Here is a 101,536-nt window from a genome sequence, read left to right on the forward strand (position 1 = left end):
GTGTCTGCGCCACGAAAGCGGTTTGCCGCGCCACGCGTCTCCTCGCCTGCGCTCGGCGTCGCCGTTCTTTTTTTAAGCCAAGCGGCGCGGCTCTCATGCCGTCTCCTGACTGGCGTGTTGAAAGAGTCCTCTTTATGGGCGGGCTGCAGGAAAGACGGTCACATTTCTCAAGAGGAAGCTGATTACGGCTTTCGCAAAACAGCCGAGATCATGAGACCGGTGCCGAGAGGCAGGGTAATGCTTTTTGGACTCCTTTGTTTTTCCTAAAGCCGGGTCAAAGCCACCCCCTATTTCCCCCGCGCTGCCCAACTTCCTCCTGCCGAAACGAGACCCCAGCTTGCTTAGGGATTCAGAAAACGACTAAACCCCACTGAAATCGGAGAGGGGTCTCCTTAGGAACCCCAGCGTGGCTGGCTCCTAATCCACCCTGTCCCCAAGGACCCAGGCTGGCGTTTAAACTCAGGCAGTAGCATTTGAGACGTGCATCGGCCGCTCCCCGGCGTGCCTGCGCCGTGCCTCAGTTTACCTCTTTGCAAACCAAGCTGGCTTCTTCTCGAGGGCCGCCTGCGGCAAGTGCAGCCAGGCTGGCGGCCGCGTGCTATGGTGTCCCCAGTGTGGCCCTGCTCACGCCTCCAGCGTGCGTGACCCACACGCCCTGCGTGGCTCGTGGTCCCACGTAGGGGCACGTACAGCGAGCGAGACGAACAAGAGAGATCTACAGCCAAAGCTAGGCGTCAGCCGCCTTCATAGCTCCACCTGTAAAAGCACCTGTACTACACTCCTGAGGTCCCTGGTTCAAATCCCCCTGCTGGTGGTTACGTCTGGCCCCAACTACAAAGACGTAGTTAGGCTCTGGAAATCAACAGCAGATAGTGTCCTTGCTCGGAGGTTAAATAATTCCAGCACACTCTGAATTTAAGACAGCCGCTGCTCCAAAGAGGCAGCCAATGGGACAAGATGACAGAGAAGACACCATAAGGCCAACGTCTCAGTATTCAACACGTCTTGCTGCTCTGAACCTCACCCCGCCGACACTGGATTGCTCTTGGTGCAGCGCCGTCATTTTCCACAGCTGTCGGGCGAGGTCGGTGGCAAGCAGCCAGCTTCCCCGCCCAGGAGCCTGCTACAAGCAGCTGGAAGCATGGAATTTGCGCTGGTGGTTCGACCTGTGGAACTCCTCGCCGCAGGATGCGGCGAAGGCCAGAACTTGAACGGGATGCAAAAAAGAGCCAGATAGATTGGTGGAGGTGAGGTCCAGCAGTGGCTATTTGCCAGGATGGGTAGGAAGGGTGTCCCTCGCCTCAGTTTCTCTGACAGGGGACGGATCACGTGAGGATTATCTGTTGTGATCCTTCCAGCTGGGGCGTCGGGCATCGGCCACTGTCAGCAGACAGGATACTGGGCTGGATGGACCTTTGATCTGATGCACTCTGGCCGTTCTGGTGTTCTTACGTAGGTGCCCCAGAGGGAGGGAACACAACAGGGAACCCTCGTGTGAACCCTCCCCCGTCATCCATATCCAGACAAACCGAGACGAGGGACCGCCCATTCCTACCCATCCACTAAGGGACCTCGCCTCCGTGAATCGATCCAGCTCTTTTTTGAACCCTGCGGAAGTCCTAGTCTTCACCACATCCTGCGGCGAGGAGTTCCACAGGTTGGCCGTGAAGCTCATCCCTTCAGGGCCAACCTCCAGTAGAACCATTGGTCACTGCTGGCCTCTTTATACCCACCCTCCCTTAATACGTAAAGGCTTTCAGGTCCCACGTTGGCCTGATTTTCTCAAGCATCAACACCTCCCGTTTTTAAACCGATCTGATGTTCTCATATATTTCACCGGGGGGGTTCATTTCACCCCGGCGGGAATTTACATAGTAGACCCCCGCGGGGGACGAGAACGTCCAGGAGTAAAGAGCAGGAGGGGCAGAATTGGCCAGGACCCCAACAAACGCCAAGTTCCTCAAACTCTGCTAGCGCCCGTGGGGAAAGGCCTCGTGCCTCAGTTTCCCCTTCTGCACCATTACAATCCTGAAATGGCCCCAGGAGTGGTCTGCAGGGTCCATTTTTCTGGGGCGGGTGCACCAGGATGGGGACAGGAAGGGGAGCGAGCCCCAGCGGGGTGAGGGGCTGGCTTCCTGTTTTGTCCCTGCCTCAGTGGGCCACCCCAGTCCGGGGCTTGCTCTCTCGGCTGGTCAGTTTGCCGCACCCAAGCCTCCAACTTCTGAGGTCTCCTGCCGGTTCGTGGCCAACGCTAGCCCTTGTAACCGCAGGGCTCCCGGGCCGAGAAAGTCACTCCGAGCTCCTTCCGGGCGGCGGTCACCTCGGGCTTTTATCGGGAGGCTGGGCGCCCGCCGACTTTTCCCGGTTCCAGTCCTCGGGCAGGAGAAAAGGGAGAGCGACTTCTCGGCTTCCGCTCACTGGCTTCCCCCGACCCCCGGGCCTAAGGGACGTTGTCACCGTCCTTACGGGCTCCCTCGGCTCTTGCCTCGTACCCCGACCCGTCCCTAGCTCTGACCACGGCCTCGTGATAGAGCCCTTCTCCCGCCAGACCGTCTTCCTGCACGGGACCCCTTCCTTCCCTCGAACGAGGAGAACTCCCTCTCCAGGCCTCCTGCCCCCAAATCGCCCCGCCCAATCCCCCCCCCCTCGTAACACCTTCTGCCTCTCGCCTGCAGGCTCTTCCAGCTGCTCCCCCAGACCGATTTGGAGAAACACTTTGGCTCCTCCCCCCTCCCTCCCAGTCTCGGTCTGTTCCCAAACATCTGTTCCTCCTCCGCCATGGCAAGGGCCCACCCCTGCTGCCTCCCCCCAGGCCATGTTTCTTCAACTTTTAAGGCTAAGGAACACCAAACAATTTTTTAAAAATAAGGACCACCAAGGATTTTTTTATTGAGCCAAAAAAAAAAAAAAGTCAGCTGCCCCTTTAAGGCGGCCATTTTGAATGCTGTTCTCCACAGCACACCGCTGTACCGCCGAACACAGTTTAAGAAACACTCCGTCTCTGTGAGGGCCCCTTGGGGGGAGGTGCGGGAGCCTACCCTCCAGCCCGAACGGCGGGGATCTTGTCGGGCCCCGTCCTCAAAAGACCTTTCAATTTGAAGGCAACTGCCCGCTTTTGCCACCAAGTGTGACCAGTTGCGGTGCTCACCTTGGCGTGGCAATTCTGGGGGTTAGCTCAGGCGGCTGCCTCTTCCAGCTGTTTCCTTGCCTCGGTTTCTCCCCACTCACTCCAGGAACCACCTCCCCTCCTGCCTAGAGGGTGAACTGGGGTCTGGCCCCATAACCCCTCTCCTGAGACCCATGGCAGGGCAGGCTGACGAGACGAGAGGCATTTGGTGCCACTTACGTGGTGGGCTGGGGCACATAGGAACCCGGGACATGTGGTCACCCTACTACCGCATCCTCTCGGGGGCTTAGCCCCATGGCCGGTCCCTGAAATGGGTCCCCGTTCCAGGGGACGTACCTAGCACCCCCAGGTGGTCTTCCACGTCATTACCTCCTCGTGGTTGGCAGAGGAACCTGGATCCACCCTCTACTCCAGATCCAGCTAGGCCAACGGCTGTTCTCTGCACCTCACTGCCTTTACCTGACCCACGACCGCACCTCCGGGCCTCTGAGTTTGGGAACCCCTCTCTACCTCCTCCCCACAGCCCCCCAAAGACAAGGAGAGGCGCAACCTTCCCCCAGACACCACCTGGAGAAGATCCAACCTACCCAGCACAGATCAGCTTCTCTAATTGGCTGCAGGAACAAGAGCAGCGGATGAAAGAGCCACACCCCAGCTCCTGCACAGCTTGAGTTCCAGCTAAGTCTCCTTTGTTGACCACCCCGGTCTGGCCCTCTTCAGAGCTCAGAGAGCCATCTAGCGGCTGAGCGGTGTAACTGCAAGCAGCGAAGTCAGCTGATGGGACCCACCGGCTGATCGCAGGGCCAGTGGGGAGAGGCGCAGACGTTCCACCACGCCCATGCCGTTCTCGAGACGGTACAGGGGGCTTCTGCACCAGCATCTCAGCGCAACACAAATTGACTCTGATCCCTCGTCTCTCCGCCCTGCCTCCCGAAAGAGAGAAGGAAGTCTCGGTTTTCCTCTGAGGTCAAAGCCTTTCGGTTACATGGCCTGACCCAGAATCAAGCTCGAAGCGGGGCAGGGCTGAGGTTTCGACACCCAGGCTTGGTTAAAAATAGCGCCGGCGGGTTCTTGGCCGACGTCACCGGCTGCCCGATGACTCTGGAAACGGCAGCGAGATAGCGGAAGGAAGGAGCCCACGGATTTCACAGGAACTCCAGGGCTGCGGAGGGAAAAACTTGCCAAGGAGCGGCCAGCGAGCACCTGGCTCCGCTCACGTAGGCCCGGCCGTTTTGGAGGCGGGGGCTTTTGAATCAGCTGCTCCCCGCTGTCGGCATTTCAGGGATCAATTATTTTTAAATGGTGCACCGGCCGCGGGAAGCCATCCCCCCGCCCAGCCATCGATGGCATGCCATTCGATTCACACCGGGCTGCAGAATGCGGCCTGCCTACGTCGCAGGCTGTGGAGCAGCGTTTCTTAAACACGTTAAGACCGAGAAACACCACACAATTTTTTTTTTTAAATGAGGAACACCGAGGATTTTTTTGTTGAGCCAAAAAAAAAAAAAAAATCGCCTGCCCCTTTAAGGGCAGCCAAAAAAAATCGCCTGCCCCTTTAAGGGCGGCCATTTTGAACTCCCTTATTCTCCACAGCGCACAGTTGAAAAGACACTGCTGTGGAGCCAATGCCGTAAGCGGTCTGCGGGACAGCGACCGCGCCCAGGAGGTGTGTGGATTACTCAGGCTGATCTCTCATCACCTGTGTTGCTAATCTACGAGCTGAGCAAGGACTAACCCCCAAGCCAAAGGCAATGTCGCCCTTACGCCCTACGGCAGTGGCGAATCAGGCCCCGCGTGGGGCCTTCCGTCCAGTTGTGGTCTGAAAAGAAGACGCCTCGGCAACAAGAGCAGCTTCTGAAAAAGCCACCACCCAGCTTGAGTTCCAGCTAGGTCTCCTTTGTTCGCCACCCTGGTCTGGCCCTCTTCAGAGAACAGAGAGCCATCTAGTGGCTGAATTGCGCAACTGCAAGGACATCACATTGTAGCAGAGATGGGCCTGGCTTGTCGCTCTCGCCTCTAGAGTCCGTGTGTCCAACGGGCCAGTCTCTGTAAACACGCACAGCTCTGACCAGTGGTTGATACTGCCATCGTTTGACCTGCCTGCTTGGAGAGCTACAGGGTCTGGAAAACAGGAAGGGGGATGCCTTGGCCACAGCCGTTCGGCAGCTCACTCAGTCTCAGGAGGGGTAAACGGGGCACGGTGCTTCCCTAGGGTGAGACCCAGGAGAGACGTCTCAACGGCTGTACCCTGGGCTTGGAAAATGTCCCCTACTCAGGGCAGGAGCCGGCTGCGTAGGGCAGGGAGGGCACGGCCTCTCAGAGCCGGGCACAAGCATGGGGACGGCCACCCTCACGCCTCCACAGAAGACGGTCTCGATGACCGAGATGGTGCTCAGTGCCACCTCGAGGGCCGGTCTCGGTGCTTGGTGACCTCACGAGGCCCCTTCCAGAGGATGCAGCAAGAAAATCGCCCCTTGCCCCAGGAGTGGCCAATGCAGGGGCTACTCAGCCCCCAAGGGCCCAGTGCAGATGGCCACAGAGACTCCGGATTCCTGCCTCAGGGGAAACCGAGGCAGGCTGAGACTAGACTCCCCTCCCCTCCCCCCCCCGTGGCAGAGGAAATTGAGACAGGCTGACACCAGACGCACACACCACATGGCAGGGGAAACCAATGCAAGCTGACACCAGAAAGCCCCCCACACAGCAGGGGAAACCGAGGCAGGCTGACACCAGACACTCTCCCCCCAGGGCAGGGGAAACCAAGGCAGGATGACACCAGAGACACCCCGCCATGGCAGAGGAAATTGAGGCAGGCTGAGACTAGACCCCCTCACAGCAGGGGAAACCTAGGCAGGCTGACTGACACCAGACACCCTCCCCCCAGGGCAGGGGAAGTTGAGGCAGGCTGAGACTAGACCCCCTCACAGCAGGGGAAACCGAGGCAGGCCGAGACCAGATCACGCCCCACGGCAGGGGAAACCGAGGCAGGCTGAGACCAGACCACGCCATGGGAAACCGAAGGAGGCTGCAACTAAAACCCCCACGGCAGGGGAAACCGAGGCAGGCTGAGACCAGACCCCCATGGCAGGGGAAACCGAGGCAGGCTGCGACTAAACCTCCATGGCAGGCCCAGGAGGCTGGTGGCAGGATGTTCTAGCCCGGCCCTGCGGCGGCCGTTTCCTCCTGCCGACCCCACCCAGCCGAGCTCCGGGGAAACCGCGGCAGCCACCCCCCCCCCACAGCCCCCCCCTTTCCGGCCGCAGGCTGCCGAGCGTGCGGCGAACGGGGGGGAGCGGCGGGTGGTAACCGAGCTGAGAAACGCCCGACCACAGGGAGAGCCGGGTCAGATGGTACGACCCGGGGTATCTCCCTTCCACGGAGGGGTGGGGGGAGGAGGGGGCGTGCGATCACTCCGTGCGAGAGGACGGCGCACAAGCAGGTGAGGGGGCGTGACACACGCTTGCCCTCGCACGCCAGGAACCGAGAATCGGGCTTCGGCCGGGCCCAACATCAGCAGGAACAGAAAGGGGGGGGGTCAGCTTCGAAAATGGATTTCCACCCCCCACCCTCCCCGCCTGGCTGTGATTGGACCCTCCCCCAGTGCAAAGGCCTCTGGGAAGGTGGAGGACTCACGCCAGCTGCGATTGGCCCCTGGCTCCAGAGCAAAGGCCTCTGGGAAGGTGGAGGACTCACGCCAGCTGCGATTGGCCCCTGGCTCCAGAGCAAAGGCCTCTGGGAAGGTGGAGGACTCACGCCAGCTGCGATTGGACGCTGGCTCCAGAGCAAAGGCCTCTGGGAAGGTGGAGGACTCACGCCAGCTGCGATTGGCCCCTGGCTCCAGAGCAAAGGCCTCTGGGAAGGTGGAGGACTCACGCCAGCTGCGATTGGACCCTGCTCTAGAGCAAAGGCCTCTGGGAAGGTGGAGGACTCACGCCAGCTGCGTTTGGACCCTAGCTCCAGAGCAAAGGCCTCTGGGAAGGTGGAGGACTCACGCCAGCTGCGTTTGGACCCTGGCTCCAGAGCAAAGGCCTCTGGGAAGGTGGAGGACTCACGCCAGCTGCGTTTGGACCCTAGCTCCAGAGCAAAGGCCTCTGGGAAGGTGGAGGACTCACGCCAGCTGCGATTGGCCCCTGGCTCCAGAGCAAAGGCCTCTGGGAAGGTGGAGGACTCACGCCAGCTGCGATTGGACCCTGCTCTAGAGCAAAGGCCTCTGGGAAGGTGGAGGACTCACGCCAGCTGCCCGCTCCTTGGGCATTTAGGGCTCCCGAGCGGGGCAGCCCGGGGGAAGGACCCCCCCTTTGCCCCCAGGCGGTGGTGGCTGCCCCCCACACCGGGACAGCTGGGGGCACCCCACAGGCGTAGGGGAGCCAGGTTTCTGGTTTGGGGCTGGGACAGGACAACAGGCAGCCCCCGCCGGCTGTGCCGCGAGGCCGATTTATTGGCAGAAAACGCCCCCCCCGCGAGCTCCGAACCGCTGCCCCCCACGCCCAGCCGGGGGGCCAAGAAGCGACGCCGGCAGGCCCCACACTTCTCAACACCGTCTCGCCGGGCTGGGCCCGTCCCGGCCGCTCCCGCGTAGTCACCGGCCGGCGTCTCTTCTACGGCAGCCCCGGCCCAGGAAGGAAAGAACCGACCACCGACAGCCCCCCCGGCATCCTTCAGATGTGGGGGGTAGCCCCACGGCTCCCAGCCCCCCGGAAAACAAAACCCGCCGGCTCCGAACAGGGCGGAGGGTCCCGGTGGGACTCGGCTCCCAAGGGGGGACCCGGCGGAAACGGATCCGGAGGCGGCTCCGGGTCGGCGCTAGAGCAGTTCGAGCCCCCAGGGGCGCCCCCCGCCGGCGTGGGAGGGTGGAGTGTTCTCCGGCGGGCCGGGTCAGAGCGCCCGGGCGGCGCCCCCCGCGTCCTGGCGTCGGTGGAGCAGCCCGATGACGCTCTCGATCTCGTCTTCCGGGACCTGGCGGGGGGAGGGAAGCAGAGACAGGAAGTCCCGCCCCACGCTGGGCCGACCCGCCCCGGAAAAGGAGAGGCAGACAGGGAAGGAGCCGACGTACCAGGGCGTGGTCGAAGTTGAAGGTGCTGATGTAATAGGCGGAGATGTCCGCGGCGGCCAGCGGCGCCGCGATCTGAGCCACGATCCCGCACTCGTCTGCCGGAGGGAAACCGAGGCAGGCGTCACGCCGAGGCACCGGGGTCCGGTCCTGCCCCACACACCCGCCTCCGCGCCCGAGCCGCAAGCCCCATAGCAAAGGGGGAAGGGTCCCGCGGGGATGGCCAAAGGCCCTGCTAATATTGGCCACCCCGGTGCGGATTAAATTTTGTGCCGTGCACCGGATGTGCACCACCCGCCAAAGCACACGCTGCAGGCTGAGGGGGGGCCACTTACCGAAGCCGAGCGGCTGCCCGCCGATCCTCACCATCCTCCAGAGCTCCCCCGAAGAGCTGGTCAACAGCAGGTCGCTGGGGAACCTGGAAGGTTTCACCGAGTCCGTCACGCCCATGAAGCAGCCCCGCCCCGCCCGGGCCAAGCACTCCCTCCCTCGCCCCCCGGGCCGGACGGGACCTACTTCTTCTGGGTCTCAGCGTCCATGACGATGGAGATGTAGCCCTCGATGAGAGAGAAGGCGAAGAAGCGGATGGTCTCGAGGGCCGGCTCCTTCGCAGGGCTGCGGAGACACCGGGTTCGTCGCGAGGTGGGTGGAGCTTTGGGCTCCACGGCGGAGACGCAGCTTCCGGGAACCCTCCCCTTGGCTGGCGAAGCCGTGGTCCTGGCGGGGCAGGCAGACCTCCGCCCCCCCCCCCCCCCCGAGGTCCTGCAGCTCCCCGAGGTCCTGGCAGGACAGGCAGCTCCCCCGCGAGGTCCTGCAGCTCCCCGAGGTCCTGGCAGGACAGGCAGCCCCCCCCCCGAGGTCCTGCAGCTCCCCGAGGTCCTGGCAGGACAGGCAGCCCCCCCCGAGGTCCTGCAGCTCCCCGAGGTCCTGGCAGGACAGGCAGCCCCCCCCCGAGGTCCTGCAGCTCCCCGAGGTCCTGGCAGGACAGGCAGCGCCCCCCCCCCCCCAGAGGTCCTGCAGCTCCCCGAGGTCCTGGCAGGACAGGCAGCCCCCCCCGAGGTCCTGCAGCCCCCCCCGAGGTCCTGGCAGGACAGGCAGCCCCCCCCCGAGGTCCTGCAGCTCCCCGAGGTCCTGGCAGGACAGGCAGCCCCCCCCCCCAAGGTCCTGCAGCCCCCCGAGGTCCTGGCAGGACAGGCAGCCCCCCCCCAGAGGTCCTGCAGCCCCCCGAGGTCCTGGCTGGACAGGCAGCCCCCCCCAGAGGTCCTGCAGCCCCCCGAGGTCCTGGCAAGACAGGCAGACCCCCGAGGTCCTGGCAGGACAGGCAGCCCCCCGCAAGGTCCTGGCAGGACCGGCAGACCCCCCCCCCCCCGAGATCCTGCAGCTCCCCGAGGTCCTGGCTGGACAGGCAGCCCCCCCCAGAGGTCCTGCAGCTCCCCGAGGTCCTGGCAGGACAGGCAGCCCCCCCCCAGAGGTCCTGCAGCCTCCCGAGGTCCTGGCAGGACAGGCAGCCCCCCCCAGAGGTCCTGCAGCCCCCCGAGGTCCTGGCTGGACAGGCAGACCCCCCCCCCAGAGGTCCTGCAGCCCCCCGAGGTCCTGGCAGGACAGGCAGACCCCCCCCCCCCTCGAGGTCCTGCAGCTCCCCGAGGTCCTGGCAGGACAGGCAGCCCCCCCCTCGAGGTCCTGCAGCCCCCCGAGGTCCTGGCAGGACAGGCAGCCCCCCCCCCCCGAGGTCCTGCAGCCCCCCGAGGTCCTGGCAGGACAGGCAGCCCCCCGAGGTCCTGGCAGGACTGGCAGACCCCCCCTCGAGGTCCTGCAGCTCCCCGAGGTCCTGGCAGGACAGGCAGACCCCCCCTCGAGGTCCTGCAGACCCCCCCTTGAGGTCCTGCAGCCCCCCCCCCCCCGGGCCGCCACCCACCTCTGCGAGTAGAACAGGACCTCCAGCAGCACGGTGGCGATGGCCGGCAGACTGTCAGGAGCCACGGTCAAGATGCAGAAGCGGTTCTGGGGGCTCTGCACCGGGTGCACGGTGGGGCTGGCGGCTGCGGGGGGGGGGGGGGAACACAGTGGTTTGCAATTGCTCAGCGAGCCCCGACCGGCCTGGGACTCCCCCAGCGGCTCGCGAGGGCCGGGCGCCGGCTCGACCCTCGACAGACCGAAAACCAGGGAGCGAACGGAACAGGGGACGTCCCACGAGCCCTCCCCTGTGGCCGACGTCCAGCTTCTGAGAGGCCAGGGCCACCCTCCCGGCTCATCAGCGTCGGTGGACCATGAATTGAGCCCGGTCTTTTGGGAACTCGGCTCGAGTCCTGGGCGTGGCAGCATCCTGCGGCGAGGAGTTCCGCAGGTCGCCGGGGGAAACAAAACTCCCTCGGGTTGGCTTGACGCCTTCGGGCCTGTTCAGTGTTGGGGACCCCCGAGTTCTTGTGTGGGTGGAGCAAGTAAATCGTGATTTGATAGTCCCCCTCGCCTATCCCCCCCCCCCCGGAGGCGTCTCTTTGCCGAGCTGAGAAGTGCCCGGTTTATGAATCGCTCCCGCACGGCAGCCGTGCTAAGGAGCGAGTAGAACGGAGCCAGCGGGCCGCGTGGGGGATTGACCCGGGCCCAGGCGGGTTCTGCCCCCTGCCCGCTTCGGGGGGGCATAGCAAGGTGTTCCTGGGAGGAAGCCCAAATTAAGGCGGCAGCGCCCTCTGGTGGCACCACTGTGCTCCTCGGGCCATCGGGAAAAGCTTGGGCTCAGGGAACAGAGCGGGGCCGGAATCAGCACCTACATCCTGCGGCGAGGAGTTCCACAGGTGGCCGGGGAAGCAGAACAGCGGAGTCTTTCCCCTCAAAGCCCGCGCTGGACTCACCGGGCCTGGGTTTGGAGACGCCGTCGCTCGCGTCGGCCCGGCCCACGGGCACAGCCTCGCCCGCCACCTCCCGGTAGATGTCGAACTCGCCCGCCAACGTGGCGATCACCACCGGCAGGTCCTTCTCCCGCACCTGGCCGGGGGCGCGAGAGCTCAGCGCTCGCCCCGCTGGCTCCCGCCTAGTTCTCCGTCCCCCCCCTCCAGCAGGCACCGGGGGCGGCGGCGGGGGGGGCGGGGGGGGGAGAGGAAGGTCCCGAGCACGCCCAAGCGGGGGCTCACCAGGATGAAGTCCGTCTGGTAGGTGGAGAGCATCAGCACCGAGACGTGGTGCTCGGCCAGCGGGGCCAGGACCGACTTGGCCAGCTTCGTGACGCCCACGGCCTGGGAGCCGGTGGCCGACCGGCCGTTGGCCAGCACGTTCAGCACCAGCCAGGGGGAGGCGGCCTCCTGCAGGAACTCGGAGGGGGACAGCTCTGAAAGGCCGACAGGATCCCGCCTGAGACCCGCCGCGCCGAGGGGAAACTGAGGCACGGGGCGGCGCCGGCTGCACGGCACTGGCCCGGGACCTTCCCGGCATTCCCACGAGCCACTAGGACCGGTTGAGAAGCCTCGGACTGCAGACCGTGCCCCGCCCCCACCCCCCACCGCCCTGGGGCCCGGATTCAGCTAGTGCACCCCCCCCCCCCCCCCGAAACTCCTCCATCCCTGCGGAATAATTTGGGTGCGGATCCTCCCCCCATCCCCATCCGCCAGCGAATCTCCCCGGCTTTCGGCGAGGTTGAAAATCCAACGGGGCCGGCCGGGGGGGGGCACCCGAAGGCCGAATCGGGGGGGGGCGGGACACGCGGCCGCCTCGGGCCCACCGACCTCGGAAGCCTTCGTCGTCCACCACCACGGTGTAGCCCTCGGGGGTCTCGGTCAGGCTGAAGAACTTGCACCTACCGGGATAGAGGGGACTTCGTGGCGGGGCCTCATGGAGCCGTGCGGCCCCCCTGCCGGAGGCCCCGAGCTCCCGGGGGGTTAACGGCCTTGCCGGGCCCCCCACAAGGGACGGGCCTGGGTTTCGCCAGGCCCACCAGGGAAGGGGGGCGTGGCCGGCGGCACCGTCCCGAGGCGAGCGCCACCGGCCCAGCGAGGTGGGGGAAGGAGGCGGCTTGCGGGAAGGCAAACGGGGGGGGGGGGGGGGAAATCGGGGAAAGGGTCTGGGGTGGGGGGGGGGAAGAGACGGAACCAGCCCCACCCAACCAGCCAGCAGGAGGGCGGGAGGGGACTGATCCCCCTCCCCAGCCACTACCGACCACCCTGAGACACTGGGGGGTACAGACCCCCTCGCCCCACCCCACGAGGGCACAGCTTCCCCCTCGCCCCACGAGTGGGGGGCGACGCAGCTTCCACCCACCCCCCGAAGTGCACAAAGGGCCCACAGGACTCCAGCCACCCTAGGAGCCAATCTGAGGCACCGCGCCCCCCCCCCCCGTGTGTCCCCCAGCTGGGCCGTCATGTGCCCCTGCGCCCCCGAACCTCCCAACCCGCCCAGCCCCCCCACTGCCCTGCGCCCCGCCCCCTGCACCCCCCAACCCGCCCAGCCCCCACTGCTCTGCCCCCCTCCCCCTGCACCGCCCAGCCCCCCATTGCCCCACCCGCCCCCCTGCACCCCCCAACCCGCCCAGCCCCCACTGCTCTTCCCCCCTCCCCCTGCACCTCCCAGCCCCCCCATTGCCCTGCCCGTCCCCCTGCACCCCCCAACCCACCCAGTCCCCACTGCTCCGCCCCCTCCCCTGCACCTCCCAGCCCCCCCATTGCCCTGCCCCCAGACCCCTGCACCCCCAACCCGCCCAGCCCCCCTGCACCTCCCAGCCCCCCCATTGCCCCGGCCCCAGCCCCCTGCACCCCCAACCCACCCAGCCCCCCTGCACCTCCCAGCCCCCCCATTGCCCTGCCCCCAGACCCCTGCACCCCCCAACCCGCCCAGCCCCCCTGCACCTCCCAGCCCCCCCATTGCCCCGCCCCCAGCCCCCTGCACCCCCCAACCAGCCCAGCCCCCCTGCACTTCCCAGACCCCCCATTGCCCCGCCCCCAGCCCCCCCCACTGCCTCGCCCCCTGCACCTCCCAACCCACCCAGCCCCCCACTGCCTCGCCTGCCTCCCCTGCACCCCCCAACCCACTCACTGCCCCGCCCTGCTCCCCCTGCACCTCCCAATCCGCCTGGCCCCCCCATTGCCCCACCCACCTCCCCTACACCCCCAATCCGCCCATTGCCCTGCTCCCCAGCCTCGCCCCGCGCTAGGCCCCACCCCCGAGCTCCCCCACCCCCAACCCGCCCACTGCCCTGCCCCCCAGCCCCGCCCCGCGCTAGGCCCCGCCCCCGAGCTCCCCCACCCGCCTCCCCTACACCCCCAACCCGCCCACTGCCCTGCCCCGCGCTAGGCCCCGCCCCCCAGAGACTCCCGAACCCCGCCCCACGCTAGGCCCCGCCCCCGAGCTCCCGCACCCGCCTCCCCTACACCCCCAACCCGCCCATTGCCCCGCCCAGCTCCCCCTGCACCCCCAACCCGTCCGCCTCCCCTGCACCCCACTGCCCCGCCCAGCCCCGCCTGCCTCCCCCCTGCTCCGCCCCACCCCACCTGCCTCCCCCTGCACCCCCCCACGTGCCCCGCCCCGCCCCGCCTGCCTCCCCCTGCACCCCCCCACGTGCCCCGCCCCGCCCCGCCTGCCCAGCCCCCCCATTGCCCCGGCCGGTACCGGGAGCGGCGCGGCAGCAGCAGCAGCTTGAGCAGCGGGTGCGTGTATCGCCACAGGCCGGCCCGGGCCAGGCTCAGCACCCGCACGGGGCGCTCCAGGATCCGCAGGTCCATGGCGGCCCCGCCCCGCCCCGCGCTAGGCCCCGCCCCGAGCGCCTGCCGAGCCCCGCCCCCCCGCGATAGGCCCCGCCCCGAGCGCCTGCCGGGCCCCGCCCCCCGCGATAGGCCCCGCCCCGAGCGCCTCCTGGGCCCCGCCCCCCGCGATAGGCCCCGCCCCGAGCGCCAGCCGAGCCCCGCCCCCCCGCGCTAGGCCCCGCCCCCGAGCCCTTCCCCTAGCCCCGCCCCGCGCTAGGCCCCGCCCCGAGCGCCTGCCGAACCTCGCCCCCCCGCGATAGGCCCCGCCCCGAGCGCCTGCCGAGCCCCGCCCCCCCGCGATAGGCCCCGCCCCGAGCGCCTGCCGAGCCCCGCCCCCCCGCGATAGGCCCCGCCCCCGAGCCCTAGCCCCGCCCCGCGCTAGGCCCCGCCCCGAGCGCCTGCCGAGCCCCGCCCCCCGCGATAGGCCCCGCCCCGAGCGCCTGCCGAGCCCCGCCCCCCCGCGCTAGGTCCCGCCCCGAGCGCCTGCCGAGCCCCGCCCCCCCCGCGCTAGGCCCCGCCCCGAGCGCCTGCCGAGCCCCGCCCCCCCGCGATAGGCCCCGGCCCCGAGCCCTTCCCCTAGCCCCGCCCCGCGCTAGGCCCCGCCCCGAGCGCCTCCCGGGCCCCGCCCCGCGCTAGGCCCCGCCCCCGAGCCCTTCCCCTAGCCCCGCCCCCCCGCGATAGGCCCCGCCCTGAGCCCTTCCCCTAGCCCCGCCCCCCCGCGCTAGGCCCCGCCCCCGAGCCCTTCCCCTAGCCCCGCCCCGCGCTAGGCCCCGCCCCGAGCGCCTCCCGGGCCCCGCCCCGCGATAGGCCCCGCCCCGAGCCCTTGCCCTAGCCCCGCCCCGCGCTAGGCCCCGAACGCCTACCCAATCCCCGCCCCGCGCTAAGTTTCGCCCCGCCTCCGAACTCCGGCCCGCGCTAAACTCCGCCCCTGAACCCCTTCCCAAGCCCCGCCCCGCGCTAGGCTCCGCCCCCCGGCTCAGACTCACCCTCCTGGAGCTGAGCGCGTCTCGACCCACCCGGCCCCTCCCCCCAAGCCCCGCCCCCCCGGATTCCCCCCCCCCCCCCCAGGGCCCCGAGCTGCCTGGGCAAGCGGCCCGGGACCCCCCCCCCGCCCGAGGAGCAGGTGGCCCCGGGCTACGATCGATGGTTGGGGGGGGGGGTAAGGTCCTGGCAAATATCCCAGAAGCGAGTCGGTCGGTCGGTCGAGGCCCCCCCCCCGCCACACGAGTTCTTGCACACGCGGGGGCCAGTGCAGACACAGCTTCTGTCTCGTCTAGACTGGCCTGATTTTCCGCAAATGCTTTTAACGGAGCAGAGCGTCTGGATCGGCGCGGACGCGTTTCCCCAAACGCACTCTTTGCAGAAAAGCGTCCGTGCCGATCTAGACGCGCTTTTCCGCAAAAAGGGCCCGAGCGGCATTTTCACGAGCAGGGCGTTTCTGCGCAAAACACATCGGAGCTGTCTACACGGGCCCTTTGCGCAAACAGGAGCAGCAGCGTATTTCCGCAAGCAGCACTGATTTCTTCCAGGAGAGCGTCAGCGTTCTTGCGGAAAGTCAAGCGGCCAGTGTAGACAGCTGGCAAGTTTTTCCTTTGCGGAAAAACTTGCCAGTCTAGACACAGCCCCTTAGTTTGGTGGTTGGTTTGTTTGGGGTTTTTTGGTTTTGTTTTTTGGGGGTTGGGGGTTTGATTTTGTTTGAGGTTTGCTTTGTTTGGAGTTTGGTGGGTTGTTTGGGTTTCATTTTGTTGGGGTTTTTTATTTCATTGGTTTGGTTTTGGTGGTTTGTTTGGGTTTTTTGGTTTTGTTTGTTTGGGTTTGGTGGGTTGTTTGGGTTCGATTTTTGTTTGTTTGGGTTTGGTGGGTTGTTTGGGGTTGTTGGTTTGTTTGGGTTCGATTTTTGTTTGGGTTTGGTGGGTTGTTTGGGTTCGATTTTTGTTTGTTTGGGTTTGGTGGGTTGTTTGGGTTTGATTTTGTTTGGGGTTGTTGGTTTGTTTGGGTTCGATTTTTGTTTGTTTGGGTTTGGTGGGTTGTTTGGGTTTTTGGTTTTGTTTGGGTTTCATTTTGTTGGGGTTTTTTATTTAATTTTTTTGGTTTTGGTGGTTTGTTTGGGTTTTTTGGTTTTGTTTGTTTGGGGTTGTTGGTTTGTTTGGGTTCGATTTTTGTTTGTTTGGGTTTGGTGGGTTGTTTGGGGTTGTTGGTTTGTTTGGGTTCGATTTTTGTTTGGGGTTGGTGGGTTGTTTGGGTTCGATTTTTGTTTGTTTGGGTTTGGTGGGTTGTTTGGGTTTGATTTTGTTTGGGGTTGGTGGTTTGTTTGGGTTCGATTTTTGTTTGTTTGGGTTTGGTGGGTTGTTTGGGGTTGGTGGTTTGTTTGGGTTCGATTTTTGTTTGGGTTTGGTGGGTTGTTTGGGGTTGGTGGGTTGTTTGGGTTCGATTTTTGGTTGTTTGGGGTTGGTGGGTTGTTTGGGTTCGATTTTTGTTTGTTTGGGTTTGGTGGGTTGTTTGGGTTTGATTTTGTTTGGGGTTGGTGGTTTGTTTGGGTTCGATTTTTGTTTGTTTGGGTTTGGTGGGTTGTTTGGGTTTGATTTTGTTTGGGTTCGATTTTTGTTTGTTTGGGTTTGGTGGGTTGTTTGGGTTTGATTTTGTTTGGGGTTGGTGGGTTGTTTGGGTTCGATTTTTGTTTGTTTGGGTTTGGTGGGTTGTTTGGGTTTTTGGTTTTGTTTGGGTTTCATTTTGTTGGGGTTTTTTATTTAATTTTTTTGGTTTTGGTGGTTTGTTTGGGTTTTTTGGTTTTGTTTGTTTGGGGTTGTTGGTTTGTTTGGGTTCGATTTTTGTTTGTTTGGGTTTGGTGGGTTGTTTGGGTTTGATTTTGTTTGGGGTTTTGGTTCGATTTTGTTTGAGGTTTTGATTTTGTTTGGGTTTTTTGGTTTGGGTTTGGTGGTTTGTTTGGGGTTTTGGTTTTGGTTGTTTGGGTTTGAGTTTGTTTGAGGTTTTGATTTTGGTTGTTTGGGTTTGGTGGTTGGGTTTGGTGGTTTGTTTGGGGTTTTTTGGTGTTGCTCACTGCCTCTGCTTCAAAGTGACACACCACCACCCAAAAAACCACCCACCCAATCATCACAGAAGCGCAAAGGCCTGGCCTGGAACATTTCAACCCCGAAGACAACTGTGTGGCAAGCTGCAAACAGCTGTCGGCAAGAGGTGCTAGCTAAAACCACAGTGTGAAAACTGCTTTGCTGGCTGCGATCCAGCACAGGTGCAGTTCCAGTTAACCCAGGTTTTTAGTCCGGTGCGGACCGCAAGGCGAGTCAGTTCACACATGAGAAACAGCGGGTAGCATCTGGGCACCCGCCGGACTGACTCCACGAAGCCCCTGAGCGGATCAAACCGGGCGTTTTCAGTGCAACTTTGTTGGGCATGTTATGAAGGACAAAAGTGTAGTTGGATTCGAACAAGACTGATGCCTTCATTCACGGTTACGCCCTCTACGGCGATTAGCCAAGATCCCAAGGGGATCTTTCGGAAAATAAAGCCTTTGCCGAAAGATCCCTTCTTCCTGATTTTAAAAGGAATAAGAGATCTTTCGGAAAAGGCTTTATTTTCCGAAAGATCCCCGTCTAGACTGGCGTTTTTTGCCGGCAAAGCCCCGAGCCGGAAAAAAAGCGGCAGCCATGTTTATGCAAATGAAGCGGGGAAGATTTAAATCCCCGCTTCATTTGCAATTGCGATGTGTCTAATTTGCATCCCTTTTACGGAAAAGGGGTGCAGTCTAGACACAGCCTGTGTGTGTGTCTCTCCCGAGTACGATGGGTTTGTAGAGTCTCTCTCTCTCCTGGGTACGATGGGTTTGTAGAGGGTGTGTGTGTGTCTGTCTCTCTCTCTCCTGAGTACGATGGGTTTGTAGAGGGTGTGTGTGTGTGTGTGTGTGTGTCTGTCTCTCTCTCTCCTGAGTACGATGGGTTTGTAGAGGGTGTGTGTGTGTGTGTGTGTGTGTGTCTGTCTCCCTCTCTCTCCTGGATACGAAGGGTTTGTAGCTTGTCTGTCTGTCTCGCTCGCTCTCAAGTACGATGGCTTGGTTGTGTGTGTGTGTGTCTTTCTCTCCTGGGTATGAAGGGTTTGTTGTGTGTGTGTGTGTCTCTCTCTCTCTCTCCTGGGTACAAAGGGTTTGTAGTGTGTGTCTGTCTCTCTCTCCTGGGTATGATGGGTTTGTAGTGTCTCTCTCTCTCTCTCCTAGGTATGAAGGGTTTGTAGTGCGTGTGTTTGTTTCTCTTCTGGGTATGATGGGTTTGTACCGTGTATGTCTGTCTCAGGTATGAAGGGTGTGTAGTGTGTGTGTGTGTGTGTCTGTCTCTCTGCTGGGTATGAAGGGTTTGTTGTGTGTGTGTGTCTCTCACTCGCCCCCCCCCCCCCGGGTACGATGGGTTTGTTGAATGAATGAATGTGTGTGTGTGTGTGTCTCTCTCTCTTGTATGAAGGGTTTGTTGTATGTGTGTGTGTCTCTCTCTCTCCTGGGTATGAAGGGTTTGTAGCATGTCTCTCTCTCTCCTGGGTATGATGGGTTTGTTGTGTGTGTGTGTGTGTCTCTCTCTCTCTCCTGGATACGATGGGTTTGTGGTGTGTGTCTGTCTGTCTCCTGGGTATGAAGGGTTTCTGGTGTGTGTGTGTGTGTGTGTGTCTCTCTCTCTCTCCTGGGTACGATGGGTTTGTTGAGTGTGTGTGTGTGTCTGTCTCTCTCCTGGGTACGATGGGTTTGTTGAGTGTGTGTCTCTCTCTCTCTCTCTCTCTCTCCTGGGTACGATGGGTTTGTTGAGTGAGTGTGTGTGTCTCTCTCTCTCTCCTGGGTATGATGGGTTTGTTTTGTGTGTGTGTGTGTGTGTGTGTGTGTGTGTCTCTCTGCTCGGTACGATGGGTTTGTTGAGTGAGTGTGTGTGTCTCTCTCTCTCTCCTGGGTATGATGGGTTTGTTTTGTGTGTGTGTGTGTGTGTGTGTGTGTGTGTGTGTGTGTGTGTGTGTGTCTCTCTCTCTCTACGATGGGTTTGTTTTGTGTGTGTGTGTGTCTCTCTGCTCGGTACGATGGGTTTGTAGAGCGTGAGAGTTTGGGTCTCTCTCTCTCCTGGGTATGGGTATGAGTAGTGTGTGTGTGTCCGTCCGTCCGTCCCCTCTGGGTAGGAGGGGTTGTACCCTGAGCCCTACCAGCACTGGGGCTAGGCCCACCCAGGCCCGCTGCTTAGCCCCAGGAAGGACCCAAGACAGGGCCTAGGCCAGGAGAATTAATGCGGCTCAGCAGGGGCCGGGCTGCAGCCCCCCCCCCCCCCCCGACGGCACCGCCACACCCCCACTTTGCATAATCGGCTTTATTGAGATTCTGTACAAAACCATTGCACCGTCTTGCCTCGACTTCCGAGGCCCCCGCGCCCGGCGCTGCACGTGGACAGGCCGAGGCCGAGACCGAGGAGCGGGGGGGCCGCTTCCTCGCAGGGGATACGGATACAACGGGGAAACGGACCCCCCCCTTCCACCTTGGCCGCCCGCAGCCCCCCGGGGCGGCTGCCGCACCCACGGATTTGCTCCCTTCCCCCCCGAAACCGCGCCCGTCTGGAATGTGCCAGGCCTCTCCGAGATCCGGCGGGAAACGCTCTGGCCGGGGAGGCCGATTCGGTCCCATGTCGAGCCATCAGCATCTTGCCCAGCTGCGGCCAATCAATAAATAGGCTCCGCCCCCCCGGACACGCCCCCCCCCCCGCCCACACTGAGTCCAAGCCCGGCCGGGCCATCACAAATAGGTGTCCTCGCTCTCGCAGGAACTCAGGCTCTCCTGGGACAGGTGATGGAGTGGGGCCTCGGGCGCCGGCGGCCAGGGCCCCGCCTGGGCGCCGTTTGCCTCCGGGACGGGGCCGTTGGGTGGCCTGCCTTTCCCTTGGTCGCTCGGCTTCTTCTTCCCGCGGCCCTCGGGCGGGAGCGCCGGGCTGGGGGGCAGGATGATGGAGGGGGAAGGCTCCAGGGCCTTGCGGGAGGGGGGCTCCGCGTCGCTGATGGCTTTGGCGCCGTGCAGGCGCGGGGCAGGCCGGCTCTGTAGCTCACCGCGGGTCTCCTTCCACTTCTTCAGCTGGAGCAAGTGCTCCCGCTCGATGTGCCGCTCCGTCACCGGCAGCTCTAGGATCTGGGGAGGAGGGGGGGGAGAAACAGCGCACGCTCTCAGACCCTGCCCCGGTGGAAAACCCAACCGAGCGGATGACCGTCCCCGGCACCTTCTGCCACCTGCTTGGTCCAGGCAATCCAGGCCGAATCCCACGGACGTGGGACCCCCCCCTTCTGGGCTCCGGTTCTCCTCCGGATCCCTTGCAGCCGGGGTGGCCAACCCATTCGGGGCAAAGAGTCAAGATATCAGTGGCAAAGGAAAGGGGAAAAAAGGGACTGCCCCTTTAAGAAAACAATCACGGTTGTGGAGCAAAAAAAAAATAAAATAAAATAAAAAGGACTGCCCCTTTAAGAAAATACAATCACAGTTGAGCAAATAAAAAGGATTACCCCTTTAAGAAAACACACACAGTTGCTGAGGCCCCCCCCCCCCCCAAAAAAAGGATTACCCCTTTAAGAGAAAACAATCACATTTGTTGAGCCAAAAAAAAAGATTACCCCTTTAAGAAAACACATTCACAGTTGAGAGCCTCCCCCCAAAAAAGGATTGCCCCTTTAAGAAAACACATTCACAGTTGAGCCTCCCCGCCAAAAAAGGATTGCCCCTTTAAGAAAACACATTCACAGTTGTTGAGCCAAAAAAAAAAAAAAAAAGGAGGATTATCCCTTTAAGAAAACATTCACAATTGAGCCAAAAAAAAAAGGGAGGATTACCCCTTTAAGAAAACATTCACAGTTGAGCCCCACCCCAAAGGATTACCCCTTTAAGAAAACACATTCACAGTTGAGCCCCACCCCAAAAAGGATTACCCCTTTAAGAAAACACATTCACAGTTGAGCCCCACCCCAAAAAGGATTACCCCTTTAAGAAAACACATTCACAGTTGAGCCCCACCCCAAAAAGGATTACCCCTTTAAGAAAACAAAGAGAGGGGCTTTTTTGGCCACATCAGGCTCCCGGTGAGCACAGGGAGCTGGGAGGAGAGGGCCGTTTTCGGGTGCCGGGGGATGGTTATACGAGCCGGGAGGGAGGGGGAAGGTTGTGTGAGCAAGTTGGCCACGGCTGCCTTAAGGGGCCTGTGGGGCACCGCAAAGGGGTGGGGGAACAAGACAGCGTTCCCTCTAAGCCAACGAGCACTGCACCCACGGTGTGTGTTTCTACTGGTGGTGCACATCCCCATGCGCCTTGGTGCACCGAAAAAATTATTCCGCACACGCACGGAAAAATTCAAGGGAACGCCGGGCCGGGAAGACACTTTTACTGGCCAGCCATGTGGCCTTGCTTGTGACCCCCGCCTGCCCCGGTGGAGGGTGGCAAGACCCCGGACTTGCCCCGGGGGAGGGGGGGGGGGGACATGGACTCCTCACCTCCTGCACCAGGAAGGCCTCTTGCATGATCTTGGGGCTCAGCGCGCGCAGCCGCTCCATGGTCTCATACTGCCCCTGGCAGGACTTCAGCTTCTCGGAGGAGCCCAGCGTGTGTTTCAGCAGCACCAGCCCGACCCGGAAGAGGATCTTCACCCCTGGAAGAGCAGCGCCGCCAGCGGGTTAGAGCCACCCCGCCCCGCAGCAGCTGGGAGGTTTCCCACCACACGGCCCCGCCCCGGCCACATTTGTCATGGCAAGCAGGGATTCTCCACCCCACACCCACGGCATGCTGGGACACGGAAGAGGAGCCACCGTGCGGGGTGGGAGGTTGTCTCAAAGCAAGACCTGGGCTCAGCTATCTGGATATTCTGGTCAAAGACTCACCTCCGCCACTTCCTGCGGCGAGGAGTTCCACAGGGAAATACACAATGGTCTATTTTAATGGAGATGGGACGAGCTGGGGCCTGAAATCCGGCCCTCCCCGGCACAAGACCAAACAGCAGCTGGGGTGAACACGTCTGCTGCGCTTTCCCACCCACGTGGAATTTTTTCCAGCCACGTGCGGAATAATTTTATCGCGCGCACCGAGGCGGGGGGGGGGGAATGTGCACCACGCCAGGCCGAACCTTCGCAGAAGAACATGTCCCAGACGCGCAGCACGGAGCTCCAGGGCAGGGTGCGGGAGAAGGCGCACATGAACCACTCCGTCATGTAGAGGATGGGGTCGATTTTGTGCTTGCTCAGGTGCTTGTGAGCCGCCGGCGCCACCCGGCGCAGCAGCGAGAAGAGGATTTCCCCGTCCAGCTGGATCGCCTCCTGCAGGGAGAAGGCCTGAGCAAGGGGGCAGCCGCGGCGGAGGCAGCAGCTCCCAAGGGGGGCAGCCCTCCGCCACCGAACCGCGGCCTTGCCCATGTTTCTTCCTCCCCCGCGGTATTAAACAGCACCATTCCTACCCACCCTGGCTAATTCATGGGCCTCACCCCCATGAGTCTAGCGAGCACCTTTGGGAACCCATGTCAAGCCCTCAGCTCCGCCACTTCCTGTGGCGAGGAGTTCCACAGATAATTACACACTGGTGTTTTTTAATGGAGATGGGGCAAGCCATCGACGGGCCTCACCCCCACACATCTAGCTAGATCCTATGGGAACCCTCGTCAAAGACTCGCCTCTGCCACTTCCTGCGGCGAGGAGTTCCATGGGTAAATACACACTGGTGTTTTTTAATGGAGATGGGGCATGCCCATATAAAGTCAGAGATCCGCTCCCAGGGCATTGTGGGAAACAGGCGGCCACCGTGGCAGGAGCCGGGCATGGCGCGCCTTGGGGAAGTGTGTGGGAGGGGAGAGAGGCATGCTGCAGGGAGGTGCAGTATGGCCGTTCATGGCTGGACTGGTCCCCCCCGGGCTCCCTCTTTTCGGGGGGCTGATGGGATGAGCGTTGGGGCTGGGGGGGGGGGGGGGGCGATGCGACTCACTCACCAGTTTCTCGCTGTAGTAGCCCGGCAGGTACTTCTCGCAGATCTGCACCAGGCACCAGAAGGCTTGCTGGGAGGGGGAGCGGGCGTTAGGGGCCTCCCTTTCGGCTGAGCCTCCAAGGGGTGGCCCCCACCCCACGCCCACCCCACACATGCCCCCTCTGCAGCCTGCCCCGGGGCATCTTGGGCCGACCGGCTCCCGCTCCGGCAGTTGGCCGAGGAATCCCCGAGGCAGCTGATCCCGCCGTGGGGAGGCCTCCGCCCCTCAAAGCCCTGCCAATCCCCTCCCCCCCCGCCACGAGGGGCAGTCGCTGGGTCTGCCCCATAGTACCAGTACGGCCCGGGGGGATGGAGGCTCTGCTGAGGAGCAATACAAGCCGCCAGCGACTCCACAAGGTTGGCGGCAGGGGACGCCCCGGCTGGGGACACCGTCGGAGGCGCGCGCCGTACCTCGGCCGGCATGTGCATGAGCAGCACGGCCGCCACCGGCGCCTGGGCCTGGCAGTAGCCCTCCTCCGGCCGGTACAGCGTGTAGGCCTTCAGCACCCGGAACAGGTCCTGCTGCCTGCGGAGACAGGGAGAGGGGGCCGGGCGGCTCCTTAGCCCCCTGCCCTCCCGGCAGGACCAAGCCCCGTCTAGACCATCCCCGAGCGACGTCTGTCCAGCCTGCTCTGAAATATCGCCGCTGATGGAGACGCCACAACCCCCCCCCCCTGCAATTTATTCCAGTTTCACCACCCGGACAGGTAGGAACTTTTTCCTAATGTCCAACCTCAACCTTCCTGGCTGCAGTTTAAACCCATTGCTGCTTGTCCTGTCCTCAGAGGCCAGGAAGAACAAGTTTTCTCCCTTCTTCTTTTAACACCCTTTTCGATACCTGAAAACGGCTCTCGAGTCCCCCCTCAGTCGTCTCCTTTCCAAACTAAACAAACCCGATTCCTTCAGCCTTCCCTAAGAGGTTGTGTCTTCTACGCTGTGCATTTTTGTGGTGCGTCTCTGGACCTTCAAGTTCTCTACATGTTTCTTAATGCGTGTCTCACACACGCACACCCGAGACTGAGCGCAGACACGTCACGCACACACACACACACACACACACACCCCCCGAGACTGAGCGCAGACACGACACGCACACACACACCCACACCGAGACTGAGCGCAGACACGACACGCACACACACACCCACACCGAGACTCTGAGCTCAGAGACGTCACACACACCCCCCCCGAGACTGAGGGCAGAGACGTCACGCACACGCACACACCCACACCCACACCGAGACTCTGAGCTCAGAGACGTCACACACACCCCCGAGACGTCACACATACACACACACACACACCCCCCCCGAGACGTCACACCCCCCTCGAGACTCTGAGCTCAAGAGATGTCTCACAGACACACACAAGAATCTGAGCTCAAGAGACGTCTCACACACACACACGCACACACACACACACACACACACACACACACACACACACACACACACACACACAACACCCAAGACTCTGAGCTCAAGAAACGTCACACACACACACCGCCAGACTGAGCTCAGAGATGTGATACCCCCCCAAGACTCTGAGCTCAGAGACGTCACACACACACACACCGAGACTCTGAGCTCAAGAGACGTCACACACACACACCGAAGATGTCACACACACACACACACACACCCCGCAGACTCTGAGCTCAGAGACGTTACACACACACACACAAGAATCTGAGCTCAAGTCACACACACACACACACACACACACACACCTCGAGACTCAGAGCTCAAGAGACGTCACACACACACACACCCCGAGACGTCACACACACACACACCCCAGACTCTGAGCTCAGAGACATCACACACACACACCCCCGAGATGTCTCACACACACACACACACCCCGAGATGTCACACCCCCCCCCCCGAGATGTCACACACACACACCCCCCGAGATGTCACACACACACACACCCCGAGATGTCACACACACACACACCCCCGAGATGTCACACCCCCCCCGAGATGTCACCCCCCCCCGAGATGTCACACACACACACCCCCCGAGATGTCACACACACACACCCCCCGAGATGTCTCTCACACACACACACACACCCCGAGATGTCACACACCCCCCCCCCGAGATGTCTCACACACACACCCCCCCCCCCGAGATGTCTCACACACACACACACACCGAGATGTCACACCCACACACACCCAGACTCTGAGCTCAAGAGACGTCACACACACACACACACACACCCAGACTGAGCTCAAGAGACGTCACACACACACACACACACCCCCCCCCCCCCAGACTCTGAGCTCAAGAGACGTCACACACACACACACACACACACACACACACACACACACACACACCCAGACTCTGAGCTCAGCCCCGTCTCCCGGGCCCTCGGGCCCCGCTCTCGCTGGGTGCGCCCTCGCCCGGCGGCCCCCCCGACCGGCAGCGTCCGCGCGGTGAGTCAGGCCTGCTCTCGGGGCGCCGCCCCCCCCGGCGCGGGCGGGAGACGCTGACTCAGGCGCCGGGCGAGGGGGAACCTGTCCTGGCGCGCCGGAGCCTGAGCCTGGTGCGTGAGACGGAAACCGCAGCCGACGCCCCCCCGGCTCCCCGACCTTGCCCACCCTGCTGGCCCCGAGCCCCGGCGGCCCGTCCTGGGGGGGGGCGCTCACCCATGGCCGCCCCGTGCCACGAACATCTCGTGGAAGGGGAACTGACGGTGGAGATCCCGCTCGATCACGTCCAGCCACTTGGGGTCCCCCGGGGAGAGGTCCAGCTCCTGGGGGGCAGAGAGCACAGGAGGAAGCCGAGCTAGCCGGGGGGGGGGGGGCTCAGCGCCCATGGGGGGGGTGTAAGCTGAGGGCAGGCCAGCCGGGGGGGACTCAGCACTCGGGGGGGGGGGAGGTCAGTGTCCCTGGGGGGTCAGATCAGGGCAGGCCAGTGGGGGGAAACTCAGCCCTTGGGGGGGGACGTCAATGTCTCTGGAGGGGGAAGGTCAGGGCAGACCAGTGGGGGGGAACTCAGCACTCAGGGGGGGGGGAACTTAGCATCCCTGGGGGGTCAGATCAGGGCAGGCCAGTGGGGGCAAACTCAACTCTCGGGGCGGAAGTCAGTGTCCTGGGGGGGAGGTCAGGGCAGGCCGGGGGGAACTCAGTGCTCGGGGGGGGGGGGGGTAAAAAAGGCCGGCCAAGGAGGGGGAGGGGAAAGGCAGGGGCCCCGGGAGCCCCCCCCGGCGGGTCCCCGAGGCCGGGCCCACGCAGCGAGCGGCTTACGTCAAACCTGCCGAGGTTCTGCTCCAGCTTGACCTTGCCGCCCGACAGGTACTGCCAGCCCCGGCCCCGCAGGGAGGGCGGGATGCCCTTCTGGCACCGCAGCCGGATCTGCCGGGGTAAAGGGAGACCCAGCGCGTCAGCCGCGTCCCCGGGGCAGAAACCGGGCCCCCCCCCCCGAAGCGTTTCCAGCCCCAGGCTCATTTTTCCCGCCCGCGTGCGGAATCAATTTTATCGGTGCACCACAGCGCGTGGGACCGTGCCCCGGAACAGGGGAAAACCCGCACACACCGTGCGGGGGTGGTCTTGGAAACTCTCTCCTCCCCCCGATCGCAGACCGTCCCCCCCCCCCCCCCCAGCTGCTAACAGCAATTCAGAGCAGGCCGGGAATTCCCGGGGAGCCCGGGACCCGCCTTCCCCAGCTGGCAGGACACGGCCAGGACACGCACAAAAAACGACAGGGCCGTGGCTTGGATCAACAGCCCTTCCCACCGCTGGGCCGGACTTCCCAGACAGCTGGCGGGCCCGGCTTTGGGGCCCAGGAATTGGCAGAGCACAGCAGATCGGAGACACCTTCCCCCGCCAATATCCGGTCTGGATAGCAGCCAGCGCCAGCGATTTCAGGTGCAAAAAATAAAAATAAAAATAAAAAATAATAAAAATAAATAAATAAATAAACCCCATCAGCCAGCAGTTCTGGGGTAACTGGGACGTTTCTTCCCAGCGCCCCGCTGGCTAGGAGCTGGCACGGATAGGGACTCGCTAGAAGTGGCTAATCCCGGCCTGAATCCCCTACGTTTCGGGCCCACGTCCTGCAGCAGGGAGTTCCGCAGATTAACGGGGCCCGGGAGCCTCTCAAAGGGCTTCTGCTGAGCCGGGCGGATGCAGCGACATCTTCCCGTGCCTGCGGCGTCGCATCGCACCCGCTGCCCCCCCCCCCCACCGCCCCCGGCGCCCCAAGCGGTGGGGGGAGGAGGAAAGACGCCGGCAAATGTGTCAAAAGTCCACAGCTTGCCGCAGGCCGGGGATACACCTGTTCAGCTGGGACCGAAGTCCGAATCGGGAGCAGCTGGCCGCCTGCCCGACAGCTGGAAACAGACACAATCCGGCGGCGGGGGGGGAGGAGAACAAGTTTTTATCAGCGAGAATACCCCCCCCCCCCATCATCTGCCACGGGACGTGGCAGATTCTCCGGCCTGGGAATTTTTTAAGCCACGGAGGATGCGTCTCCGGCCAGGAATCGGTGGCTGGTCAGACTGGAAAATCCGAGGTTTCCTTAACAGGACGTGCCACACAACTGCCCGGCCCGGAGGGGGGATTTCGGGGCAGTAGGGGAAGGGTGAAAAACTTGGCAGCCTGGCCCCACTGGAACTGGGGGGCAGGGGGGGTGAAGTCAGGGCCACAAATCCAGGCCCCCGTCGGGATCAAGCCGAACCCTCTCCCCCCAAGCAGGTGACTTAGTGGGAACGTCGGTACGAAGAGGGAAACTGAGGCTCAACGCGAGGGTCGTCGGGCCTGATCCTCCCCAGAAGCAGCTGCAACCGGGCCGGCTCCGAGGAGCGCACCCGACCGCCGCTTGCGGGGCAGATGCGGTGCCGGAAACCCAGCGCCCAGGCGGCTGCAGCGCCCACGACCCGCCAGGACTCCGGCTACGGGGCAGAGTTGTGGTGTCTCGTGCCGGGCCGGTGTCCCCGACGAGTGCCAGGGCCCGGCCGGAGGATACTCGCGGCACGGACCAGCCCCTCTCCAGGTCCACGCCAGGATCCGGGGAACGGAGCTTCCCGGATCACACACAAAGCTTACGTCCAACACCACCGGTTTGAGCCCACAGCGTCCGAGCCGAACGCGACCCGGCACCAAAACGGGGCCTTTCCCCTCCCGGCAAGCTGGGCGTGAGGACGGTTTCGGGGCATCGGGAGTCTCCGGAAAGAGGCGGAGAAATCGGAGAGCTACAATAATCGCGAACGGTCTAGAAAAACAGCACCTCTCCGGGAAGAGCGAAAAAATCGGGCTGGTTTCGTTGGGAAAGGAGACGACCGAGGGACAGGAGAGCGGTTTGCTGGGATCTAAAAGGGCGGCGTAAGGAGGAGGGAGAAAAATTGTTCCTCTCGGCCTCTGAGGATAGACCAAGAAGCAACGGGCGTAAATTGCCGTAAGGGAGGGTGACGTTGGACAATCGGAAAAACTTCCCAACTGTCCAGATGCTGAAACGCCGGAATAAATCGCCCAGGGAAATTGTGGCGTTTCCATCGCCGGAGATATCGAAGAACAGGTTGGAGAGACACCGGACGATCTAGATCAGTGTTTCTCAACCAGGGGTCCGAGTTCCCTTAGGAGGACTCGAGCGAAGTCGGGGGACGGCCGTCAACACAACCGACACTTGGTGGCAACTGGATTTGTGTTGTGACGGCGCGTGATTAGTTTGGGGCTTTTCACACGCAAACGTTTCATCGCCCGCCTGGCTACGATGAAGCTGTTCAAAGACACGTGGTGCAACGGTGGGAAAAAAAAAAAAAAAAAAAAACGTGTGTTTGAAAACCGTAGGGACTGGGGGTACTTATATTTTGGGGGGGGGAAAAGGGGTACTTTATAAAAAAAAAAGTTGAGAAACACGGGTCTAGAGCAATGTTTCTTCAACTTTTTTAGACCGAGGAACACCAAATAATTTTTTTTTTAAATGAGGAACATCAAGGATTTTTTGTTGAGCAAAAAAAGGGGGGGGGCGGGAGGGGAAGGGGCGGGGAAGTTATTGAGCAAAAACGGGAGGGCGGGGGAAAAAGTTGGGGGAAGTTATTGGGGGGGAAGGGTCGGGGGAAGTTATTGAGCAAAAAAAGGGGGCAGGGGAAAAAATTGGGGGGAGTTATTGAGGGGGGAAGGGTCGGGGGAAGTTATTGAGCAAAAAAAGGGGGCGGGGGAAAAAGTTGGGGGGAGTTATTGAGGGGGGAAGGGTCGGGGGAAGTTATTGAGCAAAAACGGGGGGTGGGGAAAAAGTTGGGGGAAGTTATTGGGGGGAAGGGTCGGGGGAAAGTTATTGAGCAAAAAAAGGGGGCAGGGGAAAAAGTTGGGGGGAGTTATTGAGGGGGGAAGGGTTGGGGGAAGGTATTGAGCAAAAACGGGGGGCGGGGGAAAAAGTTGGGGGAAGTTATCGAGGGGAGAAAGGGCCGGGGGGGAAGTTATTGAGCTAAAAAAATAGTGGCGGGGGAAAAAGTTGCGGGGGAGATTATGGAGGGGGGGAAAAAAGGGTCAGGGGAAGTTACTGAGCCAAAAAAAAAAAAGTCGCCCGCCCCTTTAAGGGCGGCCATTTTGAACTCTGTCGGCGTGCCACGGAACGCAGTGTGAGAACCACCGATCTAGACGGCGATGGGTCGCGCCAGGAGGGCGGGGACTGGACTCGATGCCCTCGCGAGGGCCCAGCCAGACGCGCCGAGCGCCCAGGATGCCCACCGGGTGGCGCGTTCGAGGGGGCCACGAAAACGTCCCCGCGCACGGCGAACGCTCCCGCCCGGGGGCGGCCGTGAAACCGACGAGGCGAACCCAGAGGCAGGCAGCTGGCCCCACAGGAGTGCAACCGTGAACTGGATCAGATCGGTTAACCTAACGGCGGGGGGGTAGGGGGGAATAGGAAGGCGGAGGGAGAAAGGTGCGGAATAAATTTTGTCGTGCGCACCGAGGCCCCAGCAGATGTGCACCACCCGGAGACACACCTGCGTCCGGCTGTGGGCGCTCTGGGGCGCCCCTCTCCTGGACGCCCGCCCAAGTGCCCAGCTTACAGGGAATGCTGGGAAAAGAACGTCGGGGGGGGGCACTCACCTTCTTGTGCCTCTTGGCCATCCACTTGTCCCAGTTGTTCAGCATATCCAGCCATTTCGACTCCCGTTGTCTCAGCACCTCCAGCGGCACCTCCTCCAGCCTGGGGAGAGACGGTGTCACCGAGCCGGGCTCCCCGACTCCTCGGCAAGACCCGGAACCCCCCCACCCCCGTCCCCAACCCTCTTCCGGGGCGTATGCGGCTGGACGTCGGAGCTACGACCCGGGGCGGGGTTCAGGGCCGTGCTCGGGGCAGGATAAACCTGGCAGCGGGTTTCCTGTCCTCCCCTCTCCTCGCCCGCCAGCACAACGCCCACGCCAGCCCCCGTGCGAAGGCGGCCGGCCAGCCAGCACAATCCAGACGCCAGCCCCCGTGCGAAGGCGGCCGGCCAGCCAGCACAATCCAGACGCCAGCCCTCGTGCGAAGGCGGCCGGCCAGCCAGCACAATCCAGACGCCAGCCCTCGTGCGAAGGCGGCCGGCCAGCCAGCACAATCCAGACGCCAGCCCCCGTGCGAAGGCGGCCGGCCAGCCAGCACAATCCAGACGCCAGCCCCCGTGCGAAGGCGGCCGGCTAGCCAGCACAATCCAGACGCCAGCCCCCGTGCGAAGGCGGCCGGCCAGCCAGCACAATCCAGACGCCAGCCCCCGTGCGAAGGCGGCCGGCCAGCCAGCACAATCCAGACGCCAGCCCCCGTGCGAAGGCGGCCGGCCAGCCAGCACAATCCAGACGCCAGCCCCCGTGCGAAGGCGGCCGGCCAGCCAGCACAATCCAGACGCCAGCCCCCGTGCGAAGGCGGCCGGCCAGCCAGCACAATCCAGACGCCAGCCCTCGTGCGAAGGAGGCCAGCCAGCACAACGCCGATGCTGGCCCCGTGCGAAGGAGGTCGGCCAGCCAGCCCAACCCAGATGCCAGCCCTCGTGCAAAGGAAGCCGGCCAGCACAACGCCCACGCCAGCCGTCGTGTGAAGGAGGCCAGCCAGCAGAACCCAGATGACAGCCCTCGTGCAAAGGAGACCAGCCAGCACAACGCCCACGCCAGCCCCCGTGCAAAGGAGACCGGCCAGTGAACACAACCCAGACACCAGCCCCCGTACAAAGGAGGCCGGCCAATCAGGACAACCGAGACACCAGCCCTCGTGCGAAGGCGGCCGGCCAGCCCAACCCAGACGCTGGCCCTCGTGCGAAGGCAGTCGATCAGCCCAACCCGGACGCCAGCCCAACTGAGCTAGATGCGGAACAGCCTACGACGCAGAGCGCCCTGCTGATGGATGGGAGATTGCTTTTTCACGGGGGCGCCTTGTCACGCCTGCACCCCGTCCACGGCCCCCTGACAACCCAAGAAGCTGGCCGGGCATTCAAATCTCCCCCAGGGGGGAAGACGGGTGAGCCAGGCCCCCGACGGGTGAGCCAAAGCCCTGACTCCGTGGGGATGGGCACGCGGGGGGGAGGGGCTGCTTACGAATCCGTCCTATTTCGCCGCTCCTGTGGCACGTTGGAGGAAGCAGCAACTTCCTGGAGGAGATGGGGGGGGGGGGACACCCCACACGGCCGGAACAGCAGCCAAGGGGAGGTACCGATTCCCTGAAAGTCTACCGAGCCAGGGGGTCGAAGGGAAGGGAGGATTCCCAAACACCACCCCCGCCAAAAACCACAGACCCCACGATTCGCTCCCCGCCCTCCTCCTGGCCCCAGAAACGAACCCGCCGCTGCCTCCGAGGTCAGCCCCGAACTGGGTCCCTAAGATCCAGCTATCAGCGCGAGCCAGGCACCCCACAACCACGTCACAGCAGAGTCCGAGGTAGCCGGGAGGTAGCCGCGTACAGCGCCGTGCACACAGATGGCCCGAAGCCGGGGGGTGTTATAAACGATGGTGCCCGTAGACGCCTCCGCCCACTAGGCAGCACTGCCCGGCTGCCGTGCCAAGCCAACGGGCCACCAGCGGCCTCCCTCTCCCCTGGGTGTCGCCGCAGAAACCAGGCCGGCCGGGAGCAAGTTGCCAAACCGGATTCCCACCGACACGGAGCAGGTCGGGCGCATTCCACCGAGGCCGGGGCCAATCGGGTCAGGCAGGGCGGGGAGCTAGCTGGCAGGATCTCTCCGCTAGGCCGCACAGCCCGTCCGGATCACTCCGACGAACCGCGGGGGCGTGCAGCACCCCGGCCTCGCACGTGGAACGCCAGCCGGGCCGCCGGAAGAAACAGACGGCCAGGGACGCACGCAGGGAAGGACGTACAGATCTCACGCCTCTTCTCGGTCCGGCGGACACACCGGCATTAAGAACCCCGAGCCGGCTCCACCCCGCCAGGCCAGGGAGAGAGAAGACGGAGAATATCTGATCGCCCCTATATAAATCCAGGGGACGCCCACATCTGGAACGCGGCGTACAGATGTGGTCTCCTCACCACCAAAAAGATCTCCTGGCCTTGGAAAAGGGCAACGAAAATGATTCGGGGTTTGGAACGGGTCCCCCTAGGAAGAGAGATTAAAAAGACGGGGACTTTTCAGCTTAGGAAAAAGGAGACTGGGGGGGGGGGGGGTATAAAAACATGAGTGACGTGGCGAGGGTGAATAAAAAACGGGATCGACTTGTTCCCGTACGATAAGAACGAGAGGACGCCAAATGAAATTAACGGGCCGCAGGTTTAAAACCTCATAAAAGGATGTTTTTCTTCACACAGAGTACCGTTAACCTGTGGAACTCCTCGCCGCAGGAGGCCGCGGAGGGTAGGACTATCACAGAGTTTAAAAGAGAGCTGGATACATTCATGGAGGGTAGGGTCCCTCACAGGCGATTAGCAATGGGGTCCCTGGCCTCTGTTTGTCCTAACCCGCACGGCGCCACATAGGGTGTGGGAAGCCAGGCGGTGAAGCGTGGACCGTCAACGTTCACCAGCTCGCACACCGGCGTGCGCGGCGCGAGCTCCGGGCGCAATGCCGGGCGCGAGATCCGGAGGGCTTCGTCCTCGGCAGAGAGCGCGCTCAGCGCTTCGAGACCGGACGCAGCTGCCGATTTTTAAAAATAGCCCAGGCCGGCTCCGTGACATCTTTACCAAAAGGTCAGCCCCGGCCCCGGGGCATTGGATTGTACGACAAATCCGTGGCCAAAACCACAGCCCACGTGACGCCCGCGATTCTCCCGGTCCTACAGGAGCGTCGAGACGCCAGGCAGGTTTGCAGAGGAGGCGAAAAATGCTCAAAAAGGGCAACGTATTTGTAGCTATTTCAGCTACGGCAGAAAGGAGACACCGTCCCTTCCCAGGGAACAGCCGGGTACCACGTAGCTCCTGCCACATGGTCTAGTGGTTCCCAAACTTTTCGGGATCCATGCCCCCGTTTTGAGGTTTGAGAAACCCTCCTCCCCACCCCACCACCTCTGCCCAAAAAAATAGCAGCAAAACGTGTGGAGGAAATAAAAAGGAACTGGCCGGGGACGAAAAAAAATAACAGCATAACTTGTTGAGCAAAAAAAAAAAAAAAAGTTGCCCTTTTAAGAGCAGAGCTGGCGTTGCCCTTTTAAGGTCTTTGTAGAGTGCCCCAGATGCTCCATCCTCCCCTGAATTTTTTTTACCAGGCTTTTTCTTGGGGGGGGGGATTGACGGGGGGAGGCTTGGTCACCTTGCACCCCTCCCCCAGAATTTCTTCACGCCTGCCCCCCCGGTTTGGGAACCTACGGACTAATCGAACAGGCAATTCATCGAAATGTAACGGCCCTATTAACCCAGACCCACTCAGTAAGGGTGGGCCCCATGCCACGCAAACACGGACATCGATGAAAGTAGGAGAGATACACACTTGGAGGGTACATCTAGATCCGTGTGTCTCGACTTTTTTTTTTTTTTTATAAAGTACCCCTTTTAAAAAAAAATGTATAAGTATCCCCAGTACCTCGTTTTCAGACCGTTTTTTTTTCCTACTGTTGCCACACATTTGATTAAATGCAGGCGATGAAATTTTGGGGTGTAAAAAGTAAAAAAAGGATAACGCGCTGCCAAACTGAAAACAAAAATTCAGTTTTCGCCAAATTTCAGTTGTAGGGATGTACCCCCCCAGACTTCTCTCAAGTCCCCCTGAGAAACACTGGTCCAGACAACGTTTTATTTTCGAAAGAGGACGTGCAAACGCCGCAGGAACTTGCATAGCCTCTTCCGATTGCTTTTTCGAAAGCGAAAGCAGTCGGGATGCGGGTTTTTTTGGGGAAAAACCACCTTTTTTTTTCGAAAAACCACTCTTCCTGAAAAAAGGTTTATGCGGTTTTTTCGGAAAAGGGGTGTTTTTTCTGAACCCCCCCTCCCCCCCCGTGTGTAGACTTTCTCTTTCGAAAGACCCGCTTTCGAACACGCGATCTGAAGAAGAGACGCCAATTCCCACGGACTGCGCAGATCCTCTTTCGAAAATAAAAACGTGCTCCTAGGGGGTAGGAACCGACTCTCACAGCCCAATTATCCCTGCGGGAGTACCTGCTCCGGGATTTGGCGCAAGGATCTGCCCTGAAGGACCAAGCACGAGCCAACTCCAGACCCCGTAAACCAACTCCAGACCACTTCTAAGGACACGGCACGGAGGGGTCGCTGCAGCAGGTTTCGTGGCTGCTCGGTATTAGGCAAGTTCTCTTAAATATGCACAACCAACCAACCGGGGCTTCCCTTGGGCACGAGCCAAGCACCGGCAGCCGCACCACAGAGGGGCCACGCGCTCCCTCCGATCGGGGCTCACAGCCGGCTCTGGAAAAGCCACGCAGACGCACGCCGGGCGGTGAACGGGCGCCAGGTTCCCAACCCAGGGCTCTTCCCTGTTTTCCTTCCCCCAGTTCCTACGCCGGGGCTGCCAAGATCAGCAGGCCGGGGGGGAGGGGCGACCGGATTGCAGCTGTGCCGAAGGGCTGGTGGCCCCCCCACACACACCGTTGGGGGGAGGCGCCCCACCGGGCCAGGAAGCCAAGCAGGAAAGGGAGCCGGTTTGCCCAGAGATTTGAGACAACGCAGATCTGCCGGCGCGCACGAGCACTCCCAACGCCACGCCGCTGGCAAGGAAACAGGAGGGTGGGGTCCGCCCCCCCCCCCCCGCTCCCCCCAAATACCAGAAAGGATTGTTTATTCCCCGGCTGATTTATCTCCTGCAGCTTCGCTCTTCCCAGGCACCGGGATCGGCTTTTGCCGCCCGGAGAAGGGCCTTGCGGGCATCAGACCCTCCCTCTCTTCCACGATGTGCCCCCCAGATCACCCCCTTTTTAAGACCCCCCCCCCAGTTACACCTCCATCATTACACCCCAGTTACACCACCAGCCTCGTGAGCCTGGGACAGCGGGAACCCCAGCGCCCCAAACCCACAGGCGGGGAGGGCCCGTCCCCCCCAGCATCCCACGCTCCAAAGACAAGCGTCCCCCGTTATCGCTGGAAGGGACGAGGCAGGGTCCCCCCAAACAGGAGCTAAGTGTCAAGGGGGCACAGGGGCAGAGGGATCGCCCCAGGGGGCAGCATGGGGGGGGGCTGGGGGAGAGTTTTCCAGAGGTACAGCCCCGGGGGGGGAAGGGGGGAAGAGAGGTTGGGGGAAGAGGGGATTCCTCTACCCCACAAAGCACAACTCCAGCCCCCTCCCCGGTTCCGTTTGGGGGAGCAACATCACCCTCCCGCCCCACTGCCTTCCTGGCACGCCTGGGTACGCTGGGGAAGGGGATCCCCAGGACTGGAGGAAGTGGGGCTGGGGAAGAGGGACGGGTCTGTGTGGGGGCGGGGTGTCCCGGGACTCTCAGCTCGCTAGAGTTCCCGGCTAGAGTTCCCGGGGGGATAACTGGAGGATTCTGGGGGGCTAATGGGGGAGTAACTGGGGGGGTCGCAGCACTCGCAGCCCCGCCGTGCTCAGGGGAAGGGGTGTCCTGGGGGGAATCCCGGGGGGGGTCCCAACACTCACAGCCTCGCCGCGCTCTGGGGAGGGGTGTCCCAGGGGGGATAGGAGGGTCCGAGGGGGTGTTCCCAAGGGGATATCGAGGGGGGGTTCCCGGCACTCATGGCCCCGCCGCGCTCTGGGGGGGTTCCCGAGGGGGGTCCATGAGCGAGGGAGGGTCCTGGGGGGGGTCCTGGCACTCACGGCCCCGCCGTGCTCTGGGGAGGGGGGGTCCCAGGGAGGATCAGGGGGATTCGAGGGGGGTTCCCCGGGGGGGTCCCAGCACTCAAGGCCCCTCCGCACTCTGGGGAGGGGGGGTTCCGGGGGGGTCCGAGGGGGGGAGTCCCGGCACTCAGGGCCCCACCGCGCTCTGGGCAGGGGGGTTCCCGAGGGGGTTCCCGGGGGGGTACAAGGGGGGGTCCAAGGGGAGTTCCCGGCGGGGGGGTTCCCGGGGGGGTCCGAGGGGGGGCCCAGGGGGGTTCCCGGGGGGGTCCGAGGGGGGAGTTCCCGGCGGGGGGGTCCGAGGGGGGAGTTCCCGGCGGGGGGGTCCGAGGGGGGGTCCCGACACTCACGGCCCCGCCGCGCTCTGGGGAGGGGGGTTCCCGGGGGGTCCGAGGGGGGTTCCCGGGGGGGGTTCCCGGGGGGGTCCGAGGGGGGTTCCCGGGGGGGGTCCGAGGGGGGTCCCGACACTCACGGCCCCGCCGCGCTCTGGGGAGGGGGGTTCCCGGGGGGGCTCCGAGGGGGGGCCCCGGGGGGGTCCGGGGGGGTCCGGGGGGGGGTCCCGACACTCACGGCCCCGCCGCGCTCTGGGGAGGGGGGTTCCCGGGGGGCTCCGAGGGGGGGCCCCGGGGGGGTCCGGGGGGGTCCGAGGGGGGGTCCCGACACTCACGGCCCCGCCGCGCTCTGGGGAGGGGGGTTCCCGGGGGGGCTCCGAGGGGGGGCCCCGGGGGGGGTTCCCGGGGGGGGGGAGTAGGGGGGGTCCGAGGGGGGGTCCCGACACTCACGGCCCCGCCGCGCTCTGGCCGCCCTCCAGGAAGCCGAACTTGTCGACGCGGCGCTCCCCGCTGCCCCGCCCGGCCGGGTCCCCGCTGGCGCCCCGGCTCTGGGCCATCGCGCCGCCCGGCCCGGCCCGAGAGGCCGCTGCTCCCCCGCCCGCGCCGCGCCGCGCCCATTGGCGGGGAGGAGCCGGCGCCCGCCACGCCCCCGCGCGCCCATTGGCCGGGGCGGCCGAAGGGGCGGGGTCGCTGGGCGCTCGCCTCCCCCGCCCCCTCCAGCCAGTCGGCGAGCAGGGCTCGGCCCAGCGGGACGCTGATTGGTCGCTCTCGAAGAGCACCGCCCTCCTCACGCAGCGGCTGGGCTGCCAATCATCAACCCTCCCTCTCCGCCCCCCCTCCCGTCTAACCACGGGCACGTGACGTGGCGCGTCTGAACAGCTGGGGGCACGTGGGCTGGCGTCTGTGAACAGCTGGGGGCACATGGGCTGGCGTCTGTGAACAGCTGGGGGCACGTGGGCTGGCGTCTGTGAACAGCTGGAGGCTGGCACATCTGTGAACAGCTGGGGGCACATGGGCTGGCGTCTGTGAACAGCTGGGGGCACATGGGCTGGCATCTGTGAACAGCTGGGGGCTGGCATCTGTGAACAGCTGGGGGCTGGCACACCTGTGAACAGCTGGAGGCTGGCACACCTGTGAACAGCTGGGGGCACATGGGCTGGCATCTGTGAACAGCTGGGGGCTGGCACACCTGTGAACAGCTGGGGGCTGGCACACCTGAGAACAGCTGGGGGCACATGGGCTGGCACATCTGTGAACAGCTGGGGGCACATGGGCTGGCATCTGTGAACAGCTGGGGGCTGGCACATCTGAGAACAGCTGGGAGCTCATGGGCTGGACCATCTGTAAACAACTGGGGGGGCACTTAAGCTGAAGTGCTGTGAACGGGGGGGGGGGGGGCTTACGGGCTGGCACATCTATGTACAGCTGGGGGGACACGTGGACCGGAATTCTGTGAACAGCTGAGGGGGGCACGTGGACTGGCACCTCTGTGAACAGCAGCTGGATCGTCCGCACAGCCGGGGGGCAAAATGGCCAGCTGCTGCCCTTCCCCGCCAGCTGCGTGATGCCTTCCTAGGATCCGACAGGCAAACTCGTTTTAACTGCAGGCGGGCCCACGCTCTGGCTCTTGCGGGGGAATTTTCCTGGCTCCTACGCGAGACATGAGTACACTGGAAGGGAGTCTTTCTCCTGGATGCTTCATAGATAGTCCTGAGAACTAAATCCCCTTAACTCAGCCCCACTTCCATGTCTTTCCCTCCCTGCCCTCCACTGACGGTGCAGTTGGGCGGGGGAACGTGTTTTCTTAAAAAATACCGAGCAGTCCGGCGGCGCTTCGAGACTATCAAAAATATCGATAGTAGCATGAGCCTGCGGGAGCAAAACCCACGTCCTCCACTGAGCTGGAACGGAAAAACGAGAGCCCAGGATTTGCGACAAGGAGTCCCAGATGTAAGTGCGCTAAGGTGCCCCAGGAATCCTTGTCGCTTTTGCAGATCCAGACTAACACGGCGACCCCTCGGATACTTAACCCAGAATTTGTAACAAAAAAAAAACGATAACAAGAGGTGGGAATTCCTTAGGCCTGCACCACCTGATATCCCTTGTACTAGCTGAACCGCTCTAGTCCGGCACACTCGAGAGCTGACTGGTGCCGAACCAGAGAATTTGCCGGACCCCAGGACAGCAATGCTGCTAGAAAATATTAACAACACTGTTACTGAGCTGTTAGAAGACATTGGGGGGTAAATTAGAGCGAAATCGCGGCACAGAACACAGCCAGCCAGGTCTGCTGGCGGTAAACAACCCTTATGGGACCCCGGGAAACTTGGCCACCCCTATACGAGGCCGCCCGGAGAACTAACATCACGGATGTTGCCGGACCAGCGAGGTTCAGCCTGTAACGTGAAATACGCGAGCTGGGTTTGAACCAGGGAGAGGGGCGTGAGTGCTCCGGAGTTGTGTAAGCGTCGATATACAGGTCTACCACCATGCGATTCCCCACTGCGATTTGAACTTTATTAAAACAAGTCACACGCTGTACAGGATGATCAGAAAGACACAATCTCAAAGCCTCAATCAAAGGCAACGGAGAAGTCGATCCAAAGGCGGCTAAAATCCTAAAATAATCACGGCAGCAGAGTCTGGCATGTACATGTCACAGAAGACTAAGGGGGTTACTACACTAAATAAAGGACTTCTCGATTACAAAAACGGGTCGGCGAAAAGGCGAGCATTTTAGTCAAGCAGGCGATATTCCCTGGAGCATCGCAAAACGAGGATGGTTTTAAAGTCCGATCGAGACCGGACTTCTTAACCGAAATGCTGCCGTTGCTGCTGTAGGGAATTATATGGAAAAAGAGAGAACGAAGAACAGCGTCACACATACTACAAGCGCTGCTGAAATTACCACCAAATCACAACATTTATAGAGTTTTGTCTGGGTGATACAAGTTCTCGCCCCGCCCTGTCCTAGTCTGACTGAAACAGGACGAAAATAATCACTAGTTCCCAAGCGAGGATTGGTAAGCATCACCGGTTGATGTTTCTGCTTGTCGGGGTCTCCAGACGTGGCAAGATTCTCGTCGTGGGGCGCACACGAAGGGCGGAACGCCTACTTCTTCCGGCCGCCTCTTTCTTTGAGCGCCAAGTGGATCACGGCGCCGTTTATCATGTTGTAGTACGCCAGAGAGTTGGAATCCTTGATGAAAATGCCCTGCGAAAGACACCACGGGAGGTTGGCTTCGAGAAAGTCCCCCCAATCAGGAAGTTTCCCGCTAAACTCGGAGGGACCCAAATGGCTCGGTGTACAGCAGTGTTTTTTAAACGTTTCAAGACCGAGAAACGCCAACAATTTTTTTTTTATGTACAGCGTTTTTTAAACGTTTTAAGACCGAGAAACGCCAACAATTTTTTTTTATGTACAGCGTTTTTTAAACGTTTTAAGACCAAGAAACGCCAACAATTTTTTTTTATGTACAGCGTTTTTTAAACGTTTTAAGACCGAGAAACGCCAACAATTTTTTTTTTATGTACAGCAGCGTTTTTTAAACGTTTCAAGACCGAGAAACACCAACCATTTTTTTTTTATGTACAGCAGCGTTTTTTAAACGTTTCAAGACCGAGAAACACCAACCATTTTTTTTTTATGTACAGCAGTGTTTTTTAAACTTTTTAAGACCGAGAAACACCAACCATTTTTTTTTTTATGTACAGGAGTGTTTTTTAAACTTTTTAAGACCGAGAAACACCAACAAATTTTTTTTTTATGAGACATACCAAGGATTTTTCTGTTGAAAAAAAAAACAAAAAAAAACCTCCGGTGTGCCGCAGAACAGTTTAAGAAACACTGCAGCCAGATGTAGAGGAGCCGAGTGATAAGATTTCTGGTTCAGCGCGGTCCCAGTATTACCATGTTGCAGAGAAAACGAGTTTAGTCTTTTTCACCTTTAACAGCCGGGGTTTGGCCCAAAAGCGAATTCTTTGGAGGATCAGAGCCGAAATCTCACCTGGTTTTAAGTGCGCATGCCTGTGTGTGTGCCGGACTACATCTGTGCCGTTATTAAAAGAGTTTTTGTTTTATTTCCCCCTCGTTTTTAATCAGCTCAGCAACCTAGGCAGGAAACGCCAAAATTGGCAGAGATGTGTTCCTTTCCGGCTGGTTTACGAGGGCTTTAACACCCGACTTGGCACTTGATTATACTTTGCTTCCCTGGAGCGCTTTGCTATTTTGATGTCCCGCACCTACAAACGTGCAAAAGGTGCGATTTTCACGGGCAAACCCGGTCGTTCCTCACACACGTGGTCTTTGGACGAAAGCCATGGGGACTGTCTCGTTTTGCGCACACAAGAATACGAAGCAGCATGGCTCCGAAGCAGCTGCTATTTGGTACCCCCATAAACACCCAGGCCTCCCCAGGTGCTACTTCTACCCCCAGAAACAGGGCAGGCTCAAGTATAAAAGGAACCCGGGGAAGTTAATGCTCACCTCGTATTGCAGCTTCTGTTTCCCCGCCGGCATCCCGGTGGCCTCGTGGATCTTAACCTTTATCACGGAGACCTAAACACAAGCACAGGGCTCAGTGGCTCGGGCCAGCTCCGATCACGCCCCCTCCACCGCCCCCCTTCGATGTCCCCTCCCCACAGACTCCCGAATGCAGAGCGTCAGCCAGGCGGCTTTGACGCCGGCAAACCAGCGATGGAAGAGCGGGGGTGTACCTGATCGGAGAGCGGAAGGGTGAACACAAGCACCTGTCCACTCAGCTTCCATTCGGTCTTGTCCTGCATGTTGGGCACCTGGACTTTAACGGTGACCGGACCCTAGGAAAAACGTTCGGCGTGGTTACCTACACAGCTGGGCCTCCGCACGCACGGCCCTCCCGTAAGGTCTGACCTCCCTGTGCCACGCTGCTCTCCAGCGCGTGAGTTGCGGTACCCAACTCAATTAACTCGGCTGCTCTGGGCCCGGGGGGAACTATTTCAGAGACGGCCTCTTCTGGAGAGAGACCCCATCTCCCCAGTGCTGAGAGTTCTCGCGAGTGCGATTCATGAAACCCAAACCTTGTTCCGGCGCAGGAACTCCTCCTCCGGCATCAGACTGTCCTCGCTTTTCGGTTTCTTAGACATAGGCTCGTCCTCCATGGGTGGCGGGGGGTGAGGCGGCATCGGCGCCGGGGCAGGGACCGGAGCCACCGGAGGGGCGGGGACAAAGGCTGGAATAGGAGAGGGAAGAGTTGCATACACATCTCCCCACGACACTCAGCAACACACAGCGCTGCAGTGGGTTGGCGGGGACCCGAGCGGAACTACGAGACAAGGAGGAAGTTGACATGCCTAGCGGTCACACAAACACGTCGTGCTACTATAGGCCTTGAAGAGACCGGGGGGGATAAACAGCGGCGTACGCTTTTGCTCACGCGGAGAGGTAACGAAAAGTCCCGTGGCACGTGATAGACGAACGGATTTATCGGAGCAGAAGCTTTCGTGGGCAACGACGCACTTTGCCAGATGCGTGGCGTGGAAATTCCAGAGGCAGGTATAAGAGAGGGGAGTGTGTGTGTACACGTACGTACGTACGTACGTATGTACGTACGCACACACACACACACACCCCCCCCTCTGCCTCTGGAATTTCCACTCCACGCATCTGACAAAGTGGATCTTTGCCCCCGAAAGCTTCTGCTCCGATAAATCCGTTCGTCTATAACGTGCCACGGGACTTTTCGTCGTTTTGGCCAATTCCGACTAACACGGCGACCCCTCGGATATTTGTGGAAAGGTAAGAAGTCCCCGTCAGACAGATCTCAATGTAACGCTGGTTTGAAAAGGACTCTAGTTAAACAGCCGGTGAGTTACGGCTGTAGTTGTGAGTCTCCCAGGACGGGAGAGAAAATGTCGCATTGGACCAATTTCGGTTGTGAGAGAGAGGAGCTTTCAAGCTTACTCGAAGGTCTTTCCCAGGACCGGCCAAGCCGGAAGGGAGAGCAGACACCATCAGACACCGCTGGCGCCTCTAGCAATGCCATGAATACTTTAAAGAGGGGCCAACGTTGGACAGAAGGGCAGCCAAAAGCCAAGAACGCCACCAAAGGATCCTAGCTGAGCGCCATAAACAATTCTGCACCCGTGGCTGCCAAGCCAGGTACGATTCCCGACGCGTAAGGCAGAAAGGAGTCGATGCAAGGCGGCCGAAAAGCGACGCAACTCACTCACCTGTTGGGACTATCATGGGAGGCGGGCGAGGGGCCATCATGGGGGGTCCGGATGGGGGCATCGGGACAACATTGATGCGCGGGGCGTGGATGATCGGGGGCATGGGGCCGGTGATGACCGAGCCGGGAGGGATCCGGACCACCGAAGTCATAGGAGGCCGTGGCATGACCGGGACGGCAGAAACGACTGTGGTACGAACAGGCGGCGGCATCTGAAAAGAAGACATCTACTACCAGGTGCGGCATTCAGTTGGTTCCTGCTGACGGGGGGGGGGGGGGGGGGGATGCGCCGTATCTTTCGGCGGCTCGGACGCAAGCGGAGACGCGTGGGGTGGGGATCTGGCCCGAAAGCCGCAGCGGGATCCGGTGGACTGTTGAGAACTAACTCGGCCAAGCGGTCCCCGAACGCGCCCCTCACCCGGTGACCCGTTTCCGCGGCGATGAAACCCCCGTTGGCAGGAGGAATGCTTACTGACGGCGGGCGCGGCACAGCTGCGATTGAAGGAGAGATCGGCGGGGGATTGGGCACCGAGGAAGGTGGCGGCTGAGGCATCTCATTGGGCTTGCTGGGACCGATCTTCTCTTTGCTGTCGTCTTCCGGCACCAACCCCTTGGCCTTGTGAATGGCTTCGATCTGCTCTTGCAGGGTGATGTTGGCCTGCGCGGCCTGCTGCGTGCGAGCCATGCTGCCCGAGTGGCCATCCCAGGTCACCTGCAAGAGACACGGAGGAGAACTTAGCTCTGATCGGACTAGCAGGTGGGTGAGGGATAAACGGACGGTAAGGTGGACAGAAAGCTGGCTAGACTGTCGGATCCAACGGGTCGGGATCGATGGCGGGATGGCGGGCGGTTTCTAGCGAGCCCCCCACAGATCGGTTCTAGGACCGGTTTCGTTCAACATCTTTAACTTCAACTCCCTGAGGGCGGGGGGGTCCAAAAAGGATGGAGAGAGGCTGTTCTCAGTGAAGGCAGATAGCAGAAGAAGGAGCAATGGGCTCAAGTTGTGGTGGGAGAGGTCCAGGTTGGATATTAGGAAAAACGATTTCCCTAGGCAGGTGGGGAAGCGCCGGGATGGGTTCCCTAGGGAAGTAGTGGAATCTCCGTCCCTAGAGGTGTTTAAGTCTCGGCTTGACAAAGCCCTGGCTGGGTTGATTTAGTTGGGATTGGTCCTGCCTAGAGCAGGGGGCTGGACTTGACCTTCTGAGGTCTCTTCCAGCTCTAGGTTTCACCACGGAGACGCCCGATTCTACAATTCAGGGCAGCAAGGTCCCCGCAGGGTTTGCTCCGCACCTTTTCCTCTGGCTTCTGGATCTCCTCTTCGCCAATCTTCTTCCCGATCGCCGTCTCCTCCACACCGAAGATATCCGTACGGCGCTCAGCCAGCTGCTTCAGGCTGCTCTCGATATCCAAACCTGCCGACAGGCAGAGAGAGAGGGGAAAAGACGTTCGATGTTTTCTCGCGCGTGATAGAACTCGGGGAACCTTCAGAGAGGCACCCGACTAACCTGGGGCATAGACCTCGTCGTCAGTCTGTTTCTCCCGGATAGACCGATCCCTCTGTTCCAGCCAACGGGGATCCAGGAGTCCGATTCGCATGTGCTCTTGCATTTTACTGGCAGGTATCTTCTCGCCCGTGATGGGAGAGACGAGATATTCATCCGGGGCTGGCGCAGGTGGTAACGGCTTGGAGGCTGAAGGAGCAAAGCCACACGGTTAAACATGCCTCACCTAATCACATCTCGGGGGGACTATTCCGTAAAGTGCAATTGCTCGTTGTCACCAAATCGAGACGGTGCTGGGTCCTGCCGGGAGGGCAGGGGACTGGACTCGATGACCTCTCGAGGTCCCTTCCAGTTCTAGTGCTCTGTGATTCCACAGACATCGACCAGGGACGGTCTAGAGCAATGTTTCTTAAACTTTTTAAGACTGAGGAACACCAAATTTTTTTTTTTATGAGGAACATCAAGGGTTTTTTTTGTTGACCAAAAAAAAGGGGGGGGAGGGAGGGCAGGGAAGGGCCAAAGGGTCGGGGGAAAGGTACTGAGAAAAAAAAAGTTAAAAGGTTGCCTGCCCCTTTAAGGGCGGCCATTTTGAATTCTGTTGTTTTCCGCAGCACACGTCCGACTGCCTCCTGGCACACCGGTGTGCCGTGGAACACAGTTTAAGAAACACCGGTCTAAACATTGCTTGGTCCTGCCGGGAGGGCAGGGGACTGGATTTGATGACCTCTCGAGGGTCCTTACGGTTCTAGCGTGTTATGGAACGCCAACGTACCTTTGGGATCGTAATCCTTCCGCACAATGACCTGGTCCGGAGTTGGAGGCAGAGGAGGCGGCATTGGGGTGTCCGGCGGAGGCGGGACTTTTTGACTCTCGTCTTCGTCATCGGAACCCTTCAATGAAAACAACGCTTACCCGTGTGCTCTGGAGTAACTATTACAGAAGTGAAACCGGTTTTCCTTTTTGCGTCCCCACACTTCTTGTTTTTCCATTTGCTGACGGTTTCCCCGTGGGAAACCTCAAGCCACTTGAAATGTCAGAAGTTCACACGCTCCAACCCAACGTAGCTAGAGAGATGCTTAAAATAGCCACAAGGGAAAATGAACTCAAAAATGCCTCTCTCTCTAGCTCGGGCAGCGCAGAAGTAAGGATGGCAAATACCGTAACTCCTCGAAAACAGCGTCGTGACCCCCTCTGTAGCTGCCTGTTGGGTCAGAACTAGGGATGTTTATTTGCAGCAGTTGTACGCTGGCATGCGGAGGGTGGGGAGGCCAGGCCGGAAACATGTTATCAGTGAAAGGAGCCGTGATCACGCCGGCTACCTACCTCGTCCATATCCTGCACTCGCGTGTCTTGGTCTAGTTGAGAGGGGGTCTCGTCGTTCTTCTCTTGCTTTTCGTCTTCGTCATCTGACTCCACCTCCATCTCCACCTCCTCGCTTTCCCCAAACTTCTCGTAGCGCTCCTGGATCAGTATGCGAGCGCCCAGTTCCTCGGGCGTGGTGGGAGGAGGGAAGTTTCCTGCAACCAAGAAAGGCAAACGGGTGGGCTTCTCTAGCACAGGCTGAAGGCGGCAGAGAAAAGGAAGGTGCTACCACAACGGGATGTTAATACAGCCACGGGACTCAGGGGCTTGGTTTTCAGACGCCAGCGCAGGATTCCCCGTCACAAAGAAAGCAGGACCGGTGACGTCACTACCTGCCGAATAGACCGCCCGGCGCTCAGCCGAGAAAGCTTTGCGGGTCACGTTTTAAAGGGTTGTCCTACTACAGGGGTGGTCAGCCCATTTAACAAAAAGACGACAAACGGTCTGGTAGCACTTTATAGGCTAACGAAACATGTGGACGGGATCAGGAGCTTTCGTTAGTCTAGAAAGTGCTACCGGACCATTTGTTCTTTTTTTTCCTGTAACAGACTAACTCAGCGACCCCCTGACGCTCATGAACATTTAACAAAGAGAGCCAAAACGGTGGCGGAAAAAATGAGATGAGCCGCACCGCTATTGTTAAGCCAAAAAAAAAAAAGGAGGCCGTCCCTTTAAGAAACAGAAAAAAAAAAGAGGCCACCCCTTTAAGTAACAGGAAAAAAAAAGGAGGCTGTCTCTTTAAGAAACAGACCTAGGCTTTGTGGCCAGTAATGGTCACCATCTTGGGTGCCATTTTTGCATCACCACCGCGGTGAGCACAGAAGAGCCGGGGCAGGCGGAGGGACGCGCAGGAGCGGCTTTGTGAGCAGCACTTTTGGGGGAGAAGAGCCGCATGCGGCCACCCTGACCTACCAGGAGCATATTTTTGATTACAGCATCTTCCAGCGGCAGGCAGGTATTATCCCCACTGAACACAGACCCAGAGCGGGTACGTCCCTTCGGTTTCCTACCTTGCTCGCCGGGCTGGAAGTCCACGGTTTCCACCACGACAAAGTCATGCCAGTCAATCTGAGCATAAGCGACACGCTCCTTCTCTTTCTCCTCCTCTTCCTTCTTCCTCTCTCGTTCCTGGAATTTGGCCCACTCCACTCGGTAGCACACCTGTACGGGGTCACAGAAACGGGAAAGGCACGTCACAGTTGACAAAGAAAAACACAGCAGCAGGGCAAAACTCTCGGCCTCGAAGGTGCAGTTTGCTTGAGTAGGGGCTGCAGATTCGGCCGGCCAACCTTTCGGAGTAACGGTGAAACTTGCGACGGTGAAACTTGCGACGGACAGCTCTCGAATCACACCTGCAAATGTTTGGCGGACTTCTCACAAACCTGCCGAACCCCGTCCCAAACGGCAAATACGGTCTGCTGAAGGAAAACCTTCGTGTCTGAAGATCTGAGACACTGGAGAGGAAGAAACCCCCATGCGGATCCGCCTAGTTGGCGTGACTGCGATCTTATATTAGAAACTCGAAGGGATGGGAAAATGCTTTTTGCAGTAAAACGTCATGAAGATATTACTCCCCAGGGCTATGTTTCTTACTTTTTAAGACCGAAGAACACCGAACGTTTTTTTTTTTTAATGGAAAACACCAAGGATTTTTTTGTTGAGGGGAAAAAAAAGCCCCCAGGGAAAAGTTGTTGAGCCAAAAAAAAAAAGGAGGCTTGTCCCTTTAAAGGCAGCCATTTTGAATTCTATTCTCCCCACAATCCACCAGTGTACCCGGGAACTTGCTGCCCTAGAGGAATTCAGCACCACTGGGCCAGGCAGACTTTTGCTTACCAGCTGGGCCCAGGTAGATCTCGCATTGCACTTCAATTCAAAAAGTGATCTTGTGCTTAGAAAGGCTGGAGAGCCCCGGGCTACGGAGATGTCGGCTGCCGCTAGGGCTGTAAAATCCCGGTTAATCAGTTAACCGATGAAACAAACCGATTAGGCAGATCCAGTTCTTGCTGCCGGCCTCCCCTGTACGCTGAAGAAGGGGGCTGTGCCCACGAAAGCTCATGATCCCATCTCCATGTTTTGTTAGTCTTTAAAGTGCTACCAGACTATTGGTTGTTTTTTAATCCTGTACAAACTCGACTACGCCCCTGAAACTTTTGATTATACAGTTATTCTAACAAAAAGTGCAGAATTTTCAAGTATTGTGCCTAGAATTTAATTTTTTGGTGCAAAATTCCCCCAGGAGCAAGACATAAAGCATGCTACACAGTGGCTGATCGGACCGGCTTATTTTCCCACGCTGGGAAATCCAGTTATATTGTTTGTTCTCGTTGTGTTTAGACGTGGCGTCGATCATTAAAAAGAGGCTGAGCTGGAAACCAGAAATTAATTCAGAAACAAGATGAAATGCGTCAGTAGTTTTACGGAAAGTATTCCCAGGTTACCTGATCGAGGACTTCTCGAGGATTTTCAGCCTCCTTCTTGAGTTTGATAAGTAGCCCTTTAGGCGGGATCAAGATCTGAAACACATTTTCGGGAGATCACTAAAGACGATCATAAATTAGTTAAGCAAGCGGTCCTAATGATCTTGTTTCTGCCCTAGACAAAAAGTTAATTTTATGGCTGGATTTCCGGAAGCTACGCTCCATTTCTTCTGTTGCTCCCCTATTTTTAACTATCACCGAGAATCAGGTACAGTATTCTCTGCTATTTCACCTGCTTCTCTTGCTATAAAGGAACAATTTTTTCCTCTGTACGGCTATGTCTAGACTACGCGGCAGTTTCGAAAGAGGATATGCCCATTTCGGGTCTTTCAAAAGTGAAAGTAGCCTAGACGCAATCTTTCTGGAACTCCCCCCTTTTTTCGAAAAGCCGCTCTTCCTCAAAAAATGAGGTTTACGCGGCTTTTCGGGAAAAAACCCGCTTTCGAAAGTGAGATCAAAAGAAGACATGCAAAGGAACCAAGACAAAGACATGGTAAGGAACAATTTTTCCTCTTTACGGCTACGTCTAGACTACGCGGTAGTTTCGAAAGAGGATATGCCCATTTCGGGTCTTTCAAAAGTGAAAGTAGCCTAGACGCAATCTTTCTGGAACTCCCCCCTTTTTTCGAAAAGCCGCTCTTCCTCAAAAAATGAGGTTTACGCGGCTTTTCGAAAAAAACCCGCTTTCGAAAGTGAGATCAAAAGAAGACATGCAAAGGAACCAAGACAAAGACATGGTAAGGAACAATTTTTCCTCTTTACGGCTACGTCTAGACTACGCGGTAGTTTCGAAAAAGGATATGCTCATTTCGGGTCTTTCAAAAGTGAAAGTAGCCTAGACGCGATTTTTCTGGAACTCCTCCCTTTTTTCGAAAAGCCGCTCTTCCTCAAAAAATGAGGTTTACGCGGCTTTTCGGGAAAAATCCCACGTTCGAAAGTGAGATCAAAAGAAGATATGCAAATTCCCGCATATCCTCTTTCGAAACTACCGCGTCGTCTAGACGTACCCTATCACAGTAGCGCTCACAACATCCACTCACGTGAGAGAGCTTATTTTATAAGGAACCATGCACCTTTTTTGGACAGTGAGCAAAATATTCTTTCCCTGTGCCCAAAGAAATGCATGTAGAAGAGGAACGCTTAGACGTGTCATCTCTCTTTCTAGACAGGCTATTTGGTAACGCGGTAAGACTGTTTCCGGGGAGTACCTTGGTGTACTGCTCAACCAGTTTGGTGAAGTAGTTGAAGAGGCTATGTTGCGGACGCAGGAAGTCAAACTGGTAATTCCGCTGTTCCTTCTGCATCAGTTGAGTCAGGAACTGCCGGCCATTCCGTGCGACGAACTGTGCCGTCAGCTTCACCACGTCCAAGTCGAAGGCTGAGATGGAGGGAGGGTCGGCGATGAACTCAAACTCTGGTGGAGGTTCCTTTGGAATGACTGTTTCTTGGATCACCTGAGCCTGGACCTGCAGAGGGAAACTCTGACACTCACTAACTGTAGCCATTGCTCGCTCACTCCTACGTAACCGTTTGGGAAGGCCGGTGGCTTTCATTAACTGGAGGGGGGAAAATGACTAATAGATCCCTAACTGCACGGAAGGGACGAGGTAGTAACATAGTACAGTTCAGCGGTGAGACGTTGAAACAGGCCCACCGTAAAAAGATGAACTCAGACTCCAAACGCAGCTGGAAGCGGAACGGGATGTAGCTAAAATCTCGTAACAGATGTAACCGCAGCACATCTAATCACGAACTCTACAGACTGCAGGTTCAGCTAGTGGCTTCTTGCCCGCTAATGCAAACCTGCTAGGCCCATGAAAGATTAAAACCTTCTTATGCAAAATTCTCCCAAAACAGAGTACAAAATGCAGCTGAAAAGCCAACATAACTGGAGAAAACAGTCCTGGGATAACTCCTTCCGAGTTCATACGTACAAGGCCAACAAAACTCCTTGTACTGACTAAAGGGTCCTGTCAGGCAACTGTCTTCCGGCAGGATGTTCTAGATACACGCAAGACTGGTGATTACATGAATATCTGATCAGGAATGTTCCTGGTCAAGCCAGCATTCAATTGTCATTAAAATGGGATCAATACCTGTAGCAAATTACTTCTCTTAGGGTGTGTCTAAACTACATGGCTCCGTTGATGGAGCCATGTAGATTAGGCTGATCGTCAAAGGGAAATGAAGCCGCGATTTAAATAATCGCAGCTTCATTTAAATTTAAATGGCTGCCGCGCTGAGCCGACAAACAGCTGATCAGCTGTTTGTCTGCTCAGCGCGCTAGTCTGGATGCTCCCGCGCAGACCTGAAAGCCCTTTATCGACCTCCCCGTTATGCCTCGTAGGATGAGGTTTACCGGGGAGGTCAATAAAGGGTTTTCATGTCGACAGGGGAGCGTCCAGACTGCCCCGATCTGCCGACAAACAGCTGATCGGCAGAGTGGGGCAGCCATTTAAATTTAAACGAAGCCGCGATTATTTAAATCGTGGCTTCATTTCCCTTTGCCGAACAAACAAATCTACATGGCTCTGTCAACGGAGCCATGTAGTTTAGACGTACCCTTAGAGATACAAACAAGCTTCTTGGCTCTGGCAAATTTCGGGGCATATGTACGTGCAGAAGAACAAGAGGCCAGGGTGTTACGGGTACATCTACTTATTTTGGAATAACGCCCGTCATTCCGAAATAACCATGCGAGCGCCTACAGTGAGCCCGTTATTCTGAAATAACCATGCAAGCGCCAACACAGCTAGCCCGTTATTCCAAAATAACCATGCAAACGCCAACACAGCTAGCCCGTTATTCCAAAATAACCATGCAAACGCCAACACAGCTAGCCCGTTATTCCAAAATAACCATGCAAACGCCAACACAGCTAGCCCGTTATTCCAAAATAACCATGCCAGCGTCTACACAGCTAGCCCGTCATTCCGAAATAATTTCAAAATAACGGGCAGCTTATTTCAGCAGTGGTAAACCTCCTTCCACGAGATATAATCCCTCTCCCGAAACAGCTAGGCTACGTCTACACAGGCGTGTTCTCACACAAAAACTCTTTTGCGGAAGAGTTCTTGCGCAAAAACTCTTCCAGAAGCGAGCGTCTACACTGGCGTGTGCTTTTGCGCAAGAGACGTGCTTTATGATTTTTGTACTTTGTACACCCAAAAATTTCATCGCCTGCCCGGCTACAATTAAGTTGTGTTGCAACAGTAGAAAAAAATTGTGTGCGTCTGAAAACTGTAGGTCCTGCGGCTACTTTTTTGTTTTTTTAAAGGCTTCTTCATTAAAAAACGGTTGAGAAACACTGATGTAGACGTGACGCTGCAGCTATTTCAAAATAGCTCCTACCCCAGGCCATTCAAAGTCATTACTCCCCAGTGTTTCCTGGGTCTCTAATTTAAGGTAGCAGATCCACATTAGGGGAACCTGCCTTGGACCAATTCCCAGGCTTCCTTGTAGCGTCGACACGCAATTTCAAAAGAAGCTATTTTGGAGTATTTCTTCCAGGTAGCTTATTCCGAAGTAATCGTGCAGTGTAGACATATAGAATTCGGCTTGTTTGGGGTGGAAAGCCAAGATCGGAGCCGACCCCCTCCGCGCTAACAAGACTAACGAGCCAGTTACCTTCTGAGGAAGTTGTTGCTGCGCACTTTGCTGCTGTTGCATGACCTTCGGTATGGCAGCCGAGGGTTCCTGGGCCTTGCCCTCTTTGAACTCGCTGACTTTGTGCCGGTAGTAGGCATGGTAGGGATCGTTGGGGTTCAAGAAATTGAACTTGGGGTTGTTTATTTCGTTCTGACGGATTCGAGCTTCAAACTCTGGGCCATTTCTGTGGGGGGGAAAAGCGAGTTGAGGACAGTCAGCATCAACGCTGGAGAAAAGAAACCCGTTTTCTTCACAACTACTAAAAGTAATGGTGGTGCACTAACTTCTCTCCTCCCTTCTGACGACAACTGTGGTCTTCTCCTCACACTATTAAATCTTACTCTTCTAGAAATCTAAATAAATCGGGTCCAATCCACCAGCCACTTGCCGACCAACAGAATACACGTTTACACAAAACTTGGAGTTTTGAGTTTCAGCGCTTCATGACCAATATTTCTTATCATAGAAGAGACCTCAGGAGGTCATCGAGTCCAGCCTCTTGCCCAAAGCAGACCAATCCCAACGGACCAATCTTAAGACAGTTCAAATCACTTACGTCTTTCGTTGCCTGTTTAACAATTTGGCTGTAGATCAAGCAGACTACTGGATTAGGGGAAAGTTTCTAGACTGCTGATTACACCCACGAGAGATTGGTGCAGTAAGGAAGAAAATTGATGCACTTTATTTATGCTTTTCATGCCTTTTTAAGAGGATTCCTAAAAGCGAAAAGTCAGCGACCACGCATTGATCAGATTGTGACGCTGCTTTGAGGGGACCAGAAGCTAATGTCACCAGCTATCCCGGTTCAAGAATTTGCACGAGAGCGGAAGGGGGGTTCCAAAGAGGATGGAGAGAGGCTGTTCACAGTAGTGATGGACGGCAGAACAAGGAGCAATGGGCTCAAGTTACAGCGGGAGAGGTCTAGGTTGGATATTAGGATAAACTATTTCACGAGGAGGGTGGTGAAACGCTGGAATGGGTTACCTAGGGAAGAGGTGGAATCTCCATTCCTAGACGTTTTTAAGTTGAGTTTCAACCTGGCTGGGTTGATTTAGTTGGGATTGGTCCTGACTTGGGCAGGGGGCTGGACTTGACCTTCTGAGGTCTCTTCCAGCTCTATGATTCTCAGGGCTCGATAAGTAATATGATCAAGCGATTTCTCTCCTGCCATCCATCTCCACCCGCTGACTAACAGAGGCTGGGGACACCATTCCTTACCCACCCTGGCTAATAGCCATGCATGGACTTAACCGCCATGAATTTATCATGGAGGAATACGGGAAATCGGAGGAAGAGTGCTCTGTTTTGAAATACCTGCTGTGTAGCCGCACCCTGTTTGGAAATCAGATCTGCAACGGACGTAGCTCAATGTGCGTAGTTTATTTCGAGTTAAGCCCTGCTGTGTAGACACACCCCTACGCTCTAAGCTTCAGACAATGCCAGCATACCAATCTCCACACAAACATTTACCCAACTGAAACGACTAGAAAGACGGACCCATTAATACCTCGTTTGCTATGCCAGTGAGTTAATCAAATCCGACGTAGATCTGATGAGATCTATATAGGACTCCAGTACTATCCCTAACCACATACCAGTTATCTCCTCTGCATCTGTGGCTACGGAACATGCTTAACGTGCCACTTAATCAGGTGAGTTTCTACAAAGGAATTTCACCACCCCGTTACAGAGAGAGACTGCTGAACCGGAATTCATTTATAAATTTTGACGCTAGTAATAGAGAGGTAGCCGTGTTAATCTGATCTTGCTAAAACAAAAGGAAAAACTACGGAGCACTTTAAAGACTAACAAGATGGTTTATTAGGTGATGAGTTTTTGTGGGCCAGACCCACTTCCTCAGATCATATGCTGGAAGAGAAATGGCGTGACCATATATATCAAAGGAATACAATGAAAAAAATGAACGTATTATTAAACTCTCAGCTTGGGCTTGAATAATGCACTACAATAGGGATGGCCAATCCATTCTGGGCAAAGAGTCAAGATATCAGTGGATCCAGTGCAAAGAACCGGGGCAAAGATGTCGAGGGGGGGGGAAAAAAAAGCTCTGTCCCTTTAAGAAAACGCGTTCAGAGGCTTTTTGGCCACATCAGGCTGACGCCACCTTTAATGGCCGCGCCGGACTGCTCCCCTGCCCAAGTGAGCACAAGGAGACGGGAGGAGAGGGCCGTTTTGGGGGAGCGGCTTTACAAGCCACGGGGAGCGGGGGAGAGCGCGTCGCGTGCTGCGGGTTGGCCACAGCTGCACTACAAAGCCAATTTCCCCTGCTTTTGACATTCACATGTTGACATCAAAAGCGATGCATGGGTCACATCCAGCCTACTTAATTAGCTTTATTAACACAAGTCCTAAAATTGATAGGAAACTGCTTTTGCTGTTCTATACACCTTGGATTATCTCCACTCCAACGCCTCTGTTGAAGTGAGTTTTACCCCACAAAAGCTCACAATTCTATGTACGGGACACGGCTACATTTCTATTACAATCCTATATTTGTATTAGTTGCTCCGGTGCCACAGGACTACTCATTTTGAACGTGACACACACGGCTACCCCTCTGAGAACTCTCACAAGCGACAGTTTTTCACCTCCCCGCGGACACCCGAGCACGCTTAGCACTAGTTCTGCTTACAGCAGAAGTCCTGCACCAGAGAGATTCAGAAGTCCTCGATTTCAGTTTCATTTTTAAAAACGTGTTAATCTAAAACCTCACACACTCTGCGTGCTGGTCTAGGAAATAGGAGAGCCCAATCTCCCGTTATTTACCTCGCTACAAAGCTGGCTGTCTTGTCCACGATATTCCTGACTTCTGGAGGAGGGTAAATAATTCCCACAACGGGTTTGGCTGGTGTTGCTGCTTCCTCTTTTGGCTCATCTTCTGGCTGCAGGAAGAACAAACGAGAGGTTTTCTACAGTCCTACCGTATCCCACCTCATTTAATTAAAACAATAATTAAATTGTACATTGTGATTCAGGAGACTAGGTTCTACACGCAGCTCTGATATTGGCTTATAGGGTAATCTTGGCAAATTACTGTCCCCCACCTCGCGCGCACACACACACACACACACACACACACACACACACACACACACACACACACACACACGGTACGTCTAGACTACAGGCTTTTGTCGAGAGGCTCTGACAGATACTGTCGACAAAGAGCACCTAGACGACATCCAGTTCTGTTGACAAAGCAAGCCGCTTTCTCGACACGAGAGTGTAGATGCACTAACGTCTTCTGTTGACAGAATTCTGTCGACAAAAAGCTTTATTCCTCGTAGAACGAGGTTTACCGCCGTCGACAAAACTGCCGCGTTCTGTCGACGTTATGTTATCCCGGGAACTCTTCCTGATTGCTGCGTTATCCCTATGGCAGGCCTGGAACGGTTACTCATTGGGGTGAGACGATCTCTCTCCAATAGGCCAGCAAGGGAAAAATTGTCAGCGAAAAGCTGTTTTAGAAAACGTGTCGGGGAAAAACAGAGAAACTGAAAAGAGGGGAAACAAGGAGACTTAAAACTATGAGTATTTTACACGACAGAGGGACTGCAGGGTGGAAATGGTTACAGACGGATACAGCCGCTATATAAGCATGAGCTTATCGGTTACTGGAACCGTTACATGCAGGCTCCCGCTCAGCCGGCTGCCACCCCGCATTGCTAGCTCTGTATCGGATACAGCGGCAGCAGCGCAGGGTAGAAGCCAGCTCTCTGCAGGCAGGAGTTGCTGCGCACCAGGGCTGTGTCCAGACTCAGGGGTTTTTTTCGGGAAAAGTAGCTTTTTCCGAAAAAACTTCCCCTGCGTCCAGACTCAAGCCGCGTTCTTTCGAAATTAAATCGAAAGAACGCGGCTTTTCTTTCGATGGCGGTAAACCTCATTTCACGAGGAAGAACGCCTTCTTCCGAAAGTTCCTCTTTCGAAAGAAGGCGTTCTTCAATGTAAATAGGGCTTCTTCGAAAGAGAGCATCCAAACTCTCTGGATGCTTTCTTTCGAAAAAGCAAGCCGCTTTTTCGAAAGTTCAACGTGCAGTCTAGACGCTCTCTTTCGAAAGAGGCTCTTTCGAAAGTATCTTTCAAAAGAGCCTCTTTCGAAAGAGGCTTGCAGTCTAGACATAGCCCAGGAGGTGACTTAGAAGCTGACTTCCAGCATGCACCAGCTCCTGGGGCAGCCACGCCAGGATCACGCGCCCGGGGCAGCCACGCCACGATCATGTTCCCGGGGCAGCCACGCCAGGATCATGCGCCCGGGGCAGCCAGGATCATGCGCCCGGGGCAGCCAGGATCATGCGCCCGGGGAAAACAGCTGTCTCCTCGCGGGCTCTGCGGAATAAAGCTTATACAGGAGAGCCTGCATCTAAAGCTTTATACTGCAGAGTCGGCAGTGCGTAACTGCCGAGATATTCATGGTTATCTAATTAACTGCTTTTTTGAATTCATCCTTTGCCCCAGGTGCACAGCACCCCCTAGCGGGGGCCAGGTGACAGAGGGATCAATAGTACGCACACACACCGTGGTCAGTGCCCCTCTGGAGAAAACTAGAGCGCTGGGACAAACACTTGGGTGGCTTTAAGACCGACCCGGATCTGTTTATTCATGAGGTATGACATTGCCCGCATTGGCATATCGCCAGCCTACGACTCTCCAATGGCCAGAGCCAGGCCGCTAGATGACTGCACGCCCGGGGCAGCCGCGCCAGGATCGCGCGCCCGGGGCAGAGAATGCTCTCCCAGCGGCTGGCGGGGCGGTTACCCCAGTGTTTCGAAACCAGTGGTATGAGTCCCTTTAGGGCAATGGTTCCCAAACTTTTCGGCATCACCACCCTGTTTTTGATTTTTGAGAAACCCTCCCACTCACCCACCCCGCAGCAGAACTTGAGCGAAAAGAAAAGAAAAGAAAAGAAAAGAAAAGAAAAGAAAAGAAAAGAAAAGAAAAGAAAAGAAAAAGAAAACTGACCTGGCCGAAAAACAAAAATAGCAGCAAAACTTAGGGGGGGGAGGAGTTGATGGGCCCCCCCCACCACGGAATTTCTTCACGCCCCCCAGTTTGGGAAGCCCGGACTTAGGGGGTACTTGAGAGAAGTCTGGGGGTACGTCACCACCGACATTTGGAGAAAACGGAATTCGGGTTTTCAGTTTGACAGCGCTTGATTCGTTTTGCCCTTTTTACACCCAAAAACGTCATCGCCCGCCCGGCGCCGATGACGTTGTTGCAACAAATGTGTTGCAATGGTGGGGGGGAAAAAAGTGTGTCCCCCCTGAAAATGTTTAGTTTTTTTTAAAGGGATACTTTATGGAGAAAGGTTGAGAAACACAGATTTAACCCACGTGCTCAGGAACTCCCAGAGGTCCCAAAAGTGGGGGGCACGTCCCTGTACTGGGGCACAGGGGGAACCTACAGGCCAGGCCAGCACAGAAGGACCGCTTCCCCCCCAACCCCTTCCTGCCCCCCAGATCTGTTCTGGACCCAGATCTGCTGTGTCCCTGGCCCCCCTGGCCTTGGCAGCTCCGCTCCGAGCCCTGCCCAGGCCCGACCTGTGGGTCTGCCCCCCCCCCCTGCGCCTGTGAGAGGGGGGTCTGGATCTGCCCCCCCCGTGCCTGTGGGGGGGGGGTCTGGATCTGCCCCCCCCCCCGTGCCTGTGGGGGGGGGTCTGGATCTGCCCCCCCCGTGCCTGTGAGGGGGGGGGTCTGGATCTGCCCCCCCCCGTGCCTGTGAGGGGGGGGTCTGGATCTGCCCCCCCCCCGTGCCTGTGAGGGGGGGGGTCTGGATCTGCCTCCCCCCGTGCCTGTGAGGGGGGGTCTGGATCTGCCCCCCCCGTGCCTGAGGGGGGTCTGGATCTGCCCCCCCCGTGCCTGAGGGGGGTCTGGATCTGCCCCCCCCGTGCCTGAGGGGGGTCTGGATCTGCCCCCCCGTGCCTGAGGGGGGTCTGGATCTGCCCCCCCCGTGCCTGAGGGGGGTCTGGATCTGCCCCCCCCCCGTGCCTGTGAGGGGGGTCTGGATCTGCCCCCCCCCCGTGCCTGTGAGGGGGGTCTGGATCTGCCCCCCCCCGTGCCTGTGAGGGGGGGTCTGGATCTGCCCCCCCCTGCCTGTGAAGGGGGGGGTCTGGATCTGCCCCCCCCGTGCCTGTGAAGGGGGGGTCTGGATCTGCCCCCCCCGTGCCTGTGAAGGGGGGGTCTGGATCTGCCCCCCCCGGTGCCTGTGAGGGGGGGTCTGGATCTGCCCCCCCCCGTGCCTGTGAAGGGGGGGTCTGGATCTGCCCCCCCCGGTGCCTGTGAGGGGGGGTCTGGATCTGCCCCCCCCGTGCCTGTGAAGGGGGGGGTCTGGATCTGCCCCCCCCGTGCCTGTGAAGGGGGGGTCTGGATCTGCCCCCCCCGTGCCTGTGAAGGGGGGGTCTGGATCTGCCCCCCCCGTGCCTGTGAAGGGGGGGTCTGGATCTGCCCCCCCCGTGCCTGTGAAGGGGGGGTCTGGATCTGCCCCCCCCGTGCCTGTGAAGGGGGGTCTGGATCTGCCCCCCCCGTGCCTGTGAAGGGGGGTCTGGATCTGCCCCCCCCGTGCCTGTGAAGGGGGGGTCTGGATCTGCCCCCCCCGTGCCTGTGAAGGGGGGGTCTGGATCTGCCCCCCCCGGTGCCTGTGAGGGGGGGTCTGGATCTGCCCCCCCCGTGCCTGTGAAGGGGGGGGTCTGGATCTGCCCCCCCCGTGCCTGTGAAGGGGGGGGTCTGGATCTGCCCCCCCCGTGCCTGTGAAGGGGGGGTCTGGATCTGCCCCCCCCGTGCCTGTGAAGGGGGGGTCTGGATCTGCCCCCCCCGTGCCTGTGAAGGGGGGTCTGGATCTGCCCCCCCCGTGCCTGTGAAGGGGGGTCTGGATCTGCCCCCCCCGTGCCTGTGAAGGGGGGTCTGGATCTGCCCCCCCCGTGCCTGTGAAGGGGGGGTCTGGATCTGCCCCCCCCGTGCCTGTGAAGGGGGGGTCTGGATCTGCCCCCCCCGGTGCCTGTGAGGGGGGGTCTGGATCTGCCCCCCCCGGTGCCTGTGAGGGGGGGTCTGGATCTGACGGGCATGCGCGGGGGGGGCAGATCCAGACCCCCCCCCCAGGCGCGGAGGGCGGGGCCGGGCGCGCCGCGCTCGGGTCACCCTCCCAGCATGCACCGCGCCCCGGGGCCTGCCCGCGCGGGGGGGGGGGAGGGTGCGGGCCCGGCCCGGCCGGTACCTGTTTGGGCTCGGGGGGCGCTGGCTGCGCGGGCGGCAGCGCCTGCACCGGCCCGGCCGGCATGGCGCCTCCTCAGCGGCCTGGCCTGGGGCGACGGGAGCGAGCGGCCGGCGGACACCGACCCAAAATGGCGGCCGCTGCGCGCGCTGCCTCGCCCTGCGTAGCGGCTGCGCGCGCAGCCCAGGGGGACTGTTCTACTCCGGGATTAGGGGGGGGTGTCCGCTGGGCGGCGATACCAGTGGGGTGGGGGCAGCCACGCAGAGCCTGCGCGCGCAGCCCAGGGGGACTGTTCTACTCCGGGATTAGGGGGGTGTCCGCTGGGCGGCGATACCAGTGGGGTGGGGGGAGCCACGCAGAGCCTGCGCGCGCAGCCCAGGGGGACTGTTCTACTCCGGGATTATGGGGGTATCCGCTGGGCGGCGATACCAGTGGGGTGGGGGCAGCCACGCAGAGCCTGCGCGCGCAGCCCAGGGGGACTGTTCTACTCCGGGATTAGGGGGGTGTCCGCTGGGCGGCGATACCAGTGGGGTGGGGGCAGCCACGCAGAGCCTGCGCGCGCAGCCCAGGGGGACTGTTCTACTCCGGAACTGGGGGGGTGTCCGCTGGGCGGCGATACCAGTGGGGTGGGGGGGAGCCACGCAGTGGGTGCGCGCGCAGCCCGCCGGGCTTGCCTCACTGTGAGGGAGCCAACTCGGAATATTCCACTGAGAGAACGGGGAGGGGGGGAGCGCTTCTCTCGTGACGCCCTACTGGGGGAAACCAAACCCGTGAAAGACGAGCAGAATAGTTGAGGAGGGGCTGGCCTTCCGTGGGGCAGGCCCACTCGGGGGAGAGGGAGCCGGAAGCGCGGCGAACAGTTTCCGGCGCAGATGGTTCGTTCCGCCCGGTTGCCGTGGTAACGAGGCGCGCGGCCACGGGGGCGCGAAGGATCCGCTCCGAGCCGGGGGGGCGGAGGCTCGGCAGGTGGGTCCCGCCCCAGCGCCCGTATCCCCGGGGTCCCACCCCCGCTCGGGCGGCGCGGCCTGGCTCGGGGCCTCAGCCCCCGCCGGGTGGGCAGTACCATGCGCGGGGGGAGGGGGGGCTGAGGTCGCCATGGTTTCGGGGCGCCGGGAGCGCGCGAGAGGCACGGAGCATGCGCAGTAGCCCTGCTGACGCCGCTGCCCTTCGCTCTGCCCGCGCTTGGCTCCCCCGTCCTCCAGGGGGCGGTGCTGCGCAGGGGAAGAAAATGGACTGTTCCACGCGGGGGGAGGGGGGTGTAAAGCAGCGGAGTGCCCCCCCTTGGATTGGATGGTTCTGTCCGCTGAACAGCTGCCAGCTGAGTTAGCTGCTGTGGGGCCGGGGGAGGCTGGGATCAGAGTGGGGGGCGGGGCTGGGATCTGGGGGGGAGGCTGGGATCAGAGTGGGGGGCGGGGCTGGGATCTGGGGGGGAGGCTGGGATCAGAGTGGGGGGCGGGGCTGGGATCTGGGGGGGAGGCTGGGATCAGAGTGGGGGGCGGAGCTGGGATCTGGGGGGGAGGCTGGGATCAGAGTGGGGGGCGGAGCTGGGATCTGGGGGGGAGGCTGGGATCAGAGTGGGGGGTGGAGCTGGGATCTGGGGGGGAGGCTGGGATCAGAGTGGGGGGTGGAGCTGGGATCTGGGGGGGGAGGCTGGGATCAGAGTGGGGGGCAGGGCTGGGATCTGGGGGGAGGCTGGGATCAGAGTGGGGGGCAGGGCTGGGATCTGGGGGGGAGGCTGGAATCAGAGTGGGGGGCGGAGCTGGGATCTGGGGGGGAGGCTGGGATCAGAGTGGGGGGCGGGGCTGGGATTGGGGGGTAGGCTGGGATCAGTGTGGGGGGTGGGGCTGGGATCGGGGGGGAGGCTGGGATCAGAGTGGGGGGCGGGGCTGGGATTGGGGGGTAGGCTGGGATCAGTGTGGGGGGTGGGGCTGGGATCGGGGGGGGAGGCTGGGATCAGAGTGGGGCGGAGCTGGGATCGGGGTGGGAGGGGAGGCTGGGATCAGAGTGGGGATGGAGCTGGGATCAGGGGCGGGGAGGCCCCATGTCTGGCTGGGCTGGTGCTCGTGCAGCACACGCGTCCCTCGTGCACACGTGTGCCGGGCCAGGGGCACGGCCTGTCGTGCACCCACAGCCGTAAAACACCTGCCCCCCTTTCCCTAGGGGCCCAGCTAGTGAATCTGTCCCCTCCTGCAGATCTGCCCCTCCTGCCCGGTCCGAATGGCGCACCTGCTGGGCGATCCGAACTGCATGGAGAGCTTGAGGAAGGACCTCACCGACCTACAAGGAGCCATCGTCGACGTTTTCTCCCGGGCGGGAGCCGCGCGCTATCCCTCCTGGAAGTTCCCCAATAAAGTGTCCTGCGAGCTGGATCTGGTGGCTTTGCTGGAGCAGTATGACTATGTGGAGAACGACCCTGAATTTACCCAGCATTCCCATGTCGTGCTCCTGGAACTAGTGATTGACAGGTGCGAGGATGAAAGAACTGTTCATGTCCTGGGCTGGGTTCCCTAGGGAGGAGGTGGAGTCTCCGTCCCTAGAGGTGTTTAAGTCCCGGCTTGACCAAGCCCTGGCTGGGTTGATTGAGTTGGGGTTGGTCCTGCTTTGGGCAGGGGGCTGGACTTGATGACCTCCTGAGGCCGGGGTGGCCAACCCATTGAACAAAGAGAGCCGAATCAGCGGCGGAAATAACACGAAGAGCCGCACCAAAATTAAGCCAAAAAAAAAAAAAGTCACTGCCCCTTGAAAAAACACAGACTTAGTCTTTTTAGGACACATCAGGCTGCTTTTGCCGAAAAACTTGCCAGTCTAGACACAGCCCTTGCTAATTAGCATAGCCTGGAGCCTTGCTAATTAGCATAGCCTGGAGCCTTGCTAATTAGCATAGCCTGGAGCCTTGCTAATTAGCATAGCCATTGGCTGAGCATTCCTGGCCACAGAGAATTTTCCAGCATCCCTACAGAGTACATGCTTATAACTCCACATACAGATATCATACAAGTACATGAATAGCACATACAGAATCAGTAGAACAGAAGCTTTCATGAGACACCTCACATGGTTCCCTTTGGGGCAACCTCCCCCCCCACCCAAGGGTGCAGCAGTGATCTGGCTGCTCCCGTTAAAATCCAGTGAGGTGACACGCACTTTAAGGGGGAAAGAGCTGCACGAGGCTCACAAGCCATGGATTGGCCACGCGTGTCTTGAAGGGCTCGTCCAACCCTAGGATTCTACGGTTAAAAGACTGGCCCGGGAACAGCCCCAATTCCAGAAATGCCTGTTGGGAAAACACTACGGCTGCATCTAGACAGGCATGATTTTCCGCAAATGCTTTTCCCGGAAAAGGTTTTCCGTGAAAAGCATTTGCGGAAAAGAGCATCTAGATTGGCACGGACGCTTTTCCGCAAAAGCACTTTTTGTGGAAAAGCGTCCGTGCCAATCTAGACGCGGTTTTGCGCAAGAAAGCCCCGATCGCCATTTTCGCCAGCGGGGCTTTTTTGCGCAAAACAATACCCCATTATCTACACTGGCCCTCTTGCGCAGAAGCATTTGAACATGAGATCGTCAGCGTTCTTGCGGAAATTCAAGCGGCCAGTGTAGACAGCTGGCAAGCTTTTCCGCAAAAGCGGAAAATGTGGAAAAACTTGCCCGTCTAGACGCAGCCTACGGTCGTACAGACCATGTAGCTGCGTCTGGCGTGTTAGAGTCACGTGAATCTGGAACAGTCCCCTACGATCCCCTGGTGGATCACGAACCCCATGGTTGTAGCACCATGGGAACATCCTGAAACTGACCAATATGAAGTCCCTGTGGCAGTGAAATTGATCGGTGTTTGAACTCAGAGGAATGTTGCTCTAGCCCCACAGCTGGGGACATGCACCCATGCCTGTCCAGCCCTGCCTCATTTCTACCCCAAAACAGTCTCATGGGTTCCCAAACTGGGAAACGTGGCCCCCAGAGGGGGGGGGGGCGTGAAGAAATTCCAGTGGAAGGTGAGATGGCCCAGCTCCCCCCCCCATCATTCTCCCTCCAAGAAAGAGCCCAGTCCATCCATCCGCTCGGGCAGACTTCAAAATGGCCGCCTTAAAAGGGCAATGCCTGCTCTACTCTTAAAAAGGTCAATTTTTTTTTTTTAACTCAACAAGTTTTGGTGCTATTCTTGGGGGCACAGGGGAGGGCGTGAGGGTTTCTCAAAACTCAAAAAGGGGGCGTGATGCCGAAAAGTTTGGGAACCACTGGTAGGGTTTGCCCGTCATTCCCCCTCCAAGAAAGAGCCCAGTCCGTCCCTCTGCTTGGGCAGACTTCAAAATGGCCGCCTTAAAAGGGCAATGCCTGCTCTACTCTTAAAAAGGTCTTTCTTTTTTTTTCTTCTTTTTTACTCAACAAGTCTTGGTGCTATTTTTGGAGCGTGGGAAAGGGCGTGAGGGTTTCTCAAAAATCAAAAAGGGGGCGTGATGCTGAAAAGTTTGGGAACCACTGGCAGGATTTACCACTGTTTGGTTTGCCCGACACCAACCCTGGGCCCCCTTAGATGATCCCCTAACTTGCAGGGCAGTCGTGAAAAAGCCCACTGCCGCTCAAAGTCGTGTTGTGTTTCCGCCCCCCAAAAAAGGCTGCTGTTACTGCTGCAGAGCTTCACAGGCTACGTGGAGACTCTCCTCAGCGACCAAGCCGTGCCCCCTTCCCGGGCCGTGGGACCCTGCATGTCTGTTGGGCTGGCGGTGAGGAAGTACTGGAACGGCCTGCTGAAACTGGGAGCGCTTTGTCAGCAACGAGGGACGGAGGTAGGACGTCCCCAAGCACCGCTGGGGGCGGTGCTTCAGGGCAGCGGGGGCGTGTCTATGGCCCGTTGTTTGATCCAGCGCGCAGCACATCTGGAAGCGCCGAACCTTGCGGTGCGTGTTTTTTGGGGGGTTTTTTTTGCCTGTGTGTGGCTCCCCCGTCTGATTTTTTTCAGTGGACCCCGATCAGAAAAATGGTCCCCGCCCCCTTTATATCGGTTCTGCGAAACCAATGAGGGGCCGAACCGTCCGTGATCAGATCACGTTTCGACGCGTGAGCTTCGAGTAAGCTCACCTGAGGGTGTGATGCCGAAAGGCTTGGGACCCACTGGCTACCTTAAAAGGGCAATGCCTGCTTTGTTCTTAAAAGGGCAATCTTTTTTTTTTTTTTTTTTTTTTTTTTTTGCCTATGCTCAACAAGTTTTGCTGATATTTTTGTTTCTCGGCCCCGGTCAGTTCCTTTTTTTTTTCCCCTCTCAAATTTTCCTGCTATTTTTGGGGGAGAGGAGGGCATGAGGGTTTCTCAGAAATCAAGAAGGGGGTGTGATGCCAAAAAGTTGGGACCCACTGGCTACCTTAAAAGGGCAATGCCTGCTCTGCTCTTAAAAGGGCAATCTTTTTTTTTTCTTTGCTCAACAAGTTTTGCTGATATTTTTTTTTCCCGGCCCATCAGTTCCCTTTTTTTTCCCCTCTCAAATTTTGCTGCTATTTTTTGGGGGGAGAGGAGGGCATGAGGGTTTCTCAGAAATCAAGAAGGGGGTGTGATGCCAAAAAGTTGGGACCCACTGGCTACCTTAAAAGGGCAATGCCTGCTCTGCTCTTAAAAGGGCAATCTTTTTTTTTTTTTTTTTGTTTGCTCAACAAGCTTTGCTGATATTTTTTTTTCCCGGCCCATCAGTTCCCTTTTTTTCCCCTCTCAAATTTTCCTGCTATTTTTGGGGGAGCATGAGGGTTTCTCAACAATCAAAAAGGGGGTGTGATGCCGAAAAGTTTGGGAACCACTGGCCATCTTAAAAGGGCAATGCCTTCTTTGCTCTTAAAAGGGCAATTTTTTTTTTCCTCAACAAATTTTGCTGATATTTTTGTTTGTCGGCCCTGGTCAGTTCCTTTTTTTTCCCCTCAAATTTTCTTGCTATTTTTGGGGGGGAGGAGGAGTGTGAGGGTTTCTCAAAAATCAAAAAGGGGGTGTGATGCCAAAAAGTTTGGGGACCACTGGCCACCTTAAAAGGGCAATGCCTTCTTTGCTCTTAAAAGGGCAATTTTTTTTTTCCTCAACAAATTTTGCTGATATTTTTGTTTGTCGGCCCCGGTCAGTTCCTTTTTTTTTCCCCCTCAAATTTTCCTGCTATTTTTTGGGGGGAGGAGGAGTGTGAGGGTTTCTCAAAAATCAAAAAGGGGGTGTGATGCCAAAAAGTTTGGGGACCACTGGCCACCTTAAAAGGGCAATGCCTGCTCTGCTCTGCTCTTAAAAGGGCAATGTTTTTTTTGTTTTGTTTTTTGTTTTGTTTTTTTGCTCAACAAGTTTTGCTGATATTTTTGGTTTTTGGCCCTGGTCAGTTTCTTTTTTTCCCCCCCTCAAATTTTGCTGCTATTTTTTGGGGGTGAGGGTGAGCGTTTCTCAAAAATCAAAAAGGGGGTGTGATGCCGAAAAGTTTGGGAACCACTGCCTGGGAGGCATGCCACTCCTGCCTGGGTTTAAATCATTCTGGGTCCTGGTTTAACTCTCCCCCCCACAAAGAAAGCAGGCAAGGTACCTTATCCAATTCCAAAGCTGACCACAGACCCCAACATGCCTTGCCACTGCGCATGTGCCAGGGTTAAGTCAAGTTTCAGTGGTGATGAATTTTTGGTCCTACCAGCAGTGAAGCGAAGGGGTCCCCATTGGGTTACAGAAATGATCCGTTGCCAGTTTCCTGGTTTTTTTTTTTTTTTTAATGGGTGCCATTTTACCGGCTTGCCCCGCCAATTTCGGAGCATCTGTTCCGTGACGCTCGTTGAGCATAACTTCTTTCAACGGGATAGCAACCGTCTTCCTTCTCCCGTTCCACAGAAGAAGTCCAACAGGAAGGACATAGCTGCCCTGAGATCCGCCCTCCGAGATGTGGAAGCTGAGCACGAGCGTTTGAAGGGCTGCTCGCCTGTGCTTTCGGAATCAGGGGCTTCGTTAGCCAGTGCCCCGTCAACCGTCTCATGTCCCTCACGAACCATCTGTGTGCCAGACTATGATTTCTCCGACCCCGTGCTGCCACCGTCCACGGACGGTCACACCAAGAGTGTCCATTCCCAGACGATTGAGTCAGCTCTGGTACCCTGCGATGCATGTGCAGGCAGCCAGGCCAGCCTCCGGGAGGTGGGGAAAGCCATCATCAGCCTCTGCCGGAGCCAAAACATCCCCTCGTCCCTGGGCAAATTCCAAGAGACGATTGAGGAGACGCTGGGCAACAAGCCACTCGCCGCGGCGGACGTGAGTTTCTGGGCGTCAGAACAGAGCAAAGACCTCTCCCGGATCAACAAACACCTGGAGGGGATGCTGCAACGGATCGACCCGTTGACGGCCGCGCTGGAAGACGCTGAGAAGCAGAAGGCCGAGCTGAGGACGCAGGTGGAGACTTTTGATCAGCTCCTTCAAGAGGAGAAGGAGACCCAGGAACGGCAGAGGAAGGAGACGCAACGGGACCTGGAGGGACGGATCGAAGAGAGTTTGCAGATCACAGCCAGGCTGGAGAGGGACAAGGACGAGCTGCAGACAGGTGCGGGGCCAGCCAACCGGTGTTTTGAGTAGACACCACCAGAGATGAAAAATCTCGGTCCCACGGAGTCGGTTTGGCTGGGAATCCTAAGTCATTTCCTCTGGTTGTTTTAGGCGCTGTCGTGCTAGAGGAGAGAATTTCCGCCCTGAAAGAGGAGCTGTTTTCCCAGCATGCTACTGTGCGCGAGCTTGGTAAGATTCCTCAGGCTCTCCTCCGTCCATCTGGCCTCCTACACGGACCTCAGTTTCCTTTCCTGCGGGTCCTACGCCGGGGCACGTCTCTTGAGCGGAGTCGCTCCCGATTAGCGCTGGTGTAAGGCAGAGGCGAATCGGGAGCCGTGTATTTAAACGGCCTCCATCTTTATAGCCGCCGAATGTCTTCTAACCGCCGCCGCTCAGGTGCCACACGAGGCAGGACTAGAGCAGCCATGGCCAACCCGCTGGCTCCCCCTCAGCCCCCAGTTTCCCTGTGCTTACCCTGTCAGAGCTGTGGGGTTTTTAAAAAAAAATGGCGCCCAAGATGGCGGCTGTCTTAAAGGGGCAGCCTCTTTTTTTTTTTTTTTTTTGGCTTGACCGTTCTGGTGCGACTTCGCGTTTTTTCTGCTGCTCTTTTGGCTCTCTTTGTTAAATGAGTTGGCCACCCCTGAACTAGCGGGAGGCCCAGGGCTAGCTCTTGGCACGAGGTGGGGCCATGGCTTTGTGGCTAGCACGACAGTCTCTCTGCTGCCTGATAAGGCCCCAGGGGCCACCTTCGCCCATCTCATGCGCCCATGCGGAGAGCGACCCTTAAAGACCAACGGCAAAGTCCACCTCCCAGGCTGTCTGGATGAGCTTGCCCTGGGGGGCTTGCCCCAGGTGTTGGGGCTGCCCCCCACTCTGGGACTCCGAGTGCAGAAGGTGGGGCCCCACAAAGACTTCAAATCAGGGGTCTCCAACCCTTGTAAGCACGAGATCACTTTTTGAATGTAAGTGCCATCCAGGACCTACCTCAAACCCAAATACCCCTGGCCCCGCCTCCTTCCCGCCCCTTGTCCCAGGCCCCGCCCCGCTCACTCCATCCTCACTCACTTTTACCAGGCTGGGGGCAGGTATTTGGAGTGTAAGAGGGGTTCAGATCTGGGGCCGGCGTTTGAAACGTGGCCTCCAGCTGGCCACCGCTCACCACAGGTGGCTTCTGGGTGATAATGCCAGGGGCTAACGGCCTGCACCACTCCCAAAAGCAGCCAGTAAACTCTCTCTATCCCTCCCCCCTCTGCTCTGTAGATATGGGGTACACGGTGGGGGCTAATTTAGCTGCAACTCATCAGGAAAGAGATCTTGGAGTCATCGTGAATAGTTCTCGGAAGACGCCCACGCCGTGGGCAGTGGCCGTCCAAAAAGCAAACAGGACGTTAGAAATCGTTTAAAAGAGGATAGAAAATAAGACGGAGAATATCGTATGGCCCTTATATAAATCCATGGGACGCCCACATCTGGAACACGGCGTACAGATGTGGTCTCCTCGTCTCCAAAAAGATCTACTGGCATTAGAAAAGGTTCAGAGAAGGGCGTCGGTCAGAACACACACAGCTTGGGCTGGGTGGGGCAGACTTCAAAATGGCCACCTTAAAAGGGCAATGCAATGCCTGCTCTGCTCTTAAAAGGGCTTTTTTTTCCCCTCAAGTTTTGCTGATATGTTTTTTTTTTTGGCCCCCATCAGTTCTTTTCCCCTCCCTCAAATTTTCCTGCTAGTTTTTGGGGGGAGGAGGAGTGTGAGGGTTTCTCAAAAATCAAAAAGGAGGTGTGATGCCGAAAAGTGTGGGGACCACTGGCCACCTTAAAAGGGCAATGCCTTCTTTGCTCTTAAAAGGGCAATTTTTTTTTTCCTCAACAAATTTTGCTGATATTTTTGTTTGTCGGCCCCGGTCAGTTCCTTTTTTTTCCCCTCAAATTTTCCTGCTATTTTTGGGGGGGAGGAGGAGTGTGAGGGTTTCTCAAAAATCAAAAAGGGGGTGTGATGCCAAAAAGTTTGGGGACCACTGGCCACCTTAAAAGGGCAATGCCTGCTCTGCTCTTAAAAGGGCAATTTTTTTTTTTTTTTTTTTTTTTGCTCAACAAGTTTTGCTGATATTTTTGGGTTTTGGCCCCGGTCAGTTCCTTTCCCCCCCCCCCTCAAATTTTGCTGCTATTTTTTGGGGGTGAGGGTGAGCATTTCTCAAAAATCAAAAAGGGGGCGTGATGCCGAAAAGTTTGGGAACCACTGCCTGGGAGGCATGTCACTCCTGCCTGGGTTTAAATCATTCTGGGTCTTGGTTTAACTCTCCCCCCACAAAGAAAGCAGGCAAAGTACCTTATCCAATTCCATTTCCAGCACTGTATCCCCATTGGTTCTTCTGGCTCCCTGCCGACACCCTTGCTAGCTGCCTGAGTTTAACCCCTGGCCAGCCCGCCTCTGATCCATCCCAGAATTCATGTCCGAAAGCTTGCTTTCCCCTCTCTGATCCACTCCACACAAGATCAGCCCCATCTCCCCTCTCCCTGGCTATGGTCACAGGGTGTTTTATCTTCACAGAGCTGGCCCGAAGCTCGCTACTGGAGGAGATGAGGACCCAGATGGTCCACAAGCACCAGCTGACAAAGCTGGAAGACCAAGTGCAGCGGCTGAGTAGCCAGTTGGAGACGGCAAGCCGGGAGCTCAGCGGGGCCGCCACGCAGCTGGGCAAGGAGAAGGCCAAAGTGGAAAGCATGCTTCGGCACAAGGAGGTGTGGCCATGGCAGGAACCAGGAGTTTGCCCCCTACCCTAAGAACTAGGGGTCACCCAATGAAATCCATAGGCAGCAGATTTAAAACAAACCCAAGGAAGCTTTGCTTCATGCAGCGCAACCTGTGGAACTCCTCGCCACAGGATGTGGTGAAGGCCAAGACTTGGAACAGGGTTCAAAAAAGAGCTCGATAGATTCATGGAGGTTCGGTCCATGGAGGTTTGGTTAGGTTAACTCCCTTCTGCTTTTCAGTAGGCCCTCTCTGGTCCATGCTGCTCCAGCCATCCCTCTACCCTCATCCCATGTCTTCTGTCCTGCTCCCTCAGCTGCTGCCCAAGCTTCACCAGAACGGCCAGACGGGGTCAGACCAAAGGTGTATCCAGCCCAGGGTCCCGTCTGCCGCCTGTGGCCAATACCACATCCTCTGGCGAGGAGTTCCACAGGTTGACTGTGCGCTGAGTAGCCTATGCCAGAAGCCCCAGAGGGCGGGATCACAACAGGGAATCCTCACGTGATCCCTCCCCCGTCGCCCACCTCCAGAGAAACAGAGGCTAGGGACAACATTTCCTACCCTGCGAGAGGTTATTCCTACCCATCGATGATGTCTCGTGTTCTATGATTCTATGGACCTAACCTCCACGAATCGATCTAGCTCTTTTTTGAACCCCGTTCAAGTTCTCGCCTTCGCCGCATCCTGTGGCGAGGAGTTCCCCAGGTTGCCTGTGCGCTGCATGAAGAAAAACGTCCTTTGGTTTGTTCGAAACCTGCCGCCTCTCCATTTCATTCCCTAGTTCTGCGATGGTGGGAATCAGTGCATAACTTTTCCTTCGTCGCTGTTTCCAGGCATGATTGTACAGACCTCTAGCCTATCCCCCCTTCGTCTCCTCTTTTCTACGTGGAAACGTCCCCGTCTTTTTAATCTCTCTTCCTAGGGGACCCGTTCCAACCCCGAATCATGTTTGTTGCCCTTTTCTGAACCTTTCCCAATGCCGAGAGATCTTTTCTGAGATGAGGCGACCACATCTGGGCTCAGGATTCCAGATGTGGGCGTCCCATGGTTTTATACAGAGGCAATAAGATAGTCTCCGTCTTAGTCTCGATCCCTTTTTTTTCGTGATTCCTAACACTCTCTTTGCTTTTTTGATGGCCGCTGCCCTCCGCGTTCCTTTACGACTCGTGGGAAGCTGAGGGCTTAGCACCTCTGCCGCCCTGTTACCACAGGGGGGTGGGTTATTCCCACCCGCCCTGCCATAAAGCCATGTGGTTCGCTGCGGGCGACACCCTGGCCATCTCCTCTTTTTGGGCAGTCACTCCAGACCAAACAGAGGGTCCTGTTGCACCAGCTGGACAGCTTGGCGGAGGAGTGCGAGGAGCTGCGGGCCGGCCTGGGCGAAGCCGAGGACGACAAGGCTAAGCTGGCGCAAGAGCTGACAGAGAGCCAGGCGGAGGCGCAGCGGTGGCGAGGCCAGCTGGAGGCCAAGGAGGTCAGAGGTGTCCCCGGAAGCAGGGGGACATTATGGGCGCAAGGGGATCCGGAGGAGCGTAATGGAGGAGCAAGAGAACAGGTGGTACTGGCAGGATGGGGAGCATCTCCGGGCAGCTATGTCGGCACGACGAGTTTTCTGGGCCAAAAATATGCTAATGAGGGACTCATTTGCATGCGGCACGTGCTCATTTGCATATTTTCTGCCACGCCGTTTTGGCGCTGGGGTTTTTTGGCGCAAAACCCAAGCCGTGGGGATCCGTATGGCCCCCAAAAAAGGAGGTTTACCGATCGTGCGGAAGACGGGGTTTGGGTGCAAAAAGCAGACGCAAAACTCCTTTTCCGCACGATCCTTCTGCCCCCAAAAAGCAGGCTGACCGATCTTGTGGAAAACGGGGGTTTGGCGCAAAGAAACGCCCTCCGTCCACACTTCTGGTTTTAAACCAGCGTGCATAAATTATGCATTTGAGGCGTGGCAATATGCTAATCTGCACCTCATTTGCATACTTCCATCCGGCAAAACTGGCTGTGTAGACGTAGCCGGCCAGGAAAACACTGCCCCATTGGCCTCTGCCGGGTGGGAAGCTGTTCCGCGCAGGGGGTGAGCCTGGATCGGCGCTGCAGAAGGGGGCGCAATCCCTGACCCCCGGGAAGGGGCGTGGCCACCTCTAACCGCCCTCTTTCTGTCCAGAGCAGCAGCTAACGGAGAGCCTGCGGCAGGAGAAGCAGAGCCTGGAGCAGGCCACGTCCGAGCTGGAGGAGCGGGTGCAAGAGCTGAGGGAGAGGGAACGGCTGCTGGTGTCCTTTCCAGAGCTCCACGTCCCCGCCGAGGCGGTGTTTGAAAGTGAGGGGAGAGCTGGGAGGCTTGGGGCAGCCTCACCCGCATGGGCGATGGCATTGGTTAGCCCAGCAGGACCAAAGCCAGGGGCAACTTTTGGGGGAGAGATGGCTGGGCCGTTGGCACCCAGATGGGCCCGGAGGCGTGACGAGGACCCCTCTGTCGCCGCAGGCACCGGGGACGTCGCCGGCGACATGGCCAAGCAGCTGCAGGCGAACAACATCCGGATCAGCGTCCTGGAGGAAGAGAACTCCCGGCTCCGGGCCGCGCGGGGCCGGATGAAAGAGGCAGCCCAGCAAGGAGCATTACGGGTGAGGTGGAGTGAGGCGCCGGGGGAGAGGGTGGTGGAGAGCCATAAGAACAGCCACTGGGTCAGACCAAAGGTCCATCCAGCCCAGTACACTGCCGGGCCTTCACCCCCTCCTCCGGCGAGGAGTTCCACAGATCGACGATACGCCGTGTGCAGAGCTTCCTTTGATTTGTGTGAAACCTGCTGCCCATTCGTTCTTATAGTACGGGAACAAGCACATCCCTTTTCCGTATTCACTTTCTCCACACCAGCCTGGTCAAGGTCTAGCCTTCGCCGCATCCTGTGGCGAGGAGTTCCCCAGGTTGCCTGTGCGCTGCGGGAAGAAAAACGTCTTTTGCTTTGTTTGAAACCTGCTGCCTGGGGGGTTTCATTAGTTCTTAGACGGCGGGACTCAGTGCCTAACTTTTCCTTAGTCCCTTTTTCCACCCCAAAGCATGATTTTCTCGACCTCCACCCTATCCCCTGCTTAGTCGCCTGTTTTCCAAGCTGAAAAGTCCCCGTCTCTTTAACCTCTCCTCATAGGGGCCCCGTTCCCAACCCCGAATCATTTCACTTGCCCTTCTCTGAACCTTTCCTAAGGCCGCAATATCTTTTTGGAGATGAGGAGGCCACATCTGTACGCCGCGTTCCAGATGTGGGCGCACCACGGTTTTATAGAGAGGCAAGAAGCTAATCTTCGGCTTATTCTCTCTCCCTTTTTCAATGATTCCTAACACCCTGTTTGCTTTTTGGACGGCCGCTGCCCACGGCGCGGACGTCTTCAGAGAACGAGCCACGCTGACGCCAAGATCTCTTTCCCGTTTTTGCTAAATTCGCCCCCGTCATATCGTACGGAGAGTTGGGGTTATTTTTTCCAAGGCTCACCCTGCAAGCTGGACGTCCGGGGAAATTAAGGCACAGCCACTGTCTTAGAGGAGGATAGGCCTGGGGACGAGGAACCCCATCCTGAGGGCGGCAGGGGTGGGGAGGAGACGATCCTGGATTGTGGGATCACGGGGTCCCCTCCGCACGATCCTGGAGTCCCAGGCAACCTTCCTCAGGGCGGAGGCAGGTTCGCGTCAGGATTTCGCTTCCCAAACCACGCCCCGGGCTGGCAAATGAGCAGCGGGCCCCGGCCGAGCCGCGGGTGAGGAGACCGGATCTGCCCTCCTGGTCCTGGCTGAACCCGGTGGATTTCCGTGCCTGGATCAGCGTGTAGGCTGCCCTCCCGCCGCCGTGCTCCTCTTCCGGCTCTCGGTACAGGCGTGTCCGGAACGGGGCTTGGCCGTTCCTTTCCCCAGCTGGGTTGGGAAACGGCGGATCCGTGCGGCCGCACCGCTGCCCGGAGCCCCGGGCGGTTGTGTGACCCTGGGGGGCGCTGCGGCTTTTCTCCAGGACCGACCGGGAGGCAAACTCGTACAGACGACCCCCCGCCCGGCCTGGTCTGAGTCGGTGCCTGCCACCCCCTATGTGCAGTGAGCTGTAACCCCCACATCTCTCTCCAGCTCATCCCGCAGACGCAGCTCTGGCCTCCGTCCTCCTCCCGGATTGGCTCCAAGGACGGCGCGGTGGGTCCCCCAGGGTGAGCAGGCCTCCTCCTCCCCGTGCTGGGTTGGCTTGGGGGGGCTGCCTCGCGAATGCCTTGTCCCGCTTCTCCTACAGCAGCCCTGCCCTCGCCCGCCAGCGCCCGCCAAAGCCAGCCTCCGCCATGGCGTCGTGCATCTCCCTGCCGGCCAGCAGAGTCCAGCCGCGCTCCGCTCCCGGCTCCAGGAACCGCCGGAAATAGAACGGCAGGGAGCGGGCCCACCAGCCGCACAGAGCAAGCTGCTTGCCCACGCGCTGCCGGCCGAGCTGGGCTACACCCGGGAAAGGCCAGCAGCCGCCGGGCCTTGCAGCCTGCGTCTCCGCCGGCGGAGGAAAGACCAGCCGGACCTTCCGGAGCAGCAGGATCGCTCGGCCTCCCCGGATCCTGCTTGGGATCGGACAGCACGTACTGCACGACCTGCAGGGACGTCCCCCCACGTCTCACAACCGACGGTTTGTGAGACAGCGCACCCCCCACGCCCCTCCTCCATCTGGGTAACGGCCCGGGTTAGCAGCAGGGGCAAGCCCTTACAATCCCAGCTCGCGGCCAGTGGAAACGACGGGGCCCCGGCGTCTGGCAGACTTCCCCGCGCCTGCCTAGAGGATCGTACCGGCCTCGAAATCCGTTGGCCGCAAAGGTGGGCGAGCACCCGCCCGCCTTAAGAACACACCGTCCCTGCGGCGTAAGCAACATCTGGCAGCCGGGAACGACTCACAGCAGGATTCACGAGCCCCGGGCACTTTTCCGCGTCGCTTTCTCGCACGGGACGCCTTCGAAACGGCGGCGGGGAGAGAGAGGGCGGAGGGGAACCCAACGCACGCCGGGAGGAGACCCGGCACAAGGAACCCAACCCGCGCCGGGAGGAGAGCCGAGCACAAGGAACAGCGACAATCTTTGCTGTAGGTTTAATAGCGCCGGCGGCGTTACAGACCCGGACGGGGCGTCCAATCCAGCGGCCCCGGCTCGCGGCCAGAGCCAAGGCCGGGATAGCTCCGCGCCGGCAACTCTCCCGGGCCGTCGCCCCCAATAAGTTAGTATAAATAAAGCAAGCATTCAACCCCCACCCCCGCCCTGCTGCCTCCCAAGGGCGGGCGAGAAGGGAAGCCGCTGGGAATGCGGCTGCTTCTGGGGCGAGGGAGAATCCCGCCCGCTGTGAACAAGCGGGCCCCCAGAAAGCCGCGCCGGCGGGTAGCGAAAAGAGAGATTGAGAAAAGGAAAGAGAGCGGTCAAACCGGGAGGGGCGATGCGTCTGGGGAAGTCGGCCTGCGCTCGCCGGGCGGATCAGCCTCGTGTTCCCCGGTTAACCCTTCCGACGTTGCTGGGGGGGGCCCCCACTTCCCCCCTCACCTCCGCCGAACTCATCCCCACGGATCAGGCTGCCCCGAGGCCAAGCCCGGCCCGCGCTGAGCGCCAGGGGGCGGGCGTAGATTTGACAGCAGGCAGGAGGTGGATCCGTCCCTGCCAGACCGGACTTCCCCATGCCTGGGGGTCTGCCCGGCCCCGAGACCCACACGCCGACGGCGCCCCCGGCGGGTCCGCAGGCCGCTAGCTCCCGCCGCAGCAGCTACCTGCAAGGGAGATCAAAGGGGGAGTCACCGGCGAGTCAAACGGGCGAAGGGCAGCCAAGGGGTCCAAACCCCCCACCCAACCCCATACCGCAAACCTGTGGAGCTCTGCCCCCTGGTGGGGCTTGGGAGACCTGGCCTCCTCTTTCAAGCCCAGCTGGTTTAGTGGGTCTGTCCCATGGTTTCTGGGTAGAGTTCAGCCAACAGGTACAAACCAACCTCCCCCCCCGCCACCGTGTGCTCACCGAGGACGTTGTGCTTGCACAAGGGGCAGGTCTGTTGGAGGAGCAGCCACCGATCCACGCAGTCCCGGTGAAACTCGTGGCCGCACGGCAGCACCCGCAAACACTGAGGGGGAAACGGCCAGCGTCAGGACCACACGCCCGCCTCGGGGACGCCCCAGGCCACGAGAGGGCACCTCCCCACCCGGATCTGAACGGGGCAGACCTCGCGGAGGGCAGGGCTGGAGGATTGCGCCAGTGTCCCCTCTAATTGTGCCTACGGATGTGCGGAATAATTTTGTGCGTGCACCACGGTGCACCGCCAGGAACCACACGCGTGCTGCGAATCAGCTGGGCAGCACCGGACTCGCTCTGGAGAAACCACCCACACACCCAGTGGATCGCTCCCCACCCCGGGGCAGCCACGGTTCTGGGGCGATCGCGCCGACGGGGCTGTGACTTTGCAGGCCCTGGCTAGCAGGCTTCGCGCACCAGCTGTCCTAGGCCCCGAGCCCGCCCGCCTGCATTACCTGGTTCTTGTGGAACTGGTCCAAGCAGACGGCGCAGCTGTCCATCTCCCGGGCCTGGCTCCGGGCCTGCTTGCCCGGGTGGTAGCGCCGGGTCTTAAGCGCCGCCAGCCGCCGCAGGATGTGCTGCTTGAGCTCCCGCTGGGGAGGCAGAGCACAGAGTCAGTCCCGGCCACACCGGCCCCCCACGGGCGGGGAACAGGGGAGCGGGCCCACCTCGGTGTCCTGCTCCTGCCGGGACTGCCGCTGGGCCTGCACGATCACGCCCGTGCAGAGGAGGAGGGCGACAAACAGGATAGTGTTCCACAGCTTCTGGAGGTACTTCTGCCGGGCCAGACACAGGAGCTGTTAGGACTCAGCGGGACCCGGCTGCAGCACCCCTCGGGGCAGGACAGGGGCCCATAGGGCAGTGCTTCCCACAGTTCTCAGCATCCCACCCCGGTGTGATTTTTGAGAAACCCTCATACTCCCCCCCAAAACTTGTTGAGCCAAAAAAAAAAAAAAAAAAAAGATTGCCCTTTTAAGAGCAGACCAGGCATTGCCCTTTTAAGGTGGCCATTTTGAAATCTGCCCTAGCCAGCTGGTGTGGATGCACAGATCGGGGTCTTTCTTGGGGGGGGGGGGGAATTGACTGTGTCACCTTGCATGCCCCGTTTGATTTTTGAGAAACCCTCACCCCCCCCAAAAAAAACTTGGTGAGCAAAAGAAAAAAAAGATTGCCCTTTTAAGAGCAGAACAGGCGTTGCCCTTTTAAGGTGGCCATTTTGAAATCTGCCCTAGCCAGCTGGAGTGGATGCACAGATTGGGCTCTTTCTGGGGGAAGGGGTGGAATTGACCGGGGGGGACAGACTGGGTCACCTTGCACAGCCCCTGTTTGATTTTTGAGAAACCCTCACGCCCTCCCCCACAAAAAAACTTGTTGAGCAAAAAGAAAAAAGATTGCCCTTTTAAGAGCAGACCAGGCATTGCCCTTTTAAGGTGGCCATTTTGAAATCTGCCTTAGCCAGCTGGGAGTGGATGCATGGATTGGGCTCTTTCTGGGGGTGGGGTTGGAACAGACGGGGGGGGGGATGGGATCACCTTGCACGCCCCATTTGATTTTTGAGAAACCCTCACGCCCCTGCCCCCGAAAAAACGTGTTGAGCAAAAAAAAAAAAAAAAAAAGATTGCCCTTTTAAGAGCAGAACAGGCATTGCCCTTTTAAGGTGGCCATTTTGAAATCTGCCCTAACCAGCTGGGAGTGGATGCACGGATTGGACTCTTTCTTGGGGAGGGGGGATTGATTGGGGGGGGACTGGGTCGCCTTGCACCCCCCCCCCCGGAATCTCTTCGAGCACGCCCCCCATTTGGGAACCTATGCTGCTCCTTCCATCCCCCATAGGGGGTGCTGTTGAGCTGTTGTCTAGCTGTGTGTGGAATAATTTTTTTCGGTGCACCCAGGCGTGTGCTGAGGTGCACCACCCGTGGGAAACACGTGCGACTGGCTGGAGGCGGCGGCGGGGGGCCCTTGCTAATGTCACCAACTCACGCGACCCCCTTCGGCAGCGGCCCCACACACCTGGACTCGCGAGCTGGTCTCGCCGGTGCAGATCACACCTTGCCACTCGCCGTACAGCCCGCCCCGGGACAGGCCGCACGTGGACCACAGGGTGAGCGTCACTCCCTGCAGAGAACAACCGGCCCCCGGCGTCAGCGAGCGCCCCCAACCCACGGCAGGCCTGGGGACGTGACAACTACCCCTATTTCGGGGATCCCGGGTAGCAGAACGCAGGGTAACGGGGTGTCATTAAGGGGACGACGCGCCGCCTAGCGGGTTGGGCACTGGCTGAGGACGCCGGTTCAGTTCCTGGCTCTGCGACCTCAGGGCAGGTCCAGTGCCTCAGTTTCCCCCGCTGTAAAATGGAGCTAGGCTTCCCCCCGCTCCCAGAGGGCTGTGCAGAAACATGTGACCAGGCGAGGAGCGCCCCCCGGAGGCCAGCGCGTCCCCACCCCCGCCGGCGGCTACGTACCAGGTTCTCCAGCAACGCCGCCTGGTACGTGATCTCGGCCGTCAGCCGGAGCCCCCTGCGAGCGAGAGCCGAGAACGGCGTTAGGGTGCCCGCCAGCTCTGGGACCGACTCCCTGAGTGACCGGGGGCAAGTCGCTCTGTGCCTCAGTTTCCCCATCTGTAAAATGGGGGTGACTCCTGTGACGTAGTGGGGGTACCTGGCTGGTTTCTATGCTGCTGGCTCTGGGGTAACCCCCACTGGCTGTCTTGGGGACCACGACCCAGCAAAACAGGATGAGTCACTATGCAAACCAGTGGCCAGACACCCCCCATGGAGAGGAACAAAGGAAGGTGGAATGCTGCCTTGGTTGGGGGGCAGGGCTGGAAGTTAGTGAGTTGGTTGGTGGCTGTCTGTGAGGATGGATGAGACAGCCTAGGGAGAGGAGCTGGAGTTTTAGGGGCCCAGTCTCCCCCATCTCAAGGGGGCCTGAGGCATCCTAGCCCAGTTCCTGTAACCAGATTACATCGGTGCTGCGCTGTGCTGGAGGAGCAATAAACCACCCTCAATTCCACTGGCTGGTGCAGTCTGTTTGTGCCATTTCGGGGTGCAGGAGACGGGGAACCCCCAACGCGCCGTCACACTGGTGTCAGAAGTGGGATGCACTGCACCCCGTGGATGAAGCTCCCAGCGGCAAGCGACAAGGCGCAGTAGAAGCAAGAGCCCTGGAGCCAGGCGTGCTGGAGACAGAGCGAAGCGGTTCCTGGGAATCGTGGGGCGCTGCAGCACTAGACTGGTGAGTCTGCACCGAGGGGCCCAGCGGGCAGATGGCCTACGCCCGACTCTTGAAGGCAGAGCTGGTGGGGCTGTGCAGAGAGAGGGGCTTGCCTGTGCAGAAAGCAACCAAGGCCCAGCTGATTACCCAGCTGGAAGAGAATGACCAGCCACAGGGCCAGGATCTTGTCCCCAGGGGAAGCAGCCAGACCCCCCCTGAGAGTGTGTCAGGCTCAGAGAGGGGGAGGAGCGCTGGAACCCACCGGAGAGATGAGACAGCGTCTCCCAGGAGGCCTGCAAGCCGTAGCCCATCTAGGGCAGGGGCCAGCCCAGCGGAGCTGCGGCGGCTGGAGATCCAGCTGCGGATCAGGGAATTGGAAGTAGAGGACCGAGAGAGGGAGCGCCAGGACCGAGAGAGGGAGCGCCAAGATCGAGAGAGGCAGCGACAGCATGAGCTGGCCATGGCAGAGCGGAGAACCAGCGGGGCACCGGCTGCGCCAAGTGTGGATGGGCCCCAGGGTCCCAGGACTGCCAGACGCTTGGAGAGGCCCGTGGTGGCCCAATTGAAGGACATGGGTGACATAGACGGGTTCCTCAGTGCCTTTGAGAGGGCCTGTGGACTGCAACGGGTCCCCCCAGCTGACTGGCTGCAGGAGCTCATCCCCGCACTGAACCAGGAGGCGGCCGGAGTGCTCAGTCAGCTGGAGGACCTACAGCCAGGGGATTACAACCGAGTCAAGGAGGCCCTGCTGCACAAGTTCGGGCTGACCCCCGAGATGTACAGGAAGAAGTTCCGGGGGGTACAGAAAGGGCCACAGGAGACCTATGTGGACCTGGCCTCCCGCCTGGCGCAATACTGCCGCAAGTGGGTGTCTGGAGTCGGAGCCCAGACCGCAGAGGAGCTGCTCAAGCTGGTCATGATGGAGCAGTTCTATGAAGCGTGCCCACCCAAACTGAGGCTGTGGCTCAAGGACCGGAGACCAGAGAACCCCCAGGAGGCCGGGAGACTGGCGGATGAGTTCACGGAGAGCCGGTCCGGGTGTGAACGGGAGTCCCGGAGAGAGAGGGAACCGCGCAGAGACCGGATCTCGGCTGAGCGACGGAGGGAGTCAACTACGGGGCGAGACCAAGGAACAGGTCGTCTGCGCCCCAGAGAACCAGCCAGGGCCTGGACAGAGACAGCCCAAAGCCTAACTTGCCATCGCTGTGGGCAAAAAGGCCACAAGAGGGCTCAGTGCACCAGGTCCCAGGACCGGGGACTTTCCAGGGTTAACTGGCTGGGGCGGGAGGAAGGGCAGGCTGCCCCAGAGGCAGGGGCTGGCAGGCAAACCTCAGCTCAGAGAGAGGGGAAGGATGCTCAGTGCACCTCCCCTGGGAGGTCTGATTCTCAGGAGGCGGATTTCTCCGTGTACCGTGTGGGGGCAGGACGGCCCCTGCGGAGCGAGTGCCTCATACCCCTGGAGGTGGATGGTAGGAAGGTGACGGGCTTCTGGGACACGGGGGCGGAGGTGACTCTGGCCCGATCCAACATAGTGGCCCCGGAGCGGATACTACCCCACGCGCAGCTGACCCTGAAGGGCATAGACGGGTCCCCGTTTAAGGTGCCTGTAGCCAGGGTGCATCTGAAATGGGGGGCGAAGAAAGGCCTCAAGGAAGTGGGGGTGCACCCGCACTTGCCCACCGAGGTGCTGATGGGGAATGACCTAGAGGAGTGGCCCCATGGATCCCAGCGGGCTCTAGTCACTACCCGGAGCCAGAGCCAGCGGGGGGCTGACAACCTGGGTCCAGGGAAGGACTCCTGGCAGCGTCCTCAGGGTCCCATCCCAGTGGACACGGGGTCCAGCCAGGCTGGGACTCCGGACCTAGGCAGAGGTGGGGGACAGGTCCTGATCCCTGCCTCAGCAGCTGAATTCCAGGCTGAGGTGCAGGCAGACCCCTCCTTGCAGAGGCTGAGGGACCAGACTGGCCTCCGTGCAGCTCAGCTCCAGGGGAGAGGTGGCCAGGAGAGATTCCTGCGGGAGCGTGGGCTCCTGTTCCGTGAGTGGCTCCCCCCCAGGAAGGCGAGGGCATGGGGGGTCCAGCAGCAGCTGGTCGTCCCCCGAAAGTATCGCCTCGAGCTGCTGTATTTGGCCCACGACGTCCCCGTTGGGGGCCACCGGGGGATCCGGAGCACCCGGCTGAAGCTGCTCCAGCACTTCTATTGGCCGGGAATCTTTACAGCCGTGCAGCGGTACTGCCGGTCCTGTGACTCCTGCCAGAGGGGCGGGAAGGCCCAAGACAGGAGGAAAGCGGCTTGGGGGTCTCTACCCCAGATAGACCCTCTGGGCTTGCTGAGAGAGTTATGGGAGGGGAAGGCCTCCCTGGATGGAGCTTCGGGGGTGGAAGCCGCCCTGGCTGTCCAGAGAAGGCTCGCTGGGCTCATGGCCCCAGCCCGAGAGACCCTGGCCAGAGATCAAGGCCAGTGGAAGGGTGGGTGTGACCCCCGAGGACAGGCCTGTGCCAGTCGCCCTGGAGCGGGGCGGCGAGTGGACAGAGGGAAGCCAGCTCATGTGGGGCCTCGCCACGGCCGGCCTGAGTCAAGGGGAGCACCCATGTCCCCGGGGCGGGTTCCCACGCAGAGGACCCGAACTTCCCTAGGTCACGAGCGGAGTGACCCTGCTCAGTTCGCTCTCGGAGGGGGGAGAACTGTGACGTAGTGGGGGTACCTGGCTGGTTTCTATGCTGCTGGCTCTGGGGTAACCCCCACTGGCTGTCTTGGGGACCACGACCCAGCAAAACAGGATGAGTCACTATGCAAACCAGTGGCCAGACACCCCCCATGGAGAGGAACAAAGGAAGGTGGAATGCTGCCTTGGTTGGGGGGCAGGGATGGAAGTTAGTGAGTTGGTTGGTGGCTGTCTGTGAGGATGGATGAGACAGCCTAGGGAGAGGAGCTGGAGTTTTAGGGGCCCAGTCTCCCCCATCTCAAGGGGGCCTGAGGCATCCTAGCCCAGTTCCTGTAACCAGATTACATCGGTGCTGCGCTGTGCTGGAGGAGCAATAAACCACCCTCAATTCCACTGGCTGGTGCAGTCTGTTTGTGCCATTTCGGGATGCAGGAGACGGGGAACCCCCAACGCGCCGTCACAACTCCTCTTGGGGGGGGGCTGGGAGGTGGCGCGGACAGCCCCATCACCGGGGGGTGTCTCTCTTACACCCCACCCACGCTTGACGGGCTTGGGCAGTTATCTGGGGACCAGGGCAGGCATGGAGCTAAGGATCCCACGTTTTGCTGAGGCTCAAGGTAATTACATACATGTGTGCACGCATGAGCACACTCATGTCCACACACACCTGTACACACCCATGTGCACACATACCCATGTGCACACACACCCTATGCACCTCCATGTGCACACGTACGCACGCACACCTATGCACATCCATGTGCACACGTAAGAACACAAACCTATACACACGTATGCACACACTTATGCACACGTATGCACACACCTATGCATATCCATGTGTACACGTACGCACGCACACCTATGCACGCCCATATGCACATGTAAGAACACACACCTATGCACATCCATGTGCACACGTAATAACAAACACCTATGCACACATACGCACACCTAGGCGTGCCCATGTGCACACGTACGCATGCCCATATGCACATGTACGCACGCACACCTATGCACGCCCATATGGACACATAAGCACACACACCTATGCACACCCATGAGCACACATACGCACACCTATGCATGCCCATGTACACACACACACCCATATGCACACGTACGCACGCACACCTATGCACGCCCATATGCACACCCATGTGCACACCTACGCACACCTATGCATGCCCATGTACACACACACACCCATATGCACACGTACGCACGCACACCTATGCACGCCCATATGCACACATAACACACACCTATACACACCCGTGTGCACACCTACGCACACCTATGCATGCCCATGTGCACACATACACATGCACACCTATGCACGCCCATATGCACACGTATGCACACACACCTATGCACGCCCATGTGCACACATACACATGCACACCTATGCATGCCCATATGCACACGTACACACACACACCTATGCACGCCCATATGCACACGTGAGCACACACAGCTATGCACACCCATGTGCACACATAAGCACACACACCTATGCACACCAATGTGCACACATAAGCACACACACCTATGCACACCCATGTGCACACATAAGCACACACACCTATGCACACCCATGTGCACATGTACATACACACACTTATGCACGCCCACGTGCAGGCACACCACAAAAGCAAAAGATCCCCTAGCCGCACCCCGCCAGGCCCAGCCGGGGCGGGAGGGGAGAGGGGGTCTCACCGTAGCAGAGCCCCGAGAAGCCGGGTGACGTTGTCCGAGGGCTGGATCACCACCACCGGCTTGGCGAGGGCCTGGGACACGTCCAGCTGCAGCAGGGAGGGAAGCGACAGGCAGGTCGGCGGGGTCCCGGGGCTCCGAGCCCCACAGCCGGGCCCCGGGGCGCCCCTCCTACCTCTCGGACGGCGTTCTGGTTGAGCGCGAGAATCAGCAGGGCCGAGGCTCCGAGGACGAGGGCTCGCTTCATCTGCGGGGAGACGGGGACGCAGGAGCCAGGAGTTGGAGCCCAGCATGCTGGGGTGGAGAGGGAATTGAACCATCCCCCTCCCAAAGATTACCCTGAGGGTCACTCGCTGGCTGCAGGCGTTCCAGGGGCTCATCCCAGATCCCGGGACACTGTTGTAGAGAGCCCCCCCGGGCTGGCACACACAGGGCGGGGAGGGCAGCCTCGGGGGGGACCCGGGGGGAGCTCCGGCCGGGCCCGGAGGCAGCGGGGACTCACCTTGTTGACCACCGCGGCGGTGAAGGACTCCTCCTTGCCGCCCCTCGAGATCTGCGCCTGCTCCTCCCGCACCGGGACCACCCCGATCCAGGTGTCCTCCCCTGCCAGCTCGGGCTCCGCGTCCCCCATCTGCAGGGGGAGAAGGTGCCGGGGAGCGGCCGTGGCCCATCGCAGGCCTGGCCCCCCCTCCCAGCAGCAGCCCGATGGGAACGCACCAGGCTCCGCTCCCGGATCCGGACCTAAGGCCGGGCTGGCCCATTGACACGCACTGCCCGCGTTCTCCACCAACGCTGGGGAGGGGGAGGCCGGCGATCCCCGGCAGGGTCAGCCATGGGGAGCAGAGAGGCTGCAGGCTGGGCCCTTGGAGCTCAGCGTGCCAGCCCCACGGCAGGGCCCGGCTCCGTGCTAGGGCTGGCCAGCGCCGGGGGACTGGCCACGGAGGCAAAAGGGCAAACTCAGTGTGGGGCTGCACTGGGGCCCAGACCCTAGAGGGGACGGACCCACGGGCCGGCATGCCCCAGCGAGCCCCTGCTCTGGGGATAGTGGGCAACCCACTCCCCTGCGCCTACCCGCCCAGCCAGCCCCCCCAGTGCTCTGCCCAGCCAGCCCCCCCCGAGAGCTCCTACCCGCCTAGCCAGCCCCCCCAGTGCTCTGCCCAGCCAGCCCCCCCCGAGAACTCCTACCCGCCTAGCCAGCCCCCCCAGTGCTCTGCCCAGCCAGCCCCCCCCGAGAACTCCTACCCGCCTAGCCAGCCCCCCCACGCCTACCCGCCCAGCCAGCCCCCCCCGCTCCTACCCGCCCAGCCAGCCCCCCCAGTGCTCTGCCCAGCCAGCCCCCCCGAGAACTCCTACCCACCTAGCAAGCCCCCCCCAGCGCTCCTACCCGCCCAGCCAGCCCCCCCCGCTCCTACCCGCCCAGCCAGCCCCCCCACGCCTACCCACCCAGCCCCCCCAGCGCTCCTACCCGCCCAGCCAGCCCCCCCCCGCTCCTACCCGCCCAGCCAGCCCCCCCACGCCTACCCACCCAGCCAGCCCCCCCACGCCTACCCACCCAGCCAGCCCCCCCAGCGCTCCTACCCGCCCAGCCAGCCCCCCCAGTGCTCTGCCCAGCCAGCCTGTCCGAGAACTCCTACCCGCCTAGCCAGCCCCCCCACGCCTACCCGCCCAGCCAGCCCCCCCAGTGCTCTGCCCAGCCAGCCCCCCCGAAAACTCCTACCCACCTAGCAAGCCCCCCCACGCCTACCCGCCCAGCCAGCCCCCCCAGTGCTCTGCCCAGCCAGCCCCCCCGAAAACTCCTACCCACCTAGCAAGCCCCCCCACGCCTACCCGCCCAGCCAGCCCCCCCAGTGCTCTGCCCAGCCAGCCCCCCCGAAAACTCCTACCCACCTAGCAAGCCCCCCCACGCCTACCCGCCCAGCCAGCCCCCCCAGTGCTCTGCCCAGCCAGCCCCCCCGAGAACTCCTACCCACCTAGCAAGCCCCCCCACGCCTACCCGCCCAGCCAGCCCCCCCAGTGCTCTGCTCAGCCAGCCCCCCCGAGAGCTCCTACCCGCCCAGCCAGCCCCCCCGAGAGCTCCTACCCGCCCAGCCAGCCCCCCCCACGCCTACCCGCCCAGCCAGCCCCCCCGAGAGCTCCTACCCGCCCAGCCAGCCCCCCCAGTGCTCCTACCCGCCCAGCCAGCCCCCCCCCCCCGGCCGTACCAGCACCAGGCTCCCCGCGATCCGCGCGCCCCGCTCCGGGCCCGCCCGGCCCCCCAGCACCGCGCCCTGCAGCGTGTAGGCCCCGGCGGGGGGGGCGCGCGGCTCGGCCCCCCCCGGCTCCGGCTCCAGCACCCGCACCCGGGCCGGGCCCAGCGCCGCCACCTGCCCCAGCAGCACCGGCAGCAGCAGCCGGGCCATGGCCGCTCCGCCCGCCCCCTCCCTCCGCCGGGCCGAGCGCCTCCCGGGCCGGGGGGGGTGCAGCCGTGGGGGGAGACCCGGGGGGGGGTGCAGCCGTGGGGAGAGACCCGGGGGGGGGTGCAGCCGTGGGGAGAGACCCGGGGGGTGCAGCCGTGGGGGGAGACTGCGGGGGGGTGCAGCCGTGGGGGGAGACCCGGGGGGGTGCAGCCGTGGGGGGAGACCCGGGGGGAGGCGGCAGCCGTGGGGAGAGACTGCGGGGGAGGGTGCAGCCGTGGGGAGAGACCCGGGGGGGGGCAGCCGTGGGGAGAGACCCGGGGGGGGGCAGCCATGGGGAGAGACCCGGGGGGGGGGCTGCAGCCGTGGGTAGAGACCCGGGGGGGTTGCAGCCGTGGGGAGAGACTGCGGGGGGGGGTGCAGCCATGGGGAGAGACCAGGAGGGGGGCTGCAGCCGTGGGGAGAGTCTGCGGGGGGGGGGGGTGCAGCCGTGGGGAGACACTGCGGGGGGGCTGCAGCCGTGGGGAGAGACCCGGGGGGAGGAGAGAAACCTGCAGCCGTGGGGAGAGACCCGCAGAGCGGGCTGGGGGGGAGACCTGCAGTCATAAAGGAGAGACCCCCCCCTCCCCAGAGCTTGGGGGGAGAGACCAGCCCTCATGGGGAGGTGTAAGGTGTGTGTGTGTGTGGACTCCTTGTCGCTTTTGCAGATTCAGACGAACCCGGCGACCCCCTCGGACACTGGAATCCAAAGGCCGTTTCCCTTCGCTCAGCGCACCACCTGCGGAACTCCTCGCCACAGGGCGCGGCGACGGCCAGGCCTTGAACCGAGAGGTGAGGTCCAGCAATGGCTGTCAGTCGGGATGCGCAGGAACGGTGTCCCGCGTCACACCCCTTATACCTGCCTCTGGACCGTGCGTCTGACGAGGTGGGTTTTGCCCACAAATATTATGCGCCGATAAATCGAAGAGCCACTTCGTCAGAATCATGCTCCAGAGGCAGGTGTAAGGGGTGTGTGTGTGTGTGTGTGTGTTTGTGTTTGTGTGTTTGTGTGTGTATTTATATATATATATAAACCTCCCTTTGGAATTTGCACTCCGTGCATCTGACGAATGTAAGGGGTGTGTGTTTGTGTGTTTGTGTGTGTATTTATATATATATATATAAACCTCCCTTTGGAATTTGCACTCCGTGCATCTGACGAATGTAAGGGGTGTGTGTTTGTGTGTTTGTGTGTGTATTTATATATATATATATATAAACCTCCTTTTCGAATTTGCACTCCGTGCGTCTGACGAATGTAAGGGGTGTGTGTTTGTGTGTTTGTGTGTGTATTTATATATATATATATAAACCTCCCTTTGGAATTTGCACTCCGTGCATCTGACGAAGTGGGTTTTTGCCCACAAATATTATGCGCCGATAAATCTAAGAGCCACTTCGTCAGAATCGTGGTCCAGAGGCAGGTGTAAGGGGTGTGTGTGTGTGTTTGTTTGTGTGTTTGTGTGTGTATTTATATATATATATATATATAAACCTCCCTTTGGAATTTGCACTCCGTGCGTCTGACGAAGTGGGTTTTTGCCCACGAAAGATTATGCTCCGATAAATCTGTTGGTCTACAAGGTGCCACAGGACTCCTCATTCCTTTGGTTTGTTTGCCACCAGCTGCGTATTCATTGCATTGGTGACCTCTCGTTTTTCGATTGTGGGAGCGGCGGACAGAGGGTGTGGGCGGGGCCGTCCTGAGCGAGGAAGAAGCGTGTGAGCCACGCCGGCGGCTTTACGATCACAACTCAGCGAGCCCCCGCGGAGGGGAAAAGTTTGGCCTTCACAGCCTGATTCCCGGACTGTCTGTCCACAGAGCTCCCGCCCCACGCCCCGAGACGCACAACGAGAGCGCACGAGGCCGGCAGCCGAATCTTTACTTTGCGATTGGACGGTTACAAGTTCCCGGGAAGGAAAACGCGTCGCACCCGAAACAGGCCCTTGGCGGGGGTTGCTGCGTCGCCGTGAAGCGTCAGTCGGATCAACAGCGCCGACGAGGAACTGCCGCCTGTCGGAAAGGCGCAGGAAAACCGGCACTCTCTCGGATCCGATTGGCACCGGGCCGCGGAAGTCCTGGCTACCCGGCGGCCGCGGCTGAGGAGTCTCTAGCCACAGACCGGCTTCCACCGCTCCCCTGCCGTCCGGGGAGGTGGCGTCTCGTGTGTGCAGAGCTACCGTGGCTCCCGGGTGAAGGCGGCCAGCTTCGAGCCTAGGACTCAATCCCTCTTCTGTCTCCGGCCCTCCACCCCCCGCCTCTCTCAGCCATGGGGCCTTCCCAGCCCCATAGCAGGCGGCAGCAGCTAGATCCAGACCGTGGCACCGGCCCGGCCGGGGAATTGGCGCTGGGAGGGTGAAGGGGAAAGACATTGGGGCCTCCCGCCTCTTTCCGGCAGACTCCTCCCTACAAAAGAGGGCCCTGGCCGGGGGTGAAAGTAACAGCCGCTTCTTACAGGTACTGCCATAGGCGGGGGGTCAGGGCGGTACCTGTAAGAAATGTCAATGTGGGATGGAGTGCGGGGGTCTCAGAGCAGAGGATGTGGGGGTGCAGGGGACTCAGGGCAGGGTGCGTGGGGGGTGCAGGTGTCCAGACAGTGAAAGTGGGGTTGCAGGAGTTGGGGCAGATGTGGGGGTGCAGGCATTGGGGCAGGGAACGGGAGTGCAGGAGTCGGGTCAGATGTGGGGGTGCAGGCATCGGGGCAGGGGATGGGAGTGCAGGAGTCGGGTCAGATGTGGGGGTGCAGGCATTGGGGCAGGGAACGGGGGTGCAGGAGTCGGAGCAGATGTGGGGGTGCAGGCATTGGGGCAGGGAACGGGGGTGCAGGAGTCGGAGCAGATGTGGGGGTGCAGGCATCGGGGCAGGAGATGGGAGTGCAGGAGTCGGGTCAGATGTGGGGCTGCAGGCATTGGGGCAGGGAACGGGAGTGCAGGAGTCGGAGCAGATGTGGGGGTGCAGACATCAGGGCAGGGGACGGGGGTGCAGGCGTCAGGGCAGATGTGGGGGTGCAGGCATTGGGGCAGGGTACGGGAGTGCAGGAGTCGGAGCAGATGTGGGGGTGCAGACATCAGGGCAGGGGACGGGGGTGCAGGCGTCAGGGCAGATGTGGGGGTGCAGGCATTGGGGCAGGGTACGGGAGTGCAGGAGTCGGAGCAGATGTGGGGGTGCAGACATCAGGGCAGGGGACGGGGGTGCAGGCGTCGGGGCAGCCGTGGGGGTGCAGACGTCAGGGCAGGGGACGGGGGTGCAGGCGTCGGGGCAGGGGTGCGCTGGTCCCGTGTGTCAGCCCCCAGCGGCCACCCCACGGCAGCAGCCCCCCATGCTCCCCGCAGAGCCTGGCCCCCCGCCGGGGGTCACTGGAGGGGGGAGATCTTCAGGGGGATCATGATCCGAGACTCCATGTTGCGGACCAGGGGGACTGCAATCGAAAGGAACAAAGGTCACCGCGCCGGGATCCCAGGGACGGTCCCATCGCCAGCGTCCCCACTCCGGTTTTCCCGCCCCCGGTGCGGAATAAATTTTGTCCCGCGCGCCGAGGCAGGAGCCGATGGGCACCACCCCGAGAAACACGCGCGGAGGATTTCCTGCCTGACCGAAGCGGCCCGTCAGCCCTGGCGCATGCGGGTTTGAGCGCGGATCGCGCCTCGACCGGCACTCACCGGTGTAGTACACGTTCTCGTCCCAGCCCCGCTTCCTCCAAGCCGCGTTCCTCGTCTCCTCGCGGGAGTGCAAGTCCCTGTAGGCTGGAAGGAGAAACAGCTGGGGGGGGTGGAGGCGGGCGGGGGGGGGCGCATTCCTACTCCGGGGGGGGCCACATGCCGTGCCTCAGTTTCCCTTCCAGATGAACGGCCCCAAGGACGCGGACATTGTTAAAAACCACACACAGTGAGACCGAGGAGGAAAACTGAGGATGGAATTTTTTTTCCCCCCCTAGCGCACAGGCCGGCAATTAAAATCTGCCTTTTGGAACAGCCTGGGGGGGGCAAAGTGTGCTCAAAGGGGGGGGGGGGGCCGAGAAAACGAGGACTCACGACTCCAAAGCTACCTACCCCAGAGGTGGTGCACCACGTACAGCTCCCCGATCTGGGAGAAGAACCCGCCCACGGCCTCCTCGTTTTCCTGCCGGTGCTTGATCGCCCGAGCCCTGGCAGACACAGTGGAGAGACGTGATCAGCTGGCACCGTTAGGAACAACCGTCCAGCCAGCCCAGGGTCCTGTCTGCCGACAGCGGCCAACGCCACATCCTCTGGCGAGGAGTTCCACAGGTTAACAGGGCGCCGCGTGCCGAAAACCGTCCTTGGGTTTGTTTGAAACCCCGCTGCCTCTTCATTTCACTGGGTGACTCCTCGTTCTTGTACGGTACCCGCAATACGTGTCGTTATATTCACGAGGCCGGGACGTATTTCCGGGAAGAGATTTTCCTCTGGGCTTTCCCGAAGGCTGGGCTGAACACACGAGGGGAATTTTTTTTTTCCTTTTGAATATATTAGAACGTACGAACGGCCAGGCTGGGCCAGACCAACCGTCCATCCCGCCCAGAGGGGTCCTGTCTTCCGACAGTGGCCGATACCAGCCGCATCACAACAGGGAATCCTCACATAATCCTTCCTCTATCAGAGAAACTGAGGCGAGAGACACCATTCCTCCCACTCCTGGCTAATGGCCATTGATGGACCTCGTCAATCTATTCCGCTCTTTTTGGGACTCTGTGCAAGTCCTGGCCTGCGCCGCGTCCTGTGGCGAGGAGTTCCACAGGTGGACGGCACTCCTCGCAGCGTGAGGAAAACCGCCCTCGTCCGTCTATTCCGCTCTTTTTGGGACTCTGTGCAAGTCCTGGCCCTGCGCCACGTCCTGTGGCGAGGAGTTCCACAGGTGGACGGCACTCAACGCAGCGTGAGGAAAACCGCCCTCGTCCGTCTATTCCGCTCTTTTTGGGACTCTGTGCAAGTCCTGGCCTGCGCCACGTCCTGTGGCGAGGAGTTCCACAGGTGGACGGCACTCAACGCAGTGTGAGGAAAACCGCCCTCGTCCATCTATTCAGCTCTTTTTGGGACTCTGTGCAAGTCCTGGCCTGCGCCACGTCATGTGGCGAGGAGTTCCACAGGTGGACGGCACTCCACGCAGCGTGAGGAAAACCGCCCTCGTCCGTCTATTTCGCTCTTCTTGGGACTCTGTGCAAGTCCTGGCCCTGCGCCACGTCCTGTGGCGAGGAGTTCCACAGGTGGACGGCACTCCACGCAGCGTGAGGAAAACCGCCCTCGTCCGTCTATTTCGCTCTTCTTGGGACTCTGTGCAAGTCCTGGCCCTGCGCCACGTCCTGCGGCGAGGAGTTCCACAGGTTGAAGAAAAACACCCTTGTGCTTGAAACCTGCTGCCTGTTCATTTCATTGTGCGTCCTTAGATTGCGGGAAGACGCCGACAACTTTTCCCCCACCCGGCACGATCTTACAGCCCTCTCTCCTATCCCCCCTCAGTCTCCTCTTTTCCAAGCGGAAACCTCCCCGTCTTTTTCATCGCTCTTCCTACGAGCCCCCGTTCCAAACCCGGCATCATTTCGGTTGCCCCTTTTCTGGACCTGTTCCAGCGCCGAGAGATCTTGGGCGGGATGAGGCGGCCACGTCTGGGCGCCGGATTCACGCTGGGGGCGTCTCCTGGATTTACACGGCGGTGGTACGACAGTCTCGGTCTTATTCTCTTCCCGTTTTGGAACGGTTCCTCTCATCCGGTCGGCTTTGTCGCCGGCCGCTGCACGCGGAGCCGGCGTTTCCAGCGAACGACCCGGAGATCTTGCTCTTTGGAGCGATCACGGGGACGTTACGACCCGGGGAGATCCGGGCGTGGTTTGCACTCGGCACGGCCCTGGATAAAATCGGCTCCTTCGGCCGGACAGGAATACGAGGCGGCCGGAAGGCAGGGTGCTTACCAGTTGTTCCCCCACTCGATCATCGTCCCCGGCTGGAAACAAAGAGACGGAATTAAAGTGGGTGTGGCCAGGGGGCGGGGCGCTGCCACAAGGGAACCGGACGGGACCCAAGCGCCCCCGAGTGGGGCACGCGGCCACCAGGGGCGGGAGACACGGACGCCACGTGAGCGGGGCCCTGGCTGGCGTGGAGCAGAGCCGCAGCGGCAGGGTGAGGGCAGAAGGACAGCGAGTGGCAGAGCCCACTGACCAGGGAATGGGTGTGTGTGTGCGTGTGTGTGTAACTGACCAGGGAATGGGTGCGTGTGTGTGTAACTGACCAGGGAATGGGAGTGTGTGCGTGTGTGTGTAACTGACCAGGGAATGGGAGTGTGTGTGTGTGTGTGCGTGTGTGTGTGTAACTGACCAGGGAATGGGAGTGTGTGTGTGTGTGTGCGTGTGTGTGTGTGTAACTGACCAGGGAATGGGAGTGTGTGTGTGTGTGTGCGTGTGTGTGTGTAACTGACCAGGGAATGGGAGTGTGTGTGTGTGTGTGTGCGTGTGTGTGTGTAACTGACCAGGGAATGGAAGTGGGGTGTGTGTGTGTGCGTGTGTGTGTGTAACTGACCAGGGAATGGGAGTGTGTGTGTGTGTGCATGTGTGTGTAACTGACTTGGGAATGGAAGTGGGGTGTGTGTGTGTGTGTGTGTAACTGACTGGGGAATGGAAGTGGGGGGTGTGTGTGTAACTGACTTGGGAATGGAAGTGGTGTGTGTGTGTGTGTGTGTAACTGACTGGGGAATGGAAGTGGTGTGTGTGTGTGTGTGTGTAACTGACTGGGGAATGGAAGTGGTGTGTGTGTGTGTGTGTGTGTGGGTGTGTGGGTGTGTGTGTGTGTGTGTAACTGACTGGGGAATGGAAGTGGTGTGTGTGTGTGTGTGTGTGTGTGTGTGTGTAACTGACTGGGGAATGGAAGTGGTGTGTGTGTGTGTGTGTGTGTGTGTAACTGACTGGGCATGGAAGTGGGGTGTGTGTGTGTAACTGACCAGGGAATGGGAGAGTGTGTGTGTGTGTGTGTGTGTGTGTGTGTGTGTGTGTGTGTGTGTAACTGACCGGGGAATGGAAGTGGTGTATGTGTGTGTGTGTAACTGACTAAGGAATGGAAGTGGTGTGTGTGTGTGTGTGTGTAACTGACCAGGGAATGGAAGTGGGGTGTGTGTGTGTGCGTGTGTGTGTGTAACTGACCGGGGAATGGACGTGTGTGCGAGGGGGCGTGTGTGCGTGTGTGTGTAACTGACCGGGGAATGGACGTGTGTGTGAGGGGGCGTGTGGGCGTGTGTGTGCAACTGACCGGGGAATGGACGTGTGTGTGAGGGGGTGTGTGTGCGTGTGTGTGTGTAACTGACCGGGGAATGGAAGCGTGTGTGTGAGGGGGCGTGTGTGCGTGTGTGTGTAACTGACCGGGGAATGGAAGCGTGTGTGTGAGGGTGTGTGTGTGCGTGTGTGTGTGTGTAACTAACCGGGGAATGGATGTGTGTGTGAGGGGGCGTGTGTGCGTGTGTGTGTAACTGACCGGGGAATGGACGTGTGTGTGAGGGGGCGTGTGGGCGTGTGTGTGTAACTGACCGGGGAATGGACGTGTGTGTGAGGGGGCGTGTGTGCGTGTGTGTGTAACTGACCGGGGAATGGACGTTTGTGTGAGGGGGCGTGTGTGCGTGTGTGTGTAACTGACCGGGGAATGGATGTGTGTGTGAGGGGGCGTGTGTGCGTGTGTGTGTAACTGACCGGGGAATGGAAGCGTGTGTGTGAGGGGGTGTGTGTGCGTGTGTGTGTGTGTAACTAACCGGGGAATGGATGTGTGTGTGAGGGGGCGTGTGTGCGCGTGTGTGTAACTGACCGGGGAATGGACGTGTGTGTGAGGGGGCGTGTGGGCGTGTGTGTGTAACTGACCGGGGAATGGACGTGTGTGTGAGGGGGCGTGTGTGCGCGTGTGTGTAACTGACCGGGGAATGGACGTGTGTGTGAGGGGGCGTGTGTGCGCGTGTGTGTAACTGACCGGGGGCGTGCGTCTCACTCCTGCGACGAGGCGTCGCCGTGCGGGGAGGGACGACCCGGCGGCCTGTTGCCAGGAGAGCTGCCAGCCCCCGGCGGGTCGCCCCGGCTTCGGCGCGGGCGCTTTTCTTCCCAGCGACTAGCGACAAGATCCCCCCGGGCGCAGTTCGGAGCCCTCCGGGGTCGACTTGCAGGAGCCAGCCGGGCCTGAGACTTGCCCCTGTCCCCCGATCCTCCCCCCGCCCCCCGGCTCCCGAGGGAGCGACTCACCTTTAGCTTGTACGTCCTCAGCTCGTAGACGTTGGGTCCGGCCCGGGGCAAAGGCTCGTTCCAGAAGCTGAACTCCAGGAGCAGCTGGTTGCGGCGGGACAGCAGCATTTTACTCCTCTCTTGGCGGAACGCCAGGTACTCCTGCAAAGAGCAGCCGTCACCGGGAACCGGGCGCGGAAATCCCAGGGGAAGGAGAGGCAGGGGGCTGCCAGCCGGAGACATGCCCTGGTGCCCCTCCCCAGCTGGCAAACTTGGGCCAGGACCCGTGGTTCCCGCTAACGGTTCCCATCCACGTGCGGAATAATTTTATGCCGTGCACCGAGGCAGGAGCCAATGTGCACCACCCGGAGACACCCGGGCTGCTGGCGTTTGAATGTCTTCCTAAGCATTCAGGTCAGAGGACACGCTGGAGGGGCGAGGGCAGATGCCGCAGCAGAGGGATCCGGAGGGGCTACCGAGAGCCGCCGGGTACCTGGTTCCGCTTCAGTTTGTTCATGCAGTCCATGAGGGCCGGGTACCCGCCAGAGAACCGCCACAGGTGCACTGCAACGAGAGAGCAAGGCCTGGCCTGGGGGTCGTGGCAAGGCAGACCCCACCCGAGGGCCCAGGGGCCCGGCCCGCGGCCGCCCGCTCACCTGCCTGGTCTTGCTCGCCGTACCATGTGTTCCAGTTCCCCACCAAGTCGCAAGGGTAATCGGGGTCCGAGTGCAGCTTGGGCAGCACCTCCTCACTGCAGGGGATGCGGAAGGGGCAGAGGGCTGCTCAGCCAATGGGGCGGCTGCCCCAGCTGGCCCCCAAAGGCAGAGTTTTCCTGAGCCTGAATTTCCTCCTCTAGTTGAGAGGGAAACTGAGGCACCGAAAGGCGACGTGATATGCCTAAAGTGACACAGAACCTAGGAATCCTGACTCCCCGTCCTGTGCCTTACCCAGAAGGCTCTTCTTCTTCCTGCCCCTACAGGAACAGCTTCATCATCAACCCGCTACAGCAGCGTTTCTTAAAAGTGTGTTCCGCGGAAAGAACAGAATTCAAAATGGCCGCCCTTAAAGGGGCAAGCCTCCTTTTTTTTGGGGGGGGGGCTCAACAATTTTTCCCTGGGGGCTTTTTTTTTCCCCCCCCCGCTCAACAAAAAAATCCTCGGTGTTCCCCAAAACAAAAATTATTCTTTGGTGTTCCTCGGTCTTAACAAGTTGAGGAAACACTGCGCTAGAGGCTAGTGCACTACAGGCTCCGCCCACCATGCCATAGGCTCCGCCCACCATGCCATAGGCTCCGCCCACCGCAGGAGAACTCACGTCAGGCTGTTGTAAGCATCCAGGCATTCCGGCTTCACGTTGTGAACTACAGCAGGGAAACAGACCGAAGAGACAGGTCAGCAGACAGGACACATTCCTGCGCTGCCCAGTGGAATCGCAGAGCGCCCAAAGGTTTGTGTGTCTCCAGGTGGTGCACATTCGCCCCGGCCTCAGTGCACAGCACAAAATTTATTCCTCACACGGGTGGAAAAAATCCACCCACAGATGGAAAAGATGAGAGGCTGTTTATTACCCTCTTGGCAGGCACTTCCCTGGCCAGCCGGGTGATTGGCCAGTCAGATATTGTCCCTCCTGACCCCCTAGATGAGCCCTCTACACCCCCACAAAGCAAACATCTGCGAGGTGCCCTGTGAAGTGAGTGTGGGGAACAGGTGGGGACAGAGCTCAACACCCACCCCCGGCTGGTAGGAAGCTCATAAACCAAAGGGCTCTCCCTGACCAGACCCCCTGGCCGACGCGGCGTGTGGCCTGGAAGGGGACGGGCAGCCCCGGGCAGGGGCAGCTCACACTGGATCTTGTAGAGGTTGCTGGTCTCTTTCTTCGACAAGAGCGTGGAGTGGGCATCCTTGCGGGGATCCACTTTGTGGACGAAGAGCGAGCGGAACCAGCTGCCCTCGTGGTCCTTGGCGTATCCCCTGGAAGAAGGCACAGAGGTCAGCCCCAGCAAAGGCAGCCGAGGTGTAGGGAGGAGCGGAGACGGTAGAGGGGGGATTCGAGGCTTTTGTCAAACCCACCCGGTGACACCACGGAGGTTCGTGGCCTTCGCCAGTTTCCCTGGGGCCACAGAGAGGAGAACGAGCACTTTGGCTCAATCAAAACGAGACAGAGATTGATTGTCACGGGCTCAAAAAACCTGTCACATCAAACCCAGGAAACAAATACGAGTGGCGGCCTATCTCCGACCTCCCAGCCACTAGAGCCTCACATTTTAGCAGTTACACGACTATTCGACAGTGTGGGGGCGGGGCTAGCAGCCAGTGCCCCCAGCCCCATTCCTGGGGAGCTCCCTGTATCAGAGGCAGCAGTGGTCAGTTTCATGGTGAGTTTCAGCACTGGTCAGTTTGATGGTCACTGTCAGCACTGGTCAGTTTCAGCACTGGTCAGCACTGGTCAGTTTCAGCACTGGTCACCCCTGGTCAGTTTCAGCACTGGTCAGTTTCAGCACTAGTCAGCACCGGTCAGTTTGATGGTCAAGTTTTAGTACTAGTCAGTTTCAGCACTGGTCAGTTTCAGCACTAGTCAGCACTGATCAGTTTGATGGTCAGTTTTAGCACTAGTCAGTTTCAGCACTGGTCAGCCTGGTCAGTTTCAGCACTGGTCACCCCTGGTCAGCACTGGTCAGTTTGATGGTCAGTTTCAGCACTGGTCAGTTTCAGCACTGGTCACCCCTGGTCAGCACTGGTCAGCACTGGTCAGTTTCAGCACTGGTCAGTGTCAGCACTGGTCAGCCTGGTCAGTTTCAGTACTTGTCAACACTAATCAGCACTGGTCAGTTTCAGCACTGGTCAGTTTCAGCACTGGTCAGTTTGATGGTCAGTTTCAGCACTAGTCAGTTTCAGCACTGGTCAGTTTGATGGTCAGTTTCAGCACTGGTCAGTTTCAGTGTTCATGGCTTGCCCTCTGCCTCTGAGCCAGGCTGCAGGCTCAGGAAGACGGTGCTGCCTCCGGACATCTTTGGAAAGTCCGAAGGGCCAGAAACTCCCCAGAGAAGGCGGGGGAGGGGAGGGGGGAGGGAGGGGAACTGAGGCAGACACAGATCCCTCCTGCCCCCTCTGTGCCTCCCAGGGAGGTCAGCAGAGATGCCACATCCACCGTCTGAGCCTCGCAAGACCTTTGCCCAGCTTGGAAGTCTCTAGTAAGCCATTAACCAGGGAGAGAAAGGTAAACAACCCTTCCTCCTGCCACATGCCGCCTGAACATGTCACCCCCCCCCCCCCGTTGGGCTTTGGCCCCCTCCATCGCTCTTCCACACGCCCACCCCACTTATCCAGGGCAACCGAGAGAGCCCACAGGGTGCGGGGGGGGGGGGAGATGGTGTGAGTCATGATGGGGGGAGGTGACCAAAGATCACAGCCGTGGAGGGGAGAGACCACAGAATGGGGGGGGGACCAAAAGTCATGGGATGGAGGGGAGAGTCCATCGGTTGGGGGGGGGAACCAAAGGTCATAGGGATGGAGGGGAGAGACCATCGGTTGGGGGGGGAACCAAAGGTCACAGTGATGGAAGGGAGAGACCACAGAATGGGGGGAACCAAAGGTCATAGGGATGGAGGGGAGAGACCACAGAATGGGGGGAACCAAAGGTCACAGCGGTGGAGGGGAGAGACCACAGAATGGGGGGAACCAAAGGTCACAGGATGGAAGGGAGAGACCACAGAATGGGGGGAACCAAAGGTCACAGGATGGAAGGGAGAGACCACAGAATGGGGGGAACCAAAGGTCACAGCGGTGGAGGGGAGAGACCACAGAATGGGGGGAACCAAAGGTCACAGGATGGAAGGGAGAGACCACAGAATGGGGGGAACCAAAGGTCACAGCGGTGGAGGGGAGAGACCACAGGGTGCGGGGCGGGGATGGGGAGGGACAGGGACCACAGGGGGCAGAGTGAGGGGAGAAGGGCCCAGTGGTGCTGATGAGGGGAGAGGGGTGGCAGGCGGGAGCCGTGGGGAGGGTGAGGACAGGGAGCTGCAGGGGGCCCTACGGGGCGCCCCAGGCGATGGCGGTACGTGGGGCGGGTGGACGCTCCGTGGGGCAGAGGCCAAACCTAAGGGGAGCCCAGGGGCTAGGCAGGTGAGGTGATGGGCCCCAGGGAATAGGAGTACAAGGGACTAGAAGATGGAGACGCTGGGGGGCAGGAGACTGGGGCTGTGAGGTAGGGGGCGCTGGGGCTGGCCACGTTGGAAGACAGGGGGCTGGGGCTCTCGGTACACGGGTGCCAGGGATGGACATACTTGGGGGGCAGGGGACATGGGTATGGGGATGCCAGGGATGGACAAGTTGGGGGTACGGGGGCGCCGGGGAGGGCCACGTGCGGGGATGGGACGGGGATGTACACTGGGGACGGGATACTGGGGGACAAGGGACCGGGCTGCGGGGGCGCCGGGGAGGACCCGCGGGGGGCGCACGGCACCGTGGCCGGGGGGGGAAGGGGGTGCTAGCCCCGGGGCCGCGGGTCTCACCGGGCTCCGCTCCGGGCCACGCAGGGTCCCCGCAGCAGGCGCCGCAGCGCCGGGTTCCCGCACACCCGCGTCGCCATCTTCGCGCTGCGGAGCCGCAGCCGGGCGCTGCGCGGGGCGGGCCGGGGGGGCGGGTCCGGGCGGGGACTCCCCTCCCCCCGCGCCCCTTTGCTCCCCCTGCCCGAAGAAGGGGCGCGCGAGGGCGCGATCCCTGCGCGGGGGGCGCAATTCCGTGCGCACCGCGTGCCCAAAGCGCACACGCCTGGGGCCGCAGCTAAGCTTGGACGAGGCAGGGAAGCGTAAAATCTCCCCCTATTTCAGACCCGGGCTGCCCCAGCCTCCGAGCCCAGAGCCCCCGTCCCTCTGCAAGGAGGAACATCCCTTATAGGAGCAGCAGGGTGGGTCTCTTTGGGGGCCCATCTGTGCGCCCTCACGCCTGCCTGGACGCTCCTTGGGGTAGAGACCCAGTTCCATTCTTGGTCCTGTTGGTCTGCAGTCCTGAACTGGGACCTCTTGGTTAATCGCCTTGGCCATGGAGCAGGGCAGCTGAATTTTCGGTTGTGTCATTTCTAGTCTCCCCCCTCCCCGCGAAAACACAATCTATGTGCGGGGAGCACGGAGGAGTTGACCCTACCCATCTCCGGTCACTACATGTGTATACAATATTTGATCTGTATTTATAGTGTGGCTTTTAAAAAAATGGTGTAAGCCACCTCGAATATTTTAAATAATAGCGGCGGGGCAAAAATATTAAAAAGAAATCAGCGTAAATGAAACGAGCACAGAGATGGAAAGGGACGGGAATTCACCCGGCGCTGAAAAGCGTATCCTGGTTCTGCACTCAAATGCCCAGGAAGGTGTGGGGAGAAAAACGCTCTTGGTTAAACATCCAATGAAGACCTCCCCATTGAAAAAAGGCCTCAAATATCTTAAATAAGAAAGGCTGGGCAAAAATATTGAAAAGCTATTGCCATAAATGAAATGGGCGCAGAGATGGAAAGGGACGGGAATTCACCCTGTGCCGAAAAGCGTATCCTGGTTTTGCACTCAAATGCCCAGGAAGCAGCAGGGAGAAAAACACTCTTGGTTAAACATCTACGAATGACCTCCCCATTGAAAAAAGGCCTCGAATATTTTAAATGAGAGAGGCAGGGCAAAAATATTTCAAAGAAATCAGCATAAATTAAATGAGCGCAGAGATGGAAAGGGACGGGAATTCACACGGTGCTGAAAAGCGTATCCTGGTTTTGCACTCAAATGCCCAGGAAGCAGCGGGGAGAAAAGCGCTCTTGGTTAAACATCCAGCAATACTCCCCCCACCCATTGAAAAAAGGCCTTGAATATTTTAAATGAAAGAGGCAGGGAAAAAATATGTAAAGAAATCACCATAAATTAAATGGGCACAGAGATGGAAAGGGAGGGGAAGTCACACAGTGCTGAAAAGCGTATCCTGGTTCTGCACTCAAATGCCCAGGAAGCAGCGGGGAGAAAAACGCTCTTGGTTAAACATCCAATGATGACCTCCCCATTGAAAAAAGGCCTCGAATATTTTAAATGAGAGGCAGGGCAAAATATTGAAAAGAAATCAGCATAAATGAAATGAGCGCAGAGATGGAAAGGGACGGGAATTCACACGGTGCTGAAAAGCGTATCCCAGCTCTGCACTCAAATGCCCACGAAGCAGCGGGGAGAAAAGCGCTCTTGGTTAAATATCCAACAATGACACCCCCCCTTCCGGAAAAAAGGCTTCTAGCTACATTAGGACACCCCTGACTCCCTCTTCCTGCTATTTCTAAGATCTGAAAACAAGGGGAGTTGTTGAAATCCACCGCAAAGGCCCAGACGCAGGAAACCAGACGTTGTCCCCCGTGCGGGTCGCTGCATTGCTAATCCCGTTTGGCAAGGAGGAGGCACGGTTTCCAGTCATTCGGAATATGGATTTTATGGGCCACCCCCACTTCTACAGACGCGCCGGGCAGCCGGCCAGGAGGATGCATTGCTGTCTGCATTCTTCATTTTCAAAGGTCCTCTAAGCCGACAAGTCACCTCCAGCCGGGGCTCCCTTGCTGTGCCGCAGGAGCGGCGTGGGGCGGATTTCGGGGTTACACGGGGAAGGGCCATTTGCGCGCCCTACCTTGCAAGGGTGAGCCAGAAGGAGGCTGACTCTGGGGGGGTGCAGACTGGGTCAGATTTCTAGGGAAGGACAAGTCAGGCTGCAGACAGTTGTTGCCTGGGCCACCTGCCTAGAGTACACTGAGAGGGGGTTCACCCCCCCCAGAGATGGCCATGGGATGGTGTTCCTGGGGGCGGCCCCCCACCAGCTAGATCCCCCCCCCACATAGGTACAATGCCCCAGATCACCTGCCTCCGCTCTGGCTAGGCCAGCGAGGGCAGCCAACTTTCTGTCAGCTGAAAAGGCAACCTGGCCCCGCCCCTTTCCTGAAGCCCCGCCCCTTTCCTGAGGCCCCGCCCCAGTACCTTCTCCAAGGCCCTCCCACACTCACTCCAGCCCCCTCCATTCCTTGCTTGCTTCCCCCCCCCCACTCACTGGTTTTCACCAGCGTGGGCCGGGTTACGGGAGGGGGGAGGGCTTTGGCTGGGGGGGTGTGGGCTGTGGGGTGGGGCTGCAGGAGGGGGCTAGGGCTGAGGGATTTGGCGTGGGGGAGGCGGGCCCCATGGGGGGGTGTTAAACTTATTTCTTAGGGTGTGATCCTTCCTGGTCGTGGGGGGGGGGGGAGGCAGAGGAAACAGCAGCGATTGGCTGGCGAGGGAGGACGACTGGCAGACAGGCAAAGCCCAGGGGGCGCCAAAGCACCGGGGGGGGGGGGCGGATTTCCCTGCCCCCTGTCCCTTGGGTGGGGTCTGGGGGCGCCAGGCCCAAAGCGAAACTGACGCAGATGGGCACGTGCCAGGGCTTGGGTGCTGCAGTGGGGCTCGGGTCCCGCCCCGATGGCTCCAGACCCCGCCCACACAGGTTCAGACCCCGCCCTGACCTCTCCAGGCTCCGCCCTGCTTGCTCCAGGCCCCGCCCAGAGGGATCCTGGCCCCGCCCACACAGGTTCAGACCCCGCCCTGGCCTCTCCAGGCCCCGCCCTGACATCTAAAGCCCCGCCCGGATGGCTCCAGGCCCCACCCTGAGTGTTCCAGGCCCCGCCCTCATGTCTCCAGGCCCCGCCCACACAGGTTCAGACCCCGCCCTGAGTGTTCCAGGGCCCGGCTCAGGCCCCGCCCTGACAGTTCCAGGCCCCGCCCATCGAGCCTGAGTCCGGGAGGCGCTCAGGCCGCCGCGAGGGGGCGCGCGAGCCCGCGTGACGCCTTCCCCGGCCCAGGCCCGCCCCCTCCAGCGGCCTCTCAACCAAGCCTGCTGGGGAGGCGGGGCGCGCGCGGCGGAGTGGCAGCGCCGCCGGCCAATCGGGGAGCGGCTCGCGCCCAGGCCGGCCGGGCGGGGCTGGCGATTGGCCGAGGCGGGCGGGCGGACGGGCGGGGCCCCGCCCCCGGGGGGGGGCGCGGCCAATGGCGGAGCGCGCTGGGGTTCGGCTGCGCCAGCTGAGGCCCGCCGCGCTCGGTGGGCAGGGACCGCGGGGCCCGGTTCTGAGCTCCCCCGCCCCGCCCCCCCGGGCTAGGCCCCCCCCTCGGG

General features: G+C 59.7%; 6 protein-coding genes across 15 annotated transcripts; 1 reads left to right on the forward strand and 5 right to left on the reverse strand.

Moving 5' to 3' along the window:
* Positions 1–7,540: 7,540 nt before the first annotated feature.
* CASTOR1 (cytosolic arginine sensor for mTORC1 subunit 1) lies at positions 7,541–13,935 on the reverse strand. Its single transcript, XM_075916986.1, has 9 exons — positions 13,770–13,935; positions 11,894–11,964; positions 11,306–11,499; positions 11,027–11,159; positions 10,093–10,216; positions 8,694–8,792; positions 8,513–8,595; positions 8,181–8,275; positions 7,541–8,083 (listed from the first exon to the last, which is right to left on the reverse strand). The coding sequence occupies exons 1-9, from the start codon at positions 13,880–13,882 to the stop codon at positions 8,003–8,005; spliced, it is 993 nt and encodes a 330-aa protein (XP_075773101.1). The 5' UTR covers positions 13,883–13,935; the 3' UTR covers positions 7,541–8,002.
* Positions 13,936–19,233: 5,298 nt separating this feature from the next.
* Positions 19,234–37,025, reverse strand: TBC1D10A (TBC1 domain family member 10A). The gene is made up of 9 exons (XM_075916985.1): positions 36,867–37,025; positions 29,984–30,083; positions 26,177–26,284; positions 25,577–25,683; positions 23,328–23,442; positions 22,882–22,947; positions 22,030–22,219; positions 21,404–21,558; positions 19,234–20,057 (listed from the first exon to the last, which is right to left on the reverse strand). Exons 1-9 carry the CDS (start codon positions 36,971–36,973, stop codon positions 19,671–19,673), a joined length of 1,335 nt encoding a protein of 444 aa, XP_075773100.1. The 5' UTR covers positions 36,974–37,025; the 3' UTR covers positions 19,234–19,670.
* Positions 37,026–38,911: 1,886 nt separating this feature from the next.
* On the reverse strand, positions 38,912–59,001 carry SF3A1 (splicing factor 3a subunit 1). Of its 2 annotated transcripts, none has more exons than XM_075917002.1 (16): positions 58,842–59,001; positions 54,402–54,517; positions 51,594–51,798; positions 49,175–49,432; positions 47,928–48,002; positions 46,500–46,650; positions 45,451–45,644; positions 44,900–45,017; positions 44,131–44,316; positions 43,916–44,037; positions 43,098–43,337; positions 42,627–42,837; positions 41,475–41,626; positions 41,133–41,234; positions 40,903–40,974; positions 38,912–39,630 (listed from the first exon to the last, which is right to left on the reverse strand). In XM_075917002.1, the coding sequence occupies exons 1-16, from the start codon at positions 58,902–58,904 to the stop codon at positions 39,529–39,531; spliced, it is 2,367 nt and encodes a 788-aa protein (XP_075773117.1). In that variant the 5' UTR covers positions 58,905–59,001; the 3' UTR covers positions 38,912–39,528. The 2 variants fall into 2 exon arrangements, with proteins under 2 accessions (XP_075773117.1, XP_075773116.1); XM_075917001.1 differs by having other exon boundaries at positions 42,627–42,852.
* Positions 59,002–59,516: 515 nt separating this feature from the next.
* CCDC157 (coiled-coil domain containing 157) lies at positions 59,517–74,365 on the forward strand. Of its 8 annotated transcripts, none has more exons than XM_075917006.1 (11): positions 59,527–59,804; positions 61,032–61,303; positions 63,448–63,619; positions 65,667–66,366; positions 66,480–66,557; positions 68,917–69,107; positions 70,415–70,591; positions 71,287–71,434; positions 71,600–71,739; positions 73,223–73,299; positions 73,380–74,365. In XM_075917006.1, the coding sequence occupies exons 2-11, from the start codon at positions 61,056–61,058 to the stop codon at positions 73,501–73,503; spliced, it is 2,055 nt and encodes a 684-aa protein (XP_075773121.1). In that variant the 5' UTR covers positions 59,527–59,804; positions 61,032–61,055; the 3' UTR covers positions 73,504–74,365. The 8 variants fall into 8 exon arrangements, with proteins under 8 accessions (XP_075773126.1, XP_075773125.1, XP_075773121.1 ...); XM_075917003.1 differs by having other exon boundaries at positions 59,527–59,713; XM_075917005.1 differs by having other exon boundaries at positions 59,527–59,713; positions 73,383–74,365.
* RNF215 (ring finger protein 215) lies at positions 74,192–85,170 on the reverse strand. 2 transcript variants are annotated; one of them, XM_075917012.1, is made up of 10 exons: positions 84,958–85,170; positions 83,259–83,387; positions 82,932–83,003; positions 82,760–82,845; positions 77,625–77,679; positions 77,174–77,278; positions 75,832–75,939; positions 75,619–75,756; positions 75,113–75,215; positions 74,192–74,870 (listed from the first exon to the last, which is right to left on the reverse strand). In XM_075917012.1, exons 1-10 carry the CDS (start codon positions 85,153–85,155, stop codon positions 74,848–74,850), a joined length of 1,017 nt encoding a protein of 338 aa, XP_075773127.1. In that variant the 5' UTR covers positions 85,156–85,170; the 3' UTR covers positions 74,192–74,847. The 2 variants fall into 2 exon arrangements, with proteins under 2 accessions (XP_075773127.1, XP_075773128.1); XM_075917013.1 differs by lacking the exon at positions 84,958–85,170 and having other exon boundaries at positions 82,932–83,050; positions 83,259–83,467.
* Positions 85,171–87,054: 1,884 nt separating this feature from the next.
* Positions 87,055–98,038, reverse strand: NIPSNAP1 (nipsnap homolog 1). The gene is made up of 10 exons (XM_075916984.1): positions 97,903–98,038; positions 95,232–95,359; positions 94,704–94,749; positions 94,046–94,140; positions 93,883–93,953; positions 93,411–93,551; positions 91,113–91,144; positions 89,239–89,333; positions 88,849–88,932; positions 87,055–88,607 (listed from the first exon to the last, which is right to left on the reverse strand). Exons 1-10 carry the CDS (start codon positions 97,977–97,979, stop codon positions 88,543–88,545), a joined length of 834 nt encoding a protein of 277 aa, XP_075773099.1. The 5' UTR covers positions 97,980–98,038; the 3' UTR covers positions 87,055–88,542.
* Positions 98,039–101,536: the final 3,498 nt, after the last annotated feature.

Source organism: Pelodiscus sinensis, unplaced genomic scaffold (genome assembly GCF_049634645.1).
Source record: "Pelodiscus sinensis isolate JC-2024 unplaced genomic scaffold, ASM4963464v1 ctg67, whole genome shotgun sequence".
NCBI lineage: Eukaryota > Metazoa > Chordata > Testudines > Trionychidae > Pelodiscus > Pelodiscus sinensis.

What these genes read in the sequence shown, in the direction of transcription:
- CASTOR1 (XM_075916986.1), bottom strand. Translation starts at nt 13,882, where the DNA reads ATGGACCTGCGGATCCTGGAGCGCCCCGTGCGGGTGCTGAGCCTGGCC. An exon ending in GGACGACGAAGGCTTCCGAG is followed by an intron (nt 11,500 to 11,893) that starts GTCGGTGGGCCC and finishes TCGGCCTTTCAG; the next exon opens with AGCTGTCCCCCTCCGAGTTC. An exon ending in GACGCTGAGACCCAGAAGAA is followed by an intron (nt 8,596 to 8,693) that starts GTAGGTCCCGTC and finishes GAAACCTTCCAG; the next exon opens with GTTCCCCAGCGACCTGCTGT.
- TBC1D10A (XM_075916985.1), bottom strand. Translation starts at nt 36,973, where the DNA reads ATGGCCCAGAGCCGGGGCGCCAGCGGGGACCCGGCCGGGCGGGGCAGC. An exon ending in AGAACCTCGGCAGGTTTGAC is followed by an intron (nt 25,684 to 26,176) that starts GTAAGCCGCTCG and finishes TCTGCCCCCCAG; the next exon opens with GAGCTGGACCTCTCCCCGGG. An exon ending in GCTACTACAGCGAGAAACTG is followed by an intron (nt 22,220 to 22,881) that starts GTGAGTGAGTCG and finishes TTCTCCCTGCAG; the next exon opens with GAGGCGATCCAGCTGGACGG.
- SF3A1 (XM_075917001.1), bottom strand. Translation starts at nt 58,904, where the DNA reads ATGCCGGCCGGGCCGGTGCAGGCGCTGCCGCCCGCGCAGCCAGCGCCC. An exon ending in CTTCCAGCCCGGCGAGCAAG is followed by an intron (nt 45,645 to 46,499) that starts GTAGGAAACCGA and finishes TCTTGGTTGCAG; the next exon opens with GAAACTTCCCTCCTCCCACC. An exon ending in AGTTCCTGCGCCGGAACAAG is followed by an intron (nt 41,235 to 41,474) that starts GTTTGGGTTTCA and finishes CGTTTTTCCTAG; the next exon opens with GGTCCGGTCACCGTTAAAGT.
- CCDC157 (XM_075917003.1), top strand. An exon ending in CAAGGACGAGCTGCAGACAG is followed by an intron (nt 66,367 to 66,479) that starts GTGCGGGGCCAG and finishes TGGTTGTTTTAG; the next exon opens with GCGCTGTCGTGCTAGAGGAG. An exon ending in GCATGCTTCGGCACAAGGAG is followed by an intron (nt 69,108 to 70,414) that starts GTGTGGCCATGG and finishes CTTTTTGGGCAG; the next exon opens with TCACTCCAGACCAAACAGAG.
- RNF215 (XM_075917012.1), bottom strand. Translation starts at nt 85,155, where the DNA reads ATGGCCCGGCTGCTGCTGCCGGTGCTGCTGGGGCAGGTGGCGGCGCTG. An exon ending in CCGCCGCGGTGGTCAACAAG is followed by an intron (nt 83,004 to 83,258) that starts GTGAGTCCCCGC and finishes GTCTCCCCGCAG; the next exon opens with ATGAAGCGAGCCCTCGTCCT. An exon ending in CGGCGTTGCTGGAGAACCTG is followed by an intron (nt 77,279 to 77,624) that starts GTACGTAGCCGC and finishes TGTTCTCTGCAG; the next exon opens with GGAGTGACGCTCACCCTGTG.
- NIPSNAP1 (XM_075916984.1), bottom strand. Translation starts at nt 97,979, where the DNA reads ATGGCGACGCGGGTGTGCGGGAACCCGGCGCTGCGGCGCCTGCTGCGG. An exon ending in ATCGAGTGGGGGAACAACTG is followed by an intron (nt 89,334 to 91,112) that starts GTAAGCACCCTG and finishes TGTGTCTGCCAG; the next exon opens with GGCTCGGGCGATCAAGCACC. An exon ending in CGAGAACGTGTACTACACCG is followed by an intron (nt 88,608 to 88,848) that starts GTGAGTGCCGGT and finishes TTTCGATTGCAG; the next exon opens with TCCCCCTGGTCCGCAACATG.